Genomic DNA, 144179 nt, shown 5'->3' on the forward strand with positions numbered 1-144179 from the left:
GCTATTGAAATGACAAATAAATCCCACAAATAGCCCAATTACACTGGTTTGTTATGTTATAAGTTACGTCTATAAATTCCACTCCTTATGGGTAGTTCATTTCTTAATCCTTATCTCTATCAAATTATCCATCAACGGCTCAAACTCAGAAAACTTTTGTTAATTATTTCCCACCCCTGACGTACGTCTACGTTTGGGTGAGCAAGTTAATACATACATATTATTCAAATGATCACTTTATCACCTCTCTAGTAATCGATTACACACACATACAATTCATCCTATTTTCACATCGTCACATACTCCATATAGAACGTTAGAAGCTCCTAGGTACTCACATCAAACAATCCTTTCCTGTTTTTTTTTTAATGATTCTTAATCGACACAAATCAACTTCTTCAAACATACTCCCAGCGGAACCAAAAAAACAGACTGTAGTTTCAAGGACACTGACCTTCCTGTCATTGGATCCTCACCAATTCTCTAACCTTCAGGAAACTCCGTCAAAGTCAAGCCTCTCATTAAAACATATACTTTTCCACTACACTCTACGCTTTTCCACTACGCTCTCCATACCACTCCTTGATATTATATGATTGGCATTGATGTACGGAACCACAATATAATGTTATATCAAAGCTTATTATCCAAACTGATATCAAATCATCATACACATTCATATAGTTTATTATGCACCCTTTCAGATTAAAATGACTTCCTGCTCTTTGTTCATAAAATAGCCGATGTTGTTCCATATACCTCGATGCCATCTGGTGAACAAAAAATGGTCGCATTGAGTTGACTTAAAAGGTCTCTTCCCATTAACGCCATAGGAGTTGCAGCGCTTCCTATACATGAATGTTGAAAAATAATATCCTCCAAATCAATTTGTAATGGGAGAGATATAGGATCAATTTGCATAGTTCCACTAATTCCGATAGACTGGACTTTCTGATTACTTAAAGGACACCTTCAATCTTGCCTTAAACATGACATAGTTGCCCCTGTATCTATTAGAAATTGAATTATTTTACCAGATACACATAAACTTAACTGTGGTATATCTAATGGGCTAACCGAAATATGCAATTTTGGTGCATTGATCATGTATTTAACCTCCTCCCTGCTTATCGGTGTTGTGGTGCATTGATCATGTATTTAACCTCCTCCCTGCTTATCGGTGTCGTGGTGCATTGATCATGTATTTAACCTCCTCCCTGCTTATTGGTGTCGTGGTGCATTGATCATGTATTTAACCTCCTCCCTGCTTATCGGTGTTGTGGTGCATTGATCATGTATTTAACCTCCTCCCTGCTTATCGGTGTTGTGGTGTATTGATCATGTGTTTAACCTCCTCCCTGCTTATCGGTGTTGTGGTGCATTGATCATGTTTTTAACCTCCTCCATGCTTATCGGTGTTGTGGTGCATTGATCATGTGTTTAACCTCCTCCCTGCTTATCGGTGTCGTGGTGCATTGATCATGTGTTTAACCTCCTCCCTGCTTATCGGTGTCGTGGTGCATTGATCATGTATTTAACCTCCTCCCTGCTTATCGGTGTCGTGGTGCATTGATCATGTATTTAACCTCCTCCCTGCTTATCGGTGTTGTGGTGCATTGATCATGTGTTTAACCTCCTCCCTGCTTATCGGTGTTGTGGGGGCATTGATCATGTGTTTAACCTCCTCCCTGCTTATCGGTGTTGTATGTCATTGCCCCCATAATAGATTACCCGGCTTCTCCTCTCTAGGTGTATTCTGGGAATTAGGGTGCGGTTTGTAATCACAATGACCTGCATTCCTCACACCACCGTTTGGTCTCAAAGTTATCTGTTTTAGCTTTAGGAAACATATATTTTGACCTGATTTTAGGATTTTTTATATATTTTTGCCTAACCCCCATAAGATTGTATAAATAACCAATCATATACAGTCGGGGAAAAAAGTATTTAGTCAGCCACCAATTGTGCAAGTTCTCCCACTTAAAAAGATGAGAGATGCCTGTAATTATCATCATAGGTACACGTCAACTATGACAGACAAATTGAGGAAAAAAAATCCAGAAAATCACATTGTAGGATTTTTAATGAATTTATTTGCAAATTATGGTGGAAAATAAGTATTTGGTCACCTACAAACAAGCAAGATTTCTGGCTCTCACAGACCTGTAACTTCTTCTTTAAGAGGCTCCTCTGTCCTCCCCTCGTTTCCTGTATTAATGGCACCTGTTTGAACTTGTTATCAGTATAAAAGACACCTGTCCACAACCTCAAACAGTCACACTCCAAACTCCACTATGGCCAAGACCAAAGAGCTGTCAAAGGACACCAGAAACAAAATTGTAGACCTGCACCAGGCTGGGAAGACTGAATCTGCAATAGGTAAGCAGCTTGGTTTGAAGAAATCAACTGTGGGAGCAATTATTAGGAAATGGAAGAAATACAACACCACTGATAATCTCCCTCGATCTGGGGCTCCACGCAAGATCTCACCCCGTGGGGTCAAAATGATCACAAGAACAGTGAGCAAAAATCCCAGAACCACACGGGGGGACCTAGTGAATGACCTGCAGAGAGCTGGGACCAAAGTAACAAAGCCTACCATCAGTAACACACTACGCCGCCAGGGACTCAAATCCTGCTGTGTCCCCCTGCTTAAGCCAGTACATGTCCAGGCCCGTCTTAAGTTTGCTAGAGTGCATTTGGATGATCCAGAAGAGGATTGGGAGAATGTCATATGGTCAGATGAAACCAAAATATAACTTTTTGGTAAAAACTCAACTCGTCGTGTTTGGAGTACAAAGAATGCTGAGTTGCATCCAAAGAACACCATACCTACTGTGAAGCATGGGGGTGGAAACATCATGCTTTGGGGCTGTTTTTCTGCAAAGGACCAGGACGACTGATCCGTGTAAAGGAAAGAATGAATGGGGCCATGTATCGTGAGATTTTGAGTGAAAACCTCCTTCCATCAGCAAGGGCATTGAAGATGAAACGTGGCTGGGTCTTTCAGCATGACAATGATCCCAAACACACCGCCCGGGCAACGAAGGAGTGGCTTCGTAAGAAGCATTTCAAGGTCCTGGAGTGGCCTAGCCAGTCTCCAGATCTCAACCCCATAGAAAATCTTTGGACGGAGTTGAAAATCCGTGTTGCCCAGCGACAGCCCCAAAACATCACTGCTCTAGAGGAGATCTGCATGGAGGAATGGGCCAAAATACCAGCAACAGTGTGTGAAAACCTTGTGAAGACTTACAGAAAACGTTTGACCTGTGTCATTGCCAACAAAGGGTATATAACAAAGTATTGAGAAACTTTTTTGTTATTGACCAAATACTTATTTTCCACCATAATTTGCAAGTAAATTCATTAAAAATCCTACAATGTGATTTTCTGGAATTTCTTTTCTCATTTTGTCTGTCATAGTTGACGTGTACCTATGATGAAAATTACAGGCCTCTCTCATCTTTTTAAGTGGGAGAACTTGCACAATTGGTGGCTGACTAAATATTTTTTTTCCCCCACTGTATGTCACTATCCTCTTCTACGTCTTCCCCTGTACTAGAAACTGGAGGCTGAATAGAGTTCGCTAACTGTGGATAAATTCCTTTCATACTTTCAGATCCTTTTATAGCCCCTTGTGGACTGACTCTTTTCATAAGGTAGATTATGTTGCTCCATTGCCAAATTACCTCATTTCTTAACTGACTTTTCCTCCTTCCTAATGATATTTACAGTCCATTGTGCACTCATTAAATCCCATGATTTAAACACCTCTTTCATGTCATTTAAATCCCATTTCGGGTAGCTTATGGCTGTATTAGCAATTATATACTTTCGCTCTACTTGTAATTTAACCCTTTTAAAACCACCAGCTTGAGGATAGTCATTATCTGTCCATGCTGATAAATCACTAAGATATAGTTCCACATAGAAAAATCCTCATTTACTTAACATCCATTTGCACATTTTTCACTACTTTTAAAAGATACTTGTTTTAAATGCGGATTTGTCTGTAATAATTTCGTTGTTTCCTTTCTCTCTCTTAGAGGTAAAATGAAAGCTCTGGTTTACTCTTAATAGAGACTGTTTTTCCAGATATCGGTCTACTAAGTTGGCTATCCATTACTTTTATTAGTTCATGCAATATTAGTAATCAAATACTTGAATCAAATCCCCAACTTGATCTTTATTAAAATGTAGTTAGCCTATTTTGTCATTGGTGCCATGATTCAACATGATCGCTCTGAGCATTTGTTGTTGTATCACAGCACCATGTTATTGTCTTATTTGCTATTTCTCCTTACATCTGTTTACGTACTTGAATACCACTAATCTGTTCCCCTCAACAAAATATTGCATTTTAAATGTTCGTTACAGCTCAGCTTTACCACAGATATGCAGAATTTTACCTATTAAAAAAATGAAAGTCTGCTTACCTGTTAGTTCGGCTGTAAACTGCATCCTGTTCGCTTAGAGGGCAATCTGTTATGACGAGTTTCTCTGGTATCTCGTACTTCAGGATGTAAGAGAGTAGTCGACCACTTAGATGGAGAGTTGATTCATTGTTGTTTAATAGTTACAGTACTGGATTCAATGACAATGACGGGCGTAGCCTCTTGTCATCTGAATGCCTTCCATAGAAAACCTCTCAGTTTATATAATGCTCTCCGAGCTACTTCCATCCCACAGTTGCCAACCATTATTGAGTGTCACTCATCTCCTACAATAGGATCCCCATACATAGTATCGTGTGGCACCCTAGCCAGGCCATTCCATCACGTAATCTTTCTAAGATTAGCAACAGTGGCCCCTAATCTATCTTGGCACGCCGACCTTCTGGCCCCCCATCCGTGACCGACACAACACATGGCGTGTCCTTCTCCTCTCTCTCACCTACAGCTGATGACTTTAAAGACATTACATTTACATTTACATTTTAGTCATTTAGCAGACGCTCTTATCCAGAGCGACTTACAGGAGCATTTAGGGTTAAGTGCCTTGCTCAAGGGCACATTTACGTCATTTAGCAGACGCTCTAGTCCAGAGCGACTCACAAATTGATGCATTCACCCTATAGCCAGTGGGATAACCACTTTACAATTTTTTTTTTTGGTGGGGGGGGGGGGGGGGGGGAGTAGAAGGATTACTTTATCCTATCCCAGGTATTCCTTAAAGAGGTGGGGTTTCAAATGTCTCCGGAAGGTGGTGAGTGACTCCGCTGTGGGGGGGGGGGGGGGGGCATACATAGTAATAAATGCTCTATCAAAAGACGTTATATCAAACACGTTATATCAAACACCTTCCTAATATTGAGTTACCTCCCCACTTTTGCCCTCAGAACAGCCTCAATTCATCGGGGCATGGACTCTACAAGGTGTTGAAAGCGTTCCACAGGGATGCGGGATGCTGGCCAATGTTGACGCCAATTCTTCCCCCAGTTGTGTCAAGTTGGCTGGATGTGTTTTGTGTGGTGTACCATGAACGTGAAAAACCCAGCAGCGTTGCAGTTCTTGACACATACCGGTGTGCCTGGCACCTACTACCATACCCCGTTCAAAGGCACTTCAATATTTTGTCTTGCCCATTCACCCTCTGAATGGCACACACACACAATCCATGTCTCAATTGTCTCCAGGCTTAAACATCCTTCTTTAACCTGTCCCGTCCCCTTCATTTACAAGTGACATCAATAAGGGATCATAGCTTTCACCTGGATTCACCTGCTCAGTCTGTCATGGAAAGAGCAGGTGTCCTTAATGTTTTGTCCACTTAGTGTAAATTGCACAATAATGATCCATTGATGGATTTTCTTATGTAGTCTATTGTTTTCTCTGTGTTGAACCTGCCTGCCAACCACCCGCCTGGGGACTGTGGGTTATGAGACAACCCCCGCATCACTAGCTTGCATGTTCTGCAGCCTTGTAGAGATAGGGAGGGGATGACTGGGAGGCAGGTTGCCATTTATTGTCATGAATCTTGCCCTGGAGGCAGTTCTGCAAAGTGGTAACTAGCTGGCACAGGCATAAAGTAATAATATCTGATTTTAATGCTAACCTTAACCTCACTGCTAATCCTTACCTTAAATTAAGACCATAAAACACAATTATTTTCCACAAATGTTTACGATATAGCCAATTTTGACTTTGCAGCTGTCATATCTAGAGGAAATCGCGCAGTTCTGCCTCCAGGGCAAGATTCATGACAAAACTTTTTATTATGAAAAGTACAATATATCCATGTACAATTGTACAATTATGGAGCATATGTCCATATACAATTATACAATTCGTGTTTCAACATAAAATATATGCAACAAATTATCCCATTGGTATTTTAACAGTGTTATTGTAAGAGTTTAAATGTTTAAACAGAGGATACATCAAAAACAGTATAAAACAAGTGCAGTATGTTCTGAGTATGTTACCTTAACGTCAACTCATAACGTCCCACTATAACTTCATGGGAGTCTAGGGGAAAGACTGCATGTTGCTTTGGGTGGATTCATCAACATTTGCAGAATATTCCTGTAATGTCAGATGGCATCTTGTCAGACGGCAACAGCCTAGTCGGCTGCAGACACTCATAAGGACTTCAAGTAGTTTATTTGCCATTTGCAGGTATTAAAAGTAATACATACATTGTAATTCCTTGTTGGAGCTCATATAGGACAGTACATACCAGTGGAGGCTGCTGAGGGGAGGACGGCTCATAATAATGGCTGGAACGGAGCCAATTAAATGGCATCAAACACATGGAATCCATGGAAACCATGTATTTGATGTATTTGATACCATTCCACTCAATCCGCTCCAGCCATTACAAGCCTGTCCTCCCCAACTAAGGTCCCACCAACCTCCTGTGGTACGTACACACAAACAGTAAAATATATCATAAGAACATCGATAAAACATGCAAAGTGGTAAGATCATAAAAGGAAAAAATTTTCAGTCATGTTCTAAAAGTCTGATGAAAACAGTTTAGGTTGCTTGATTTAACAGGCAGATAGAACTGGGATAGAAGCTGTTCTGGAACCTGGGATCCAGAAACTGCCTAGCAACCACTGGTCCTCACTAGACTGGTGCCCTGCATGTCTATTTGTTCATTGGAGTTTATCAGGTGTTGAAGTGATGTCTGTGTTTGTTGGACACTTAGTGCTGGAATGAGGTGTCTGTTTGTTCCCAATTCTATCAGAAATGATGGTCCTCATTTGAAGGTCCTGAGTCAAGGTCCTCACTATTATAGGAAGATGTGTGAGTGTGTGTCCAGTGTGTGTGTGTGTGTCCAATATGTGTGTGTGTGTCCAGTGTGTGTGTGTGTCCAGTGTGTCTAGTGTTTGTGTGTCCAGTGTGTGTGTCTCCTGTGTGTGTCCATTGTGTGTGTGTGTGTGTGTGTGTGTGTGTGTGTGTGTGTGTGTGTGTGTGTGTGTGTGTGTGTGTGTGTGTGTGTGTGTGTGTCCAGCATGTATATATACTGTAGCTATAGCCAACCACTGAAAGTTATCCTGCTCCCAAATATATATGCTGGAGGCTTGAAGAGGCTTGAAGAGACATTAGACTGTCTGACTGATATCTAACCAGCCCAGAGGCTTGAAGAGACATCAGACTGTCTGACTGATATCTAACCAGCCCAGAGGCTTGAAGAGACATTAGACTGTTTGACTGATATCTAACCAGCCCAGAGGCTTGAAGAGACATTAGACTGTCTGACCTGCACTGCCTCCTCCTGACTGATATCTAACCAGCCCAGAGGCTTGAAGAGACATTAGACTGTCTGACTGATATCTAACCAGCCCAGAGGCTTGAAAAGACATTAGACTGTCTGATTGATATCTAACCAGCTCAGAGGCGTGAAGAGACATTAGACTGTCTGACTGATATCTAACCAGCCCAGAGGCTTGAAGAGACATTAGACTGTCTGACTGATATCTAACCAGCCCAGAGGCTTGAAGAGACATTAGACTGTCTGACTGATATCTAATCAGCCCAGAGGCTTGAAGAGACATTAGACTGTCTGACTGATATCTAACCAGCTCAGAGGCTTGAAGAGACATTAGACTGTCTGACTGATATCTAACCAGCCCAGAGGCTTGAAGAGACATTAGACTGTCTGACTGATATCTAACCAGCCCAGAGGCTTGAAGAGACATTAGACTGTCTGACTGATATCTAACCAGCCCAGAGGCTTGAAGAGACATTAGACTGTCTGACTGATATCTAACCAGCCCAGAGGCTTGAAGAGACATTAGACTGTCTGACTGATATCTAACCAGCCCAGAGGCTTGAAGAGACATTAGACTGTCTGACTGATATCTAACCAGCCCAGAGGCTTGAAGAGACATTAGACTGTCTGACTGATATCTAACCAGCTCAGAGGCTTGAAGAGACATTAGACTGTCTGACTGATATCTAACCAGCTCAGAGGCTTGAAGAGACATTAGACTGTCTGACTGATATCTAACCAGCTCAGAGGCTTGAAGAGACATTAGACTGTTTGAGCTACACTGCCTCCTCCTGTGAGAGCCACGTCAGGCGACACTACACCGTCCCAACAATGCAAACACACATCCTGGTCGAGGTCACTGGAGACGGGGGGACACAAAGGCCACCATGGCAACGCTGGAAAGACAAAGATAACTCGAGGTAATTTTCTGTTATTTAACGTTCCTGAATGCCATTGACAATACCCAAATTTGATAAATACTCCTATTTGATAAACCATTTCTTTGTATTTCAGTTAGAGAAACTAAACTGTGAACTGTGTGTGTCATGCTGAGGAAAGTGACACTGAGGAGGAGGAGGAGGAGGAGGAGGAGGAGGAGGAGGAGGAGGAACGGGGGAGCTTCTGTAAAAAGATGAAGATGCAAGTTATTCAAGTGGAAGAAGATTCTGCTGAGGAGAATTCTGACAAACTATTGAGGAGGATATATGAGCTAGAGCAATAGAACAGAAACATCGATATAGACTTGAAGCAGGAGAACTCTGAATTAAAGAAAACTTCTAAGGACTTGAAGCAGAAGAACTATGAGCTAGAGAACACTTCTGAAGACTTAAAGCAGAAGAACTCTGAGCTAGAGACCACTTCTGAAGACTTAAAGCAGAAGAACTCTGAGCTAGAGAACACTTCTGAAGACTTAAAGCAGAAGAACTCTGAGCTAGAGAAAACTTCTGAAGACTTAAAACAGAAGAACTCTGGAACTAGAGAAAACTTCTGAAGACTTAAAGCAGAAGAACTCTGAGCTAGAGAAAACGTCTGAAGACTTAAAACAGAAGAACTCTGGAACTAGAGAAAACTTCTGAAGACTTGAAGCAGAAGAACTCTGAGCTAGAGAAAACTTATGAAGACTTGAAGCAGAAGAACTCTGAACTAGAGAAAGACTTGGAGCAGAAGAATCAACAGGAAAAGTCATGTTCTATAAATTAAGCTCAGACTACACTAAAAGAAGGCGCTACCTAGAACCATAAAGGTTCTTCAATTATCTTCGTAGGAGAACCCTCTGAAAATATTTTTTTTTTGTTACAAGTGGAACCCTTTCACCACTAAAAGGTTCTAAGTAGAACCGTTTTCACCACCCAAGGGTTCTACCTGAAACAAAAAAGGGTTTTCCTATGGGGACAAACGAAGAACCCCTTTGCGTGTAGTATCAAAATAACTAAAAATGGGAATTATCTTCTTGGAGATAAGTGTCAGAATCTGGGCACTAAACTCGCTGTTTTTTTGTTTTAATCACTGTTTATATCCATTTCTACTCAGAACAGACTAATAATACCCACCCAGTCCTGTAGATGAATACCTCTCTGAGTGGTTCTCCAGTGTCCCAGTCCTGTAGATTAATACCTCTCTGAGTGGTTCTCCAGTGTCCCAGTCCTGTAGATTAATACCTTTCTGAGTGGTTCTACAGTGTCTCAGTCCTGTAGATGAATACCTCTCTGAGTGGTTTTACAGTGTCTCAGTCCTGTAGATGAATACCTCTCTGAGTGGTTTTACAGTGTCTCAGTCCTGTAGATGAATACCTCTCTGAGTGGTTTTACAGTGTCTCAGTCCTGTAGATGAATACCTCTCTGAGTGGTTCTACAGTGTCCCAGTCCTGTAGATGAATACCTCTCTGAGTGGTTCTACAGTGTCCCAGTCCTGTAGATGAATACCTCTCTGAGTGGTTCTACAGTGTCCCAGTCCTGTAGATGAATACCTCTCTGAGTGGTTCTCCAGTGTCCCAGTCCTGTAGATGAATACCTCTCTGAGTGGTTTTACAGTGTCCCAGTCCTGTAGATGAATACCTCTCTGAGTGGTTTTACAGTGTCCCAGTCCTGTAGATGAATACCTCTCTGAGTGGTTCTACAGTGTCTCAGTCCTGTAGATGAATACCTCTCTGAGTGGTTTTACAGTGTCCAGTCCTGTAGATGAATACCTCTCTGAGTGGTTTTACAGTGTCTCAGTCCTGTAGATGAATACCTCTCTGAGTGGTTCTACAGTGTCCCAGTCCTGTAGATGAATACCTCTCTGAGTGGTTCTACAGTGTCCCAGTCCTGTAGATGAATACCTCTCTGAGTGGTTCTACAGTGTCCCAGTCCTGTAGATGAATACCTCTCTGAGTGGTTCTCCAGTGTCCCAGTCCTGTAGATGAATACCTCTCTGAGTGGTTTTACAGTGTCTCAGTCCTGTAGATGAATACCTCTCTGAGTGGTTCTACAGTGTCCCAGTCCTGTAGATGAATACCTCTCTGAGTGGTTTTACAGTGTCTCAGTCCTGTAGATGAATACCTCTCTGAGTGGTTCTACAGTGTCTCAGTCCTGTAGATGAATACCTCTCTGAGTGGTTTTACAGTGTCCCAGTCCTGTAGATGAATACCTCTCTGAGTGGTTCTACAGTGTCTCAGTCCTGTAGATGAATACCTCTCTGAGTGGTTTTACAGTGTCCCAGTCCTGTAGATGAACACCTCTCTGAGTGGTTTTACACAGTGTCTCAGTCCTGTAGATGAATACCTCTCTGAGTGGTTTTACAGTGTCCCAGTCCTGTAGATGAATACCTCTCTGAGTGTCTCAATCCTGTAGATGAATACCTCTCTGAGTGGTTTTACAGTGTCCCAGTCCTGTAGATGAATACCTCTCTGAGTGGTTTTACAGTGTCCCAGTCCTGTAGATGACTACCTCTCTGAGTGGTTTTACAGTGTCCCAGTCCTGTAGATGAATACCTCTCTGAGTGGTTTTACAGTGTCTCAGTCCTGTAGATGAATACCTCTCTGAGTGGTTTTACAGTGTTTCAGTCCTGTAGATGAATCAAATCAAATCAAATCAAAATCAAATCAAATTTTATTGGTCACATGCGCCGAATACAACAGGTGCAGACATTACAGTGAAATGCTTACTTACAGCCCTTAACCAACAGTGCATTTATTTTAAACAAAAAAAGTAAGAATAAAACAACAACAAAAAAAGTGTTGAGAAAAAAAGAGCAGAAGTAAAATAAAGTGACAGTAGGGAGGCTATATATACAGGGGGGGGTACCGTTGCAGATTCAATGTGCGGGGGCACCGGCTAGTTGAGGTAGTTGAGGTAATATGTACATGTGGGTAGAGTTAAAGTGACTATGCATAAATACTTAACAGAGTAGCAGCAGCGTAAAAAGGATGGGGTGGGGGGGCAGTGCAAATAGTCCGGGTAGCCATGATTAGCTGTTCAGGAGTCTTATGGCTTGGGGGTAGAAGCTGTTGAGAAGTCTTTTGGACCTAGACTTGGCACTCCGGTACCGCTTGCCGTGCGGAAACAGAGAGAACAGTCTATGACTAGGGTGGCTGGAGTCTTTGACAATTTTGAGGGCCTTCCTCTGACACCGCCTGGTATAGAGGTCCTGGATGGCAGGAAGCTTTGCCCCAGTGATGTACTGGGCCGTACGCACTACCCTCTGTAGGCCAAGCAGTTGCCATACCAGGCGATGATGCAACCAGTCAGGATGCTCTCGATGGTGCAGCTGTAGAATTTTTTGATGATCTGAGGACCCATGCCAAATCTTTTTAGTCTCCTGAGGGGGAATAGGCTTTGCCGTGCCCTCTTCACGACTGTCTTGGTGTGTTTGGACCATGATAGTTCGTTGGTGATGTGGACACCAAGGAACTTGAAGCTCTCAACCTGTTCCACTACAGCCCCGTCGATGAGAATGGGGGCGTGCTCAGTCCTCTTTTTTTTCCTGTAGTCCACAATCATCTCCTTTGTCTTGGTCACGTTGAGGGAGAGGTTGTTGTCCTGGCACCACACGGCCAGATCTCTGACCTCCTCCCTATAGGCTGTCTCATCGTTGTCGGTGATCAGGCCTACCACTGTTGTGTCGTCGGCAAACTTAATGATGGTGTTGGAGTCGTGCCTGGCCATGCAGTCATGGGTGAACAGAGAGTACAGGAGGGGACTGAGCACGCACCCCTGAGGGGCCCCCGTGTTGAGGATCAGTGTGGCAGATGTGTTGTTACCTACCCTTACCACCTGGGGGCGGCCCGTCAGGAAGTCCAGGATCCAGTTGCAGAGGGAGGTGTTTAGTCCCAGGATCCTTAGCTTAGTGATGAGCTTAGAGGGCACTATGGTGTTGAATGCTGAGCTGTAGTCAATGAATAGCATTCTCACGTAGGTGTTCCTCTTGTCCAGGTGGGAAAGGGCAGTGTGGAGTGCGATAGAGATTGCATCATCTGTGGATCTGTTGGGGCGGTATGCAAATTGGAGTGGGTCTAGGGTTTCTGGGATTATGCTGTTGATGTGAGCCATGACCAGTCTTTCAAAGCACTTCATGGCTACAGACGTCAGTGCTACGGGTCGGTAGTCATTTAGGCAGGTTATCTTAGAGTTCTTGGGCACGGGGACTATGGTGGTCTGCTTGAAACATGTTGGTATTACAGACTCAGTCAGGGACATGTTGAAAATGTCAGTGAAGACACTTGCCAGTTGGTCAGCACATGCTCGGAGTACACGTCCTGGTAATCCGTCTGGCCCTGTGGCCTTGTGAATGTTGACCTGCTTAAAAGTCTTACTCACATCGGCTACGGAGAGCGTGATCACATAGTCATCCGGAACAGCTGGTGCTCTCATGCATGCTTCAGTGTTGCTTGCCTCGAAGCGAGCATAGAAGTGGTTTAGCTCGTCTGGTAGGCTTGTGTCACTGGGCAGCTCGCAGCTGTGCTTCCCTTTGTAGTCTGTAATAGTTTTCACGCCCTGCCACATCCGACGAGCGTCAGAGCCAGTGTAGTATGATTCAATCTTAGACCTGTATTGACTCTTTGCCTGTTTGATGGTTCGTCGGAGGTCATAGCGGGATTTCTTATAAGCGTCCGGGTTAGAGTCCCGTTCCTTGAAAGCGGCAGCTCTACCCTTTAGCTCAGTGCGGATGTTTCCTGTAATCCATGGCTCTGGTTGGGGTATGTACAGTGGGGAAAAAAAGTATTTAGTCAGCCACCAATTGTGCAAGTTCTCCCACTTAAAAAGATGAGAGAGGCCTGTAATTTTCATCATAGATACACGTCAACTATGACAGACAAATTGAGAAGAAAAAATCCAGAAAATCACATTGTAGGATTTTTAATGAATTTATTTGCAAATTATGGTGGAAAATAAGTATTTGGTCACCTACAAACAAGCAAGATTTCTGGCTCTCACAGTCCTGTAACTTCTTCTTTAAGGGGCTCCTCTGTCCTCCACTCGTTACCTGTATTAATGGCACCTGTTTGAACTTGTTATCAGTATAAAAGACACCTGTCCACAACCTCAAACAGTCACACTCCAAACTCCACTATGGCCAAGACCAAAGAGCTGTCAAAGGACACCAGAAACAAAATTGTAGACCTGCACCAGGCTGGGAAGACTGAATCTGCAATAGGTAAGCAGCTTGGTTTGAAGAAATCAACTGTGGGAGCAATTATTAGGAAATGGAAGACATACAAGACCACTGATAATCTCCCTCGATCTGGGGCTCCACGCAAGATCTCACCCCGTGGGGTCAAAATGATCACAAGAACGGTGAGCAAAAATCCCAGAACCACACGGGGGGACCTTGTGAATGACCTGCAGAGAGCTGGGACCAAAGTAACAAAGCCTACCATCACTAACACACTACGCCGCCAGGGACTCAAATCCTGCAGTGCCAGACATGTCCCCCTGCTTAAGCCAGTACATGTCCAGGCCCGTCTGAAGTTTGATAGAGTGCATTTGGATGATCCAGAAGAGGATTGGGAGAATGTCATATGGTCAGATGAAACCAAAATATAACTTTTTGGTAAAAACTCAACTCGTCATGTTTGGAGGACAAAGAATGCTGAGTTGCATCCAAAGAACACCATACCTACTGTGAAGCATGGGGGTGGAAACATCATGCTTTGGGGCTGTTTTTCTGCAAAGGGACCAGGACGACTGATCCGTGTAAAGGAAAGAATGAATGGGGCCATGTATCGTGAGATTTTGAGTGAAAACCTCCTTCCATCAGCAAGGGCATTGAAGATGAAACGTGGCTGCGTCTTTCAGCATGACAATGATCCCAAACACACCGCCCGGGCAATGAAGGAGTGGCTTCGTAAGAAGCATTTCAAGGTCCTGGAGTGGCCTAGCCAGTCTCCAGATCTCAACCCCATAGAAAATCTTTGGAGGGAGTTGAAAGTCCATGTTGCCCAGCGACAGCCCCAAAACATAACTGCTCTAGAGGAGATCTGCATGGAGGAATGGGCCAAAATACCAGCAACAGTGTGTGAAAACCTTGTGAAGACTTACAGAAAACGTTTGACCTGTGTCACTGCCAACAAAGGGTATATAACAAAGTATTGAGAAACTTTTGTTATTGACCAAATACTTATTTTCCACCATAATTTGCAAATAAATTCATTAAAAATCCTACAATGTGATTTTCTGGAATGTTTTTTCTCATTTTGTCTGTCATAGTTGACGTGTACCTATGATGAAAATTACAGGCCTCTCTCATCTTTTTAAGTGGGAGAACTTGCACAATTGGTGGCTGACTAAATACTTTTTTTCCCCACTGTACGTACGGTCACTGTGGGGACGACATCATCGATGCACTTATTGATGAAGCCAGTGACTGATGTGGTGTACTCCTCAATGCTGTCTGAAGAATCCCGGAACATGTTCCAGTCTGTGCTAGCAAAACAGTCCTGTAGCTTAGCATCTGCGTCATCTGATCACTTTTTTATTAACCGAATCACTGGTGCTTCCTGCTTTAGTTTTTGCTTATAAGCAGGAATCAGGAGGATAGAGTTATGGTCAGATTTGCCAAATGGAGGGCGAGGGAGAGCTTTGTATGCGTCTCTGTGTGTGGAGTAAAGGTGGTCTAGAGTTTTTTTCCCTCTGGTTGCACATTTAACATGCTGGTAGAAATTAGGTAGAACGGATTTAAGTTTCCCTGCATTAAAGTCCCCGGCCACTAGGAGCGCTGCATCTGGATGAGCGTTTTCCTGTTGATTAATGGCCTTGTACAACTCATTCAGTGCAATCTTAATGCCAGCATTGGTTTGTGGTGGTAAATAGACAGCTATGAAAAATATAGATGAAAACTCTCTTGGTAAATAGTGTGGTCTACAGCTTATCATAAGATACTCTACCTCAGGCGAGCAAAACCTTGAGACTTCCTTAGTATTTGATTTTGTGCACCAGCTGTTGTTTACAAATATACACAGACCGTCTCCCCTTGTCTTACCGGAGTCAGCCGTTCTGTCCTGCCGATGTAGCGTATAGCCTGCTAGCTGAATGTTATCATTGTTGTCGTTCAGCCACGACTCCGTGAAACATAAGATATTACAGTTTTTAATGTCCCGTTGGTAGGATAACCGTAATCTTAAATCGTCCATTTTATTTTCAAAAGATTGAACGTTGGCTAATAGGATTGATGGAAGAGGCAGTTTACTCGCTCGCCGTCGGATCCTTACAAGGCACCCGGATCTGCGTCCGCGATATCTCCGTCTCTTCCTCACGCGAATGACGGGGATTTGGGCCTTGTCGTGTGTCTGTATGATATCCTTCGCGGCCGCCTCGTTGAAGAAAAAATCTTCCTCCAATACGAGGTGAGTAATCGCTGTCCTGATATCCAGAAGCTATTTTTGGTTATAAGAGACGATGGCAGAAACATTATGTACAAAATAAATTACAAATAACGCGGAAAAACACACATAATAGTACAATTGGTTAGAGGGTTGGTTAGAGGGCTGTAAAACGGCAGCCATCTTCTCCGGCGCTGTTCTGTCAGGTATCTCTCTGAGTGGTTCTACAATGTTTCTCCACTGTGTTTAATCTACATGATATATCAGCTCTTACTGGTCAGAATTGAAGGAATGATGGATGGCGCTAAACACAGGGAAATTCTTGAGGGAAACCTGTTTCAGTCTTCCAGAGATTTGAGACTGGGACGGAGGTTCACCTTCCAGCAGGTCAGTGACCCTAAGCATACTGCTAAAGCAACACTTGAGTGGTTTAAGGGGAAACATTTAAATATATTGGAATGGCCTAGTCAAAGCCCAGACCTCAATCCAATTGAGAATCTTTGGTATGACTGAAAGATTGCTGTACACCAGCAGAACCCATCCAACTTGAAGGAGCTGGAGCAGTTTTGCCTTGAAGAATGGGCAAAAATTTCAGTGGCTAGATGTGCCAAGCTTATAGAGACATACCCCAAGAGACTTGCAGCTGTAATTGCTGCAAAAGGTGGCTCTACAAAGTATTGACTTTGTAGAGCCACCTAGTTATGCACGCTCAAGTTTTCAGTTTTTTTGTCTTATTTCTTGTTTGTTTCACAATAAAAAATATTTTTCATCTTCAAAGTGGTAGGCATGTTGTGTAAATCAATTGATACAAACCCCCAAAAAAATCAATTTTAATTCCAGGTTGTAAGGCAACAAAATAGGAAAAATACCAAGGGGAGTGAATACTTTCGCAAACCACTTATATATATATATACATTTATAATTAAAATTAATATGTTTTGTTTAACTGATTGAACAAATTTTTTTTTTTTACTTTTATTTGTGGTGTGGTTTTCATATCAGCCCTTTTGAGCTTCCCATCCTCACCTGAACACCGTTTTTACCTGTTTATTTATCTGCAGTGTTTTGTCTTTCACTTCTTTTCTTTGGTGTGAATAAAACCTAAAACCTAATTGAGAAATGGTTTCATTTGCAATGACTTGTTATGTTTAAACCGTGATTCAAACTGAGACTCAGTGATATGACATGTAAGGCTGTGTGTCTGCTTGATTTCATATATGTACCTGATTTCCATTCAGACTGCTTTGTCCAGCCAAGTGGCACTTTGTGGGATACATTGAATGAAATGGAGTTGAAGTTGTGTTCCCAGCTGTCCACAGGATGGCGCCAGAGCAGCATAACTGCTGGTGAGACATGAGTAATATACCAGGGAAATACACTATATATACAAAAGTATGTGGACAACCCTTCAAATTAGTGGATTCGGCTATTTCAGCCAAACCCGTTGCTGACAGGTGTATGAAATCGAGCACACAGCCATGCAATCTCCATAGACAAACACTGGCAGTAGAATGGCCTTACTGAAGTGCTCATTGACTTTCAACATGGCACCGTCATAGAATGCCACCTTTCCAACAAGTCACATTTCTGCCCTGCTAGAGCTGCCCCGGTCAACTGTAAGTGCTTTTATTGTGAAGTGGAAACGTCTAGGAGCAACAACGGCTCAGCCGTGAAGTTGTAGGCCACACAAGCTCACAGAACGGGACCGCTTAGTGTCTATGGAGATTGCATGGCTGTGTGCTCGATTTTATACACCTGTCAGCAACCGGTGTGGCTGAAATATCCAAATCCACTAATTTGAAAGGGTGTCCACATACTGCTGTATATATAGTGTATAGTTACACAGTGCTTTCGGAAAGTATTCAGACCCCTTGACTTTTTCCACATTTTGTTACGTTAAAGCCTTATTCTAAAATTGATTAAACTGTTTTTTTCCCTCATCACACAACATCCCATAATGACAAAGTTATGGGTTTTTAGAACTCCTGCATTGTCTTGGTTGTGTGCTTAGGCTCATTGTCCTGTTGGAAGGTGAACCTTCACCCCAGTCTGAGGTCCTGAGCGCTCTGGAGCAGGTTTTCATCAAGGATCTCTCTGTACTTTGCTCTGTTCATCTTTCCCTCGATCCTGACTAGTCTCCCAGTCCCTGCCACTAAAAAACATCCCCACAGCATGATGCTGCCACCACCATGTTTCACCGTAGGGATGGTGCCAGGTTTCCTCCAGACGTGACGCTTGGCATTCAGGCCAAAGAGATCAATCTTGGTTTCATCAGACCAGAGAATCTTGTTTCTCATGGTCTGAGAGTCTTTAGGTGCCTTTTGGCAAACTCCAAGCGGGCTGTCATGTGCCTTTTACTGAGGAGTGGCTTCCGTCTGGCCACTCTACCATAAAGACCTGATTGGTGGAGTGCTGCAGAGATGTCCTTCTGGAAGGTTCTCCCACCTCCACAGAGGAACTCTGGAGCTCTGTCAGAGTGACCATCGGGTTCTTGGTCACCTCCCTGACCAAGGCCCTTCTCTCCTGATTTCTCAGTTTGGCCGGGCGGCCAGCTCTAGGAAGAGTCTTGGTGGTTCCAAACTTATTCCATTTAAGAATGATGGAGGCCACTGTGTTCTTGGGGACCTTCAATGCTGCAGACATTTTTTGGTACCCTTCCCCTCGGCACAATCCTGTCTCGGAGCTCTACGGACAATTCCTTCGACCTCATAAGCTTGGTTTTTGCTCTGACATGCACTGTCAACTGTGGGACCTTATATAGACAGGTGTGTGCCTTTCCAAATCATGTCCAATCAATTGAATTTACCACAGGTGGACTCCAATCAAGTTGTAGAAACATCTCAGGCATGATCAACGGAAACAGGATGCACATGACCTCAATTTCGATTCTCATAGCAAAGGGTCTGAAAACTTCTGTAAATAAGGTATTTCTATATATTTGCAAACATGTCTAAAAACCTGTTTTCACTTTGTCATTATGGGGTATTGTGTGTAAATTGATGGGGAAAAATAACTAATTTAATCTATTTTAGAATAAGGCTGTAACTTAACAAAATGTGGAAAAGGTCAAGGGGTCTGAATACTTTTTGAATGCACTGTAGATATGGTGTGGACTATATACTCAATACAATCTAAATCTGATACCTCACTGTCTGTCTTGGACTGATACTGCTTTTTAAACTGCTCTGGTCAGTCTACTCAAATATTTGGACTATACATTTTTCTCTCTACAAGCAATTCTTTGATAATTTGTCATTTCTAATAATGAAACATCCATTTATGAATAGATAGAGCAGGTTTCAGGACACTGATTTAACTGAAAATGTTGAAAAATATACTGCCAATATCTTCCCCACCAAAGAATAGCAGTGTGGTTTTAATATGATTTGACTCTTTGCAGGCTGTCAGGCTGTCTAGTCACAGAGGAAGGCTGTGCTTCTCTGATCTCAGCTCTGAGGTCAAACCCCTCACACCTGAGAGAGCTGGACCTGAGCTACAATCACCCAGGAGACTCAGGAGTCAGACTGCTCTCTGCTGGACTGGAGGATCCACACTGCAGACTGGAGAAACTCAAGTATGTAGAGGGTTTATGTCAATGTTCATATCAGACATGTTGGAGTTATCAGGCTAGTTAAGACAAACATTCTGACCACCACTTGGACAAAGTTATGCGATGTCCGTCTCCAGTCCTTTTCTGCAGTCCATGACGATGTTAACTCCAGTGGTGGAAAAAGTACCCAATTGTCATACTTGAGTAAAAGTAAAGATACCTTAATAGAAAATGACTCAACTAAAAGTGAAAGTCACCCAGTAAAATACTACTTGAGTAAAAGTCTAAAAGTATTTGGTTTTAAATATACTTAAGTATCAAAAGTAAATGTAATTGCTAAAATATACTAAAGTATCAAAAGTAAAAGTACAAGTATAAATCATTTCAAATTCCTTACATAAAGCAAACCAGACGATTTTCTTGTTTTTAAAATTTACGTTCAGCCAGAGGCACACTCCAACACTCAGACAATTTACAAACGAAGCATTTGTGTTTAGTGAGTCTGCCAGATCAGAGGCAGTAGGGATGTTCTCTTGAGATGTGCGTGAATTGGACCATTTTCTGTCCTGCTAAGCATTCAAAATGTAACGAGTACTTTTGGGTGTCAGGGGAAAATGTATGGAGTAAAAAGTACATTATTTTCTTTAGGAATGTAGTGAAGTAAAAGTAAAAGTTGTCAAAATTATAAATAGTAAAGTCAAGTACAGATACCCTAAAAAACTACTTAAGTAGTACTTTAAAGTATTTTTACTTAAGTACTTTACACCACTGGTTAACTCTCTTTCTTAGCTAGCTAGACTATGCACTTGCCTCTGCTATCAATACACTGTGCTAACATTAGCCTATTCTGTACCACAGAAAATAACAGTTTTAAACAGTTGTAAAAACCCACTTCTTCCAGACCGAATAGTTCCTGTAGTTTCAGACTTACTCATCACTAATCTTTTGTTATGTCTGGTGGGTTTCATAACCACGTCTGTATAACAATTCAATAATGATGAGACGGGAGACAGGAATAAGTTCAACCATTTATCTGGAACGTGATCATCTCAACACATACAAACCCCCATGATGCTCTGCAGCACAACCCAATACACAGCAAATACATAAATAAGTAAATGGACACGAAACAAAACTCATAGAGGAATTTAAATGTTCATTTGTAGAAAGTAGGGCCATGGGATAGGGTCAGAAAGGTCAGTATGTTTGATAACTGGTTACAGAGGTGACATAACAAGCATAAGGTCCATTATAACACAGTGAAGTAGAGGTGGGAGCTAAAAGCAGACATGGACAGTGAGACGGTGTGAGGAGGTCAGGGGTGAAACACTAGATCAGGACAGGTAGAAATGGCAGGGCTGGTTGTGTTCAGTGTGTGTGTCCAGTGTGTGTGTGTGTCCAGTGTATGTATGTGTGTCCAGTGTGTGTGTGTGTGTGTGTGTGTGTGTCCAGTATGTGTTTGTCCAGTGTTTGTGTGTGTGTGTGTCCTGTGTGTGTGTGTGTTCAATGTCAGTGTGTGTGTGTGTGTTCAGTGTGTGAGTGTGTGTGTTTCCAGTGTGTGAGTGTGTGTCTGTCCAGTGTGTGTGTGTGTGTGAGTCCTGTGTGTGTTTGTCCAGTTTGTGTGTGTGTCCAGTGTGTGTGTGTGTTCAGTGTGTGTGTGTCCAATGTGTATGGATGTGTGTGTCCAGTGTGTGTGTGTGTGTGTGTGTGTGAATCCAGTGTGTGTATGTGTGTGTGTGTCCAGTGTGTGTGTGTGTGTCCAGTGTGTGTGTGTCCAGTGTGTGTGTGTGTCCAGTGTGTGTGTGTCCAGTGTGTGTGTGTGTGTGTGTGTTCAGTGTGTGTGTGTGTGTGTCCAGTGTGTGTGTGTGTTCAGCGTGTGTTTGTTCAGTGTGTGTGTGTATCCAGCGTGTATGTTTAGTGTGTGTGTGTCCAGTGTGTGTGTGTGTGTGTGTGTGTTCAGCGTGTGTGTGTTCAGTGTGTGTGTGTCCATTGTGTTTGTGTATCCAGTGTGTATGTCCAGTGTGTGTGTGTGTGTGTCCAGTGTGTGTGTGTCCAGTGTGTGTGTGTCCAGTGTGTGTGTGTCCAGTGTGTGTGTCAGGTGTGTGTGTCCAGTGTGTGTATGTGTGTGTCCAGTGTGTGTGTCAGGTGTGTGTGTCCAGTGTGTATGTGTGTGTGTGTCCAGTGTGTGTGTGTGTCCAGTGTGTGTGTGTGTGTCCAGTGTGTATGTGTGTGTCTAGTGTGTGTGTGTCCAGTGTGTGTCCTGTGTGTGTGTGTGTCAGGTGTGTGTGTCCTGTGTGTATGTGTGTGTGTGTGTGTCCAGTGTGAGTGTGTGTGTGTGTGTGTGTGTGTCCAGTGTGTGTGTGTCCAGCGTATGTGTGTGTGTCCAGTGTGTGCGTCCACTGTGTGTGTGTGTTTGTGTGTCCAGTGTGTGTATGTCCAGTGTGTGTGTGTGTGTCCAGTGTGTGTGAGTGTGTGTGTAAGTGTGGATGTGTGTGTGTCCAGTGTCTGTGTGTGTGTCCAGTGTGTGTGAGTGTGTGTGTCCAGTGTGTGTGAGTGTGTGTGTGTGTGTGCGTCCTGTGTGTGTGTGTGTCCAGTGTGTGTGAGTGTGTGTGTGTGTGTGTGTGTGTCCAGTGTGTGTGTGTGTGTCCAGTGTGTGTGTGTACAGTGTGTGTGTATCAAGTGTGTTTGTGTGTCCAATGTGTGTCAGTGTGTGTGTCCAGTGTGTGTGTGTGTGTTCAGTATGTGTGTGTGTGTCCAGTGTGTGTGTGTGAGTGTCCAGTGTGTGTGTGTGTGTCCAGTGTGTGTGTGTGTGTCCAGTGTGTGTGTGTGTCCAGTGTGTGTGTCCTGTGTGTGTGTGTGTAAGGTGTGTGTGTCCTGTGTGTATGTGTGTGTGTGGGTGTGTTTGTCCAGTGTGTGTGTCCAGTGTGTGTGTGTGTCCAGTGTGTGTGTGTGTCAGTGTGTGTGTGTGTGTGTGTGTGTGTGTGTGTGTCTAGTGTGTGTATGTGTGTACAGTGTCCAGTGTGTGGGTGTGTTTGTCCAGTGTGTGTGATCAATGTATGTGTGTCCTGTGTGTGTGTGTGTGTGTGTGTGTGTGTGTGTCCAGTGTTTGTTTGTCCGGTGTGTGTGTGTTCAGTGTGTTTGTTCAGTGTGTGTGTGTGTGTGTGTGTGTGTGTGTGTGTGTGCGTTTGTGTGTCCAGTGTGTGTCAGTGTGTGTGTCCAGTGTGTGTGTGTGTTCAGTATGTGTGTGTGTGTCCAGTGTGTGTGTGTGTGTGTGTGTGTGTGTGTGTGTGTGTGTGTGTGTGTGTGTCCAGTGTGTGTGTGTCCAGTGTGTGTGTGTCCAGTGTGTGTGTGTCCAGTGTGTGTGTGTGTGTCCAGTGTGTGTGTGTGTGTCCAGTGTGTGTGTGTGTCCAGTGTGTGTGTGTCCAGTGTGTGTGTGTGTCCAGTGTGTGTGTCCTGTGTGTGAGTGTGTCATGTGTGTGTGTCCTGTGTGTATGTGTGTGTGTGTCCAGTGTGAGTGTCCAGTGTGAGTGTGTGTGTGTGTGTCCAGTGTGTGTGTGTTCAGTGTGTGTGAGTGTGTGTGTAAGTGTGTATGTGTGTGTGTCCAGTGTCTGTGTGTGTGTCCAGTTTGTGTGTCCAGTGTGTGTGTGTGTCCAGTATGTATGAGTGTGTGTGTGTGTGTGTGTGTGTCCTGTGTGTGTGTGTGTCAGGTGTGTGTGTGTGTGTGTGTGTGTGTGTGTCCTCTGTGTGTGTGTGTTTGTGTGTGTCCAGTGTGTGTGTGTCCAGTGTGTATGTGTGTGGGTCCAGTGTGAGTGTGTGTGTGTGTGTGTGTCCAGCGTATGTGTGTGTGTCCAGTGTGTGTGTGTGTCCAGTGTGTGTGTGTCCTGTGTGTGTGTGTGTCCAGTGTGTGTGAGTGTGTGTGTGTGTGTGTCCAGTGTGTGTGTGTGTCCTGTGTGTGTGTGTGTCAGGTGTGTGTGTGTGTGTGTTTCCAGTGTGTGTGAGTGTGTGTGTCCAGTGTGTGTGTGTGTGTCCAGTGTGTGTGTGTGTGTGTGTGTGTGTGTGTGTGTGTGTGTGTGTGTGTTTGTCCAGTGTGTGTGTGTGTGTGTGTCCAGTGTGTGTGTGTCCAGTGTGTGTCTGTCCAGTGTGTGTGTGTTCAGTTTGTGTGTCCAGTGTGTGTGTGTGTGTGTCCAGTGTGTTTGTTCAGTGTGTGTGTGTGTCCAGTGTGTGTGTGTGTCCAGTGTGTGTGTGTGTCAGTGTATGTGTGTGTGTGTGTGTGTGTGTCTAGTGTGTGTATGTCTGTACAGTGTCCAGTGTGTGGGTGTGTTTGTCCAGTGTTTGTTTGTCCGGTGTGTGTGTGTTCAGTGTGTTTGTTCAGTGTGTGTGTGTGTGTGTGTGTGTGTGTGTGTGTATGTGTGTACAGTGTGTGTGTATCAAGTGTGTTTTTGTGTCCAGTGTGTGTCAGTGTGTGTGTCCAGTGTGTGTGTGTGTGTTCAGTATGTGTGTGTGTGTCCAGTGTGTGTGTGTGAGTGTCCAGTGTGTGTGTGTCCAGTGTGTCAGTGTGTGTGTGTGTGTCCAGTGTATGTGTGTGTGTGTGTGTCCAGTGTATGTGTGTGTGTGTGTGTGTGTCTAGTGTGTGTGTGTGTGTACAGTGTCCAGTGTGTGTGTGTCCAGTGTGTATTTAACATAGGGACACCGAGTCCCAAACCCTAAACCCTGGATAGAGGGGCTCAGTGAATGTGGAGTGGAATGTGTTCAGGTGGGTCAGTGTGTCAGAGGAGACTCTGTAGAAGGACAGAGTGCCGGCTGGCCAGTCCAGATACACTCCTACTCTGTGGGAGCTGGAGGAGGGGACGTCTATGATAGTCAGATTCTTATTGTGCAAGGCAGAGTAACTGTTGAAGAAGCAGAACAGACTCCAGGACTTGTCATTACATCCAATCCCACAGTCAATACCCCTTCCTCTCCTGCTGATTCCTTTATATGTCACTCCTATAACAGCTTCTATCCCACTCCACTCTACCTCCCAGTAACAGCGCCCAGTCAGACCCTCTCTACACAGCACCTGTCTATAGTCCTCAAATCTCTCTGGGTGATCAGGATACGGCTGCTTCTCTCTCCTCCATGTCACCTTTCTGTTCTCCTCAGACAGAGAGAGGTGTCTGTTTACTGTGTTTAGGTCCAGTGTGAGATCACAGACATCTGATGGATGAAACCAGACACAATATTAGAAATCATCATCATTCACATTAGAATGTTAACTCACTTTTCACTAATTCATTTAATGTAGATGATTTTAGGTATCAAAAGGAGAAGTTATGGTTGAGACTTGTTCAATGATCATATGTTATACTGTATGGTAATATAAAACACTTATTCCCATTAATTACACACACACACACACACACATACACACTGAACACACACACACACACACACATCCTGAACAAACACACACACACACAAACACACACAAACTGAACACACACACACACACACACACACACAAACTCACACACATCCTGAACACAGACACACACACACACATACACAGACACACATTGACAAAGCAACTCTTAGTAAACGTTGGTGTCCCTGATTTGTGCTTCTGTAGAACTACAGCTGATATTTAATATGACCAAGTAAGTAATGATGGTGGTCTTTGACTTTGACTTCACTTGAATTAAGACTTATTCTTAGTCATATTCTTCACAGCAGTCAACACTCACATTTTCTAAGTCCAGGTTTCATCGTGTTCTCTCCACCATGTTCCACACTGTAGCGGTAAGCAGAAGAACAGACAGTCATTGAGGGATACACCTGAACTCACACACACACAGACACACACACACACACACACACACACACACACACACACACACACACACACACACACACACACACACACACACACACACACAGTCAGCATATAACTTTGTCCAAGTGTGTGTGTGTGTGTGTGTGTGTGTGTCCAGTGTTTGTATCCTGTGTGTGTCCTTTTTGTGTGTGTGTCCTTTTTGTGTGTGTATTTGTCCAGTGTGTGTGTGTGTGTACAGTGTAAGTGTGTGTGGGGCCAGTGTGTGTGTGTGTCCAGTGTGTTTGTGTCCAGTGTGTGTGTGATCGTGTGTCCAGAGTGCGTGTGTGTCAAGTGTGTGTATGTGTCTAGTGTGGGTGTGTGTGTCCAGTGTGTGTGTGCGTGTGTCCAGTGTGTGTGTGTCCAGTGTATGTGTGTGTGTGTCCAGTGTGTGTGTGTGTGTGTGTCCAGTGTGTGTGTGTCCAGTGTGAGTGTGTGTGTGTGTCCAGTGTGTGTGTGTCCAGTGTATGTGTGTGTGTGTCCAGTGTATGTGTGTGTGTGTCCAGTGTGTATGTGTGTGTCCAGTGTGTGTGTGTGTGTGTGTGTGTGTGTGTGTGTGTCCAGTGTGTGTGTGTGTCCAGTGTGTGTGTGTGTCCAGTGTATGTGTGTGTGTGTGTGTGTGTGTGTGTGTGTCCATCGTGTGTGTGTTTGTCCAGTATGTGTGTGTGTCTAGCGTGTGTATGTATGGATCCAGTGTGTGTGTGTGTGTGTGTGTCCTGTGTGTGTGTGTGTCCAGTGTGTGTGTGTGTCCAGTGTATGTGTGTGTGTGTGTGTGTGTGTGTGTGTCCAGCGTGTGTGTGTTTGTCCAGTATGTGTGTGTGTCTAGCGTGTGTATGTATGGATCCAGTGTGTGTGTGTGTGTGTGTGTGTGTCCTGTATGAGTGTGTTTGTTTCCTTTTTGTGTGTGTGTGTGTGTCCAGTCTGTGTCTGTGTGTGTCCAGTGTGTGTGTGTTTGTCCAGTGTGTTTGTTTGTGTGTGTATGTGTGTCTAGTGTGTGTATGTATGGATCCAGTGTGTGTGTGTGTGTGTGTGTGTGTGTGTGTCCTGTGTGAGTGTGTGGGTGTTTCCTTTTTGTGTGTGTGTGTCCAGTCTGTGACTGTGTGTGTGTGTTTGTCCAGTGTGTTTTTTTTCCAGTTTGTGTGTGTGTGGGTGGGTGAGTGTGTGTGTGTGTGTGTCCAGTGTGTGTGTGTGTGTGTGTGTGTGTGTGTCCAGTGCGTGTGTGTGTGTGTGTCCAGTATGTTTGTGTGTGTCCAGTGTGTGTGTGTGTGTGTGTGTGTCCAGTGTGAGTGTGTTTGTGAGTCTCCAGTGTGAGTGTGTGTGTGTCCAGTGTGTGTCAAGGATGTGTGTGTGTTAGTGTGTGTGTGTGTGTGTGTGTGTCCAGTGTGTGTGTGTGTGTCCATTGTGTGTGTGTGTCTGTGTGTGTCCAGTTTGAGTGTGTGTGTGTCCAGTGTGAGTGTGTGTGTGTGTTTGTCCAGTGTGTGTGTGTGTGTGTGTCCAGTGTGAATGTGTGTGTGTGTGTGTGTGTGTGTCCAGTGTGTGTGTGTCTGTGTCCGTTGTTTGTATGTGTCCAGTGTGTGTGTGTCCAGTATGTGTGTCCAGTGTGTGTGTGTGTGTGTGTGTGTGTGTGTGCCCAGTGTGTGTGTCCAGTGTGTGTGTGTTTCCAGTATGTGTGTGTATGTGTCCAGTGTGTGTGTGTGTGTCCAGTGTTTGTGTGTGTGTGTGTGTGTGTCCAGTGTGTGTGTGTGGGTCCAGCGTGTGTGTGTGTGTCTAGTGTGTTTTATCCAATGTGTGTGTGTGTGTGTGTGTCCAGTGTGTTTTTCTTCCCAATTTTGTGGGTGTCCAGTGTGAATGAGTGAGTTCCCAATTTTGTGTGTGTGTGTGGGTGGATCCAGTGTGTTAGTGTTTGTTGGTTCAGTTTGTGTGAGTATGTGTGTGTCCAGTGTGTTTGTGTCCATTTGTGAGTGTGTGTGTGTGTGTGTGTGTGTGTCTGTGTGTCTGTCCAGTGTGTATGTGTTTCCTTTTGTGTGTGTGTGGGGCCACTGTGTGTGTGTGTGTGTGTGTGTGAGACCAGTGTGTGTGTGTCTGTGTCCTTTGTGTGTATGTGTCCAGTGTGTTTGTCCAGTGTGTGTGTATTTCCAGTCTGTGTGTGTCCAGTGTGTTTGTGTTCATTGTGTGCACTTGCATGTGTGTCCAGTGTGTATGTGTGTCCAGTGTATGTGCGTGTGTGATACACTGATACACGTGCACACACACACACACACACACACACACAGTCTTTATATAACTTAGTCCAAGTGGTGGTCAGAATGTTTGTCTTAACTAGCCTGATAACTCCAACATGTCTGATATGAACATTGACATAAACCCTCTACATACTTGAGTTTCTCCAGTCTGCAGTGTGGATCCTCCAGTCCAGCAGAGAGCAGTCTGACTCCTGAGTCTCCTGGGTGATTGTAGCTCAGGTCCAGCTCTCTCAGGTGTGAGGGGTTTGTCTTCAGAGCTGAGACCAGAGAAGCACAGCCTTCCTCTGTGACTAGACAGCCTGACAGCCTGCAAAGAGTCAAATCATATTAAAATCACACTGCATATATATATATATATATATATATATATATATATATATATTATTGTTTTATTTTTTTATTTTTTTGGGGGGGGTGGAATGGATCAGCTTAATTTTGCAGATAGATCGTATCTTCTATCAATGTAATTGTCTGCATCACTTCCAATCCCGCATGTTTTTTTTATATATATACTCCCCTTTATTACTTTTCAACCCCACCATCCTTTCCCTACTTGGGGTAAATTAGTGAACAACAATGCCCAGGCCTCTACTTCCGGTCTATACTTACTATCTACACCTCATGGACAGAGTTAATTTTACAATAATTCTATTATAGATATATATATATATATATATATATATATATATATATATATATATATATATATATATATATATATACATACATATATATACAGTGGGGAGAACAAGTATTTGATACACTGCCGATTTTGCAGGTTTTCCTACCTACAAAGCATGTAGAGGTCTGTAATTTTTATCATAGGTACACTTCAACTGTGAGAGACGGAATCTAAAACAAAAATCCACATTGTATGATTTTTAAGTAATTAATATGCATTTTATTGCATGACATAAGTATTTGATACATCAGAAAAGCAGAACTTAATATTTGGTACAGAAACCTTTGTTTGCAATTACAGAGATCATACGTTTCCTGTAGGTCTTGACCAGTTTGCACACACTGCAGCAGGGATTTTGGCCCACTCCTCCATATAGACCTTCTCCAGATCAGGTTTCGTGGCTGTCGCTGGGCAATACAGACTTTCAGCTCCCTCTAAAGATTTTCTATCGGGTTCAGGTCTGGAGACTAGCTAGGCCACTCCAGGACCTTGAGATGTTTCTTACGGAGCCACTCCTTAGTTGCCCTGGCTGTGTGTTTCGGGTCGTTGTCATGCTGGAAGACCCAGCCACGACCCATCTTCAATGCTCTTACTGAGGGAAGGAGGTTGTTGGCCAAGATCTCGCGATACATGGCCCCATCCATCCTCCCCTCTATACGGTGCAGTCGTCCTGTCCCCTTTACAGAAAAGCATCCCCAAAGAATGATGTTTCCACCTCCATGCTTCACGGTTGGGATGGTGTTCTTGGGTTTGTAATTTTGGGTAGAGCAGACATTTGCATATGTTTTTGTTAGCTGCATGTGCGACATAACTCCACCAGTCCTACCGATGATATCATTTACGAAGATTATACCTTTTTTAAACATTCTGTCAAAAAATAAAGGTTTTTTGTCAATTAGTATATTTGAATTTAACCACAATATTTGTTGCATTATTTGTTCTGTCGTTTCTGGAGGATTAAATTGAAATTGCAACCAACTTTCTATGGCTTGTTTTAGAAATAGTGATATTTGGGAGATTATTTCCTTTTCAAATAACTGAAAGTGAGAGGTTGTAATCTGAATAATGGGAAAAAGGCCTTTCTTGAACATTGGGTGAGACAATCTTACTAATTTGCTTGAGAACCAGTTCGGATTTAAGTATAACTTTTGTATGACTGAAGCTTTTAGTGATAGGTCTAATGCTTTAATATTTAATAATTTCTGTCCTCCGAATTCATATTCATTATATAAATATGCCCTTTTAATTTTGTCTGGCTTGCCGTTCCAAATAAAATTGAATATTTTTTTCTCATATAATTTAAAAAACTGTTCGCTAGGCGTAGGCAAGACCATAAGCAAATAGGTAAACTGGGATAATACTAAAGAGTTAATCAGGGTGATTTTTCCACAAATTGACAGGTATTTTCCTTTCCATGGTAGTAAGATCTTATCTATTTTTGCTAACTTTCTATTAAAATGTATTGAAGTGAGATCATTTATTTCCTTTGGGATATGTATTCCGAGTATATCCACATCACCATCAGACCATTTTATTGGTAAACTACATGGTAATGTAAAAATTGTATTTTTTAGTGATCCAATACGTAATATAGTACATTTGTCATAATTTGGTTGTAATCCAGAGAGGTTAGAAAATGTATCTAAATCCTCTATGAGGCTGTGGAGGGATTCTAGTTGTGGATTTAAAAGAAAACATGAATCATCAGCGTACAATGACACCTTTGTTTTTAAGCCCTGTATTTCTAATCCTCTGATATTATTATTGGATCTGATTTTAATAGCTAACATCTCGATGGCCACAATAAATAGATATGCCGATAGTGGACAACCTTGTTTCACTCCTCTTGACAGTTTAAAACTTTCTGAGAAATAGCCATTATTTACTATTTTACACCTAGGGTTACTATACATGATTTTGACCCATTTTATAAGAGATTCTCCAACATTGAAATGCTCCAGGCATTTATATATAAACCCCAGTCGAACTTTATCAAATGCCTTTTCGAAGTCTGCTATGAATAGCAGGCCTGGTTTCCCATATTTTCCATAGTGTTCTATTGTTTCCAATACTTGCCTTATATTATCTCCAATGTATCTTCCATGTAAAAAGCCTGTCTGATTAAAATGAATAATATCCGACAATACCTTTTTAATTCTATGCGCTATACATTTTGGTAGGATTTTTGCATCACAACACTGAAGTGTAAGGGGCCTCCAATTTTGTAAATGGACTGGATCTTTATATTTTCCACTTGTATCCTGTTTCAGTAATAATGAGATCAGACCTTCTTCTTGAGTGTCAGATAATCTACCATTTACATAGGAGTGGTTAAAACATGCTAATAATGGTCCTCTTATTATATCAAAAAAGGTTTTCCCGGACTTAAAGTCTTTAATTGCATCCAGAAGTTCCTCCTGCTAACCACTGCTATTCTTTGGTGGTGAAAATAGTGGCAGTATATTTTTTCAAAATGTTCAGATATATCAGTGTCCTGAAACCTGCCATATCTATTCATTAATGAATGTATCATTATTAGAAATTACTAATTATCAAAGTATTGCTTGTAGATAAAAAAAATGCATATTACAAATATTTGAGTACTGACCAGACCAGTTTAAAAAGCAGTATCAGTATATCAATAACAGGTTTCTAAACACTACTAAATCAATCCTGATGATGACATGATTAAGAAAAATAATGACTGAATCATGAATAATAATGAATGAGAAAGTTATAGAGGCTACAACAAAACATGCTAACCTCTCACCATTACCAATAACAGAGGGGGTATGATCCTTGTGCCTCTGTAACTTTCTCATTCATCATCATTCATGATTCATTCATGATTATTCATAATCATGGTAGCATCCACATGAATGTAGAAGTTTTCACAAACATATTCTATTCTTACTGACAATACAAGTGAAGTGACTCCAAAATGACAGGACATTATTCACCATTCAGTTTCTATTGGGAAAAACATAATCTATAACAAAACCAAGACAAACTGCAAATGTATTCAACAAGTTTGTAGAATCACAAGCTTGATGTAATCACTGCAGGTAAGGAATATGGGACCAAATACTAAACTTTTGACTACTTTAATACAATATAAGTGAATATGTCCAAATTATTAAGACTTTTTCAAATGGGAGAACTAGATACGTAAAGTGCTTCATTTCATTTTTAAACAGTAACACAGACATGTATGAAAATACTCTCAAATAAAAGGTGACATTCTGTACTGTCACCTAATATGAAACATTCTATCTCAAATCCAAAATGCTGGAGCATAGAACCAAATGTAAAACTGTAAGCTTCACTGTCCAAACACATATGGTGTGGACTGTGTGCCTGGTAAACACATGTGGATCTGTTTAACAGTTATCACTTGTTGACCATCTACAGGAATACTGACCTCAGAGTCTCCAGTTTACAGTGGGGATTCCCCAGTCCAGCAGAGAGCAGCTTCACTCCTGAATCCTTCAGGTCGTTGTTACTCAGATCCAGCTCTCTCAGGTGTGAGGGGTTTGACTTCAGAGCTGAGGCCAGAAAAGCACAGCCTTCCTCTGTGACTAGACAGCCTGACAGCCTGCAAAAGTACAATCATATTAAAATCACACTGCTATTCTTTGGTGTGAAAATATATTCTTTCAACAATTTCAGATACATCAGAGTCCTGAAACCTGCCATATCTATTCATATATGTATATATACACACTACTACCAGTCAAAAGTTTGAACACACCTACACATTCAAGGGTTTTTCTTTATTTTTACTATTGTAGAATAATAGTGAAGACATCAAAACTATGAAATAACACATATGGAATCATGTAGTAACCAAAAAAGTGTTAAATTAATCCAAATATAGTTTATATTTGAGATTCTTCAAACAGCCACCCTTTGCCTTGATGACAGCATTGCACACTCTTGGCATTCTCTCAACCAGCTTCATGAGGTAGTCACCTGGAATGCATTTCAATTAACCGGTGTGCCTTCTTAAAAGTTAATTTGTTGAATTTATTTCCTTCTTAATGTGTCTGAGCCAATCAGTTGTGTTGTGACAAGGTAGGGGGGTATACAGAAGATAGCCCTATTTGGTAAAAGACCAAGTCCATATTATGGCAAGAACAGCTCAAATAAGCAAAGAGAAATGACAGTCCATCATTACTTTAAGACATGACGGCCAGTCAATACGGAACATTTCAACAACTTTGAAAGTTTCTTCAAGTGCAGTCGCAAAAAACATCAAGCGCTATGATGAAACTGGCTCTCATGAGGACCGCCACAGGAATGGAAGACCCAAAGTTACCTCTACTGCAGAGGATACGTTCATCAGAGTTACCAGCCTCAGAAATTGCAGCCCAAATAATAATAATAATAATAATATGCCATTTTGCAGACTCTTTTATCCAAACCGACTTACAGTCATGTGTGCATACATTTTTACATATGGGTGGTCCCTGGGATCGAACCCACTACCCTGGCGTTACAAGCGCCATGCTCTACCAATTGAGCTACACTTCACAGAGTTCAAGTAACAGACACATATAACAGACACACATTTTATTTTCCACATGCGCCGAATACAACAGGTGTAGACTTTACAGTGGAATGCTTACTTACAAGCCCTTAACCACCAATGCATTTTTTCTTTTAAAAAGAGTAACATTTAAAAAACAAAAAAAAACATGTCAAGTAAAAAAAATTAAAAGAGCAAATAATTAAAGAGCAGCAGTAAAATAAAATAACAGAAGGGAGGCTATATACAGGGGGGTACCGGTGCAGAGTCAATGTGCTGGGGCACCGGCTAGTTGAGGTAATTGAGGTAATATGTACATGTGGGTAGAGTTAAAGTGAGTATGCATAAATAATAAACAGAGTAGCAGCAGTGTAAGAGAGGGGGGTGGGGGTGGGGGTGGGGTAGCTGCCATCAAGGCAAAGGGTGGCTATTTGAAGAATCTCAAATATAAAATATATTTTCATTTGTTTAACACTTTTTTGGTTACTACATTATTCCATATATGTTATTCCATAGTTTTGATGTCTTCACTGTTATTCTACAATGGAAAAAATAAAGACAAACCCTTGAATGAGTAGGTGTGTCCAAACTTTTGACTGGTACTGTATATACATGAATTAATGTATCATTATTAACAGTAGATAACATGTTTCTAAACACTACTAAATTAATAATTGTGTGTGTGTGTGTGTGTGTGTGTCCAATGAGTGTGTGTTCATTGAGTGATACAGGAATACTGACCTCAGAGTCTCCAGTTTACAGTGGGGATTCCCCAGTCCAGCAGAGAGCAGCTTCACTCCTGAATCCCTCAGGTCATTGTTACTCAGATCCAGCTCTCTCAGGTGTGAGGGGTTTGACTTCAGAGCTGAGACCAGAGAAGCACATCCTTCCTCTGTGAATAGACAGCCTGACAGCCTGTAAAGAGTCAAATCATATTAAAACCACACTGCTATTCTTTGGTGTTGAGTAATTTTTTTTCTGTGAGTAGATAACATGTTTCTAAACACTACTGAATGAATCCTAATGATGCCATGATTGAGAAAGATCATGAATGAATCATGAATAATAATGAGTGAGAAAGTTACAGAGGCTACAACAAAACATGCTAACCTCTCACCATTAACATCAAATAAAAGTTGACATTCTATAATGAAACATTCAATCTGAAATCCAAATTGCTGGAGCATAGCACCAAATTTAAAACTGTAAGCTTCACTGTCCAAACACATATGGTGTGGACTATGTGTGCCTGGTAAACACATGTGGATCTGGTGAACAGTTATCACTTGTTGACCAACTACAGGAATACTGACCTCAGAGTCTCCAGTTTACAGTGGGGATTCCCCAGTCCAGCAGAGAGCAGCTTCACTCCTGTATCCTTCATGACATTGTTACTCAGGTCCAGCTCTCTCAGGTGTGAGGGGTTTGACTTCAGAGCTGAGACCAGAGAAGCACAGCCGTCCTCTGTGAGTCCACAGAATGACAGCCTGCAAAGAGATCATCATGATTTCACAAAAACACTGTTAATTTAACACCGGTAGTGTAGAAGGACAATGGCAGATGCATTTGGTTTATTCTCTTAAACAACATATAGATTCATCTTCCGTCTCCTAGAATTGTATGGTCATATTGTTAGACTAATGTGAACACCAATGCATTGATTCAATATGTTTTTCAATAATACATATATTTCTCTAAACTGAATATTTCTTCCTGATGATTAGTACTTAAATGTCATTTTATGTACTCACAGAGCAGCTCTGGAGGCTTTGACCACTGGCAGCAGCCTCAGAAGACCTTCCTCTGATCTGGAGTATTTATTTGGGTCAAACACATCCAGCTCCTTTTCTGAAGTCAGCAACACAAAGACCAGAGCTGACCACTGTGCAGGTGACAGTTCTTCTTCTGAGAGACTTCCTGATCTCAGGTAGCTTTGGATCTCCTCCACTAGAGAATGGTCATTCAGTTCATTCAGACAGTGGAACAGATTGATGCACCTCTCTGGAGAGGGATTCTTCCTGATCTTCTTCTTGATGTACTTGACTGTTTCTTCATGGCTCTGTGAGCTGCTTCTTGTCTTTGTCAGTAGACCTTGTAAGTGCTTCTGATTGGACTCCAGTGAGAGGCCCAGAAGGAAGCGAAGGAAAAGGTCCAGATTTCCTGTCTCACTTTGTAAGGCTTTATCCACAGCACTCTTGTACAAAGTAACTTTACGCTTGTGTCTGATCCTCACAGAAAAGTTGCTGGACGTTGATTGAGGTTTGGCCATTAGATTCTCATTGTTGTTGATGAATGAGAGGAACACATATACAGCAGCCAGAAACTCCTGAATGCTCAGATGCACGAAGCAGTACACCTTGTCCTGGTACAGCCCACATTCCTCTTTAAAGAGCTGTGTGCACAATCCTGAGTACACTGAGGCTTCATTGACATCAATGCCAGCCTCTTTCAGCTCTTCTTCATAGAAAATCAGATTGCCCTTCACAAGCTGTTGAAAAGCCAGTTTTCCCAGTGACAGAATGATTTCTTTATTCCAGAGTGGACCTGTCTCTTCTTTCCCAAGATACTTTTCATTCTTCTGTTTGGCATGAAACACTACAAGGTGTATGAACATCTCAGTCAGAGTCTTGGGCATCTCTTCTGTCTTGTCTGTACTCAACATGTGTTCAAGGACTGTTGCAGAAATCCAACAGAAGACTGGAATGTGGCACATGATGTGGAGGCTCCTTGATGTCTTTATGTGTGAGATGATTCTGCTGGCCAGGTCCTCATCGCTGAATCTCTTCCTGAAGTACTCCTCCTTCTGTGGGTCATTGAACCCTCGTACCTCTGTCACCTGGTCAACACACACTGAAGGGATCTGATTGGCTGCTGCAGGTCGGGTAGTTATCCAGAGGAGAGCAGAGGGAAGCAGATTTCCCTTGATGAGATTTGTCAGCAGAACATCCACTGAGGTTGACTCTGTGACGTCACAACAGATCTTGTTCTTCTGGAAGTCTAGGGGCAGTCGGCATTCATCCAGACCATCAAAGATGAACAGAACTTTGTACTTGTCGTAGTTGGAGATTCTTGATTCTTTGGTTTCCATTGAGAAGTGATTGAGAAGTTCAATCAAAGTGTTTTTTTCCTTTTTCATCAAATTCAGCTCCCGGAAAGGGAATGAAAATACAAATTGGAGATCCTGATTTGCATTTCCTTCAGCCCAGTCCAGAATGAACTTCTGCACAGAGACTGTTTTTCCAATGCCAGCGACTCCCTTTGTCAGCACAGTTCTGATACGTTTGTCTTGTCCAGTTAAGGGTTTGAAGATGTCGTTACATTTGATTGCAGTCTCTGGTCTTGCTTGTTTCCTGGTTATTGTCTCAATCTGTCTCAGCTCATGTTCATTACTGACCTCTCCTGTTCCACCCTCTGTGATGTAGAGCTCTGTGTAGATCTTATTGAGAAGTGTTGGGTTTCCTTGTTTAGCGATCCCCTCAAATACACATTGAAACTTCTTCTTTAGATTAGATTTGAGTTCACGTTGGCAAATCACAGCAAGCTCATCTGAATGAAGAAATAACACAGAGGATATTAATATTACGTCTGTTTTAATGCCTACAGTATTCTAGGACTGTTATAAAATTTTAAATTATAATAATTGCTTCGCTCAACTGACTGTATAAATGTGTAAATGTTTTCATAATGCATTACAGACTGGAGTGACTGATTATATTATTATTGGTATTCTCTCTCTCTCTCTCTCTCTCTCTCTCTCTCTCTCTCTCTGATGAGGTCACTAGGTGTTGTGTTAAGGCTGCTACAATATCATTGAGTTACACAACTACTTTAGCTGTACTTTAGCTACAGCTTTTAAATGTTCTAAAACAGCATTCAACATGAGGCAGACAGCTCTTACTTTTCTCCAGTGTGTCAGCAAGCTCCTTCTGGTTCATTTTCCTCAGGACGTGCAGTGTGATCTTCAGAGCCCCCTCTCTGGCACTGCTCTCCTGCTTCTCATCTGTTTGATGACTCTGGGAAGACTGACCACTGAGAATCTCTGACTCTGATCTCTCTTGTTGGTTTCTGTGGACAAAAGATGAGATTACATCTCCTCATCCAGGGAGTACACACACACACACACACATAGACACACACACACACACACACACACACACACACACACACACACACACACACACACACACACAGGGAGGGAATGTAGTGTTTGTTTAATATTGTTTTAGGACTATGAACATTGAAAAAAGGTTTAGCCTATGGATTATGAAAACAACAAAAATAAATGGGAAAATGGGAGAGGAGAAATGACTAGAGACAGTGTTGTTTAACTCACTGACCATGACCCATGAGTTCTTCTTACCTTTGTTCAGTAGAAAAGTCTCCCTCTCTAAACACTATAGGTTGACACATAGACCGGTCACTCTTCATGGACACACAGCTGGGTACAGGGGAGGCTGGTCTCTCCTGCTTGATTGGGCTTCAACACAACAGAGACAATCATTACATCTCTCATATACTCTGAACTCAGATGGGGAAACAGAGGAAGAGTTTCATTCCAAAACGCTATATATCCATTTTCAGAAATGTTTGTAAATGATCTTCTATTTGTTTAAAGAAATTATCAAATAAATGGTTGTGTTTTCTCACTAGCTAATCATAGCAGGGGGTTGTTCAATGACAGACATGTGTTTGATTAAAATCGATCACTTAATGGCTTCATTTCAGAGAGACAAATGTTTTTTTTGCAAAATGCTATATATCTGCCTTACTCTCAGAGAAATAAGTAGTACTGCTAGGTTTTACACAGTCAAATGTAATAAATAACTAAATTTTTAATAAAGAAATGTACAAATGATACACTTGTGATATCAATATTTAAATATTGTAAAAATAATAATTCAATACAGAAATATGAGATCTGTATGTAAAACATTTACATTTGACATTTTAGTCATTTAGCAGATGTTTTTGTCCAGGGCCTGGTATCCCAAAAGCATTTTAAGGCCAAGTTCATCATTAGAACCTTCGTAGGAACATTGTTAAATCTCTGAGCTGTTTCCCAAAACCATAGTTATTAACGTTGCACTTGAAAACGCTCATATTCTAACACCTGCCTCAGACCACATGTAGAACAGCCAACTGCATCGTTAGATGCTTTTTTGCCCTCCCACGTCACTTTATACACAGAAGATCTCCGCTAAACATAGAATCACATGGTTTATCCATCTCTCTGTGACCACCGATAAATTCAGAACAAAGTTGACTACAAATACAAAGTTGCCAATGTCTTTGCAATTGATTCAAACAAGGGACGTATAAAAATGTGCTTCAAATGAAAACCGAGATGACTGCATTAAAATATAAACAGTAGGCTATAGGCCTATTTCAATCATATTGGTATATATTCAATGTTCAATATATTTAGTTTTATTTTGCTACTTGTAGGCTACTGTCTGTAATTTGTCTCAATATATTTCATGATGTGTAGCCTAACATGTGCCCAATGATGTGCCGAATCTGTGATTTAGTGCATTTTTATTGTGTAAGCATGTCACGATCGTCTACGAAATGAGTGGACCAAGGCGCAGCGTGCGATACGAACATGACTTTAATTGGTAAAGTACACGAAACAAAACAAAACACGATCGTAAAGTCCACAGTGACAATGACTGACAAGGAACAAAAACCCACAAATACAAGGTGAAAACACACAGTTTAAATATGGCTCCCAATCAGAGATAACGAGCCGACAGCTGACACTCGTTACCTCCGATTGGGAGTCATTGACCAAACCAAGAAAACACAACCAAAGACAACCAACCAAAACACAACAAAACGAACACACCCTGGCTCAACATACAAAGTCCCGGAGCCAGAGCGTGACAGTACCCCCCCCTAAAGGCGCGGACTGCGACCGCGCCTCAAAAACCCCAAACAGGGGAGGGCTGGGTGGGTGTTGCTCCTCGGAGGCGGCTCCGGCTCCGGGCTTGACCACCACCCCTCTTCAATCCCCCCGTAGCGCCCCCGGTCCGATCTGACCCAGCTGGTAGGATCTGGACTGACGACGCACACACCTGGCTTGGCGCGTGAGGCAGGAACGGACCGGACCTGGCCGACGATACGCACCCTAGACTTGATGCGTGGATTCGGAACGGGCCTCACCAGGCTGACGACTCGCATCCCTGGCTTGGTGCGAGTAGCAGGAATGGGCTGGATCAGGCTGACGGCTCGCACCCTTGGCTTGGTGCGAGTAGCAGGGACGAGCTGAACCAGGCTGACGACTCGCACCCTTGGCTTGGTGCGAGTAGCAGGAACGGGCTGAACCAGGCTGACGACTCGCACCCTTGGCTTGGTGCGAGTAGCAGGAACGGGCTGGACCAGGCCGACGACTCGCACCCTTGGCTTGGTGCGAGTAGCAGGAACGGGCTGGACCAGGCCGACGACTCGTACCCCTGGCTTGGTGCGAGTAGCAGGAACGGGCTGAACCAGGCTGACGACTCGCACCCTTGGCTTGGTGCGAGTAGCAGGAACGGGCTGGACCAGGCCGATGACTCGCACCCCTGGCTTGGTGCGAGTAGCAGGAACAGGCTGGACCAGGCTGACGACTCGCACCCTTGTCTTGGTGCGAGTAGCAGGAACGGGCTGGACCAGGCTGGCGACTCGCACCCCTGGTTTGGTGCGAGTGGCAGGAACAGGCCGGGCTGGGCTGGCGACGCACACCGTAGGCTTCGTACGTGGAGCAGGAACAGGCCGGGCTGGGCTGGCGACGCACCCCGTAGGCTTGGTGCGTGGAGCAGGAACAGGCCGGGCTGGGCTGGCGACGCACCCCGTAGGCTTGGTGCGTGGAGCAGGAACAGGCCGGGCTGGGCTGGCGACGCACACCGTAGGCTTCTTACGTGGAGCAGGAACAGGCCGGGCTGGGCTGGCGACGCACACCGTAGGCTTTGTGCGTAAAGCAGGAACAGGCCGGGCTGGGCTGGCGACGCACACCGTAGGCTTTGTGCGTAAAGCAGGAACAGGCCTCACTGGACTGTGGAGACGGATAGGAGACCTGGAATGAAGAGCGGCCACAACCCGTCCCAGCTGGATGCCTACCTGCACACACTCTGTGTGAGGCATCCGCACAGGACGTACAGGGCTGTGTACCCGTACCGACATGACAGCACGTGATACTGGAGCAGGATATCCGGGACCGCGGAGAGGCACAGGAGACCACGAGCGTTGAGCCGGCACACTCCGTCCTGGCTGCATACCCCCCTTCGCACGACACGTGCGGGGTGCTCGCACAGGACGTACAGGACTGTGCCGGACCACTCGTGGCACCGTACACTGCTCCGCATACCGCGGAACCTGCCCCGTCCCACGCTGCCATGCCTGAGTACGGGAAGTTGGTTCCGCTCTCCATCCCGGCCTCGCCAACCCGTCTTCTGGCCCCCAAAACCCGGTGGCCTCCTCTCCACAATGCCCTGTGGCAGCCTCCTGCTGCCCAGCCGCCCAAGCCATGTGCCCCTCCCCAAAAAATTTTTGGGGTTGCCTCTCGTCCTTCCGACGATGGCCCTGCTGACGCCGTTGCTCCTCTCCATCCTGGGTCTCCCCCTTCATCGCCCTCCGGTACCGGACGGCCTCCTCCTCGGTAATCTGCCCCCAACCGAGGAGGACATCTACCAGAGTCACCTCCTGCCTGTGTTCCTGGACACGCTGCTTGGTCCTTTGGTGGTGGGTTTTTCTGTCACGATCGTCTACGAAATGAGTGGACCAAGGCGCAGCGTGCGATACGAACATGACTTTAATTGGTAAAGTACACGAAACAAAACAAAACACGATCGTAAAGTCCACAGTGACAATGACTGACAAGGAACAAAAACCCACAAATACAAGGTGAAAACACACAGTTTAAATATGGCTCCCAATCAGAGATAACGAGCCGACAGCTGACACTCGTTACCTCCGATTGGGAGTCATTGACCAAACCAAGAAAACACAACCAAAGACAACCAACCAAAACACAATAAAACGAACACACCCTGGCTCAACATACAAAGTCCCGGAGCCAGAGCGTGACAAAGCATTAGAATAAACTACCTCAATATTTGCAGCCGTAGGTAGTAATATCTTTCTAGAAGCTGATCCGTGGTCAGTATTGTGAAATAATTATAATGTTAAGGAAAGATTTTAATGGAGAAAACTGATCCGAGAGCAGCGCTCCCCTTCTTTCGATCCTATCAGTATCGATACATGCTCCACCGGACGTGATACCTTGTCATGCTGCTGATCCAGTTTATGCTGGTCTGCCTGCGGATATGGAACTCTGACCTGTTCACCGAACGTGCGACCTTGTCCCGAACCTGCTGTTTCGACCCTCTCTCTCTCTCTCTCTACCACACCTGCTGTCTCGACCTCTGAATGCTCAGCTATGAAAAGCCAACTGACATTTACTCCTAAGGTGCTGATGTGTTGCACCCTCTATAACCACTGTGATTATTATTTGACCCTGCTGGTCATCTATGAACATTTGAAAATCTTGAAGAACGATCTGGCCTTAATGGCCATATCCTCTTATAATCTCCCCCAGCACAGCCAGAAGAGGACTGGCCACCCCTCAGAGCCTGGTTCCTCTCTAGGTTTCTTCCTAGGTTCCTGCCTTTCTAGGGAGTTTTTCCTAGCCACCGTGCTTCTACATCTGCATTGCATGCTCTTTGGGGTTTTAGACTGGGTTTCTATATAAGCACTTTGTGACAACTGCTGATGTAAAAAAATATATAATTGCGGTACGCATATGAAGCAGACCAGGCCAGGGTTTAGGGTTTGAGAAGTCAAAGAAGTAAAAATGACTTCCTTAGTTGTTAGTAAAAAAAAAGTTTACTCAGCATTCTTGGTTAAGGGCTCGTAAGTAAGCATTTCACAGTAAGGTCTACACCTGTTGTATTAGGAGCATGTGACAAATCTAATTTGGTTGATTGATTTGTTAATTTTATAAATGTTCTGTCTTTAGTAGTTGAACACATTATTACTTCAACCTCGTGAAAGTGACAAACTGACACGTTTTCATGTTAGTCAAAAACAACTTTATATGGAAGGAGTGCCTTTGATTTGACGGCCTGCACATGCGCAGTTTGGCGTGAGACGACCGTTCGGCGTGAGACAACTGCTTGACCTGATGACATGTTTTTACGCATGACCTTCAAAATAAATTAAATGAAATTGTATTTGTCACATGCGCCGAATACAACAGTGGTACACTTTACCGTGAAATGCTTACTTACGAGCCCTTTCCCAACAATTTAGTTAAAAAGTAACAAAAATTAGCTAAATAAAAAAGGAAATAGTAACACAATAAAATAACACTAATGAGGCTATAAAGAGTACCAGTACTGAGTCAATGTCCAGGGGTACCAGGTAGTTGAGGTAATAACTAGACTCTATACAAGGAGTACCAGTACTGAGTCAATGTACAGGGTACCAGGTAGTTGAGGTAATAACTAGACTATATACAAGGAGTACCAGTACTGAGTCAATGTCCAGGGTACCAGGTAGTTGAGGTAATAACTAGACTATATACAAGGAGTACCAGAACTTAGTCAATGTTCAGGGGCACCAGGTAGTTGAGGTAATAACTAGACTATATACAAGGAGTACCAGAACTTAGTCAATGTGCAGGGGTACCAGGTAGTTGAGGTAATATGTACATGTAGGTAGGGGTAAAAGTGACTAGGCAATCAGGATAGAGATTACATCTCCTCATCCAGGGAGTGCACACACACACACACACACACACACACACACTCACTGACAGACACACACACACACACACACACACACACACACACACACACACACACACACACACACAGGGAGGGAATGTTGTGTTAGTTTAATATTGTTTTAGGACTATGAAAATGGAAAAAAGGATTAGCCTATGGATTATGAAAACAATAAAAAGAAATGAGAAATGGGAGAGGAGAAATGACTAGAGACAGTGTTGTTTAACTCACTGACCATGACCCATGAGTTCTTCTTACCTTTGTTCAGTAGAAAAGTCTCCCTCTCTAAACACTATAGGAGGCTATAGTGTTTAGAGAGGGAGACTTCTCTCTACATGAACAACAGCTGTAAGAAGCACTCAGCTGGGTCACTGCTCAGTGGAGCTTCAACACACAAACACTGTCTCTCATCTACTCTGAGCTCAGATGGGGAAACAAGAGTTTCATTCCAAAACGCTATATATCCATTTTCTGAAATGTTGGTAAATTTGCTTTTATTGTTTAAAGAAATGATTAAACCACTACAAGGCTTTATAAAGGCGTCTAAAGTGGGTAATTTCCACTTTAAAATGTCAGACTTGATTTTCCCTGAGGAAAAATGTATGAACCCCTACAGAAAATATCCCTTAACTATAATCCACCTAAAAATACACATTTGCTATTGCTGCAGGATTATGTTGCTGCTGTGAGAAACAGGGTCAAATTAAGATATGGCATCTGTAAATGCATTCATCTTAAGGTAGCTAGGTGAGACAACCACGTATCACAGACAAATATACAGGATACGAACAATACATTCCAGCTAAACAATGGTTTTAAATCACATCTCAAATCTACAATAGTTATATTGAAGGTACCTATTAGTAATAATTTCTGATGAAAAATCACAAATGTGATTTTCTTTTCTCCTATATAGCATTTTCTAATATAAATTCTTAAACAATATTTTCAGCTCACCTCTTAGTTTTGGTGTCATGTTCCCCAGAGAGACTCATTTTAGAGGCAGGGCCCCCCTCCTCTCTCTCCCCAGAGAGACTCATTTTAGACTACTGACCCCTAAACAGAGATGCAGCATGTTGGTTGTCGTTAACACAGTGACAACTAATTATTGAATGTACATTATTCTCTTTTACTCATGATCTCTTAGAAATAAAACAGTTTACTAACAGACACATCCAAACAGTCAGGTTATTTAATGCAATTACTTTCTCTAGCCCAATGACTACTCAAAACCCGCCCACAAGGCCTGAAAACTAGGCCAAAACATAGCCCCTGATTGGCCTACATCTTATTTCAGATAGCCTCCAGTAGCCTGGGCAACATGTAGGCAAGATGTAAGGTGAATGATTTAGCAGCTTGCTTAGTTCAAATTGACAGATTAATTTATTTGACATGAACAGCAAGACGATGTTGAGGTAGGAAGTGCTTCTGTTGCCCAGTAGCCTGCTGGAATAGGCTACTGAGGATGGGGTCGTAATTTCAATCACTGTATTAAATATTAATAATATGGATATGAACTGAATAGGCCTATGCTTGTCAACAACAGCCAGGTTATTTTTATACCTGTAGTCTAATCTGGCTGACTGTTACCTTCAATCTAATGCATTCTAACATCTGATCAGCAATTGAACTGTGATCATGGTGACACTTGATAACTTCCAATTGAATTAACTAAACACGGCCATTATTAATTACATAATAACACAAGGCTACAACAACAATAAACTGAAGTTAAAGGCTATTTATTACATCTGTTTGCCAGCTCCAGGTTGGCTACACAAGTGGCACAAAATGATTTGCAACGACTCCAGTCATTTCAACATATTTATAGTATAAAATGGCAGGCTACAGTAGCCTAGACAGGCATAACAATGAATAGGCTACTTGATGGCCAACAGATCTATCATTCTCCACATTTAATGTCAGTTTCATTGTGGAGTTTTTCTCATAACAAAAGCACATGATGGAGTTCCATAACTTCCATTTTCAAAATTTACACTCACGAAACCCAAGACCTGAGCATGTGTAAAAACCTTCGCATGATATGGTTTTCCATAAGCAAAGTCGACATTAGAATGCAGTTTAAACCACCTCCGACAGAATGTATCTAACGTGCTCTAGAGCGCCTAAAGTAGTTTTCCTGTGATTTGTCGCCTTATTTCTTGATGTGCATCAGTTCTACAGCGTTAATATGTTTCATGGAATAAGGGTTGTAAAATAGGTGTCTCCATTATGACAATGATAATGGCCTACCTGATAACACATAGACCTACTGATTAGTTTCCACTTTGAAAACTGCTGTCTGTCAGCAACTCAGCTCAAGTAGCAGTTCTACTAACTAGTAATATCTCATTCCAGGTATTCATTCTCTTACTCTGTCTTTTAGAATAGACTATTGTTCAGATTATTGTTCAGAAATACTTACTTTATTTTTCAATTCTCTCCATATACTGTTTTCTGATCTGTCATCTCAAAATGGATCCTATACAAAATAAACATTTATTTTCAGTTTCAGCTCAGCCGTCTCCCTACCCTGATAATCAAGTGTTTTATTGGTATATTCCACTAGATGGCAGTAAACCACTGCTGTAACTAGACTTTACAACACCATGTGTTTGGTTTCCTGGTCCTGCTGACTCATACTACATTTACATTTTAGTCATTTAGCAGAAGCTCTTATCCACTTACTTCCAGTTGGTCCTGCTGTAACTAGACTTTACAACACCATGTGTTTGGTTTCTTGGTCCTGGTGACTCATACAACATTTACATTTTAATCATTTAGCAGAAGCTCTTATCCAGAGCGACTTCCAGTTGGTTCTGGTGACTCCTGGGACCTTATTCATAAAGGCAGTGTCTCAGAGGAGGAGTGTTGATCTAGGATCAGGTCCCCCCTGTCCATTTAATCTGTTTCATTATGATCTAAAAGGCTAAACTGATCCCAGATCAGTACTCCTACTCTTTATGAATACTGTCACAGGTGACTCTTCAAGATGAGGCTCATGATTTATAAGTTATATACTTTTTTATCTTTACAGAAATGGTCTTTATTTAAACCAAGGAAGTTTGAGTTAGTAGCGATGATTTTGCATCTGTCAGATGCTGTAAACCTATGTGATTGGATGTTATAGACCCCCATCTGGACAATTTATTTCCCCATGCTGTAGCCCTCACCAACTGGCCATCTGGTCCATAGAGACTAAAGGACTATACACTCTATGCTGCTCACCACATCAAGCCATCTCTGAACTGTACACTACCATCTGGCCCATAGAGACTAAAGGACTATACACTCTATGCTGCTCACCACATCAAGCCATCTCTGAACTGTACACTACCATCTGGCCCATAGAGACTAAAGGACTATACACTCTATGCTGCACACCACATCAAGCCATCTCTGAACTGTACACTACCATCTGGCCCATAGAGACTAAAGGACTATACACTCTATGCTGCTCACCACATCAAGCCATCTCTGAACTGTACACTACCATCTGGTCCATAGAGACTAAAGGACTATACACTCTATGCTGCTCACCACATCAAGCCATCTCTGAACTGTACACTAAATAATATGAGACATGGGGAAGGTATTGGGAAGGTTGAAAGATAACAGTGAATATGAGACATGGGGGAAGGTATTGGGAAGGTTGAAAGATAACAGTGAATATGAGACATGGGGGAAGGTATTGGGAAGGTTGAAAGATAACAGTGAATATGAGACATGGGGAAGGTATTGGGAAGGTAGAAAGATAACAGTGAATATGAGACATGGGGGAAGGTATTGGTAAGGTTGAAAGATAACAGTGAATATGAGACATGGGGAAGGTATTGGGAAGGTTTAAAGATAACAGTGAATATGAGACATGGGGAAGGTATTGGGAAGGTTGAAAGATAACAGTGAATATGAGACATGGGGAAGGTATTGGGAAGGTAGAAAGATAACAGTGAATATGAGACATGGGGGAAGGTATTGGGAAGGTAGAAAGATAACATTGAATTTCTCCCAAGTATCTCAAACAGGAAGTTAAATTAGTCACAAGGTTGTGCTAACTAAAGAAGTGTTGCAAAAGCCTTTCCACCCTACTCTTCCCCATCAGTCTCAAGAACACAACCTGTGGTTTAATGTAGATACATGTAGATACAACAGAAACAAGATGTGATACTATCTACTTCTCTTTTACCAGAACAGAGACATTTCCCAGAGGAGGCTGGTGGGAAGAGCTATAGGAGGAAGGGTTCATTTTTATGGCTAAAATTGAATAAATAAATTACGTGTTTGATACCGTTCCATTTATTCCATTCCAGTCTTTACAATGAATTTAAAAAACGACCTTTAAAGGTCCATTGCAGCCGTAAAAATAATTTAAGATCATATGTGAAAATTGTGCATTTCGAAAAATATAAAGTTAAAAAGTTATCCTCGAAGACCTAATTTAAAAGTTTAAACATTTTAAAACCAGTGATTTTCAAACATAATCAGATTTGCAGTGGTGTGGGGAGGAATAAAATCCCCTCCATTGGCCTGGAAACTAGAAACTCACTGCAGGTGGAAATCACTGGGTTTACTCCATTGGGCCGGAAACTAGAAACTCACTGCAGGTGGAAATCACTGGGTTTACTCCATTGGGCCGGAAACTAGAAACTCACTGCAGGTGGAAATCACTGGGTTTACTCCATTGGACTGGAAACTAGAAACTCACTGCAGGTGGAAATCACTGGGTTTACTCCATTGGGCTGGAAACTAGAAACTCACTGCAGGTGGAAATCACTGGGTTTACTCCATTGGACTGGAAACTAGAAACTCACTGCAGGTGGAAATCACTGGGTTTACTCCATTGGACTGGAAACTAGAAACTCACTGCAGGTGGAAATCACTGGGTTTACTCCATTGGACTGGAAACTAGAAACTCACTGCAGCTGAAAATCACAGGTTTTACTTTTATGTCACATTTTGTAAAGACTTTTCTTCTTGTCTTTTTAACTACAGATCATAGAAACGTGCTGTTTTCACAAATATAGACACTGTTTTGGTGCTGGAGAGGATGAATATGAGGTTGAAAAGTTGCGGAATTGCCTTTTAACACTAGAATCAGACCCCAAATAAACCTATGTCCTGCTCCCTGACTTTTCCTCAATGTTTGTATTTTACACTGCTCATTTGTCAGAATTTTAAAATCACAAATAGAAAAGTATTCTATGCCTTGTTACCCGTTTTTGTTTGTTTTTATACCCGTTTTTTAACCTATTCCCAATTTAATCCGCTGTAGGACGTTGGTACCCAGCCAGGCACTAATGACTCTCTCTTTCCTCACTGAATGAATGACAAATGGATGAATGGGAGATAATTGTGCACGTTACTTCATAAATTAATTTAAATTAGGCTTAACTGAATGATAAGGAGGGTGAAGAGGTTGATTTAATTTAGAAAGACAATAGTGTAATGATGAGTTTGTGTTATGCCTGTTTATCAGCAGCAAATCATTTGACCGCATCTTGCAGGTTGATACCATTCTGTTTTACATTTTACTTTGTAAAAATAAGCTCTTATGGGACTGTTTTATTTACTGTAACTCTATTACTAATCAAATGTATTGTGGGAAATGAAAACATGCTATGTGTTGCAGTCAACACAATCTCACACTCAATCCGTGCAAATATGCACAAAAACGTTTTGAGCAGATTTTGTGCGTATTTGTGCATTTTTGTGTGGCTTAATTCTTGTGAAAATACACATTTTGGTACGACTTAATTCATAGGAAAATACATTTTTGGGGGGCGAATTAAGCCACACAAAAACGCACAAAATCTGCTAAAATACTTTTTGTACATATTTGTTCGAATTGAGTGTGAGAATGTGTTGCAAAACATATGCCTTTAGAATAATGCAAAACATATCATTGACTCTACCTAAACTAATTTCACACATAATAAGAGTTAGCCTATAGACCAGATGAAATTGACAATAGTCTGTAATTGACAGATGCAGGGAAAAGAGCATCTCTTTATCAAATCCTCCTTCAGAGTCACATGCAGGTAAAACATTGTGATTTCTATATAGTGCTGTATCTGAAAGAGCATATTCTGCAGTTTCTATGACACTTACCTTTATCAAATAACTCTCAACATTCAAGAGGTGAAGCTCTATTTCCAAATGTCACTTTTTTCACCAACATCCCTGCTGTTCATTCATTTAGCACATGACCACTCTATTGCCAGCATTGCTCTGGCTACTAAGCAACAACTAGTAACATAATATTCTGTCGTCAATGGATGAATGGCCAATAGAAACCAGATAGAAACTGATAATGGTGCAAGTGACTTCTGTTTTGGTTAGCCGCCGATGTCGAAACCAACTTGCTCAGTGTCTTTCCATATCTGGGGAAAGATTAAACCAGACCAGCGGGTGAGAGACTGTCTGAGACTGTGGTTTTGAGACACGTGAGCCCAAATAAAAGACACAATGTCAAGACAGCAGGTCCTGCTCTCCCTCTTCCCCAAGCACCACAGCTCCCACTGGGGAAAAAGACACAATGTCAAGACAGCAGGTCCTGCTCTCCCTCTTCCCCAAGAACCACAGCTCCCACTGGGGAAAAATACACAATGTCAAGACAGCAGGTCCTGTTCTCCCTCTTCCCCAAGCACCACAGCTCCCACTGGGGAAAAATACACAATGTCAAGACAGCAGGTCCTGTTCTCCCTCTTCCCCAAGAACCACAGCTCCCACTGGGGAAAAATACACAATGTCAAGACAGCAGGTCCTGTTCTCCCTCTTCCCCAAGAACCACAGCTCCCACTGGGGAAAAAGGAGACACAATGTCAAGTAAGTAAGAGCGGACGGAAAAAGTCTCATAAAACTGTGTGCAGGGCAACCGATTTGTTTGTGGGGCTTGCTCACACAAAGCCCCGAAACTATGTGCTGACTGTGGACCTGAACCATAAAGAGAAGACGTGATTGGTTCATGTGTAAAGGCGCGGTACAGTGTCTGATACAAGTAACAAATGATTGTTTTTATAACTTGTCATGAATATATTTCCACAAAAATGTATTTATGCAATTAATCCTTTATAATTGTTAATGCACTGGTGCTTTTGTTTAGGAAGACAGCAAATCATTTCACCTGAACACCTGGCTAGTTATATTATTATTATTATACTTTTTTCATTTGTACTTTGTCAAAATAAACTGTAAATCCACTGGGGAAAAAGACAACTTTATTAAATTATATTTTCTAGGTGGAAGGTTTACCCTGTGTATGAGATTAAAATGTATCAGCTGATGATTAGGATTGTTAGATGAACCCACTAAGTTCCTGATGAACTCAACTGGTGAGCCTCTTTAGCAGCTAGTTCCATGGACACACTGATTTCAATGTCCTTTGCCAAGGTCAGATGACTTTCAGTCAACAGTCTCTTTTGTGTAGCTTCACTCCGTAGCCCACATACTAGTCTGTCTCTAATGATGTCATTTAGAACAGCATTAAACTCAGTGTTCTGGTAGTTTCTTTAATGCAGCAGCAAACATTGTTACTGATTCTCCCTCTTCCTGAAGTCTCCTGTGGAACCTGAACCTTTCAGCATTAACTAGTGGTTCTGGTGAAAAATGTCCTTCAAGTATCTCCACAATATCCCCATACGTCTTATTACCTGTTCTGACTGGCTGTAGCAGGCTGCCTAGTAAATTAAATGTATTTGGCACCATTACACTAAAACATGTCGGCACAATGTTGTCCTCATCCATATCATTTACAAGAACAAACTATTCAAACCGTTCTGTATATGAGCTCCACTGTTCAATACTTTCATCAAACTGTCCAATGTTTCCAACAATTCCAGCCATTTTTCGTTTCTCAATAAGCTCCTGATTGTCACTCACTTCAATATTGTCCTCAACCACAGCAATATTTTCCTCAGTCACGTGATCTTCATTCACTTCACTCACTGACGTTTCCTCCTAAATTCGCTCATTTAGCAGATTTAATTAAAAGGTTTGTCTTCACAGTTGAATAAATGTCCTATCCTTTAATCACTGTATATTCCTCCTTTTTAATCACGTTGTTTTCCCGCTCCGATGTCCGTCTCGAGTCCTTTTCTGCCGTCCATGACGATGTTAACTCCAGTGGTGGAAAAAGTACCCAATTGTCATACCTGAGTAAAAGTAAAGATACCTTAATAGAAAATGACTCAACTAAAAGTGAAAGTCACCCAGTAAAATTCTACTTGAGTAAAAGTCTAACAGTATTTGGTTTTATATATATTAAGTATCAAAAATAAATGGAATTGCTAAAATATACTAAACTATCAAAAGTAAAAGTACAAGTATAAATCATTTCAAATTCCTTACATAAAGCAAACCAGACGATTTTCTTGTTTTTAAAATGTACGTTCATCCAGAGGCACACTCCAGCACTCAGACAATTTACAAACGAAGCATTTGTGTTTAGTGAGTCTGCCAGATCAGAGGCAGTAGGGATGTTCTCTTGATAAGTGCGTGAATTGGACCATTTTCTGTCCTGCTAAGCATTCAAAATGTAACAAGTACTTTTGGGTGTCAGGGAAAATGTATGGAGTAAAAAGTACATTCTTTTCTTTAGGAATGTAGTGAAGTAAAAGTAAAAGTAGTCAAAAATATAAATAGTAAAGTCAAGTACAGATACCCCCAAAAAACTACTTAAGTAGTACTTTAAAGTATTTTTACTTAAGTACTTTACACCACTGGTTAACTCTCTTTCTTAGCTAGCTCGACTATGCACTTGCCTCTGCTATCAATACACTGTGCTAACATTAGCCTACACTGGACCACAGAAAATAACAGTTTTAAACAGTTGTAAAAACTCACTTCTTCCAGACAGAATAGTTCCTGTAGATTCAGACTTACTCATCGCCAATCTTTTGTTATGTCTCGTGGGTTTCATAACCACGTCTGTATAACAATTCAATAATGATGAGACAGGAGACAGGAATCAGATCAACCATTTATCTGGAACGTGATCATCTCAACACATACAAACCCCCATGATGCTCTGCAGCACAATCCCAATATACAACAAATACATAGATAAGTAAATGGACACTAAACAAAACTCATAGAGGAATTTAAATGTTCAGTTGTAGAAAGTAGGGCCATGGGATAGGGTCAGAAAGGTCAGTATGTTTGATAACTGGTTACAGAGGTGACATAACAAGCATAAGGTCCATTATAACACAGTGAAGTAGAGGTGGGAGCTAAAAGCAGACATGGACAGTGAGACGGTGTGAGGAGGTCAGGGGTGAAACACTAGATCAGGACAGGTAGAAATGGCAGGGCTGGAAATAGACACAGAGACACATTCTGATCATGGCTCAGACCTGACCTGAGACACCCAAACAGAAGATGCCATAGCAAAGTCCTGTCCAGTAGGCTATATGGGATTTCCTTTCATCAAAATCCAACACATGGAAATGTTTCAAATGTGTGTGTGTGTGTCCAGTGTGTGTGTGTCCAGCGTATGTGTGTGTGTCCAGTGTGTGCGTCCAGTGTGTGTGAGTGTGTGTGTCCAGTGTGTGTGAGTGTGTGTGTGTGTGTGTAGGTGTGTATGTGTGTATGTCCAGTGTGTGTGTCCAGTGTGTGTGTGTGTGTCAAGTGTGTGTGTGTGTCCTGTGTGTGTGTGTGTCAGGTGTGTGTGTGTCAGGTGTGTGTGTGTGTGTGTCCAGTGTGTGTGTGTGTGTCCAGTGTGTGTGTCCTGTGTGTCCAGTGTGTGTGTGTGTCAGGTGTGTGTTTGTCCAGTGTGTATGTGTGTGTGTCGTGTGTGTGTGTGTCCAGTGTGTATGTGTGTGGGTCCAGTGTGAGTGTGTGTGTGTCCAGTGTGTGTGCGTCCCCAGCGTATGTTTGTGTGTCCAGTGTGTGTGTCAAGTGTGTGTGTGTTTGTGTGTGTCCAGTGTGTGTGAGTGTGTGTGTCCAGTGTGTGTGTCCAGTGTGTGTGTGTGTCCTGTGTGTGTGTGTGTCCTGTGTGTGTGTGTCCTGTGTGTGTGTGTCCAGTGTGTGTGAGTGTGTGTGTCCAGTGTGTGTGTGTGTGTGTCCTGTGTGTGTGTCCTGTGTGTGTATGTGTGTCAGGTTTGTGTGTGTGTGTCCAGTGTGTGTGTGTGTCCTGTGTGTGTGTGTGTGTCCAGTGTGTGTGTTTCCAGTGTGTATGTGTGTGTGTCCAGTGTGTATGAGTGTGTGTCCTGTGTGTGTGTGTGTCAGGTGTGTGTGTGTCCAGTGTGTGTGTGTGTGTGTGTGTTTGTCCACTGTGTGTGTGTGTGTGTGTCAAGTGTGTGTGTCCAGTGTGTGTGTGTCCAGTGTGTGTGTGTCCTCTGTGTGTGTGTGTGTGTGTCCAGTGTGTGTGTGTCCAGTGTGTGTGTGTGTCCATTGTGTGTGTGTTTGTCCAGTGTGTGTCCAGTGTGTGTGTGTGTGATCAGTGTGTGTGTGTCCAGTGTGTGTTTGTCCGGTGTGTGTGTGTTCAATGTGTTTGTTCAGTGTGTGTGTGTGTGTGTGTGTGTGTGTGTGTGTGTGTGTGTGTGTACAGTGTGTGTGTGTGTTCAGTATGTGTGTGTGTGTGTGTCCAGTGTTTGTGTGTGTCCAGTGTGTGTCAGTGTGTGTGTCCAGTGTGTGTGTGTGTTCAGTATGTGTGTGTGTGTGTCCCCAGTGTTTGTGTATGTCCAGTGTGTGTGTGTGTCCAGTGTGTGTGTGTGTCCAGTGTGTGTGTGTGTGTGTCCAGTGTGTGTGTGTGTGTCTCCAGTGTGTGTGTGTGTGTGTCAGTGTGTGTGTGTGTCCAGTGTGAGTGTGTGTGTGTGTGTGTGTACAGTGTCCAGTGTGTGTGTGTCCAGTATGTATTTAACATAGGGTTATTAAACATTAACATGGTTATTATTTACAGGGACACTGAGTCCCCATCATACCAAACCCTAAACCCTGGATAGAGGGGCTCAGTGAATGTGGAGTGGAATGTGTTCAGGTGGGTCAGTGTGTCAGAGGAGACTCTGTAGAAGGACAGAGTGCCGGCTGGCCAGTCCAGATACACTCCTACTCTGTGGGAGCTGGAGGAGGGGACGTCTATGGTAGTCAGATTATTATTGTGCCAGGCAGAGTAACTGTTGTCAGAGCAGAACAGACTCCAGGACTTGCCATTACATCCAATCAGACAGTCATCACCCCATCCTCTCCTGCTGATTCCTTTATATGCCACTCCTATATCAGCCCCACTCCCACTCCACTCTACCTCCCAGTAACAGCGCCCAGTCAGACCCTCTCTACACAGCACCTGTCTCCTGTCCTCAAATCTCTCTGGGTGATCAGGATACGGCTGCTCCTCTCTCCTACATGTCACCTTTCTGTTCTCCTCAGACAGAGAGAGGAATCTGTTTACTGTGTTTGGGTCCAGTGTGAGATCACAGACATCTGATGGATGAAACCAGACACAATATTAGAAATCATCATCATTCACATTAGAATGTTAACTCACTTTTCACTAATTCATTTAATGTAGATGTTTCTAGGTATCAAAAGGAGAAGTTAAGGTAACTTGAGACTTGCTGAATGATCATATGTTATACTGTATTGTAATATAAAACACACTTATTCCCATTAATCACACACACACACACACACACACACACACACACACACACACACACACACACACACACACACACACACACACACACACACACACACACACACACACACACATCCTGAATGCATGCATGAACACACACTGGACACACACACATCTTCATGCATGAACACACACACACATTTCTAAAGTAACACGAACACGCCACACACACACACACACAGACACACACATTGTCAAAGCAACTCTTTGTAAACTTTGGTGTCCCTGATTTGTGCTTCTGTAGAACTACAGCTGATATTTAATATGACCAAGTAAGTAATGATGGTGGTCTTTGACTTTGACTTCACTTGAATTAAGACTTATTCTTAGTCATATTCTTCACAGCAGTCAACACTCACATTTTCTAAGTCCAGGTTTCATTGTGTTCTCTCCACCATGTTCCACACTGTAGCGGTAAGCAGAAGAACAGACAGTCATTGAGGGATACACCTGAACTCTCACACACACACACACACACACACACACACACACACACACACACACACACACACACACACACACACACACACACACACACACACACACAGTCAGCATATAACTTTGTCCAAGTGTATGTGTGTGTGTGTGTCCAGTGTTTGTGTCCTGTGTGTGTCCTTTTTGTGTGGGTATTTGTTCAGTGTGTGTGTGTGTGTGTACAGTGTGTGTGTGGGGCCAGTGTGTGTCCTTTTTGTGTATGTGTCCAGTGTGTGTGTGTGTGTCCAGTGTGTGTGTGTCCAGTGTGTGTCCAGTGTGTGTCCAGTGTGTGTCCTTTTTGTGTATGTGTCCAGTGTGTGTGTGTGTGTCAAGTGTGTGTGTGTGTGTGTGTCCAGTGTGTGTGTGTCCAGTGTGTGTGTGTCCAGTGTGTGTCCAGTGTGTGTGTGTCCAGTGTGTGTGTGTCCAGTGTGTGTGTGTCCAGTGTGTGTGTGCGTGTGTCCAGTGTGTGTGTGTCCAGTGTGTGTGTGTCCAGTGTGTGTGTGCGTGTGTCCAGTGTGTGTGTGTCCAGTGTGTGTCCAGTGTGTGTGTGTCCAGTGTGTGTGTGTCCAGTGTGTGTGTGTCCAGTGTGTGTCCAGTGTGTGTGTGTCCAGTGTGTGTGTGTCCAGTGTGTGTGTGTCCAGTGTGTGTGTGCGTGTGTCCAGTGTGTGTGTGTCCAGTGTGTGTCCAGTGTGTGTGTGTCCAGTGTGTGTGTGTCCAGTGTGTGTCCAGTGTGTGTTCAGTGTGTGTGTGTGTGTGTCCAGTGTGTGTGTGTGTGTCCAGTGTGTGTGTGTGTGTCCAGCGTGTGTGTTTGTGTGATCGTGTGTCCAGAGTGCGTGTATGTCCAGTGTGTGTCCTTTTTGTGTATGTGTCCAGTGTGTGTGTGTGTGTCCAGTGTGTGTGTGCGTGTGTCCAGTGTGTGTGTGTCCAGTGTTTGTGTGTGTGTGTGTGTGTGCGTGTGTGTGTGTGTCCAGTGTGTGTGTGTGTGTCCAGCGTGTGTGAGTGTGTGTGTCTAGTGTGTTTTTTCCAATGTGTGTGTGTGTGTGTGTGTCCAGTGTGTTTTTTTTTCTCCAATTTTGTGTGTGTCCAGTGTGTTAGTGTGTGTGTGTCCAGTGTGTGTGTGTGTGTGTGTGTCCATTTGTGTGTATGTGTGTCCAGTGTGTGTTTGTGTGTGTCCAGTGTGAGTGTGTGTGTGTGTGTCCAGTGTGTGTGTGTGTGTGTGTCCAGTGTGTGTGTGTGTCCAGTGTGTGTGTGTGTGTTTGTCCAGTGTGTGTGTGTGTCCAGTGTGTGTGTGTGTGTCCAGTGTGTGTGTGTGTGTCTCCAGTGTGAGTGTGTGTGTGTGATCCAGTGTGTGTGTGTGTGTGTGTTTTTGTCCAGTGTGTGTTTCCAGTGTGTGTGTTTCTCCAGTGTGTGTGTGTGTCCAATGTGTGTGTGTTTTCAGTGTGTGTGTGTCCAGTGTGTGTGTGTATCCAGTGTGTGTGTGTGTGTGTGTATGTGTCCAGTGTGTGTGTGTGTGTGTCCAGTGTTTGTGTGTGTGTCCAGTGTGTGTCCAGTGTTTGTGTATGTGTGTGTGTGTGTCCAGTGTGAGTGTGTTTCCAGTGTGTGTTTGTGTGTGTGTGAGTGTGTTTGTCCAGTGTGTGTATGTGTCCCGTGTGTGTGTGTGTGTGTGTCCAGTGTGTGTGTGTGCGTGTGTCCAGTGTGTGTGTGTGTGTGTGTCCAGTGTTTGTGTGTGTCAAGGATGTGTGTGTGTGTGTGTGTCCAGCGTGTGTGTGTGTGTCCAGTGTTTTTTTTCTCTCCAGTTTTCCAGTGTGAGTGAGTGTGTGTGGGTCCAGTGTGTATGTGTGTGTGTGTGTGTGTGTGTGTGTCCAGTGTGTTTGTGTGTGTCCATTGTGTGTGTGTGTGTCCAGTTTGAGTGTGTGTGTGTGTGTCCAGTGTGAGTGTGTGTGTGTGTGTCCAGTGTGTTTGTGTTTCCGGTGTGTGTGTGTGTGTTTGTCCAGTGTGAATGTGTGTGTGTGTGTCCGTGTGAGTGTGTGTGTGTGTCCACTGTGTGCGTGTGTCTGTGTCCTTTGTTTGTATGTGTCCAGTGTGTGTGTGTCCAGTTAGTGTCCAGTGTGTGTGTGTGTCTAGTGTGTGTGTTCAGTGTGTGTGTCCAGTGTGTGTGTGTGTAAGTGCCCAGTGTGTGTGTCCAGTGTGTGTGTGTGTGTGTGTCCAGTGTGAGTGTGTGTGTGTGTCCGTGTGAGTGTGTGTGTGTCCAGTTTGTGTGTGTGTGCCCAGTGTGTCTGTCCAGTGTGTATGTGTTTCCTTTTTGTGTGTGTGTGGGGCCACTGTGTGTGTGTGTGTGTGTGTGTGTGTGTGTGTGCGTGTGTGTGTGTGTGTGTGTGTGTGTCTGTGTCCTTTGTGTCCAGTGTGTGTTTGTCCAGTGTGTGTGTGTTTCCAGTCTGTGTGTGTCCAGTGTGTTTGTGTGTGTGATACACTGATACACGTGCACACATACACACTGGACACACACACACACACACACAGGACACACACACACACACGGTCAGCATATAACTTAGTCCATGTGGTGGTCAGAATGTTTGTCTTAACTAGCCTGATAACTCCAACATGTCTGATATGAACATTGACATAAACCCTCTACATACTTGAGTTTCTCCAGTCTGCAGTGTGGATCCTCCAGTCCAGCAGAGAGCAGTCTGACTCCTGAGTCTCCTGGGTGATTGTAGCTCAGGTCCAGCTCTCTCAGGTGTGAGGGGTTTGACTTCAGAGCTGAGACCAGAGAAGCACATCCTTCCTCTGTAACCAGACAGCCTGACAGCCTGCAAAGAGTCAAATCATATTAAAACCACACTGCTATTCTTTAGTGGTGAAAATAGTGGCAGTATATTTTTTCAACATATTCAGATATATTAGTGTCCTGAAACCTGCCATATCTATTCATAAATTAACGAATGTTTCATTATTAGAAATGATCATATATTGATTGTAGAGAGAAACATGTATAGTACAAATATTTGAGTAGACTGACCAGAGCAGTTTAAAAAGCAGTATCAGTCAAAAGACAGACAGTGAGGTATCAGATTTAGATTATATTGAGTATACAGTCCACACCATATCTATTTTGACAGTGAAGCTAACATTTTAAATGTGGCTCTATACTCCAGCATTTTGGATTTGAGATCAGATGTTTGATATGAGGTGACAGTATATAATGTCACCTTTTATTTGAGGGTATTTTAATACATATCTGTTTCACCGTTTAGAAATGAAAGCACTTTATGTATCTAGTCCCCCCATTTGAAGAAGTCATAAGTATTCTGACCAATTCACTTATAGTGTATTAAAGTAGTCAAAAGTTGAGTATTTGGTTGTAAACTCGTTGGTTGCATTTGCAGTTTGTTTTGGTTGTGTTTTGGGTTATGTTTTGCCCAACAGTAACTGAATGGTGGATGATGACTGGAGTAATTTTCTGTCTAAGTGAGTAGATAACATGTTTCTAAACACTACTAAATTAATCCTGATGATGACATGATTAAGAAAAATCATGAATGAATCATGAATTATAATGAGTGAGAAAGTTACAGAGGCTACAACAAAACATGCTAACCTCTCACCATTACCAATAACAGAGGGGGTATGATCCTTGTTCCTCTGTAACTTTCTCATTCATCATCATTCACGATTCATTCATGATTATTCATAATCATGGTAGCATCCACATGAATGTAGAAGTGTTCAGAAACATATTCTATTCTTACTGACAATACAAGTGAAGTGACTCCAAAATGACAGGACATTATTCACCATTCAGTTTCTATTGGGAAAAACATCATCCAAAACACAACCAAGACAAACTGCAAATGCATTCAACAAGTTTGTAGAATCACAAGCTTGATATAATCACTACACGCAAAGAATATTGGACCTAACACTTTTACATATTTTTATTTTTTATTTAACTAGGCAAGTCAGGTAAGAACAAATTCTTATTTACAATGACGGCCTACACCGGCCAAACCCCGACGACGGTGGGCCAATTCTGCGCCACCCTATGGGACTCCCAATCACAGCCGGTTGTGATACAGCCTGGAATCGAACCAGGAGGTTTGTACTGAGATGCAGTGCCTTAGACCGCTGCGCCACTCGGTAGCCCACAAAAATGTTGACTAAAATCATTTGTCCAAATAATTACGACTTAAAATGGGAGAACTAAATACGTAAAGTGCTTTCATTTCTAAACGGTAAAAAATATATATTTCTGAATACCTTTAAATAAAAGGTGACATTCTGTACTGTCGCCTAATATGAAACATTCTATCTCAAATCCAAAATGCTGGAGCATAGCACCAAATGTAAAACTGTAGCTTCACTGTCCAAACACATGTGGTGTGGACTATGTGTGCCTGGTAAACACATGTGGATCTGGTGAACAGTTATCACTTGTTGACCAACTACAGGAATACTGACCTCAGAGTCTCCAGTTTACAGTGGGGATTCCCCAGTCCAGCAGAGAACAGCTTCACTCCTGAATCCTTCAGGTCATTGTTACTCAGATCCAGCTCTCTCAGGTGTAAGGGGTTTGACCTCAGAGCTGAGACCAGAGAAGCACAGCCTTCCTCTGTGACTCCACAGCCTGACAGCCTGACAGAGAAATCATCATGATTTCACAAACACACTGTTAATTTAACACCAGTAGTGTAGAAGGACAATGGCAGATGCATTTGGTTTATTCTCTTAAACAACATATAGATTAATCTTCTGTCTCCTAGAATTGTATGGTCATATTGTTATACTAATGTGAACATCAATGCACTGATTCAATATGTTATTCAATAATACATCTTTTTCTCTAAACTGAATATTTCTTCCTGATGATTAGTACTTAAATGTCATTGTATGTACTCACAGAGCAGCTCTGGAGGCTTTGACCACTGGCAGCAGCCTCAGAAGACCTTCCTCTGATCTGCAGTATTTCTTCAGGTCAAACACATCCAGCTCCTTTTCTGAAGTCAGCAACACAAAGACCAGAGCTGACCACTGTGCAGGTGACAGTTGGACTTCTGAGAGACTTCCTGAGCTCAGGTAGATTTGGATCTCCTCCACTAGAGAATGGTCATTCAGTTCATTCAGACAGTGGAACAGATTGATGCACCTCTCTGGAGAGGGATTCTCCCTGATCTTCTCCTTGATGTACTTGACTGTTTCTTCATGGCTCTGTGAGCTGCTTCATGTCTTTGTCAGTAGACCTCGTAAGTGCTTCTGATTGGACTCCAGTGAGAGGCCCAGAAGGAAGCGGAGGAAAAGGTCCAGGTTTCCTGTCTCACTTCGTAAGGCTTTATCCACAGCACTCTTGTAGACAGTAACTTCAGTAACTTGCGGTTCGGCCATTAGATTCTCATTGTTGTTGATGAATGAGAGGAAAACATATACAGCAGCCAGAAACTCCTGAATGCTCAGATGCACGAAGCAGTACACCTTGTCCTGGTACAGCCCACATTCCTCTTTAAAGATCTGTGTGCACAATCCTGAGTACACTGAGGCTTCTTTGACATCAATGCCAGCCTCTGTCAGGTCTTCTTCATAGAAAATCAGATTGCCATTCATAAGCTGTTGAAAAGCCAGTTTTCCCAGTGACAGAATGATCTCTTTATTCCAGTGTGGACCTGTCCCTTCTTTCCCAAGATACTTTTCATTCTTCTCTTTGGTATGAAACACCACAAGGTGTGAGTACATCTCAGTCAGAGTCTTGGGCATCTCTTCTCTCTTGTCTGTACTCAACATGTGTTCAAGGACTGTTGCAGAAATCCAACAGAAGACTGGAATGTGGCACATGATGTGGAGGCTCCTTGATGTCTTTATGTGTGAGATGATTCTGCTGGCCAGGTCCTCATCACTGAATCTCTTCCTGAAGTACTCCTCCTTCTGTGGGTCATTGAACCCTCGTACCTCTGTCACCTGGTCAACACACACTGAAGGGATCTTATTGGCTGCTGCAGGTCGGGTAGTTATCCAGAGGAGAGCAGAGGGAAGCAGATTTCCCTTGATGAGATTTGTCAGCAGAACATCCACTGAGGTTGACTCTGTGACGTCACAACAGATCTTGTTCTTCTGGAAGTCTAGGGGCAGTCGGCACTCATCCAGACCATCAAAGATGAACAGAACTTTGTACTTGTCGTAGTTGGAGATTCTTGATTCTTTGGTTTCCTTTGAGAAGTGATTGAGAAGTTCAATGAAAGTGTGTTTTTCCTTTTTCATCAAATTCAGCTCCCGAAAAGGGAATGAAAATACAAATTGGACATCCTGATTTGCTTTTCCTTCAGCCCAGTCCAGAATGAACTTCTGCACAGAGACTGTTTTTCCAATGCCAGCGACTCCCTTTGTCAGCACAGTTCTGATAGGTTTGTCTTGTCCAGTTAAGGGTCTGAAGATGTCGTTACATTTGACTGCAGTCTCTGGTCTTGCTTGTTTCCTGGTTGTTGTCTCAATCTGTCTCAGCTCATGTTCATTATTGACCTCTCCTGTTCCACCCTCTGTGATGTAGAGCTCTGTGTAGATCTTATTGAGAAGTGTTGGGTTTCCTTGTTTAGCGATCCCCTCAAATACACATTGAAACTTCTTCTTTAGATTAGATTTGAGTTCACGTTGGTAAATCACAGCAAGATCATCTGAATCTAGAAATAACACAGAGGATATTAATATTACGTCTGTTTTAATGTCTACAGTATTCTAGGACTGTTATAACATTTTAATTATAATACTTTATTCTCTTAACTGACTGTATAAATGTGTAAATGTTTTCATAATGCATTACAGACTGGTGTGACTGATTATAGTATTATTGGTTCTCTCTCTCTCTCTCTCTCTCTCTCTCTCTCTCTCTCTCTCTCTCTCTCTCTCTCTCAACACAACACATCCCTGCTGCTACTTGATGAGGTCACTAGGTGTTTTGTTAAGGCTGCTACAATATCATTGAGTTACACAGCTACTTTAGCTGTACTTTAGCTACAGCTTTTAAATGTTCTAAAACAGCATTCAACATGAGGCAGACAGCTCTTACTTTTCTCCAGTGTGTCAGCAAGCTCCTTCTGGTTCATTTCCCTCAGGACGTGCAGTGTGATCTTCAGAGCCCCCTCTCTGGCACTGCTCTCCTGCTTCTCATCTTCAGCATCCACCACTTCCTTATCCTGCTTCTGACTCTCAACGCCTTCTGGGAGTTCTGGACTAAGAATTTTACATTTTAGTCATTTAGCAGATGTTCTTATCCAGGACTGGTTTCCCAAAAGCATCTTAAGGCTAAGTTCATCGTTAGAATCTTCCTAGGAGCATCATAGATGCTTTTTTGCCCTTCCGCATGACTTTATACACAGAAGATCTCCAGTAAACATAGAATCACATGGTTTATCCGTCTCTTTGTGACCGCCGATAAATTCAGAACAAAGTTGAGTACAAATACAAAGTTGCCAATGTCTTTGCAATTGATTCAAACAAGGGACTTATACAAATTTGTTTCAAATGAAAATCGAGATGACTGCATTAAAATATAAACAGTAGGCTATATGCCTATTTCAATCATATTGAAATACATTTCATGTTCAATTAATAGAGTTTTATTTTGCTACTTGTAGACTACGGTCTGTAATTTGTCTCAATATATTTCATGATGTGTAGCCTAACATGTGAACAATGATGTGCCAAATCTGTGATTTAGTGCATTTTTATTGGGTAAGCATTAGAATAAACTACCTCAATATTTGCAGCCGTAGGTAGTAATATCTTTCTAGAAGCTGTTCCGTGGTCAGTATTGTGAACTAATTATAAGATAAGATTTTAATGGAGAAAACTGATCCGAGAGCAGCGCTCCCCTTCTTTCGATCCTATCAGTATCGATACATGCTCCACCGGACGTGATACCATGTCATGCTGCTGATCCAGTTTCTACTGGTCTGCCTGCGGATATGAAACTCTGACCTGTTCACCGGACGTGTGACCTTGTCCCGAACCTGCTGTTTCGACCCTCTCCCTCTCTCTCTCCTTCTCTCTCTCTACAACACCTGCTGTCTCGACCTCTGAATGCTCGGCTATGAAAAGCCAACTGACATTTACTCCTGAGGTGCTGACGTATTGCACCCTCTATAACCACAGTGATTATTATTTGACCTTGCTGGTCATCTATTAACATTTGAACATCTTGAAGAATGATCTGGCCTTAATGACCATGTACTGTTATAATCTCCACCTGGCACAGCCAGAAGAGGACTGGTTCCTCTCTAGGTTTCTTCCTAGGTTCCTGCCTTTCTAGGGAGTTTTTCCTAGCCACCGTGCTTCTACATCTGCATTGCTTGCTCTTTGGGGTTTTAGACTGGGTTTCTATATAAGCACTTTGTGACAACTGCTGATGTGAAAAAATATATAATTGTGGTACACATATGAAGCAGACCAGGCCAGGGTTTAGGGTTTGAGAAGTCAAAGAAGTAAAAATGACTTCCTTAGTTGTTAGTAAAACATTTTTTAACTCAGCATTGTTGGTTAAGGGCTCGTAAGTAAGCATTTCACAGTAAGGTCTACACCTGTTGTATTAGGAGCATGTGACAAATCTCATTTGGATTGATTGATTTGTTCATTTTATAAATGTTCTGTCTTTAGTAGTTTAACACATTATTACTTCAACCTCGTGAAAGTAACAAACTGACACGTTTTCATGTTAGTCAAAAACAACTTTATATGGAAGGAGTGCCTTTGATTTGACGGCCTGCACATGCGCAGTTCGGCGTGAGACGACCGTTCGGCGTGAGACGACTGCTCGACCTGATGACATGTTTTTACGCATGACCTTCAAATTCAATCAAATGAAATTGTATGTCACATGCGCCGAATACAACAGTGGTACACTTTACCGTGAAATGCTTACTTACGAGCCCTTTCCCAACAATTTAGTTAAAAAGAAACAAAAAGTAGCTAAATAAACAAAGGAAATAGTAAAATAATAAAATAATAATAATGAGGCTATAAGGAGTACCAGTACTGAGTCAATGTGCAGGGTACCAGGTAGTTGAGGTAATAACTAGACTATATACAAGGAGTACCAGTACTGAGTCAATGTGCAGGGGTACCAGGAAGTTGAGGTAATAACTAGACTATATACAAGGAGTACCAGTACTGAGTCAATGTGCAGGGGTACCAGGTAGTTGAGGTAATAACTAGACTATATACAAGGAGTACCAGGACTGTGTCAATGTCCAGGGGTACCAGGTAGTTGAGGTAATATGTACATGTAGGTAGGGGTAAAAGTGACTAGGAAATCAGGATAGAGATTACATCTCCTCATCCAGGGAGTGCACACACACACACACACACACACACACACACACACACACACACACACACACACACACACACACACACACACACACACACACAGGGAGGGAATGTTGTGTTAGTTTAATTTTGTTTCAGGACTATGAAAATGGAAAAAAGGATTAGCCTATGGATTATGAAAAAAACAAAAAGAAATGGGAAAATGGGAGAGGAGAAATGACTAGAGACAGTGTTGTTTAACTCACTGACCATGACCCATGAGTTCTTCTTACCTTTGTTCACTAGAAAAGTCTCCCTCTCTGAAGTATATAGGACGATCCATAGACCTGTCACTCTTCATGGACACACAGCTGGGTACAGGGGAGGCTGGTCTCTCCTGCTTGATTGGACTTCAACACAATAGAGACAAACATTACATCTCTCATCTACTCTGAGCTCAGATGGGGAAACATGAGAAGAGTTTCATTCCAAAACGCTATATATCCATTTTCAGAAATGTTAGTAAATTAGTTTCTATTGTTTAAAGAAATGATCAAATAAATTGTTGTGTTTTCTCACTAGCTATTCATAGCATGCGATTGTTCAATGACAGCCATGTATTTGTTTAAAATCTATCACTTCATGGTTTCATTTCAGAGAGACAAATAATCATGTTTTTTTGCAAAATGCTATACTGTATATCTGCCTCACTCTCAGAGAAATAAGTAGTACTGCTAGGTTTTACACAGTAATAATATATCTGCCTCACTCTCAGAGAAATAAGTAGTACTGCTAGGTTTTACACAGTAATAATATATCTGCCTCACTCTCAGAGAAATAAGTAGTACTGCTAGGTTTTACACAGTAATAATATATATATATCTGCCTCACTCTCAGAGAAATAAGTAGTACTGCTAGGTTTTACACAGTCAAATGTGGCCGACCGGCTCGATTCGGTCTTATGTAGCAAAATTTGAAATGGTGTTTTTTACATTGGATAAAAGTAGAGACTCAGCTAGAAAAAGGTATATCATACACTACAGTTGAGGAACAATGGGAAAGTTATTCTGCTTTTAAAGATGATAAACTTGTAACCTCAATTTTGAGAAAATGTCCTTTGAATGTTTTGGTACACCAACTGGAGAGCTCTTCTTTATCTACAGTGGTATTACTTTGGCAGATAATGTCACCCATCTAAATAAATAGTATATATATGAATATATGGTTAACTAAATGTATGGTGTTTTTGGTTTATGTCAGTTTCATTGTTTGTTATGCTATAAATGGTTATGTTATGGTTGTAAGTGGTAAATTGAACTAGAACATGTCATATTTTGCAATTCTGAGTAATTACTACTTTACATTTACATTTACATTTTAGTCATTTAGCAGACGCTCTTATCCAGAGCGACTTACAGTTAGCGCATACATTATTTTATCGAACCCACAACCCTGGCGTTGCAAACGTCATGCTCTACCAACTGAAGTATATTATAAGTAAGGATATACTTTATTCAGTACTACTGCAGCTACTAAATAATTCCAATAGATGGCAGCATAAGACCACAAATGACATTTCAGAAGGTTAGTTTAGTTTTCTCCCTGGATACACCACCACTCCCCCTCACAGGAAAACTCCTGCACACGCTTTTTACTGTCCCTTTCCACACTGCTAACGCAAGAGGAACGACTGAAAAAGCATTTAACAAATTACTGTGAAATAATATAATGATGATTCATGTTTATTATTAGCTGTTTTTATGCTCATGTTTTGAAATTATACTTCATTACTATAACGATTATCAATAAGCCTGAACATTAATTTAGTCACCTCTGGTCGAGAAAAACATATTTTCCTAGTACATTCATTGTCAGATTCATCAACCAGCAGCGAGCACTCTGCCTTCTAGCACAAGCGAGGGGCATGTTGAGGTACATTTGCTAACTGGGAGGGTTGCATGATGTAATTTATTGGTGGGCTGGAAGACGCACTCTTGTCTTTTCTATACCGAGGTTGTTTAATCGATATATTAGATATTTAAAAATGCATGTATACTAGGGTTGAGGTTGGAGCATCTGACTAGTGATTATTTACCAGGGGTTCAACACCTGCTATAGTCACTATTTAATTGCTCTTCCAAAAGCATCACAGGCCTAATACGAGATATATCGCTAACTAAAGTAATGAGTGACCATTTTAGAAAATCATGGGACATATAGTATTTGGTTGCATGCTATTTTATGTCAATCATATTGCTGCTTGTAGCTTATAACTGATGCTTCGTGGTCTTATGCTGCAATCTATAGGAAATATTTAGCAATTAAAAGTTATTAAGTCACGTACAGACATTGGTGAGGCAGCTGAGAAATAAAGTGTATTAGATCAGTCACAAACCTGCCCCACGCCAATTGCTGGACTTTCACACAAAGGTTAGTAGGTCACCCAATTAAAACCACATTTGAAAAATAAAACAAATGTGTCTTGGAATTATACATATAATAAAATAACAACAAAATAATCAAAACGCTATTTAATAATATAATTGTATTTACTAAGATAATATTATTACTAAAATAGTTTCTAAAAGTGTTCTAGGCTACCCTACCCTAGAATTAGGGGTTAGGGTTACGGCTAAAATAGGTTACACGTAGGGTTAGAGTTTCTGTATAGCACTTTGTGACATCTGCTGGTGTAAAAAGGGCTTTATAAATACATTTGGTTGATTGTTAGGTTTAGGGTTTATATGGTAAAAAACAGTATGGGTTTATGGCACTCTTGCGCCTCCTTGTGGCCGTATTACCGTACTACATAAATCATTCATTACATTTACGTAATTTAGCAGACGCTCTTATCCAGAGCGATTAGTGAGTGCATACATTATTTATTTATTTTTTTCATACTGGCCCCCCGTGGGAAGCGAACCCTTGGGTCTATCGGTCGCGGCCGGCTACGACAACAAGGATCTCTAGTGGCACTAGACCACTGCACCACTCGGGAGACCTGACACTTCATGACACTTGCTAGGCTCATAATCTGAGGTAGCAACTGCGTCAGATCTACAAATCCATTCGCTAGACCACCCGATTAGACAACAATCACCCCATTATACCCATTTGGTTTGCAACTCAGTGAACCTGCGCAGTATTCGTAACCTTGTTAATAATAAGTTCCCTGAGGTAAACCTACAGGGTTAACGCTCACCAAGTAGCCGTAACCTTGTTAATAATAAGTTACCTGAGGTAACCTACAGGGTTAACGCTCACCAAGTAGCCCTAACCTTGTTAATAATAAGTTACCTGAGGTAAACCTACAGGGTTAACGCTCACCAAGTAGCCTTAAACTTGGTAATAATAAGTTACCTGAGGTAAACCTACAGGGTTAACGCTCACCAAGTAGCTGTAACCTTGGTAATAATAAGTTACCTGAGGTAAACCTACAGGGTTAACGCTCACCAAGTAGCCATAACCTTGGTAATAATAAGTTACCTGAGGTAAACCTACAGGGTTAACGCTCACCAAGTAGCCGTAACCTTGGTAATAATGAGTTACCTGAGGTAAACCTACAGGGTTAACGCAGGCAGGTCTCATTGATAACAATAGTGAAGCTGGCATTGTGACGCAGAACAATGGGCTGGGAATAGAACGTTCTGAAGGCGAGTCGGTGTCACGGAGCTCAATAGAACTAATAGGAGCTGGCAGGGTGAAAAATGCCCTAAAATAAGGCCTGTTGTTTCGAGATTACTTCATAACCAGGGACAGAAGGTAATATTATGAAACTGGGCTCCATGGCGGATGCAATGAACTAATTTTATCCGAAATAAAGGTTGTAAAAAATGTCACTTGAGGCGCCCCGAAAATAATATTCAAAAGTTCAGTCCTTGGACACAGAGGGGTTAAACACTAAAGTTACCGTCCATCTAGTGAAGAGAGGAGAACCGGACAGAGGGATGGTAGGAAGCCAGCATCCGTCAACGAGAGAGGGAGAAGCCCTCCACGGTATTTAACAGGTGGAAGAAACAACCAGGGAGCTCCATCGGTCCACAAGAAAAGCAGGCAGCCGGTGATGATGTAGTGGTAGCTAGGATAACTAGGATGCTGCTGGTAAAGAGTTGCTAGCTTAGCTAGCTGTACCGACTAGCTTGGCTAGCTAGCAGGTCGTTCGTCTGTCCCTCGAGGATGATGACGAATCCGGTGAACCACACAATTAAACAAGAATAGCGAGTGAAAAGGATCTGGCTACACTCATACTGTCACTGACCATTACGCAAAAAAGCAAATTGAACAATACACGTCCGTGTCTCAACACTGTAACGAACTCCGTCGTTATTCCCCAAGATCACCTCAGACCACTCTGCGCGTAACTGGACAATATGCTTGGCGCCAAACCGTACGTGGACGCGGACAGTTCTGTACGGGGACGCGGACAGTTCCAGAACGCGGACATGAGCAGAGCCACATAATAAACTAAACCAAGTCTTTACAGTCGGGTACATTAGTAATATTCATTTTTATTATTATGTAAAACAAAAATTCGTTGTTTTTTAAAACAATATTTTGAGATCTGGGCCCATATCCACAAAGCGTCTCAGAGTAGAAAATTGGTGCAGGGCCCCCCTCCTCTCTCTCCCCAGACAGACTCATTTTAGACCACTAACCCCTAAACAGAGATACAGCATGTTGGCAGGGCCCCCCTCCTCTCTCTCCCCAGACAGACTCATTTTAGACCACTAACCCCTAAACAGAGATACAGCATGTTGGTTGTGGTTAACACAATGACAACTAATTCTTGAATGTACATCTGCCGCTCTCTCAGATAAATAAGTAGTACTGCTAGGTTTTACACAGTCAAATGTATTTTTTTTTATAAATAATAATATGCCATTTAAAATTATGCTTCAAATGAAAACAGAGATGACTGCATTACAATATAAACAGTAGGCTATAGGCCTATTTCAATCATATTGAAATATATTCCATGTTCAATATATTTAGTTTTATTTTGCTACTTGTAGGCTACTGTCTGTAATTTGTCTCAGTATATTTCATGATGTGTAGCCTAACATGTGCCCAATGATGTGCCAAATCTGTGATTTAGAATAAGCCGCCTCAATATTTGCAGCCGTAGGTGGTAATATCTCTCTAGGAGCTGATCTGTCATCAGTATTGGGAACTAATTATAATGTTAAGGAAAGATTTGAATGGAGAAAACTGATCCAAGAGCAGCGCCATTGAGTTCTATTTTGCTACTCTATTGTGACACGGCAATCAGGATATAGATTACATCTCCTCATCCAGGGAGTGCACACACACACACACACACACACACACACACACACACACACACACACACACACACACACACACACACACACACACACACACACACACACACACACACACACACACAAAAACACACACACACACACACACACACACACACACACACACACACACACACACACACAAACACACACACACACACACACACACACACACTATATATCCATTTTCAGAAATGTTGGTCAATTAGCTTTTATTGCTTAAAGAAATTATTAAACCACTACAAGGCTTTGTAAAGGCTTCTAAAGTGGGTAAATTCCACTTAAAGTTTCGGACTTGATTTTCCCTGATGAAAAATGTATGAACCCCTTCAGAAAATATCCCTTAATTATAATCCACCGAAAAATGCACATTTGCTGTTGCTGCAGGATTATTTTCCTGCTGTGAGAAACTGGGTCAAATTAAGATATGGCATCTGTAAATGCATTCATCTTAAGGTAGCTAGGTGAGACAACCACGTATCACAGTCAAATATACAGGATACGAACATTACATTCCAGCTAAACAATGGTTTTAAATCACATCTCAAATCTACAATAGTTACATTGAAGGTACCTATTAGTAATCATTTCTGATGAAAAATCACAAATGTGATTTTCTTTTCTCCTATATAGCATTTTCTAATATAAATTCTTAAACAATATTTTCAGCTCACCTCTTGTCTTTTGTGTCATGTTCCCCAAAGAGACTCATTCTAGAGGCAGGGCCCCCCTCCTCTCTCTCCCCAGAGAGACTCATTTTAGAGGCAGGGCCCCCCTCCTCTCTCTCCCCAGAGAGACTCATTTTAGAGGCAGGGCCCCCCTCCTCTCTATCCCCAGAGAGACTCATTTTAGAGGCAGGGACCCCCTCCTCTCTCTCCCCAGAGAGACTCATTTTAGAGGCAGGGCCCCCCTCCTCTCTCTCCCCAGAGAGACTCATTTTAGACCACTGACCCCTAAACAGAGATGCAGCATGTTGGTTGTGGTTAACACAGTGACAACTCATTCTAGAATGTCAATTGTTCTATTTTATTCATTATCTCTTAGAAATAAAACATTAACTAACAGATACATCCAAACAGTCGGGTGATTTAATGCAATTACCTTTTCTATCCCAATGACTACTCAAAACCCGCCCACACGGCCTGAAAACTAGGCCAAAACATAGCCCCTGATAGGCCTACATGTTATTTCAGACAGCCTCCAGTAGCCTGGGCAAGATGTAGGCAAGATGTAAGCTGAATGATTTAGCAGCTTGCTTAGTTCAAATTGACAGATTAATTAATTTAACATGAACAGCAAGGCGATTTTGAGGTAGGAAGTGCTTCTGTTACCCAGTAGCCTGCTGGAATAGGCTACTAGACAGGCATAACAATTAATAGGCTACTTGATGGCCAACAGATCTATCATTCTCCACATTTAATGTCTGTTTCATTGTGGAGTTTTTCTCATAACAGAAGCACATGATGAAGTTCCATAACTTCCATTTCAAATTTCCACTCGAGACCCAAGAACAAAACCCAAGAACTGAGCATGTGTAAAAACCTTCGTATGATATGGTTTTCCATAAGCAAAGTCGACATTAGAATGCAATTTAAACCACCTCCGACAGAATGTATCTAACGTGCTCTAGAGCGCCTAAAGTAGTTTTCCTGTGATTTGTCACCTTATTTCTTGATGCGCATCAGTTCTACAACGTTAATATGTTTCATGGAATAAGGGTTGTAAAATAGGTGTCTCCATAATGACAATGATAATAGTCTACCTGATAACACATAGAGCTACTGATTAGTTTCCACTTTGAAAACTGCTGTCTGTCAGCAACTAAGCTCAAATAGCAGTTCTATTAACTAGTAATATCTCATTCCAGGTATTCATTCTCTTACTCTGTCCATTAGAATAGATTATTGTTCATAAATACTTACTTTATTTTTCAGTTCTCTCCATATAGTGTTTTCTGCTCTGTCATCTCCAAATGGATCCTGTAGAAAATAACACATTTACTTTCTGTTTCAGCTCAACCTGATAATCAAGTGTTTTTTTGGTATCTTCCACTAGATGGGAGTAAACCCCTGCTGTACCAGCCACCACGTTTACATGCACACCAATATCCCGATATTATTCAGGATACTTCAGTATTCTGTTTTTGAGTTGATGCATGTTCACATCTTATCCCTGTTATAGATGTTTCTGAGGTCTGCTCAGGCTCAGTTTCACATATCATATGTGATTATGTTTTCATCTGATTGTCAAACAAATCACTTCAAAAAGTAGGCCACCTGTGCAGTTTGATCCAGTCAGCCAGATCCAGTGCAAAATGTCCAAATGTCATCAGTTAGAAGGGTTTAATAAGGTTGATAAGATTTAAAATACTGTTTGCATAATAGTGTCAAAGATAACACCTTACAGTCTCATTCACATTATCTCAAGAGATACTGAAATGAATAACATTTATCCACCCCTGTTCCCGAGACAAAATTAACATTTGTTGTATCATTTAAATGCCAGAAATCCATAATTCTGCAGGAGTTCATATTATATTAGGTTACAGGCCTACAGTCAGTGTCCAGATTTCAGTTACTATTCCATTTAACCCATATGAAAATGCATCACATTCCCTTTCAGGATCCATATTTTGGTATTTTTAAGGTAAATGATGAAGACCGCTGTCTGTTGAAACATTGGTCATCAGGTTATTACATTATTTCATCTGAGTTCATATAGTGAGACTCTCCTTTTCTTTTACAAGTGTTCTCCTCTGTTACCCAGTATCTCTCCTAAACAGGTGTTCTACTCTGCTAGCCAGCACCTCTCCTAAACAGGTGTTCTACTCTGTTAGCCAGCACCTCTCCTAAACAGGTGTTCTACTCTGTTAGCCAGCACCTCTCCTAAACAGGTGTTCTACTCTGTTACCCAGCACCTCTCCTAAACAGGTGTTCTACTCTGTTACCCAGCACCTCTCCTAAACAGGTGTTCTACTCTGTTAGCCAGCACCTCTCCTAAACAGGTGTTCTACTCTGTTACCCAGCACCTCTCCTAAACAGGTGTTCTACTCTGTTACCCAGCACCTCTCCTAAACAGGTGTTCTCCTCTGATAGCCAGAACCTCTCCTAAACAGGTGTTCTACTCTGCTACCCAGCACCTCTCCTAAACAGGTGTTCTCCTCTGCTACCCAGCACCTCTCCTAAACAGGTGTGTGTTTCTTTCCCCTCCAGTTTAAGGTAAAGGACACCTGACTTTATATTTAAAGCCTTTTGGAATCCACATTTTACACTAAAGAAGAAGTGATATTTCCTGGGGCGAGAAAAGGCTCTGCATGGTAGGAATGGCACAGCAGCACTCCAACACTAGTTTGGTGAATTCCAAATGTTCCCTTTATTCTAGATTATTAACCTGAAATAATCACTTTACTTTGAAACTGCGTTGCAGTTTAGAGATTAAACTATGAGCTGCTCTGTCATCTCAAAATGGCCCCTGTACAGATACTTTGTTATTTTCAGTTTCAACTGCAGTCATGGCCTCACCCCTTTACATACCAATAGTAACCAGAGGGTGGCGCTAACAGTCAGTTGCATGTGATTGCAGTAACTCCTGACGTGCCAAATCTTGCTTCCTTTTTTTTATAGTCCTTCTTCAAGACATCTCTTACATTATTTTAGCTAAACTTATAATGTACTCCAAACCAGGTTTAGTTGTGTTTTTTCTCTCCAAAATATGATTTACTGTAGGCCTATAATAATTGTTAACAGTCCTCAAATAAACTGTCTTAAATTATTTGATGATTAGTTGAATAAGGTGTGTATATGCTGGACAAGAACAAAAGGATTGAGAAACCCTGAGATAAACATCAAACCATATCATTGAAAAGCTCCTGCACCATCTTTACCAGACGTTTTGCTGATAACATGTAGGCCTACTGATTGTCCATTGAACAAACATTTTTCCAGTACAAAGACAGTGTTCCAAACAGAATGTTGTAGACTAACTATATTGGAAAAGGCCCAGGTAAAATGAACAGCTGTATATATCAAACTGTGAGACTAAGAATGAGCTGTTTTCTAATATTGCACCAACGTTTTATATCAGGACCACGGACAGCTGTTGCTAGCGAGCGCAGGAGAAATGCAAGGCGTGCCGTGCTGAGTTCAGCACCACGGCAGCGGAGAATGGAGAGCGCCACTAACGACAAATAGGAAGACCACAAGATGGTCTTTGTCTTCTGTAAACATTGCACTTTGAAATGAGGATATGAATCTGTGATTTTCAACCATCTGACCTGCTGCTGTCTGATTCATTTCATCTGATTAAGTTACCAGACATTTGACTGATAGCAAAACCCAAGAACAGAGCATGTGTAAAAACCTTTGCATGATATGGTTTTCCATAAGCAAAGTCGACATTAGATTTCAGTTTAAACCACCTCCGACAGAATGTATCTAACGTGCTCTAGAGCGCCTAAAGTAGTTTTCCTGTGATTTGTCACCTTATTTCTTGATGTGCATCAGTTCTACAGCGTTAATATGTTTCATGGAATAAGGGTTGTAAAATAGGTGTCTCCTTAATGACAATCTAAATAACATGTATAATAGTCTCCCTTATATCTCATTCTAGGTATTCATTCTCTTACTCTGTCCACTAGAATAGATTATTGTTCAGATTATTGTTCAGAAATACTTACTTTATTTTTCAGTTCTCTCCATATAGTGTTTTCTGCTCTGTCATCTCCAAATGGATCCTGTACTTTCAGTTTCAGCTCAGTCGCCTCCCCACCCTTATAGTCAAGTGTTTTATTGGTATCTTCCACTAGATGGCAGTAAACACCTGCTGTAACTAGACTACGACTATGTGTTCGGTTTCATACATGCAGTTTCCCAGAGGAGGAGTGCTGATCTAGGATCAGGTCCCCCCTGTCCATTTAATCTGTTTCATTATGATCTAAAAGGAAAAACTGATCCCAGATCAGAACTCCTACTCTTTATGAATACTGTCACAGGTGACTCCTCAAGATGAGGCTCATGATTTATAAGTTATATTCTTTAAGAATCAATTAATATCATTAATTGAACTGCTTTGCCATGAACAGATCTGTGACGTCTTAACTTAAAGGTACTATATAGACTTTATGGTCATTTTAATGGGGTTGAACATTCATCCCTTCAGATTGTGTAAATGATTTTATGAGTTCTGAAAAATACTGACTTGGAAGCATCTCTCTGACCTCACCCTGCTGAAACACACTCAAGTAAAGAACACATAGCTACAGTTATATGCTTTTCTGTTTTTACCCACTTTTACAGCAAATGTGTGCACTGGCATCCATATGAATCAGTGGAAAATACAGACTAGTTAGCCATCTCCCAATAGATGGACCCCACGCAGAACTTTCAGCAATGCAGCATCTTCAGTAAGCGAGTATTCCAGACACTCCCTTCTTATGAACCAGTTGCTATTAAATGAAGGTTTTTGGACAGAAAACCTGCGGCTACGGTAGAATTCTAGGCTAATCTGGGCTGGCACATCTGTTCCAAGATAGACAGGAACAGTCGGAGGTGGAGGGGGCTGTGGAGCCATTATCCTGGCGGTGCTTGTGGAAGGGTGGGTAGGCTCTGCACACAGAGCTAACTGGAGCTCGGCAGCATCATCACTGTTGGGCTTGCCGGCGGCCTCGCTGGTTTGATGATGCTGCTGCTGCTCATCACTCTCCTTTGGCTTTGTTTGGCTACTTTTTGTACCATTGTCTGAAGAAGCCTATTGTGGTGAAACGTCAGGAGTACGTTTTTTTTTGTTGAAACTTTTAAATTAGCCACATGGATGCTAACTGGGGACTCAGCTAAAACTAGACAAATACACCTTTTTATTTTGGTATTTTGGGGACCAAATAAATGTATACCAACAGTGGACAATTCCCAGCAAAAGCATGGAGCTACAACTCTCTAGTGGAGAATAGAGGGAGTATTCCCCTTGGAGAATCCAGAGTGGCTCACTGAAGAAAAACATATTGGAGAATAACAACAATCTCAATCTGAAGCTTAAAAAAATTAATTCTTCCTCCTGCCCCACCTATTGTCCCTGTATGAATATTAGTTGGCATCTAATTGAAGAACATACTGCTTTATAGATCCCAGCCTGACAAACAATTGTTTGGGCCTTACTTTGAGCACTTTGCACTGTGCCTCCATTGAGTCTCCATGTGTCAAGCAGTACAGAGAAACGCCCTCTAGATGACAGCAGAGGCCTGCTCTTGGATCTACCCTGTCTAACCACCAGTTTAGTGACCTTGTTCCATCAATATGTCCATACTACTTCACAACCGATTTGAGGTGTTGACCAGCAATGTCCCATTGGGCTCAACCAAGCCGAGAGTGAGGTTCTAGAAAGAGGACTGACTTTCATACCAACTCCTAAACAGGTGGACTGCGGGGAGCTCCGGAGGGATCTACACGTCTATCATAGAAAATTGAAATTATTAGATAATTTTGATTATGAAACAGATTTTCCTCATATACTATTTCCAAAACCCTCACATTGGGAACCTAAGTTGGAGTCAGTGTCAGAAACTATACAGACTCAGAAATACACAATGGAAAGAGGAATACATTGTCTTTGCGGAGGGTGGATGTTGAAATTCAGTCTGTTAGCTTTGTAAAGGAATGTTTATTTAGTCCCTACTTAGTTGTGTATTCAGCGGATCCAAGCCCTGTAATGTTAGGCTGGCTATTCAATAGGCTACATCTGTCGGTGCAAACTTTGATTGAGCAAATGATGACGTCGTTGACATTTATTTTGGCGCTCCCTCACCTAAATAAATAGCACTACACCACTGGATAAAGGACCATAAATGATTCTGTAGCTCAAGCGGACTCTGTCTATTGAATGTCTGACGGCGACCTAACTTTATAACATTATAAGAGTTTGTATGCAGCCCAGACCTACCAGTCTGCCCATCTTTCCTTCAAATCAACACATTTATCCGGCTTCTAATGTTGCCTAGAAATTTGCACCACAGTTTCAACAGCCATTTTGTAAGTGCGTAGGCTACACACTTACTTTTATTTTCATATGAGGAAACTGGTGCGGCCGCCTGTTTTCTTGCAGATGAAGTAGCCTCTCATAGGGAACTCATTCAACCAGCCTAAACAGCAGTAAATAAAATATGTCCTATGGTCAAAAAACAATGGTGTAAAGAGAATCCTGTCCTCCTAATATAGCCATGTACATTAAAGACAGGTATATTGCTACAGATGTAGGATCTTAATCTGAGCCCATTTGCTACAGCAGGAAAATAATCCTGAAGCAACACGACATTTGAATTATTTTGTGGATTATAATGAATGGTCATTTTTCAAAAGGGAAAGGTGGAAATGTGGAAATTACAAACTTCAGAAGCCTTTTTAACCCTCCAATACACGAAAAGTGTTAGTTCTACTGCAACAAGGTGATTCAATTAAGATCCTACATCTGTACAGAACATGTCTTTATCTAAACCAAGGCAGTTTGCATTATTAGCAATGACGTTGCAACTGTCAGCTGCTGTAAATCTATGTAATTGGATGTTATAGACCCCCATCTGAACAGTTTCTTTCCCCATGCTGTAGACCTCACCAACTGGCCATCTGGCCCATAGAGACTAAAGGACTATACACTCTATGCTGCACACCACATCAACCCATCTCTGAACTGTACACTACCATCTGGCCCATAGAGACTAAAGGACTATACACTCTATGCTGCACACCACATCAAGCCATCTCTGAACTGTACACTACCATCTGGCCCATAGAGACTAAAGGACTATACACTCTATGCTGCTCACCACATCAAGCCATCTCTGAACTGTACACTAAATAACTGCACTATACTGCATTAGCACTCTGTTCATCTCTCTTAGATATGTTTATGTAAATCACCTGTATACCCACTGTACTGTATTTAAGTGATAATGCCTGAGAAGCCGGTGTTAGGAAGATATATTGGTACGGGTTTTGTTAGGCAAACTGTGCCAATATATCCTCCAAACACAGGCTTTGAGGGCATTATCACTTGTATTCAACGGGTTGCCAACATATTCAAATAATGATTAACATATTTTCATTTAAAACGTTATTTTGATGAATATATTTCTTACTATTTCATCCTTCCACAAGATATAGTCCCGACACAATTCTAGGGTTGCTACCCAAGCCGGCTGGTCGTTCGTTCTATCGGTTCGGTTGCCAAAGACGCGACCCAGTTGTTAAGTCTTTTTGTTCTGTATCTATAGACGCGACCCAATAGTTAAGTATTTTTGTTCTGTATCTATGGACGTGACCCAGTCGTTCGTTCTAAATGTTCCATTGCCATACTGGCTGGCAACGTTCTTATCCCTTGCTTGCTAGCTAGCCAACTACGGCTAACTTACAGTCACATCAAACAGTGCAAACAGAATAACAGCAAAGTAGCTGTGTTTGTTTAAGCTGTTTTCTATTGATATTTATTTGGATAATCCATAACAATGAGCTAATGATGCACGATTTCACCTGGCATAAAATATGTGCTCTCTCGTCAGGACACTGTTGTTCAGAGGAGCTAGCCAACAACACAGCTAACACAATAACTTCAAATAGAAGCTGGAAAGACTGAAAACTAGCTGCACTTCGTTTCATTTTACCTGTTTTCTATTGATATTTCTTTGTATTCATGATTTCGACTGGTTGAGAAAAGCTGCCTGCCAGTCTGTCTCATCCCGACTCCTGACACGTTCATTACTATGCGACAGCTTGAGATCAAATTTGAATATTGAAACAATGTTGCAAATGTCGGACAGACAGCAATATTTATACAAACCTCTGCTGTTGAAAACTAAATGTTAGTCTAAAAGAAATGTGAGATAATGTCTAGATGCTTTTTATAGTGGAGATCAAATTTATAAATTGCCTGGCTGGGCTGATGAGATAGTGGATTGCACAGTCAGATGGAACAGAGTATATAGGCATTTAATGTCATAGATTTAGCCGGTGGTAATTTGTGGAATAGACACCGGCTGGAATGACGTTTTAACCAATCAGCATTCAGGATTAGACCCACCTGTTGTATACATTTGTATATCCACTGCTCATTCTCTTATAGCTCAATGCTCACTCTAGCTATTTGTGTATAATGTTGTACGTAAACTTTGTGTAAACTACTCTCTGTATTCTGTCTCTAAATGTTGTCTATCACTAGAAGCACCACATCACCAAGTAAAATTCTGAGTAAAGGATCTTAATTTGATCACCCCCCACTGCAGAATAACTTCCATGCAATTCAATGTGAAATGTAGAACTATGATGAATGCATATTGATATATTGAATTCACAGGAGGTTGGTGGCACCATAATTGGGGAGGACGGGCTTGTGGCAATGGCTGGAGCGGAATAGGTGGAATGGTATCATTAATATGAGCCGTCCTCCCCTCAGCAACCTTCACTGATTGAATTTGACTTGCCCACGTCCAGTTAGCGCCATTTTGTATGATTAAACTGTCAAATCATTATATATTTTCCGTTCTGCTGAGAGCACCTTCCTGATGACTAGCACTCTGTAAATTCCTATGGATGAGGCCTGAGCTGGAATGTGAAGCTAACTGAAGCTAGCTAGAAAACCAGTATATCTAGCTAGCATCATATTACACCCCTCAGGCTAAGTTCAGGTTACAGCATCAGGCAGACATCAACAGCCGAGTTGTAGGCTACAACCTGGGTCGTATTCATTAGTTTACTCCGCAGCCAACAGTTTTAAAATGTTGCATAAACAGTTTACTCCAATTGCTGTACAACGTGACCTAAACGGTTTCTGTTGCCAAACGTTTTGCTACAGTGGGAATTAATGAACACACACAACCTGTTTTGAGGAAGTGTAAGTTGTTGTTAGTCTTTCCACAATATTTATTTGTCTCTCTTTCACACAACATACCTTCCTGAGTGAAAAAAGTTAATAGTAGATTAGAAAGAGAAAATGTTGTTGCTTGTTGTGTTTTAAGCCTGTTTTAAGAAGACAAGTCTATAGACCTATGATACAGTACACTCTTAGAAAAAAGAGTTCCAAAAGGGTCCTCTGGCTGTCCCCATAGGAGAACGCTTTTGGGTTCCAGGTAAAACCCTTCTGGCTTCCATGTAGAACCCTCTGTGGAAAGGATTCTTCATGGAACCCAAAAGGGTTCTACCTAGGACCAAAAAGGGTTCTACAAAGGGTTCTCCTATGGGGACAGCCAAAGAACCCTTTTAGATTCTATATAGTGTATGAGCGATCACCCTGGGGCATACAGTTGGAAACAGAAGGAATTCACCCCACGCATCGAATTTATATCCAAAAACATTTTAAGGAGAGTAGGCCTATTATAACACTGTCCACAAAACATATAATCAACTATATGAATACACATAACAATATCATCAACTATATTAATACACATAACAATATCATCAACTATATTAATATCATAACAATATCATCAACTATATGAATACACATAACAATATCATCAACTGTATGAATACACATAACAATATCATCAACTATATGAATACACATAACAATATCATCAACTATATGAATACACATAACAATATCATCAACTATATTAATACACATAACAATATCATCAACTATATTAATACACATAACAATATCATCAACTATATTAATACACATAACAATATCATCAACTATATTAATACACATAACAATATCATCAACTATATGAATACACATAACAATATCATCAACTATATTAATATCATAACAATCGTCGTCTTACCTTTTATATGTCTCTCAATAGAAGTAGAGTCTGGAATGATCATTCGGTGGTGGAAAGTTCTTTTAGTTTGTTCTGGTCATTTCCATATCAGGTTCTACCTGTTCTCTCTCCCACTCCCTGTCTCTTTATAGCTCTTACAATGTGCCTTGGCATACATTCTACAAGTGTCTGGAACTCCAAATGTAGTTCTGATTTAGTGTTCCAAATGAAAACAATTTGATTAAACAGGTTAATATGGTTAAAATACATTAAGACTGAGTAATGCGGTGATTGTTTTTATTATTTTGTTATGTATTGAAATGTTTGACTTCATTTTCCCTATGTCCTTTCAATATAGGAACAATTTGTGAAATGACAGCCTTCTGTAAATATGGACAAAAGTCTATGGATTAATTGTATGGTATGTGTCTTGCAACATTATGTAAAATGACAGGTTGAGAAACACTGCATCTTCCTAGGTGCATATGTGAGAAGGAACACAAACTGTCTCCCTATGTGTGTGCCATCCCTAAACATCAAGTGTTTGTGGTTCATTAAAATGTTTATTGTCAAGGTTGAAAAATGAAAATATTTGAAAATAAAAGTGTCTTGAACTCTATTGGAGGGATGTGACATCATTCTTCCACAAGAAATTCCATAATTTAGTGTTTTGTTGATGGTTGTCTTCAATTGGGTTGAGACCTGGTGACTGAGACGGCCATGGCATATTGTGAAACATCAGCAAGTTCAGTAGTCTTCATCACTGAAGCTCCTGCCAAACGTGCCCCAACAATCACCAGTCGTTAAGCTCTTCCCGAGCAGGGTCGCAGTCTCTCTTCGTTGCAGGTCCTCTCTCCCCAGGGGTATCAGCTCCTCTCTCCCCAGGGGTAGCAGCTCCTCTCTCCTCAGGGGTAACAGCTCCTCTCTCCCCAGGGGTAACAGCTCCTCTCTCCCCAGGGGTATCAGCTCCTCTCTCCCCAGGGGTAGCAGCTCCTCTCTCCCCAGGGGTAGCAACTCCTCTCTCCCCAGGGGTAGCAGCTCCTCTCTCCCCAGGGGTAACAGCTCCTCTCTCCCCAGGGGTAGCAGCTCCTCTCTCCCCTAGGATTTGAAGACATTGGTGGCTTAGCCCATAGCCAGTAGGGGGGTCCGGGAAGGAATTTCAACAGCTAAACCATGAATACATCACCAGTGTATTGCCAAAAACCACTCAAGAACTTCAAATATAGACTCTGACCTGTCCAATGAGCCAAACTGATTAAAGAATCCCACAGTACCTAAACACCTCTCTCTCTCTCTCTCTCTCTCTCTCTCTCTCTCTCTCTCTCTCTCTCTCTCTCTCTCTCTCTCTCTCTCTCTCTCTCTCTCTCTCTCTCTCTCTCTCTCTCTCTCACACACACACACACACACAGTGCATTAATTAGAATCCCTATATCAGCTTTTAGTGATAGTCTACTGTGTGTTCTCCCCTCCTTTGTCTTTCTCCATCATATCATATTCTTCTGTTGCTGTCTCTGTGTCTTGTCTGGTGTCTCTCTCCATCATAACATATTCTTCTGTTGCTGTCTCTGTGTCTTGTCTGGTGTCTCTCTCCATCATAACATATTCTTCTGTTGCTGTCTCTGTGTCTTGTCTGGTGTCTCTCTCCATCATATCATATTCTTCTGTTGCTGTCTCTGTGTCTTGTCTGGTGTCTCTCTCCATCATATCATATTCTTCTGTTGCTGTCTCTGTGTCTTGTCTGGTGTCTCTCTCCATCACCATAAATATTGGTGAGGGTTAGGCCTACTCCAATACAACATTGAAAACATGAAAACACGACTACATAACACCATTAAATACAGTTGGAATACAGTTACAACACTCCAACTGTTTCCATCAAACAGAAAAACAACAAGAAAGCTGGATAAACTCATTTAGATTTCTACATACTGCACTTTGCTTTTGCATGACCCATACAGCTGTTTAAGGTCATACAAAGGCAGAGTGCAGTATCAGCATTTAAGGGGTCATAGGTCAGATCAGTGGTCATGGTTGATATGATTGGACAAAAAAACAAAGTTTAAAGCCATTTGTCTCAGATTCACTGTTTGCGTAGACTGCTCTTTGCCTTTGTAGGGCAGTAGTTCAGGTGGCTTCCCTTGCCCTTAGTCTGCCTCCTGTCCCTCCTATCGCCATGGAGACACCTTCCTGAAAACAATGACTCCATACTTTGCTGAAACCTGTTCTGCCAGTTCATATCCTTAAAGATGAATGTTGGAATGTTCCAATGTGGTCACCCCAAAAAGATTCCAAGATAGATCACGCATCCATAACTTGTTTCCTGCTTGTAGCAGGCCGCGTTTACAGGAATCCTTTTCTCTAATTATAGGTCATATGATTTCATGAGAATATTTTTCTGGAAGGAGAGTGTAATGCAAGTCAAGGCGTCCTTGGATGAATGTCAACAAGATTTATAACCAGCATTGTTAAATTAACTGTTGTAATAAATAAATAAAAATATTTGTAAATGTATTTTCACAGACACAGGATAGATGCAGTGAAATGTGTTGTTTTACAGGGTCATAGTAGTACGGCGCCCCCTGGAGCAAATCAGGTGTAAGTGCCTTGCTTAAGGGCACAGACAGATTTTTACCTTGACGGCTCAGGTATTCGAACCAGCAACCTTTCAGTTACTGTCCCCACTAGGTAATCTTACCATACCAGTTCACGCCCTCAAAGAAGACACTGTTCAAGTGCTCAAATGTAGTCCATGAAGAGGTATTAGGATTATGTGCACAGCTATTCTGCTGTACAATTGCAAACTGCTGCTACACATTTGGTCAAAGATGAGTTATAACCAAGGAAAAAGCAGTAAGTGAGGTTACTGCCATCTGGCTTTGTTCCACCATGTTCTACTGCAGTTACTACGGTTTTCCTTGGTATTCTATCAGGCTCTGAGTTCAGGCCATCCCGACCATGACACTCACCCTCACACACTCCATGAGACAGCCAGTGATCCAGTTATCACCAGAATAAACACAGCACAATCACGCAGAAACATTCTGGTTCAACTCGCATTGAAATGCAAATACCCAGATAATGGTAAGAAAGATAGCAAACAAAATATTGAAACGCTCGCTAACATAAAGAAAAGGACAGCATTGATAGTAATACAAAGTCACATAAGTATAAACATTCTCCGTGATGAAATAGTTCTTACCTTATGGATAAAAACAGCTTGAGGGTTGCTACAATACAACATTCCAAACATGAAAACACAACTACACAACACCATTAAAAACAACAAGAGAGCTGGATAAACACATTTAGATTTTTTAGATACTGCACTTTGCTTTTGCACGACCCATACAGCTGTTTAAGGTCATACAAAGGCAGAGTGCAGTATCAGCATTTTAGGGGTCATAGGTCAGATCAGTGGTCATAATAAGATGATACATCAGTGCATTTACACTTATCTACCTACGACATATTTGGATGAACAGCAAAAACAACTTTAAAGCCTTTTTTGTCTTCAGTTGGACTGTTTTCTAGTTGATGCTCTTTGCCTTTGTAGGGCCGTTTATTCAAGTAGTCAACGGACGACAACTCTTGAACGGACATCAACTCTTGGGAAAACACTTTTGAAAGCAGTTTTGACTTTTGTTAAAAAAGAGGGGGATCCAAGCTTTCCATTGATAACATGTTTATTTCTATACTCCTACAATTGCGCTAATGCGTTGTTTTAAAAATGCAGTTACAACCGGAGTATCAAGCATGGTTTAGGAACATTTGCAAAATAGCTCTTAAAGGGGCAACAGCATCTTAAAACCGGAGTATCAAGCATGGTTTAGGAACATTTACAACAGAGCTCTTAAAGGGGCAACGGCATCTTAAAAGGGCAACTTTGTAATAGAAACCACCCCAACAACAATTCTGAGTGAATAATAATAATAATAAATACTAATAATAATCAGGAAGTTGTGTCCAATGGGGTAAATGCAGATGGACAAACCCCATGCTTCATTTATAGCCACTATGCTGCATCCGTTGGGCTACAGGGGATCATGCTTATTGCTAATAGCACATCTGATAACAGACCATGAATATAGGATATATGGTTCAATATGTTAAAATAATTTACCATCTGATAATAGACCATGAATACAGGCTATATGGTTCAATATGTTAAAAGTGAATAATAATAATAATAAATAATAATAATAATCAGGAAGTTGTGTCCAATGGGGTAAATGCAGATGGACAAACCCCATGCTTCATTTATAGCCACTATGCTGCATCCGTTGGGCTACAGGGGATCATGCTTATTGCTAATAGAACATCTGATAATAGACCATGCATATAGGATATATGGTTCAATATGTTAAAATCATTTACCATCTGATAATAGACCATGAATACAGGCTATATGGTTCAATATGTTAAAATCATTTAACATCTGATAATAGACCATGCATACAGGATATATGGTCCAATATGTTAAAATCATTTAACATCATCTTGACCAATATCTTATTGGGCTCATTTTTGGAGGTGGAAATGATATTTTAGATGGTGTCAGCATCATTGTATTTTCATTCATTCTGGAGTAGAACGGTCTTTTTCTTGTCACCAGAACTGAGCTTCTTAGAACTGAGCTTCTCAAGAAGAATCCCCAGGAGGACCCTGGGAACCCTAAGCAAGGGGACTGGAATTGGTCAAATTTGCAGTTTTAATACATTTACAGAAAATGATTCTCTTTTCCTAAAAGCATGACGGTCATGACTTGTTTACATGAAAGGGGAGATTAATTTAGCACAAGACAATCAATCTGAGGTCGACTTAAGTCTTTTTTTTTGCTTTAACCCCTGAGATTTACCTGTTCTACGAGTACGAATGGTCTGAGGCAGGCGTTAGATTACAAGCGTTTTCAAGTATAACGTTAATAACGATGGTTTTGGGGAACAGCTCAGAGTTTTAACGATGCTCCTACAAAGGTTCTAGCGATGAACTTAGCCTTAAGATGCTTTTGGGAAACCGGATCCTGGATGAGACCATCTGCTAAATGACTAAAATGTCAAATGTAAGGTTTTAAATACAAATATCATATTACTGTATTTTTTAAAAACATTTTTAAATATTGATTTCACAAATATAATATTTGTACAGTTCTTTATTAAAAATGTAGTTGTTTTTACATTTCACTGTGTAAAACCTAGTAGTACTACTTATTTCTCTGAGAGTGAGGCAGATATATATTATTACTGTGTAAAACCTAGTAGTACTACTTATTTCTCTGAGAGTGAGGCAGATATGTAGCATTTTGCAAAAAAAACATGATTATTTGTCTATCTGAAATGAAAGCATCAAATGATAGATTTTAAACAAATACATGTCTGTCATTGAACAACCCCATGCCATGATTAGATAGTGAAAAAACACACCAATCTCTTTCATAATTTCTTTAAACAATAAAGGCAAATTTACCAACACTTCTGAAAAGTGATATATAGCGTTTTGGAATGAAACTCTTCTCATGTTTCCCCATCTGAGCTCAGAGTAGATGAGAGACTGAGGAGCGGTTTCCCAGACAGAGTTTAATTGAAGTCAGGTCCAGGTAAATTCTACTGAAGTATCTCCACAATATCCCCACACGTCTTATTACCTGTTCTGTCTGTGTCCCGTATACTCCCTCTCCGGCGTTCCAGGTCACCAGTCTGCTCATTATTATGCACACCTGTCACCATCGTTACGCCCCCTGCGACCAATCAGACTCACCTGGACTCCATCACCTTCCTGATTATCTCCCCTATATCAGTCACTCCCTTTGGTTCCTTCCCCAGGCGTTATGGATTCTGTTTCAGTGCTTCATGTCTGTACGCTACTCCTGTTTCTTGTTTTGTTCTATGTATTATTAAATTCACTTCCTGTACTTGCTTCCTGACTCCCAGCGTACACGTTAGTCTGGCTGTAGCAGGCTGCCTAGTAAATTAAATGTCTTTGGCCCCATTACACTAAAACATGGAGGCACAATGTTGTCCTCATCCATGTCATTTACAAGAACAAAATATTCAAACCGTTCTGTATATGAGCTCCACTGCTCAATACTTTCATCAAACTGTCCAATGTTTCCAACAATTCCAGCCATTTTTCATTTCTCAATAAGCTCCTGATTGTAACTCACTTCAGTATTGTCCACAGCAATATTTTCCTCAGTCACGTGATCTTCATTCACTTCACTCACTGACATTTCCTCCTAAATTCGCTCATTTAGCAGATTTAATTAAAAGGTTTGTCTTCATAGTTGAAAAAAATTCCTATCCTATAATCAGGTTGTTTTCCCGCTCCAATGTCCGTCTCGAGTTCTTTTCTGCCGTCCATGACGATGTTAACTCCAGTGGTGGAAAAAGTACCCAATTGTCATACTTGAGTAAAAGTAAAGATACCTTAATAGAAAATGACTCAACTAAAAGTGAAAGTCACCCAGTAAAATACTACTTGAGTAAAAGTCCAAAAGTATTTGGTTTTAAATATACTTAAGTATCAATAGTAAATGTAATTGCTAACATATACTTAAGTATCAAAAGTAAAAGTACAAGTATAAATCATTTCAAATTCCTTACATAAAGCAAACCAGACAATTTTCTTGTTTTTAAAATGTACGTTCAGCCAGAGGCACACTCCAACACTCAGACAATTTACAAACAAAGCATTTGTGTTTACTGAGTCCCCCAGATCAGAGGCAGTAGGGATGTTCTCTTGATAAGTGTGTGAATTGGACCATTTTCTGTCCTGCTAAGCATTCAAAATGTAACGAGTACTTTTGGATGTCAGGGAAAATGTATGGAGTAAAAAGTACATTATTTTCTTTAGGAATGTAGTGAAGTAAAAGTAAAAGTAGTCAAAAATATAAATAGTAAAGTAAAGTACAGATACCCCAAAAAACTACTTAAGTAGTACTTTAAAGTATTTTTACTTAAGTACTTTACACCACTGGTTAACTCTCTTTCTTAACTAGCTCGACTATGCACTTGCCTCTGCTAGCAATACACTGTGCTAACATTAGCCTATTCTGGACCACAGAAAATAACAGTTTTAAACAGTTGTAAATACCCACTTCTTCCAGACAGAATAGTTCCTGTAGATTCAGACTTACTCATCGCCAATCTTTTGTTATGTCTCGTGGGTTTCATAACCACGTCTGTATAACAATTCAATAATGATGAGACAGGAGACAGGAATCAGTTCAACCATTTATCTGGAACGTGATCATCTCAACACATACAAACCCCCATGATGCTCTGCGGCACAACCCCAATATACAACAAATACATAGATAAGTAAATGGACACAAAAAACTCATAGAGGAATTTAAAAGTTAATTTCTAGAAAGTAGGGCCATGGGATAGGGTCAGAAAGGTCAGTATGTTTGATAACTGGTTCCAGAGGTGACATAACAAGCATAAGGTCCACTATAACACAGTGAAGTAGAGGTGGGAGCTAAAAGCAGACATGGACAGTGAGACGGTGTGAGGAGGTCAGGGGTGAAACACTAGATCAGGACAGGTAGAAATGGCAGGGCTGGAAATAGACACAGAGACACATTCTGATCATGGCTCAGACCTGACCTGAGACACCCAAACAGAAGATGCCATAGCAAAGTCCTGTCCAGTAGGCTATATGGGATTTCCTTTCATCAAAATCCAACACATGGAAATGTGTCCAATGTGTGTGTGTCCAGTGTGTGTGTGTGTGTCCAGTGTGTGTGTGTCCAGTGTGTATGTGTGTGTCCAGTGTGTGTGAGTGTGTATCAAGTGTGTTTGTGTGTGTGTGTCCAGTGTGTGTGTCCAGTGTGTGTGTGTGTTCAGTGTGTGTGTGTCCAGTATGTGTGTGTGTGTATCCAGTGTGTGTGTGTGTATGTCCAGTGTGTGTGTGTGTGTCCAGTGTGTGTCCAGAGTGTGTCCAGTGTGTGTCCAGTGTGTGTGTGTGTATGTGTGTGTGTGTTTGTGTGTGTCCAGTGTGTGTGTGTGTTTGTGTGTGTGTCCAGTGTATGTGTGTGTGTGTGTGTGTGTCCGGTGTGTGTGTGTGTGTCCAGTGTGAGTTTGTCCAGTGTGAGTGTGTCCAGTGTGTGTGTGTCCAGTGTGTGTGTGTGTGTGTGTCCAGTGTGTGTGTGTGTCCAGTGTGTGTGTGTCCAGTGTGTGAGTGTGTCCAGTGTGTGTGTGTGTCCAGTGTGTGTGTGTCCAGTGTGTGTGTGTCTGTTCAATGTGTGTGTGTCCAGTGTGTGTGTGTGTGTACAGTGTGAGTGTGTCCAGTGTGTGTGTGTATGTCCAGTGTGAGTGTGTCCAGTGTGTGTGTTTGTCCAGTGTGTGTGTGTGTCCAGTGTATGTGTGTGTGTGTGTGTCCGGTGTGTGTTTGTGTGTCCAGTGTGTGTGTGTGTGTGTGTATTTGTACAGTGTGTGTGTGTGTCCAGTGTGTGTGTGTGTCAAGTGTGTGTGTTCAGTGTGTGTAGGTGTGTACAGTGTGTGTGTGTCCAGTGTGTGTGTGTGTGTATGTCCAGTGTGAGTGTGTCCAGTGTGTGTGTTTGTCCAGTGTTTGTGTGTGTTTGTGTGTGTCCAGTGTGTGTGTGTGTGTGAGTGTGTGTGTGTGTCCAGTGTGTGTGTGTGTGTGTGTGTGTGTGTTTGTGTGTGTCCAGTGTGTGTGTGTGTCCAGTGTATGTGTGTGTGTGTGTGTCTGGTGTGTGTGTGTGTTTGTTTGTGTCCAGTGTGTGTGTGTGTGTGTGTGTGTGTGTGTGTGTGTGTGTGTGTGTGTGTGTGTGTGTGTGTCCAGTGTGTGTGTGTGTTTCCAGTGTGTGTCCAGTGTGTGTCCAGTGTGTGTGTGTGTGTCCAGTGTGTGTGTGTGTGTCCAGTGTGTGTGTGTGTGTCCAGTGTGTGTGTGTGTCCAGTGTGTGTGTGTGTATGTGTGTTCAGTGTGTGTGTGTGTGTCCAGTGTGTGTGTGTGTGTGTGTCCAGTGTGTGTGTGTGTGTGTGTGTGTTTGTGTGTGTGTGTCCAGTGTGTGTGTGTGTGTCCAGTGTGTGTGTGTGTGTGTGTGTGTGTGTGTGTATGTCTAGTGTGTGTATGTGTGTGTCCAGTGTATGTATGTGTGTTTGTCTGGTGTGTGTGTGTGTGTGTGTGTGTGTGTGTGTGTGTCCAGTGTGTGTGTGTGTCCAGAGTGAGTGTGTCCAGTGTGTGTGTGTCCAGTGTGTGTGTGTGTTTGTTTGTCCAGTGTGTGTGGGTGTGTGTGTCCAGTGTGTGTGTGTGTCCAGTGTGTGTGTGTCCAGTGTGTGTGTGTGTGTGTCCAGTGTGTGTGTGTGTGTGTCCAGTGTGAGTGTTCAGTGTGTGTGTGTGTGTACAGTGTGTGTGTGTGTCCAGTGTGTGTGTATGTATGTCCAGTGTGAGTGTGTCCAGTGTTTGTGTTTGTCCAGTGTGTGTGTGTGTGTGTGTGTGTGTTTGTTTGTGTCCAGTGTGTGTGTGTGTGTATCCAGTGTTTGTGTCCAGCGTGTGTGTGTGTCCAGTGTGTGTCCAGTGGGTGTGTGTGTGTCCAGTGTGTGTCCAGTGTGTGTGTGTGTGTGTCAGTGTTACCATGGTTATTATTTACAGGGACACTGAGGAGTCAACATCATAAACCCAAAACCCTGGATAGAGGGACTCAGTGAATGTGGAGTGGAATGTGTTCAGGTGGGTCAGTGTGTCAGAGGAGACTCTGTAGAAGGACAGAGTGCCGGCTGGCCAGTCCAGATACACTCCTACTCTGTGGGAGCTGGAGGAGGGGACGTCTATGATAGTGGACTTATTATTGTGACAGGCAGAGTAACGGTTGTCAGAGCAGAACAGACTCCAGGACTTGTCATTACATCCAATCATACAGTCACTACCCCCTCCTCTCCTACTGATTCCTTTATATGTCACTCCTATACCAGCCCAACTCCCACTCCACTCTACCTCCCAGTAACAGCGCCCAGTCAGACCCTCTCTACACAGCACCTGAGGCCAGACCTCAAATCTCTCTGGGTGATCAGGATACGGCTGCTCCTCTCTCCTACATGTCACCTTTCTGTTCTCCTCAGACAGAGAGAGGAATCTGTTTACTGTGTTTGGGTCCAGTGTGAGATCACAGACATCTGATGGATAAAACCAGACACAATATTAGAAATCATCATCATTCACATTAGAATGTTAACTCACTTTTCACTAATTCATTTATTGTAGATGTTTCTAGGTATCAAAAGGAGAAGTTAAGGTAACTTGAGACTTGTTGAATGATCATATGTTATACTGTATGGTAATATAAAACAAACTTATTCCCATTAATTACACACACACACACACATCCTGAACACACACACACACACACTTACACTGATCACACACACATACACACACACACACAGTCATAGCAACTCTTTGTAAACTTTGGTGTCCCTGATTTCTGCTTCTGTAGAACTACAGCTGATATTTAATATGACCAAGTAAGTAATGATGGTGGTCTTTGACTTTGACTTCACTTGAATTAAGACTTATTCTTAGTCATATTCTTCACAGCAGTCAACACTCACATTTTCTAAGTCCAGGTTTCATTGTGTTCTCTCCACCATGTTCCACACTGTAGCAGTAAGCAGAAGAACAGACAGTCATTGAGGGACACACACACACACACACACACACACACACACACACACACACACACACACACACACACACACACACACAGTCAGTATATACATTTGTCCAAGTGTGTGTGTGTCCAGTGTGTGTCCAGTGTGTGTCCAGTGTGTGTGTGTGTCGGGTGTCTGTCCAGTGTGTGTGTGTATGTCAAGTGTGTGTGTGTCCAGTGTGTGTCCAGTGTGTGTCCAGTATGTGTGTGTGTGTGTGTGTGTGTGTGTCCAGTGTGTGTGTGTGTGTGTGTGTTCAGTGTGTTTGTCCAGTGTGTGTGTGTGTCCAGTGTGTATGTGTCCAGTGTGTGTGTGTGTGTGTGTGTGTCCAGTGTGTGTGTGTGTGTGTGTTTGTCCAGTGTGTGTATGTGTGTCCAGTGTGTGTGTATGTCTAGTGTGTGTGTGGGTGTGTGTGTCGTGTTTGTGTGTGTGTCCAGTGTATGTGTGTGTCCAGTGTGTGTGTGTGTGTGTGTGTGTGTGTCTGTGTGTCCAGTGTGAGTAAGTCTGTGTGTTTTTGTCCTTTGTGTGTATGTGTCCAGTGTGTGTGTTTACGGTGTGTGTGTGTGTGTGTGTGTGTGTCCAGTGTGAGTAAGTCTGTGTGTTTGTGTGTGTCCTGTGTGTTTTTGTGTTTGTGTGTGTGTCCAGTGTGTGTGTGTGTGTCCAGTGTGTGTGTGTGTGCGTGTGTGTCCAGTGTGTGTGTGTCTGCGTGTGTGTCCAGTGTGTGTGTGTGTGTGTCCATTGTGTGTGTGTGCCCAGTGTGTGTGTGTATGTCTAGTGTGTGTGTGTGTGTGTGTCCAGTGTGAGTGTGTGTGTGTCCAGTGTGTGTGTGTGTCCAGTGTGTGTGTTTGTCCAGTGTGTGTGTGTGTGTGTGTGCGTCCTTTGTGTGTGTGTGTCCTTTGTGTGTATGTGTGTGTGTGTGTGTGTCCAGTGTTTGTGTGTGTGTCCAGTGTGTATGTGTGTCCAGTGTGTGTGTGTGTCCAGTGTGTGTACTGATACACGTGCACACACACACACACTGGACACACACACACACACACTGGACAAACACACACACACACGACACACACACACACACTGGACACACACAGACACACACTGGACACACACACACACACACGGTCAGCATATAACTTAGTCCAAGTGGTGGTAAGAATGTTTGTCTTAACTAGCCTGATAACTCCAACATGTCTGATATGAACATTGACATAAACCCTCTACATACTTGAGTTTCTCCAGTCTGCAGTGTGGATCCTCCAGTCCAGCAGAGAGCAGTCTGACTCCTGAGTCTCCTGGGTGATTGTAGCTCAGGTCCAGCTCTCTCAGGTGTGAGGGGTTTGACTTCAGAGCTGAGATCAGAGAAGCACAGCCTTCCTCTGTGACTAGACAGCCTGACAGCCTGCAAAGAGTCAAATCATATTAAAACCACACTGCTGTTCTTTGGTGGTGAAAATAGTGGCAGTATATTTTTTCTACATATTAAGATACATCAGTGTCCTGAAACCTGTCATATCTATTCATAAATGAATGTATCATTATTAGAAATTATCATAATATTGCTTGTAAAGAGAAACATGTATAGTACAAATATTTGAGTAGACTGACCAGAGCAGTTTAAAAAGCAGTATCAGTCAAAAGACAGACAGTGAGGTATCAGATTTAGATTGTATTGAGTATACAGTCCACACCATATCTATTTTGACAGTGAAGATAACATTTTAAATGTGGCTCTATACTCCAGCATTGTGGATTTGAAATCAAATGTTTCATGTGAGGTGACAGTATATAATGTCACCTTTTATTTTAGGGTATTTTAATACATATCTGTTTTACCATTTAGAAATGAAAGTACTTTATGTATCTAGTCCCCCCATTTGAAGAAGTCATACGTATTTTGACCAATTCACTTACAGTGTATTAATGTAGTCAAAAGTTTAGTATTTGGTCCCAAACTCGTTGGTTGCATTTGCAGTTTGTTTTGGTTGTGTTTTGGGTTATGTTTTGCCCGATAGTAACTGAATGGTGGATGATGACTGGAGTAATCTTCTGTCTAAGAGAGTAGATAACATGTTTCTAAACACTACTAAATTAATCCTGATGATGACATGATTAAGAAAAATCATGAATGAATCATGAATAATAATGAGTGAGAAAGTTACAGAAGCTACAACAAACATGCTAACCTCTCACCATTACCAATAACAGAGGGGGTATGATCCTTGTTCCTCTGTAACTTTCTCATTCATCATCATTCACAATTCATTCATGATTATTCATAATCATGGTAGCATCCACATGAACGTAGAAGTGTTCAGAAACATCTTCTATTCTTACTGACAATACAAGTGAAGTGACTCCAAAATGACAGGACATTATTCACCATTCAGTTTCTATTGGGAAAAACATCATCCAAAACACAACTAAGACAAACTGCAAATGTATTCAACAAGTTTGTAGAACCACAAGCTTGATGTAATCACTGCAGGTAAGGAATATGGGACCAAATACTAAACTTATGACAACTTTAATACAATATAAGTGAATATGTCCAAATTATTACGACATAAACAAATGGGAGAAATAGAACATGAAGTGATTTCATTTTTAAACAGTAACACAGATATGTATGAAAATATCCTCAAATAAAAGGTGACATTATATACTGTCACCTAATATGAAACATTTTATCTCAAATCCAAATTGCTGGAGCAGAGCACCAAATTTAAAACTGAAAGCTTCACTGTCCAAACACATATGGTGTGGACTATGTGTGCCTGGTAAACACATGTGGATCTGGTGAACAGTTATCACTTGTTGATCAACTACAGGAATACTGACCTCAGAGTCTCCAGTTTACAGTGGGGATTGCCCAGGACAGCAGAGAGCAGCTTCACTCCTGAATCCTTCAGGTCATTGTTACTCAGATCAAGCTCTCTCAGGTGTGAGGGGTTTGACTTCAGAGCTGAGACCAGAGAAGCACAGCCTTTCTCGGTGACTCCACAGCCTGACAGCCTGCAAAGAGATCATCATGATTTCACAAACACACTGTTAATATAACACCAGTAGTGTAGAAGGACAATGGCAGATGCATTTGGGTTATTCTCTCAAACAACATATAGATTCATCTTCCGTCTCCTGGAATTGTATGGTCATATTGTTATACTAATGTGAACATCAATGCACTGATTCAATATGTTTTTCAATAATACATATATTTCTCTAAACTGAATATTTCTTCCTGATGATTAGTACTTAAAAGTCATTTTATGTACTGAAATTAGCCCGCCCAACTACCTCATCCCTATATTGTTATTTATTTTGCTCATTTGTACCCCAGTATCTCTATTTGCACATCATCTCTTGCACATCTATCATTCCAGTGTTAATACTAATTGTAATTATTTTGCACTATAGCCTATTTATTGCCTTACCTCCATAACTTGCTACATTTGAAAACAATGTATATATATGTATTTATGTTGTATTTTTGACTTTGTTTTGTTTTACCCCATATGTATCTCTGTGTTGTTGTTTTTATCGCACTGCTTTGCTTTATCTTGGCCAGGTCGCAGTTGTAAATGAGAACTTGTTCTCAACTGGTTTACCTGGTTAAATAAAGGTGAAATAAAATAAAAATAAATGTACTCACAGAGCAGCTCTGGAGGCTTTGACCACTGGCAGCAGCCTCAAAAGACCTTCCTCTGATCTGGAGTATTTCTTCAGGTCAAACACATCCAGCTCCTTTTCTGAAGTCAGCAATACAAAGACCAGAGCTGACCACTGTGCAGGTGACAGTTCTTCTTCTGAGAGACTTCCTGATCTCAGGTAGCTTTGGATCTCCTCCACTAGAGAATGGTCATTCAGTTCATTCAGACAGTGGAACAGATTGATGCACCTCTCTGGAGAGGGATTCTCCCTGATCTTCTCCTTGATGTACTTGACTGTTTCTTCATGGCTCTGTGAGCTGCTTCTTGTCTTTGTCAGTAGACCTCGTAAGTGCTTCTGATTGGACTCCAGTGAGAGGCCCAGAAGGAAGCAGAGGAAAAGGTCCAGGTTTCCCGTCTCACTTTCTAAGGCTTTATCCACAGCACTCTTGTAGAAAGTAACTTTATGCTTGTGTCTGATCCTCACAGAAAAGTTGCTGGACGTTGATTGAGGTTTGGCCATTAGATTCTCATTGTTGTTGATGAATGAGAGGAACACATATACAGCAGCCAGAAACTCCTGAATGCTCAGATGCACGAAGCAGTACACCTTGTCCTGGTACAGCCCACATTCCTCTTTAAAGAGCTGTGTGCACAATCCTGAGTACACTGATGCTTCTTTGACATCAATGCCAGCCTCTTTCAGGTCTTCTTCATAGAAAATCAGATTGCCCTTCACAAGCTGTTGAAAAGCCAGTTTTCCCAGTGACAGAATGCTCTCTTTATTCCAGTGTGGACCTGTCTCTTCTTTCCCAAGATACTTTTCATTCTTCTGTTTGGTATGAAACTCCACAAGGTGTGAGTACATCTCAGTCAGAGTCTTGGGCATCTCTTTTCTCTTATGTTTCAGCATGTGTTCAAGGACTATTGCAGAAATCCAACAGAAGACTGGAATGTGGCACATGATGTAGAGGCTCCTTGATGTCTTTATGTGTGAGATGATTCTGTTGGCCAGGTCCTCATCACTGAATCTCTTCCTGAAGTACTCCTCCTTCTGTGGGTCATTGAACCCTCGTACCTCTGTCACCTGGTCAACACACCCTGAAGGGATCTTATTGGCTGCTGCAGGTCGGGTGGTTATCCAGAGGAGAGCAGAGGGAAGCAGATTTCCCTTGATGAGATTTGTCAGCAGAACATCCACTGAGGTTGACTTTGTGACGTCACAACAGATCTTGTTCTTCTGGAAGTCTAGGGGCAGTCGGCACTCATCCAGACCATCAAAGATGAACAGAACTTTGTACTTGTCGTAGTTGGAGATTCTTGATTCTGTGGTTTCCTTTGAGAAGTGATTGAGAAGTTCAATCAAAGTGTGTTTTTCCCTGTTCATCAAATTCAGCTCCCGAAAAGGGAATGAAAATACAAATTGGACATCCTGATTTGCTTTTCCTTCAGCCCAGTCGAGAATGAACTTCTGCACAGAGACTGTTTTTCCAATGCCAGCGACTCCCTTTGTCAGCACAGTTCTGATAAGTTTGTCTTGTCCAGTTATGGGTTTGAAGATGTCGTTACATTTGACTGCAGTCTCTGGTCTTGCTTGTTTCCTGGTTGTTGTCTCAATCTGTCTCAGCTCATGTTCATTATTGACCTCTCCTGTTCCACCCTCTGTGATGTAGAGCTCTGTGTAGATCTTATTGAGAAGTGTTGGGTTTCCTTGTTTAGCGATCCCCTCAAATACACATTGAAACTTCTTCTTTAGATTAGATTTGAGTTCACGTTGGCAAATCACAGCAAGCTCATCTGAATCTAGAAATAACACAGAGGATATTAATATTATGTATGTTTTAAAGCCTACAGTATTCTAGGACTGTTATGACATTTTAAATTATAATAATTTTTTCGCTTAACTGACTGTATAAATGTGTAAATGTTTTCATAATGCATTACAGACTGGTGTGACTGATTATATTATTATTGGTATTCGCTCTCTCTCTCTCTCTCTCTCTCTCTCTCTCTCTCTCTCTCTCTCTCTCTCTCTCTCTCTCTCTCACAACACATTCTTCTGCTACTTGATGAGGTCACTAGGTGTTGTGTTAAGGCTGCTACAATATCATCGAGTTACACAGCTACTTTAGCTGTACTTTAGCTACAGCTTTTAAATGTTTGTTATAAAACAGCATTCAACATGAGGCAGACAGCTCTTACTTTTCTCCAGTGTGTCAGCAAGCTCCTTCTGGTTCATTTTCCTCAGGACGTGCAGTGTGATCTTCAGAGCCCCCTCTCTGGCACTGCTCTCCTGCTTCTCATCTTCAGCATGCACCACTTCCTTATCCTGCTTCTGACTCTCGAAGCCTTCTGGGAGTTCTGGACAAAGAATCCTCTTGAACATCTTCAGCTCGTTCTTCACAAATGTCATAATATTCTCTTCAAGCAACTGAAATAAATCAAGTAAATAAGTTAAGCAAGAGACTAAATGCTTTCTCATTAACATATTAATGAATGATTGACAGATCAACTTTACTTGAGGTAAACAAAAACAAATGTACATAACAGGACCACATACACTGAATATGGAGGCCAGGTCTGTTTGATGACTCTGGGAAGACTGACCACTGAGAATCTCTGACTCTGATCTCTCCTGTTGGTTTCTGTGGACAAAACATGAGATTACATTTCCTCATCCAGGGAGTGCACACACACACACACACACACACACACACACACACACACACACACACACACACACACACACGGAGGGAATGTAGTGTTTGTTTAATATTGTTTCAGGACTATGACAATGGAAAAAAGGTTTAGCCTATGGATTATGAAAACAACCAAAATAAATGGTAAAATGGGAGAGGAGAAATTACTAGAGACAGTGTTGTTTAACTCACTGACCATGACCCATGAGTTCTTCTTACCTTTGTTCAGTAGAAAAGTCTCCCTCTCTGAACTCTATAGGTAGAACCATACACCGGTCACTCTTCATGGACACACAGCTGGGTACAGGGGAGGCTGGTCTCTCCTGCTTGATTGAACTTCAACACAACAGAGACAAACATTACGTCTCTCATCTACTCTGAGCTCAGATGGGGAAACAAGAGTTTCATTCTAAAACGCTATTTTCAGAAATGTTGGTAAATTAGCTTTTATTGTTTAAAGACATTATTCAAGAGATTGGTGTGTTTTTTCAATATCTAATCATGGCATGGGGTTGTTCGATGACAGACATGTATTTGTTTAAAATCCATCACTTGATGGTTTCATTTCAGAGACAAATAATGTGTTTCTTTTGTAAAATGCTATATATCTGCCTCACTCTCAGAGAAATAAGTAGTACTAATAGATTTTACACAGTTAAATGTAACAAATAACTACATTTTTAATAAAGAACTGTACAAATGATACACTTGTGACATCAATATTTAAATATATTTAAAAAATAATAATAAATACAGTAATATGAGATCTGTATGTAAAACATTTACATTAAATTTTTTAGTCATTTAGTCATTTAACATTTAGCAGATGTTTTTTATTCAGGGTCCGGATTACCAAAAGCATTTTAAGGCCAAGTTCATCATTAGAACCTTCGTAGGAGCATTGTTAAATCTCTGAGCTGTTTCCCAAAAACATCGTTATTAACGTTGCACTTGAAAACGCTCATATTCTAACACCTGCCTCAGACCACTTGTAGATCACATGGTTTATCCGTCTCTTTTTGACCACCGATAAATTCAGAACAAAGTTTGGTACAAATACAAAGTTGCCAATGTCTTTGCAATTGATTCAAACAAGGGAAGTACACACATTTGGTTCAAATGAAAACCAAGATGACTGCATTAAAATATAAACAGTAGGCTACAGGCCTATTTCAATCATATTGAAATATATTCCATGTTCAATATATTTAGTTTTATTTTGCTACTTGTAGGCTACTGTCTGTAAATTGTCTCAATATATTTCATGATGTGTAGCCTAACATGTGCCCAATGATGTGCCAAATCTGTGATTTAGTGCATTTTTATTGTGTAAGCATTAGAATAAACTACCTCAATTTTTGCAGCCGTAGGTAGTAATATCTTTCTAGAAGCTGATCCGTGGTCAGCATTGTGAAATAATTATAATGTTATGGAAAGATTTGAATGGACAAAACTGATCCGAGAGCAGCGGTCCCTTTCTTTTGATCCTATCAGTATCGACACATGCTCCACCGGACGTGATACCTTGTCATGCTCCTGATCCAGTTTCTGCTGGTCTGCCTGCGGATATGGAACTCTGACCTGTTCACCGGACGTGCGATCTTGTCCCGAACCTGCTGTTTCGCCCCTCTCTCTCTCTCTCTCTCTCCCTCTCCTTATCTCTCTCTACAACACCTGCTGTCTCGACCTCTGAATGCTCGGCTATGAAAAGCCAAATGACATTTACTCCTGAGGTGCTGACGTGTTGCACCCTCTATAACCACAGTGATTATCATTTGACGCTGCTGGTCATGAACATTTGAAAATCTTGAAGAACCATTTGGCCTTAATGGCCATGTACTCTTATAATCTCCCCCCAGCACAGCCAGAAGAGGACTTGCCTCCCCTCAGAGCCTGGTTCCTCTCTAGGTTTCTTCATAGGTTCCTGCCTTTCTAGGGAGTTTTTCCTAGCCACCGTGCTTCTACATCTGCATTGCTTGCTCTTTGTGGTTTTAGACTGGGTTTCTATATAAGCACTTTGTGACAACTGCTGATGTAAAAAATGTCTTCTGAGAATACATATGCAGACCAGGCCAGGGTTTGTGGTTTGAGAAGTCAATGAGAGGTAAAAATGACTTCCTTAGTTGTTAATTTGGAAAATGTTCTGTCTTAAGTAGTTTAACAAACTGACACATTTTCATGTTAGTCAAAAACAACTTTATATCGAAGGAGTGACTTTGATTTGACGGCCTGCACATGTGCAGTTCGGCACAAGACGACCATTAGACCCAATGACGTATTTCTGCGCATGAGCTTCAAATCAAATCAAATTGTATTTCTCACATGCGCCGAATACAACAGTGGTAAACTTTACCGTGAAATGCTTACTTACGAGCCCTTTCCCAACAATGCAGAGTTAAAAAGTCACAAAAATTAGCTAAATAAAAAAAGGAAATAGTAACATAATAAAATAACAATAATGAGGATATAAGGAGTACCAGTACTGAGTCAATGTGCAGGGGTACCAGGAAGTTGAGGTAGTAATGAGGCTATAAGGAGTGCTGAGTCAATGTGCAGGGATACCAGGAAGTTGAGGTAGTAATGAGACTATAAGGAGTACTGAGTCAATGTGCAGGGTACCAGGAAGTTGAGGTAGTAATGAGGCTATAAGGAGTACTGAGTCAATATGCAGGGGTACCACGTAGTTGAGGTAGTAATGAGGCTATAAGGAGTACCAGTACTGAGTCAATGTGCAGGGGTACCAGGAAGTTGAGGTAGTAATGAGGCTATAAGGAGTACTGAGTCAATGTGCAGGGGTACCAGGAAGTTGAGGTAGTAATGAGGCTATAAGGAGTACTGAGTCAATGTGCAGGGGTACCAGTTAGTTGAGGTAGTAATGAGGCTATAAAGAGTACCAGTACTGAGTCAATGTGCAGGGGTATCGGGAAGTTGAGGTAGTAATGAGGCTATAAGGAGTACTGAGTCAATGTGCAGGGATACCAGGAAGTTGAGGTAGTAATGACACTATAAGGAGTACTGAGTCAATGTGCATGGTACCAGGAAGTTGAGGTATTAATGAGGCTATAAGGAGTACTGAGTCAATGTGCAGGGGTACCAGGAAGTTGAGGTAGTAATGAGGCTATAAGGAGTACCAGTACTGAGTCAATGTGCAGGGGTACCAGGAAGTTGAGGTAGTAATGAGGCTATAAGGAGTACCATTACTGAGTCAATGTGCAGGGGTACCAGGAAGTTGAGGTAGTAATGAGGCTATAAGGAGTACTGAGTCAATGTGCAGGGGTACCAGGAAGTTGAGGTAGTAATGAGGCTATAAGGAGTACCAGTACTGAGTCAATGTGCAGGGGTACCAGGAAGTTGAGGTAGTAATGAGGCTATAAGGAGTACTGAGTCAATGTGCAGGGGTACCAGGTAGTTGAGGTAGTAATGAGGCTATAAGGAGTACTGAGTCAATGTGCAGGGGTACCAGGTAGTTGAGGTAGTAACTAGACTATATATAAGGAGTACCAGTACTGAGTGAATGTGCAGGGTACCAGGTAGTTGAGGTAATAACTAGACTATATACAAGGAGTACCAGTACTGAGTCAATGTGCAGGGGTACCAGGTAGTTGAGGTAGTAACTAGACTATATACAAGGAGTACCAGTACTGAGTCAATGTGCAGGGGTACCAGGTAGCGTAGTAGTGCAGTTCTGTTTTTGTCGCATGTCTGTAAATAGCCTGTAAATACCCTATTTTTCTGTATTTTTCGTACATATTTCCCTATCAGACTTTTCATCCTTCTACAAAATATACTTTCCTGCAACCCGCCTCACTCAATGTGGAACGGATTCTATTATTGACTTACCTTTATCTAGAATCTAGAATCTCCAGTTGAAACTAGCTAGCCAGCTAACTAGCTACTTGCTATTAGCCACAGCTAGCAGTATTTCACCCAGAACATTTGATTTTTTTTCTGCGGGATTAATTTTAATCACTGGACATGAATCACCGGATATTCGGCCAGTCTGCACAGCGCGTTATCGACCCAGAACATATCAGTTTTTCCGCCGGAATCACTGAATCACTGGACCTTTAACTCCGGATTCATCGCTACCAGCTGGCTACAACAAAACGGACGCTGTGGTCTGGCTAATCATCCTGAGCTAGGCCCATCTCCCGGCTATCTACCTCTCTGTCAACCGGACGGGACCACCTAGTGTTGACACGGAGCCCCGCCGATCCTACACGACTGGTCTGCCGACGAAATCGTCTGATGTGGTTACGACGTTAACCACGAAGATTCCATCTGCTAGCCCCGGCCCGCTAGCACATGCTAGCCGTGGCCTCTTACTCACTAGTGCTTTACCACCGGACCTTATGATAACTCAGCTATACAACTGATGTCTGCTGGACTGTTCCTTTTTACGGTACTACATCCTGTTTATGTTTAGCCTCAGCCCAAACATGGTTAGTTTATTGTTGTTTCGGTTATTTCTAATTGTACTATTTCACTGTAGACCCCCCAGCCTAGCTAAACCTGCCTTAGGTAGCTCCTTTGTCCCTCCCCCTATACACGCGGAGACCGACTCAATTGATGCCTCCAGCGATGCTATCTCTTTCATTGTTACCCAACGCTTAGGTTTACCTCCACTTTACTCATATCCTTCCATATCCTTGTCTGTACATAATGCCCTGAATCTTTTCTATAACACCCGGAAATCTGCCCCCTTTATTCTATGTACCCAACGCACTAGAAGACCAGTTGTTAAAGCCTTTAGCCGTATCCTTATTCTAGTCCTCCTCTGTTCCTCTGGTGATGTAGAGGCTAACCCAGGCCCTGCAGCCCTCAGTATCACTCCTACTCCCCAGGCGCTATCATTTGCTGACTTCTGTAATCGCAAAAGTCTTGGTTTCTTGCACATAAATATCAGAAGTCTACTTCCTAAGTTTGAGTTATTCACTGTGTTAGCACACTCTGCCAACCCTGATGTTCTAGCAGTGTCTGAATCCTGGCTCAGGAAGGCCACCAAAAATTCTGAAATTTCCATCCCCAACTATAACATTTTCCGTCTAGATAGAACTGCCAAAGGGGGTGGAGTTGCAATCTACTGTAGAGATAGCCTGCAGAGCTCTATCATACTATCCAGGTCTGTGCCCAAACAGTTTGAGCTTCTACTTCTAAAAATCCACCTTTCCAGAAATAAGTCTCTCACTGTTGCTGCTTGCTACAGACCCCCCTCAGCCCCCAGCTGTGCCCTGGACACCATATGTGAATTGATTGCCCCCCATTTATCCTCAGAGTTTGTACTGCTTGGTGACCTAAATTGGGATATGCTTAATACCCCAGCCATCCTACAATCCAAGCTAGATGCCCTCAACCTCACGCAAATTATCAACGAACCTACCAGGTACAACCCTAAATCCGTAAACATGGGTACCCTCATAGATATCATCCTGACTAACATACCCTCTAAATACACCTCAGCTGTCTTCAACCAGGATCTCAGCGATCACTGCCTTATTGCCTGCGTCCGTAACGGGTCCGCGGTCAAACGACCACCCCTCATCACTGTCAAACGCTCCCTAAAACACTTTAGCGAGCAGGCCTTCCTAATTGACCTGGCACAGGTATCCTGGATGGATATAGATCTCATTCCGTCAGTAGAGGATGCCTGGTTGTTCCTTAAAAGTAATTTCCTCTCAATCTTAAATAAACATGCCCCATTCAAAAAATACAGAACTAAGAACCGATATAGCCCCTGGTTCTCCTCAGACTTGACTGCCCTTGACCAGCACAAAAACATCCTGTGGCGTACAGCATTAGCATCAAATAGCCCCCGCGATATGCAACTTTTCAGGGAAGTTAGGAACCAATATACACAAGCAGTCAGGAAAGCAAAGGCTAACTTTTTCAAACAGAAATTTGCATCCTGTAGCACTAACTCCAAAAAGTTTTGGGACACTGTAAAGTCCATGGAGAATAAGAGCACTTCCTCCCAGCTGCCCACTGCACTGAGGCTAGGAAACACTATCACCACCGATAAATCTACAATAATCGAGAATTTCAACAAGCATTTTGCTACAGCTGGCCATGCTTTCCATCTGGCTACCACTACCCCAGCCACCAACTCTGCACCCTCTGCTGCAACTTGCCCATGCCCCCCCCCCCCCCCGCTTCTCCTTCACACAAATTCAGACAGCTGATGTTTTGAAAGCGCTGCAAAAACTGGACCCCTACAAATCAGCTGGGCTAGACAATCTGGACCCTTTCTTTCTAAAACTAGCCGCCGAAATTGTCGCAACCCCTATTACTAGTCTGTTCAACCTCTCTTTCATAACGTCTGAGATCCCCAGAGATTGGAAAGCTGCCGCGGTCATCCCCCTCTTCAAAGGGGGTGACACTCTAGATCCAAACTGCTACAGACCTATATCCATCCTGCCCTGCCTTTCGAAAGTATTTGAAAGCCAAGTTAACAAACAGATCACCGACCATTTCGAATACCACCGTACCTTCTCCGCTATGCAATCCGGTTTCCGAGCTGGTCATGGGTGCACTTCAGCCACGCTCAAGGTCCTAAACGATATTATAACCGCGATTGATAATAGACAGTACTGTGCAGCCGTCTTCATCGACCTGGCCAAGGCTTTCGACTCTGTCAACCACCGCATTCTTATTGGCAGACTAAATAGCCTTGGTTTCTCAAATGACTGCCTCGCCTGGTTCACCAACTACTTCTCAGATAGAGTTCAGTGTGTCAAATCGGAGGGCTTGTTGTCTGGACCTATGGCAGTCTCTATGGGGGTGCCACAGGGTTCAATTCTTGGGCCGACACTTTTCTCCGTGTATATCAATGATGTCGCTCTTGCTGCTGGTGACTCTCAGATCCACCTCTACGCAGACGACACCATTTTGTATACATCTGGCCCTTCATTGGACACTGTGTTAACAAACCTCCAAACGAGCTTCAATGCCATACAACAATCCTTCAGTAGCCTCCAACTGCTCTTAAACACTAGTCAAACTAAATGCTTGCTTTTCAATTGAACGCTGCAGGCACCCGCCCACCCGACTAGAATCACCACTCTCGACGGGTCTGACCTAGAGTATGTGGACAACTACAAATACCTAGGTGTCTGGTAGACTGTAAACTCAACTTCCAGACTCACATAAAGAATCTCCAATCCAAAGTTAAATCTAGAATCGGCTTCCTATTTTGCAACAAAGCCTCCTTCACTCATGCTGCCAAACATGCCCTCGTAAAACTGACTATCCTACCGATCCTTGACTTCGGCGATGTCATTTACAAAATAGCCTCCAACACTCTACTCAGCAAATTGGATGTAGTCTATCACAGTGCCATCCGTTTTGTCTCCAAAGCCCCATACACTACCCACCACTGTGACCTGTACGCTCTTGTTGGCTGGTCCTCACTCCATGTTCGTCGTCAAACCCACTGGCTCCAGGCCATCTATAAATCACTGCTAGGCAAATCCCCGCCTTATCTTAGCTCATTGGTCACCATAGCAGCACCCACCCGTAGTCTGCGCTCCAGCAGGTATATCTCACTGGTCATTCCCAAAGCCAACACCTCCTTTGGCCGCCATTCCTTCCAGTTCTCTGCTGCCAATGACTGGAACGAATTGCAAAAATCTCTGAAGCTGGAGACTCTTATCTCCCTCAATAACTTTAAGCATCAGTTGTCAGAGCAACTTACCGATCACTGCACCTGTACACAGCCCATCTGAAATTAGCCCACCCAACTACCTCATCCCTATATTATTATTTATTTTGCTCTTTTGCACCCCAGTATCTCTATTTGCACATAATCTCTTGCACATCTAGCATTCCAGTGTTAATACTATTGTAATTATTTTGCACTATAGCCTATTTATTGCCTTACCTCCATAACTTGCTACATTTGCACACACTGTATATATATTTTCTGTTGTATTTTTGACTTTATGTTTTTTACCCCATATGTAACTCTGTGTTGTTTTTATTGCACTGCTTTGCTTTATCTTGGCCAGGTCGCAGTTGTAAATGAGAACCTGTTCTCAACTGGCTTACCTGGTTAAATAAAGGTGAAAGAAAAAAAAAAAAAAGTTGAGGTATTAATGAGACTATAAGGAGTACTGAGTCAATGTGCAGGGTACCAGGAAGTTGAGGTAGTAATGAGACTATAAGGAGTACCAGTACTGAGTCAATGTGCAGGGGTACCAGGTAGTTGAGGTAATAATGAGGCTATAAGGAGTACTGATTCAATGTGCAGGGTACCAGGTATTTGAGGTAATTGAGGTAATATGTACATGTAGGTAGGGGTAAAAGTGACTAGGCAATCAGGATAGAGATTACATCTCCTCATCCAGGGAGTGCACACACAGTCACTGACACACACACACACACTGACAGACACACACACACACACACACACATACACACACACACACACACTCAAAGTGAATGTTGTGTTTGTTTAATATTGTTTTATGACTATGAAAATGGAAAATAGGATTAGCCTATGGATTATGAAAACAACAAAAATAAATGGGAAAATGGGAGGGAAGAAATGACTAGAGACAGTGTTGTTTAACTCACTGACCATGACCCATGAGTTCTTCTTACCTTTGTTCAGTAGAAAAGTGTCCCTCTCTAAACGTTATAGGTTGTTCCATAGACCGGTCACTCTTCATGGACACACAGCTGGGTACAGGGGAGGCTGGTCTCTCCTGCTTGATTGGGCTTCAACACAACAGAGACAAACATTACATCTCTCATCTACTCTGAGCTCAGATGGGGAAACAAGAGTTTCATTCCAAAACGCTATATATCCATTTTCAGAAATGTTAGTAAATTAGCTTCTATTGTTTAAAGAAATTAGGAAAGAGATTGGTGTGTTTTTTCACTATGTAATTATGGGATGTAAAATGACAGACATGTATTTGTTTAAAATCACTTGATGGTTTCATTTCAGAGATTGCCTCGCTCTCATAGAAATACAAATATGGGTTGTACACAGTCAAATGTAACAAATAACTACATTTGTAATACATAAACAGAACCAGTCAAAGAAAACATTTACGTTCAACATTTTAGTCATTTAGCATATGGTTTTATCCAGGGCATCTTAAAGCCAAGTTCATCATTAAAACCTTCGTAGGAGCATTGTTAAATCTCTGAGCTGTTTCCCAAAACCATCGTTATTAACGTTGAACAGCTAAGTGCGTCGTTAGATGCTTTTTTGCCCTCTCGCGTCACTTTATACACAGAAGATCTCCGCTAAACATAGAATCACATGGTTTATCCGTCTCTCTGTGACCGCAGATAAATTCAGAACAAAGTTGATCTACAAATACAAAGTTGCAAATGTCTTTGCAATTGATACAAACAAGGGAGGTATGAAATGATGCTTCAAATGAAAACCGAGATGACTGCATTAAAATATAAACAGTAGGCTATAGGCCTATTTCAATCATATAGAAATACGTTTCATGTTCAATCCATTGAGTTCTATTTTGCTACTTGTAGACTACGGTCTGTAATTTGTCTCAATATATTTCATGATGTGTAGCCTAACATGTGAACAATGATGTGCCAAATCTGTGATTTAGAATAAGCCGCCTCAATATTTGCAGCCGTAGGTGGTAATATCTATCTAGGAGCTGATCTGTCATCAGTATTGGGAACTAATTATAATGTTAAGGAAAGATTTGAATGGAGAAAACTCATCCGAGAGCAGCGCTCCCTTTCTTTCGATCATATCAGTATCGATACATGGTCCACCGGACATCCAACCTTGTCGTGCTGCTAATCCAGTTTCTGCTGGTCTGCCTGCGGCTATGGAAACCTGACCTGTTCACCGGACGTGATACCTTGTCCCAAACCTGCTGTTCTCTCTCTCTCTCTCTCTCTCTCCCTCTCTCCTTCTCCTTCTCTCTCCCTCTCTCTCTCTCTCTCTCTCTCTCTCTCTCTCTCTCTCTCTCTCTCTCTCTCTCTCTCTCTCTCTCTCTCTCTCTCTCTCTCTCCCTCTCCTTCTCTCTCTCTACCACACCTGCTGTCTCGACCTCTGAATGCTCGGCTATGAAAAGAGAAAATGACATTTACTCCTGAGGTGCTGACCTGTTGCAACCTCTATAACCACAGTGATTATTATTTGACCCTGCTAGTCATCTATGAACATTTGAACATCTTGAACAACGATCTGGCCTTAATGGCCATGTACTGTTATAATCTCCCCCCAGCACAGCCAGAAGGGGACTGGCCTCCCCTCAGAGCCTGGTTCCTCTCTAGGTTTCTTCCTAGGTTCCTGCCTTTCCAGGGAGTTTTTCCTAGCCACAGTGCTTCAATATCCGAACATGCGCTGTTCGGCACGAGACGACCGTTAGTTTCTGCCAATGAGCTTCAAATGAAATCAAATTGTATTTCTCACATGCGCCGAATACAACAGCTGTACACTTTACCGTGAAATGCTTACTAACGAGCCCTTTCCCAACAATGCAGTTAAAAAGTAAGACAAATTAGCTAAATAAAAAAAGGAAACAGTAACACAATGAAATAATAACAATTAGGCTATAAGGAGTACCAGTACTGAGTCAATGTGCAGGGGTACCAGGTAGTTGAGGTAATAATTAGACTATATACAAGGAGTATCAGTACTGAGTCAATGTGCAGGGGTACCAGGTAGTTGAGGTAATAACTAGACTATATACAAGGAGTACCAGTATTGAGTCAATGTGCAGGGGTACCAGGTAGTTGAGTTAATAACTAGACTATATACAAGGAGTACCAGAACTGAGTCAATGTGCAGGGGTACCAGGTAGTTGAGGTAATAACTAGACTATATACAAGGAGTACCAGTACTGAGTCAATGTACAGGGGTACCAGGTACTTGAGGTAATAACTAGACTATATACAAGGAGTACCAGTACTGAGTCAATGTACAGGGGTACCAGGTAGTTGAGGTAGTAATGAGGCTATAAGGAGTACCAGTACTGAGTCAATGTGCAGGGGTACCAGGTAGTTGAGGTAATTGAGATAATATGTACATGTAGGTAGGGGTAAAAGTGACTAGGCAATCAGGATAGAGATTACATCTCCTCATCCAGGGAGTGCGCACACACACACACACACACACACACACACACACACACACACACGCATACACACACACACACACACACACACACACAGGGAGGGAATGTTGTGTTAGTTTAATATTGTTTTAGGACTATGAAAATGGAAAAAAGGATTAGCCTATGGATTATGAAGACAACAAAAATAAATTGGAAAATGGGAGAGGAGAAATGACTAGAGACAGTGTTGTTTAACTCACTGACCATGACCCATGAGTTCTTCTTACCTTTGTTCAGTAGAAAAGTCTCCCTCTCTAAACGTTATAGGTTGTTCCATAGACCGGTCACTCTTCATGGACACACAGCTGGGTACAGGGGAGGCTGGTCTCTCCTGCTTGATTGGACTTCAACACAACAGAGACAAACATTACGTCTCTCATCTACTCTGAGCTCAGATGGGGAAACATAAGAAGAGTTTCATTCAAAAACGCTATATATCCATTTTCAGAAATGTTGGTAAATTAGATTTTATTGTTTGAAGAAATTATGAAAGAGATTGGTGTGTTTTTTCACTATCTAATCATGGCATGGGGTTGGTTGTAAAATGACACACTTGATGGTTTAATGTCAGAGATTGCCTCACTCTCATAGAAATAAAAATATGGGATGCACACAGTCAAATGTAACAAATAACTACATTTGTAATACATACAGTGAGGGAAAAAAGTATTTGATCCCCTGCTGATTTTGTACTTTTGCCCACTGACAAAGACATGATCAGTCTATAATTTTAATGTTACGTTTATTTGAACAGTGAGAGACAGAATAACAACAACAAAATCCAGAAAAACGCATGTACATTTTTTAATAAATTGATTAATATTTTAATGAGGGAAATAAGTATTTGACCCCTCTGCAAAACATGACTTAGTACTTGGTGTCAAAACCCTTGTTGGCAATCACAGAGGTCAGACGTTTCTTGTAGTTGGCCACCAGGTTTGCACACATCTCAGGAGGGATTTTGTCCCACTCCTCTTTGCAAATCTTCTCCAAGTCTTAAGGTTTCGAGGCTGACGTTTGGCAACTCGAACCTTCAGCTCCCTCCACAGATTTTCTATGGGATTAAGGTCTGGAGACTGGCTAGGCCACTCCAGGACCTTAATGTGCTTCTTCTTGAGCCAATCCTTTGTTGACTTGGCCGTGTATTTTGGGTCATTGTCATGCTGGAATACCCATCCATGACCCATTTTCAATGCCCTGGCTGAGGGAAAGAGGTTCTCACCCAATATTTGACGGTACATGGCCCCGTCCATCGTCCCTTTGATGCGGTGAAGTTGTCCTGTCCTCTAAGCAGAAAAACACCCCCAAAGCATAATGTTTCCACGTCCATTTTTGACGGTGAGGATGGTGTTCTTGGGGTCATAGGCAGCATTCCTCCTCCTCCAAACACGACGAATTGAGTTGATGCCAAAGAGATCGATTTTGGTCTCATCTGACCACAACACTTTCACCCAGTTCTCCTCTGAATCATTCAGATGTTCATTGGCAAACTTCAGACGGGCCCATATATGTGCTTTCTTGAGCAGGGGGACCTTGCGGGTGCTGCAGGATTTCAGTCCTTCACGGCGTAGTGTGTTATCAATTGTTTTCTTGGTGACTATGGTCCCAGCTGCCTTGAGATCATTGACAAGATCCTCCTGTGTAGTTCTGGGCTGATTCCCCACCGTTCTCATGATCATTGCAACTCCACGAGGTGAGATCTTGCATGGAGCCCCAGGCCGACGGAGAATGACAGTTATTTTGTGTTTCTTCCATTTGCGAATAATCGCACCAACTGTTGTCACCTTCTCACCAAGCTGTTTGGCGATGGTCTTGTAGCCCATTCCAGCCTTGTGTAGGTCTACAATCTTGTCCCTGACATCCTTGGAGAGCTCTTTGGTCTTGGCCATGGTGGAGAGTTTGGAATCTGATTGATTGATTGCTTCTGTGGACAGGTGTCTTTTATACAGGTAAAAAACTGAGATTAGGAGCACTCCCTTTATGAGTGTGCTCCTAATCTCAGCTCGTTACCTGTATAAAAGACACCTGGGAGCCAGAAATCTTTCTGATTGAGAGGGGGTCAAATACTTATTTTCCTTATTAAAGTGCAAATCAATTAATAACATTTTTGACATGCGTTTTTCTGGATTTTTTTGTTGTTATTATGTCTCTCACTGTTCAAATAAACCTACCATTAAAATTATAGACTGATCATTTCTTTGTCAGTGGGCAAACGTACAAAATCAGCAGGGGATCAAATACTTTTTTCCCTCACTGTATACAGAACCTGTCAAAGAAAACATTTACATTTGACATTTTAGTCATTTAGCACATGTTCTTATCCAGGGCCCGGTTTCTCAAAAGCATCTAAAGGCTAAATTGATCTTACGTTCATCGTTAGAACCTTCGTATGAGCCGATTAATTCAGAAAAAAGTTGACTACAAATACAAAGTTGCCAATGTCTTTGCAATTGATACAAACAAGGACGAATAAAATGATGCTTCAAATGAAAACGGAGATAACTGCATTAAAATATAAACAGTAGGCTATAGGCCTATTTCAATCATAGTGAAATACATTTCATGTTCAATATATTTAGTTATATTCTGCTACTGTCTGTAATCTGTCTCAATATATTTCATGATGTGTAGCCTAACATGTGAACAATGATGTGCCAAATCTGTGATTTAGAATAAGCCGCCTCAATATTTGCAGCCGTAGGTGGTAATATCTCTCTAGGAGCTGATCTGTCATCAGCATCGTGCAATAATTATAATGTTAAGGAAAGATTTGAATGGAGAAAGCTGATATGAGAGCAGCGCTCCCTTTCTTTCGATCCTATCAGTATCGATACATGCTCCACCGGACATCCAACCTTGTCGTGCTGCTAATCCAGTTTCTACTGGTCTGCCTGCAGCTATGGAACCCTGACCTGTTCACCGGACGTGCGACCTTGTCCCAAACCTGCTGTTTTGACCCTCTCTCTCGCTCTCTCTCTCTCTACCACACTTGCTGTCTCGACCTCTGAATGCTCAACTATGAAAAGGCAACTGTCATTTACTCCTGAGGTGCTAACCTGTTGCAACCTCTATAACCACAGTGATTATTATTTGACCCTGCTGGACGTCTATGAACATTTGAACATCTTGAAGAACGATCTGGCAATAATGGCCATGTACTCATAAACTCAGCAAAAAAAGAAACGTCCCTTTTTCAGAACCCTGTCTTTCAAAGATAATTCGTAAAAATCAAAATAACTTCACAGATCTTCATTGTAAAGGGTTTGAACACTGTTTCCCATGCATGTTCAATGAACCATAAACTATTAATGAACATGCACCTGTGGAACGGTCGTTAAGACACTAACAGCTTACAGACGGTAGGCAAATTCAGGTCACAGTTATGAAAACTTAGGACACTAAAGAGGCCTTTCTACTGACTCTGAAAATAGGTCCCTGCTCATCTGCGTGAACGTGCCTTAGGCATGCTGCAAGGAGGCATGAGGACTGCAGATGTGGCCAGGGAAATAAATTGCAATGTCCGTACTGTGAGACGCCTAAGACAGCGCTACAGGGAGACAGGACGGACAGCTGATCGTCCTCGCAGTGGCAGACCACGTGTAACAACACCTGCACAGGATCGGTACATCCGAACATCACACCTGTGGGACAGGTACAGGATGGCAACAACAACTGCCCGAGTTACACCAGGAACGCACAATCCCTCCATCAGTGCTCAGACTGTCCGCAATAGGACTGAGGGCTTGTATCCCTCACCAGACATCACCGGCAACAACGTCGCCTATGGGCACAAACCCACCGTCGCTGGACCAGACAGGACTGGCAAAAAGTGCTGTTCACTGATGAGTCAGGGTTTTGTCTCACCAGGGGTGATGTTTGGATTCGCGTTTTTCGTCGAAGGAAAGAGCGTTACACTTCCTTTTATTTTTTGCTCCTTTTTCTTCTTTTTTTTTTTGGGGGGGGGGGGAATGGATCAGCTTAGTATTGCAGATAGATTGTAACTTCTATCAATGTAATTGTCTGCATCACTTCCAGTCCCCCATGTTATTTTTATATATATCTATACTCCCCTTTATTACTTTTCAACCCCACCATAAATTAGTGAACAACAATGCCCAGGCCTCTACTTCCGGTCTATACTTACTATCTACACCTTATGGACAGAGTTAATTTTACAATAATTATATTATATATATATATATATATATATATATATATATATATATATATATATATATATATATATATATATATTATTTTTTATTTTTTTTGTTCGTGAACTTCTTCAACTCTCAACCTTTTTCAACTCTCCGATCATTTTCATGATGTCCATCTGGTTTGCTTCTATATGCCATATCTTTCTAACTGTGCTCTTTCCCAAAAGCTCCCAACATACAACCTATATACTTATTATGGACACAGTATGCTTACATTATTAGCTATCTTTGTTATTATTTGTTGTTATTTGTTATTAGTCCCATCCTTCAACTCTATTCAATACCTCCCATCTATCTCTTAACACCATCCATTTTCTATTTGCCATATATATTTCAACCGTACTGTGATGTTTTACAAAAGTTCTGAACCTTTCTATTCTCATTGCTTCTACAGATTGTGAATTAAAAATAAACATTTTTGCTAAAAGTATTATTTTATTATTGATTGATTGACTATGACTTTTCAGATCACCCAGTAATGCTATCTGCAAGGTTAGCTCCAGGTAAATATTGCAATCCTTTAGCCATTCCTGGACCTGTGTCCAAAAACAAGCTACAAATGGACAGAACCAAAACAAATGATCTAACAATTCTTTCTCTTCACAGCAAAATCTGCAGAGCTGGGAAGATTGTATCCCCCATATAAATAACATTCTATTGGTAGCAAGAATTTTATATAATAATTTAAATTTCAAGATTCAAAATTTTGAATCCGGTGTCGTTTTGCGTGTCAGTTCATAAACACTATGCCATGGGATCGGTACGTCAAAGATCTCTTCCCAACTATTTTGCAATCTATATGGGACGGCTGTCAATCCTTTGGTCCTTAAGTGAAACTGATATACTTTTTTATTTATCACAGTTTTCCTTAACCAATTATGTTCTTTAATGCAAGGCTTTCCTCTTCCAGTTTTGCGGTAAGGCTGCAATTATTTGGTTGTAATTTTGGGTAGAGCAGACATTTCCATATGTTTTTGTTAGCTGCATGTGCGACCTAACTCCACCAGTCCTACCGATGATATAATTTACGAAGATTATACCTTTTTTAAACATTCTGTCACGAAATAATGGTTTTTGTCAATTAGTATATTTGAATTTAACCACAATATTTGTTGCATTATTTGTTCTGTCGTTTCTGGAGGATTAAATTGAAATTGCAACCAACTTTCTCTGGCTTGTTTAAGAAATAGTGATATTTGGGAGATTATTTCATTTTCAAATAACTGAAAGTGAGAGGTTGTAATCTGAATAAAGGGAAAAGGGCCTTTCTTGAACATTGGGTGAGACAATCTGACTAATTTGCTTAAGAACCAGTTCGTATTTAAGTATAACTTTTGTATGACTGAAGCTTTTAGTGATAGGTCTAATGCTTTAATATTTAATAATTTCTGTCCTCCGAATTCATATTCATTATATAAATATGCCCTTTTAATTTTGTCTGGCTTGCCGTTCCAAATAAAATTGAATATTTTTTTCTCATATAATTTAAAAAACTGTTCGCTAGGCGTGGGCAAGACCATAAGCAAATAGGTAAACTGGGATAATACTAAAGAGTTAATCAGGGTGATTTTTCCACATATTGACAGGTAGTTTCTTTTCCATGGTAGTAAGATCTTATCTATTTTTGCTAACTTTCTATAAAAATTTATTGAAGTGAGATCATTTATTTCCTTTGGGATATGTATTCCGAGTATATCTACATCACCATCAGACCATTTTATTGGTAAACTACATGGTAATGTAAAAATGGTATTTTTTAGTGATCCAATACGTAATATAGTACATTTGTCATAATTTGGTTATAATCCAGAGAGGTTAGAAAATGTATCTAGATCCTCTATGAGGCTGTGGATGGATTCTAGTTGTGGATTTAAAATAAAACATGAATCATCAGCGTACAATTACACCTTTGTTTTTAAGCCCTGTATTTCTAATCCTCTGATATTATTATTGGATCTGATTTTAATAGCTAACATCTCGATGGCCACAATAAATAGATATGCCGATAGTGGACAACCTTGTTTCACTCCTCTTGACAGTTTAAAACTTTCTGAGAAATAGCCATTATTTACTATTTTACACTTAGGGTTACTATACATGATTTTGACCCATTTTATAAGAGATTCTCCTAAATTTATATATAAACCCCAGTCAAACTTTATCAAATGCCTTTTCGAACTCTTCTATGAATAGCAGGCCTGGTTTCCCATATTTTCCATAGTGTTCTATTGTTTCCAATAATTGCCTTATATTATCTCCAATGTATCTTCCATGTAAAAAGCCTGTCTGATTAGAATGAATAATATCCGACAATACATTTTTAATTCTATGCGCTATACAATTTGCTAGGATTTTTGCATCACAACACTGAAGTGTAAGGGGCCTCCAATTTTGTAAATGGACTGGATCTTTATATTTTCCACTTGTATCCTGTTTCAGTAATAATGAGATCAGACCTTCTTCTTGAGTGTCAGATAATCTCCATTTACATAGGAGTGGTTAAAACATGCTAATAACGGTCCTCTTAGTATATCAAAAAAGGTTTGGTATACCTCGACTGGTATGCCATCCAACCCTGGAGTTTTCCCAGACTTAAAGTCTTTAATTGCATCCAGAAGTTCCTCCTCTGTAATGTCACCTTCACATGAGTCTTTCTGTGTGGCTGTTAATTTGACATTATCAATAGAAAAAAAATCTCTACATTTAGCTTCAGTTAGAGGAGATGGAGGCGACTGAAAAGAAAACATATGCTTAAAGTACTTTGTTTCTTCCTTCATAATATCATTTGGTGAATTATGGGTGACACGGTCAATTGTAACCAGTTTCATTAAGTTCTTTTTGGTAGCATTCCTATGTTGAAGATTAAAAATGAATGTTGTGCATTTTTCCCCATAATCCATCCAGTTTGCTTTATTTTTATAATATATTACACTTGATCTTTCTTGAATAAGTTTCTCCATTTCTTTTTGTTTTTCCTCTAATTTATTCTGAGCCTCTATGTTACAGTTTTTATTGCCATCTATCTGTTCTGTTAGACTTTCTATTTCCTTTCTTAGTATAAACTCTTTTGACCTAAATTGCTTTTGTTTTCGAGATGAGTACTGAATTGCATGGCCTCTAAAGGAACATTTAAAGGTGTCCCATACAATAAGGGGATTCGCTGTACCTATGTTATGTTGGAAAAAACCAGTTATAAATTCCTTTGTTCTAATTATAAATAAATTATCGTCCAATAGGCTTTGATTAAATTTCCAATATCCTCGCCCACGTGGAAATGCAGTAAGAGTAATGTATATGCCTATTATATGATGGTCTGACCGCATTCTGTCCCCTATCAACACTTTTTTTTACTTTTGGTGCCAACGAGAATGAGATAAGAAAGAAGTCAAGACGACTAGCTTGATTCAGTCTCCACCATGTATATCTCACTAGATCAGTATATTTAAGCCTCCATATATCTACTAGTTCTAATGTATCCATGACATTCACAATTTCCTTGAGAGCATGTAGGTGATTGTTTGTGCTGTGATTTCCTTTACGGTCCATTGAGCTATTTAGAACAGTATTATAATCCCCCACCATAATAATATTGTCTTGAATTGCTTGCAGGCTTGATAATTTATTATATATAGTCAAAGAATTGTGGATCATCATTATTTGGTCCGTAAAGGTTAATGAGCCATATCTGTTTATGGTCCAATAACATATTTAAAATAATCCATCTATCTTGCGTATCTATTTGGACAATTTGCACATTCGGATCGAAATTACTATTAATTAATATCATCACCCCTTTTGAATTTCTTTGCCCATGGGAGAAGTATATTCCCCCCCCCCCATTCTTTTTTCTACGCTACTTCATCTCGAATTGTTGAATGAGTTTCCTGTATACAATAGATATTATATTCCTTCTCTTTGAGCCATGTAAATATTGTTCTTCTTTTGTTATTATCAGCTAAGCCATTACAATTATAACTGGCTATACTTATTTCACCATACACCATAATGAGATACAAGTTTCAAGTCTATTTATCATTATATATGTTTGTAAATTTACCAATAAAAAATACCGTAATGATTGAGTGTCCATATAGCTGTACCGTGATATTTGCATTGCTACGGAGTAACCCTTCAATTGTTCTCCACTAATTCCCCAGCTAACGCCCCTCCCCATCCCAAGTTGAGCCGTCATCCCAGTGATCAGCATCCCACCCAAGTCCCTCCGGATCCCTAAGGCCCCGAGAGGCCAGGACCCATCCATCGAAAACAACACACAGTGCCACCCACAAAACAGAAGCAGATTAACCGCCAAAAGCATTTCCAATGCTTTCACCTCTATATATACAGTGGGGAGAATAAGTATTTGATACACTGCCGATTTTGCAGGTTTTCCTACTTACAAAGCATGTAGAGGTCTGTAATTTTTATCATAGGTACACTTCAACTGTGAGAGATGGAATCTAAAAGAAAAATCCAGAAAATCACATTGTATGATTTTTAAGTAATTCATTTGCATTTTATTGCATGACATAAGTATTTGATCACCTACCAACCAGTAAGAATTCCGGCTCTCACAGACCTGTTAGTTTTTCTTTAAGAAGCCCTCCTGTTCTCCACTCATTACCTGTACTAACTGCAGCTGTTTGAACTCGTTACCTGTATAAAAGACACCTGTCCACACACTCAATCAAACAGACTCCAACCTCTCCATAATGGCCAAGACCAGAGAGCTGTGTAAGGACATCAGGGATAAAATTGTAGACCTGCACAAGGCTGGGGTGGGCTACAGGACAATAGGCAAGCAGCTTGGTGAGAAGGCAACAACTGTTGGCGCAATTATTAGAAAATGGAAGAAGTTCAAGATGACGGTCAATCACCCTCGGTCTGGGGCTCCATGCAAGATCTCACCTCGTGGGGTAGCAATGATCATGAGGAACGTGAGGGATCAGCCCAGAACTACACGGCAGGACCTGGTCAATGACCTGAAGAGAGCTGGGACCACAGTCTCAAAGAAAACCATTAGTAACACACTATGCCGTCATGGATTAAAATCCTGCAGCGCACGCAAGGTCTCCCTGCTCAAGCCAGCGCATGTCCAGGCCCGTCTGAAGTTTGCCAATGACCATCTGGATGATCCAGAGGAGGAATGGGAGAAGGTCATGTGGTCTGATGAGACAAAAATAGAGCTTTTTGGTCTAAACTCCACTCGCCGTGTTTGGAGGAAGAAGAAGGATGAGGACAACCCCAAGAACACCATCCCAACCGTGAAGCATGGAGGTGGAAACATCATTCTTTGGGGATGCTTTTCTGCAAAGGGGACAGGACGACTGCACCGTATTGAGGGGAGGATGGATGGGGCCATGTATCGCGAGCTGTTGGCCAACAACCTCCTTCCCTCAGTAAGAGCATTGAAGATGGGTCGTGGCTGGGTCTTCCAGCATGACAACGACCCGAAACACACAGCCAGGGCAACTAAGGAGTGGCTCCGTAAGAAGCATCTCAAGGTCCTGCAGTGGCCTAGCCAGTCTCCAGACCTGAACCCAATAGAAAATCTTTGGAGGGAGCTGAATGTCCGTATTGCCCAGCGACAGCCCCGAAACCTGAAGGATCTGGAGAAGGTCTGTATGGAGGAGTGGGCCAAAATCCCTGCTGCAGTGTGTGCAAACCTGGTCAAGACCTACAGGAAACGTATGATCTCTGTAATTGCAAACAAAGGTTTCTGTACCAAATATTAAGTTCTGCTTTTCTGATGTATCAAATACTTATGTCATGCAATAAAATGCAAATTAATTACTTAAAAATCATATAATGTGATTTTCTGGATTTTTGTTTTAGATTCCGTCTCTCACAGTTGAAGTGTACCTATGATAAAAATTACAGACCTCTACATGCTTTGTAAGTAGGAAAACCTGCAAAATCGGCAGTGTATCAAATACTTGTTCTCCCCACTGTATATCTATATAACATTTTTTTTTTAATTATGCATATCCTATTTTCCATCATTATCAATTAATATGTGTAATAATGTCGGCAGTTCACGCATAGGATTCTAACATATAACCCGGATTGCCATTGTATTACATTTAATTCATTGACAAGCAATTATTATCCTAGCAAATAATTCCCGTGGTCCATCCGATACCCCCCCCCCCCCTCCCCCCCAACATCCCCACCCCCCCACAACAGATGCCAGACAAGCACACACGCACATACTCACATACTCCAACACACTCAACCCCCCTCCTCCACAATCCACCATAAAATCAGATACTCAACGGCTGTTATATCCCAGAGCCCAACTCGAGAAATAACTTGATTTACGAGTGCACATACAGTTAAAGCTGATTGAGAAAGCATGCAGATTGAGCAGAAATTGATAACAATGTGAGATTTGATTAATCTACTTAATCTATATCAAGTCCTAGGTGATGGAGATCAGATCCACCCTCTTCACCTGAGACACAAACACTCTGATCCCCTGTTGTAACCATTTTCCCAAGCATCTCCATGCGGTCAGACCTTTGATTATTTTGTGCCACCAGGGCCACAATGATAAACCCCCTCTCTGATTGTCCGAGTGTGACCCCCTCCCCATGGGTTACTGCAGCCAGTGTTGCCAGCACTGCCACTACCTGGGTGGGCGTACCCCACCGGAATCCACACCGGCTAGGTAAAAGGTCGTCAAGGTTCTCATTAGCAGCTTTGAGAATTTCCTTGTATATTATGCTCTCCCATCAGGGGGCTCTGGCTTTGTAGGACCAACCCTGCCAGGCAGGCTCAGAATCTTGAGGGGGCGGTGCTGCTCAAGTAGGTCTCTGACCGCATTTATTTCTCTGTTTAGGCTGCATATTCACAGCAGGTCCATAAAAGAGATGGGAACTTCTCTTTGGTGTATGGGTCACTCAGGTGGGTGTCCAGGTTATAGGGTTAGGGATCTTTCCATCATGATAGGACAATGAAAAATTAGATTAGATGTATACTATATTTAAAAATGTAAATCCCTCATCTACACAAAATTGAAAGCTCTCTCTCACTACCCCTGCTCATAGACCCCCGGTCGGCTCTGGGATATGCAACCATTTCCCCTCTCACTCACTTAACGCCGCACCTTTTCAAACACAAAAATGCACACCACATGGTTGACTGCGGAAGAAATGGGCCGAGCGTGCAAACGCACCCGCATCCACATCTGCCGCAAGGGGGAAAGGACGCCAGAGAGAACACAGGACCAACCACAACAACCATCCGCCAAAACAACAACCTCCCGCCAAAAAAGCCATGTTCTAATTATTTGTATTTAAAGATGTATTATTCTGCTTGTTATATCGTTTTATCCTTTTATAAAATACTATACTTACTATAAATGTTATTTAATATTACAATCCCTATCATTGCTAGTATCAGGTGCTCCAATATTTGACTCCTCTATTACAACTTTTAGAATAGCCATGGAGTAGTCTTTGAACATTTGGTTGTCAATATATAGTTTATCCACCACTAGTGCAACACGTTTCCCTTTTAATCTGTTTTCCTTGAAGATTGGATACAGAACTTTGCGCCTTTCTACAATCTCCCTCAGGAACTGATCATTCATGCCTATTTTCGTGCCAGCAAGTCTTTTTCCTAGGCTTTTCACCATCGCTTTATCCTTAAAAAAAGCAAATTTGGCAACGATTGGGAGCTCATATTTCTGTCCTCTTTTTCCGAAACGATGTACATGTTCGAGTTGGATTTTATCGAAAGCCTTGAGTGGGATTTGTAGCGCTGTATGCAGGAAGTCCTTCATAATATTCTCTGTTATTTCTCCCTCCTTTTCCTGAATACCCGTAAGTACTAGATTTTCCCTCATCAATCTAGTTTGGATGTCTAGTAAGGCTTCTCTCAGAAGGTTGTTCTCCTTTTTTAGTTCCCTAATGTCAATTTCCATCTTAGAGACTGTCACTTTTAATTCTTTGGTTTCTTTCTCCATTACCAAAGCTTTTTCGTCACTCATTTGAAGACTCGCTTTCAACTCTTTTACGACTTTACTGACAAATTCTAGTATACCCAATTTGTCATTTATCGACTTCAACAGGTCGCTTTCCACACTTACCATACCCAGTGGTGAAAAGCATATATCATCTGTATCAGTCGATGAGTCGCGTTTCCTTTTGGGGATTGGCTCTCCACGCTTGTCTTCAGTCATGTTTGGGTGTTGCGTGTTGTTGTAATATTTGTCTATATATTTCTCTAGCCTTATGATCTGTTTTGTGTTATTATCCAGATTGAATTATATTAACTGCGAATATATGAAATGCTAATATTTAGTGTAACTTACTGATTTTGAATATTATTTTTTTATCTTGAGGTGTTTTGTACCGATATCTATTCAATACGCCATCTTGTCTACGCGTGCCTTGCTCTTTGGGGTTTTAGACTGGGTTTCTATATAAGCACTTTGTGACAACTGCTGATGTAAAAAATGTATTCTGGGAATACATATGAAGCAGACCAGGCCAGGGTTTGGGGTTTGAGAAGTCAATGAGAGGTAAAAATTACTTCCTTAGTTAATTTTGAAAATGTTCTGTCTTAAGTAGTTTAACAAACTGACACATTTTCATGTTAGTCAAAAACAACTTTATATCGAAGGAGTGCCTTTGATTTGACGGCCTGCACATGTGCAGTTCGGCACAAGACGACCATTAGACCCAATGACGTATTTCTGCGCATGAGCTTCAAATCAAATCAAATTGTATTTCTCACATGCGCTGAATACAACAGTGGTACACTTTACCGTGAAATGCTTACTTACGAGCCCTTTCCCAACAATGCAGAGTTAAAAAGTCACAAAAATTCACTAAATAAAAAAAGGAAATAGTAACATTATAAAATAACAATAATGAGGCTATAAGGAGTACCAGTACTGAGTCAATGTGCAGGGGTACCAGGTAGTTGAGGTAATTGAGTTAATATGTATATGTAGGTAGGGGTGAAAGTGACTAGGCAATCAGGATAGAGATTACATCTCCTCATCCAGGGAGTGCACACACACACACACACACACACACACACACACAGGGAAGGTTGTGTTAGTTTAATATTGTTTCAGGACTATGAAAATGGAAAAAAGGATTAGCCTATGGATTATGAAAACAACGAAAATAAATGGAAAAATGGGAGAGGAGAAATGACTAGAGACAGTGTCGTTTAACTCACTGACCATGACCCATGAGTTCTTCTTACCTTTGTTCAGTAGAAAAGTATCCCTCTCTAAACACTATAGGACAATTCATAGGCCGGTCACTCTTCATGGACACACAGCTGGGTACAGGGGAGGCTGGTCTCTCCTGCTTGATTGGGCTTCAACACAACAGAGACAAACATTACGTCTCTCATCTACTCTGAGCTCAGATGGGGAAACATGAGAAGAGTTTCATTCCAAAACGCTATATATCAATTTTCAGAAATGTTTGTAAAGTAGCTTTTGTTGTTTAAAGAAACTATGAAAGAGATTGGAGACATGCATTTGTTTAAAATCTATCACTTAACGGTTTCATTTCAGAGAGACAAATAATCATGTTTTTTGCAAAATGCTATATATCTGCCTCACTCTCAGAGATATAAGTAGTACTGCTAGGTTTTACATAGTAATAATATATATCTGCCTCACTCTCAGAGAAATAAGTAGTACTGCTAGGTTTTACACAGTAATAATATATCTGCCTCACTCTCAGAGAATAAGTAGTACTGCTAGGTTTTACACAGTCAATTGTGACCGACCGGCTCAATTCTGACTTATATAGCAACATTTGAAATTGTGTTTTTTACATTGGATAAAAGTTGAGACTCAGCTTGAAAAAGGTATATCATACACTATCGTTGAGGAACAATGGGAAAGTAATTCTGCTTTGAAAGATGATAAACTTGTAACCTCACTTTTGAGAAAATGGCCTTTGAATGTTTTGGTTCACCTACTGGAGAGCTCTTCTTTATCTACAGTGCTGTTACTTTGGCAGATAATGTCACCCATCTAAATAAATAGTATATATATATATATAGTTAACTAAATGCATGGTGTTTTTGGTTTATGTCAGTTTCATTGTTTGTTATGCTATAAATTGTTATTTTATGGTTGTAAGTGGTCAAATGAACTAGAAAATGTCATATTTTGAAATTCTGAGTAATTACTACTTTAGTAAGGATACACTTTATTCAGTACTACTGCAGTTGCTGACTACTTCCAATAGACAGCAGCATAAAACCAAAAATGAAATTTCAGAATATTCCTTTAATTTTCTCCCTGGATACACCACCACTCCTCCTCACAGGAAAACTCCTGCACACGCTTTTTACTGTCCCTTTCCACACTGCTAACGCAAGAGGAACGACTGAAAAAGCATTTAACACATTACTGTGAAGTAATATAATGATGATTATTATTAGCTGTTTTGAAATTATACTTGATTACTATAACGATTATCAATAAGCCTGAACATTAATTTAGTCACCTCTGGTCGAGAAAAACGTATTTTCCTAGTACATTCATTGTCAGATTCATCAACCAGCAGCGAGCAATCTGCCTTCTAGCACAAGCGAGGGGCATGTTGAGGTACATTTGCTAACCGGGAGGGTTGCATGATGTAATTTATTGGTGGGCTGGAACACGCACTCTTGTCTTATCTATTCCGAGGTTGTTTATTCCCAATATCAGATATTAAGATAATTTTTTATAATGCATGTATACTAGGGTTGAGGTTAGCGCATCTGACTAGTGATTATTTACCCAGGGTTCAACACCTGCTATAGTCACTATTTAATTGCTCTTCTAAAAGCAACACAGGCCTAATACGAGATATATAGCTAACTAAAGTAATGAGTGACAGTCTTAGTTAATCACGGGACATATAGTCTTTGGTTGCATGCTATTGTATGTTAATCATATTGTTGCTTGTAGCCTATAACTGATGCTTTGTGGTCTTATGCTGCCATCTATTGGAAATATTTATTAATTGAAAGTTATTAATTCACGTACAGCCTTGCAATAATACATATAATTAAATATCATAAAATAACTTATGGGTTAAGGCTAAAATAGGTTATACGTAGGGTTAGAGTTTCTGTATAGCACTTTGTGACATCTGCTGATGTAAAAAGGGCTTTATAAATACATTTGATTGATTGTTAGGTTTAGGGTTTTTAAGGCAAAAACAGTATGGGTTTATGGCACTCTTGCTCCTCCTTGTGGCCGTATGTGGGTACTACATAACTAATTCATGACACCTAATAGGCTCATAATCTGAAGTAGCAACTGCGTCAGATCTACAAATCCATTCGCTAGACCACCCGATTAGAGAACAATCACCACATTATATCCATTTGGTTTGCAACTCAGTGAACCTGTGTAGCATTCGCTCAATTCGATGCCTACAAATTAAGACAAACAAAGATTTCGATGCATATCAAATTACCCAGCAGCCATATAGAAACAAAAAATCTTCAAAAAAAAGTGTATTTCTTAATTAAAAAATGTCTTCTGGCTGTTTAAATCGGCCACATCTTGAAAAAGAGGACAGGGACATGCGTTTAAAAAAAGAACTTTTGATGGCTATCAAATCTTGTTAATAATAAGTTACCTGAGGTAAACCTACAGGGTTAATGCAGGCAGGTCTCATTGATAACAATAGTGAAGCTGGCATTTTGACTCAGAACAATGGGCTGGGGATAGAACGTTCTGAAGGCGAGTTGGTGTCACAGAGCTCAATAGAACTAATAGGAGCTGGTAGGGTGAAAAATGCCCAAACATAAGGCCTGTTTTTTCGCGATTACTTCATAAGTAGGGACATAAGGTAATATTATGAAACTGGGCTCCATGGCGGATGCAATGAAATAGTTTTTATCAAGATAAAAAGCGTTAAAAATGTCATGGAGCCCAGTTGAGGCGCCCCGAAAATTATATTCAAAAGTTCGGTCCTTGGACAAAGAGGGGTTAAACACTAAAGTTACTGTCCATCTAGTGAAGAGAGGAGAACCGGACAGAAGGAGCGTAGGCCAGCATCCGTCAACGAGAGAGGGAGAAGCCCTCCACAGTATTTAACAGGTGGAAGAAACAACCAGGGAGCTCCATCGGTCCACAAGAAATGCAGGCAGCCAGTGATGATGTAGTGGTAGCTATGATCACTAGGATGCTGCTGGTAGAGTAGCTAGCTTAGCTAGCTGTACCAACTAGCTTGGCTAGCTAGCAGGTCATTCTTCTGTCCCTCGTCTCGAGGATGATGTCAAATACGGTGAACAACAAAATTAAACAAGGATAGCGAGTGAAAAGGATCTGGCTACACTCATACTGTCCCTGACCAAAAAGCAAATTGAACAATAAACTCCGGCATCTCAACACTGAAACGAACTCCGTCATTATTCCCCAAGATCACCTTAGCCCTAACTGGACAATATCCTGGTGCCACACCGGACGTGGACGTGGACAGTTCCAGAACGTGGACATGAGCAGTGCAACACAACAAACTAAACCAAGTCTTTACAGTTGGTTACATTAGTAATATATATATATATATATATATATATATATATATATATATATATATATATATATATATATAACATTCAAAGTTATTTTATAACAATATTTTGAGATCTGGGCCCATTTCCAAAAAGCGTCTCAGAGTAGAAAATGTGTCGTATAAGTGCTGAGAATAAAGCCGTTTTAGTCCTACTCTTATGGGTATAAATTAAAGCTATGCATGAAGTCTCTAGTCCCACCTAGTCGGCAGATATTTAGGACACCTCATGAGCTGACCTAACCAGTTAAGAATTAACAGCAGGTGTCTTGATAATACTATATAATAATGCAGCGAGTCAGTGGTTCCTGCGCCACATGTAATTGCTTTGGAGTAGTTAAAAATAATATTTTTATATTTCTATATTATCAATCCATAAATAATATAGACCTACATGCAACAGTATGTCTTGTGCTTTTGGCAATTATTTATGTATAATAATTATGTATAACAACTGATACCGTGTATGTCTGCATAGCATTTTGTCTTCATTTTGGCATATTAACTCATTCTTATTTCTGAAGAGTAACTCAGGTTTTCGCCCAGCGTCTAAGGAGTTGGAGCTGTGGCAGAAGTTGGACCTATGGCAGAAAGGTGGCTGGTTCGAATCCCGGGCCGGGCGCTGGAAAAAACATGCGGGCTTGAGCTGACCTGGAGGGCTGCTGGGTTCACATCCTCAAAACATTCACCTTTCGTTGATCAGAACTTTAGAGGGTCTTCTTCACTGAACCCAAAAATATATATAACTTTTATTGGTTCCATACAGTTGAAGTCGGAAGTTTACATACACTTAGGTTGGAATCATTAAAACTCGTTTTTCAACCTCTCTACAAATTACTTGTTAACAACCTATATTTTTGGAAAGTCGGTAAGGACATCTACTTTGTGCATGACACAATCATTTTTCCAACAGTTGTTTACAGACAGATTATTTCACTTATAATTCACTGTATCTCAATTCCAGTGGGTCAGAAGTTTTTATACACTAAGTTGACTGTGCCTTTAAACAGCTTGGAAAATTCCAGAAAATGATGTCATGGCTTCAGAAGCTTCTGATATTCTAATTGACATCATTTGAGTCAATTGGAGGTGTACCTGTGAATGTATTTCAAGGCCTACCTTCAAACTCAGTGCCTCTTTGCTTGACGTCATGGGAAAATCCAAAGAAATCAGCCAAGACCTCAGAAAAAAATGGTAGACCTCCACAAGTCTGGCTCATCCTTGGGAGCATTTCCAAACACCTGAAGGTACCACGTTCATCTGTACAATCAATAGTATGCAAGTATAAACACCATGGGACCACGCAGCCGTCATACCGCTCAGGAAGGAGACGTGTTCTGTGTCCGAGAGATGAACGTACTTTGGTGTGAAAAGTGCAATTCAATCCCAGAACAACAGCAACGGACCTTGTAAAGATGCTGGAGGAAACAGGTACAAAAGTATCTATATCCACAGTGAAACGAGTCCTATATCGACATAACCTGAAAGGCCGCTCAGAAAGGAAGAAGCCACTGCTCCAAAACCGCCATAAAAAAGCCAGACTATGGTTTGCAACTGCACATGGGGACAAAGATCGTACTTTTTGGAGAAATGTCCTCTGGTCTGATGAAACAAAAATAGAATTGTTTGTCCATAATGACCATCGTTATGTTTGGAGGAAAAAGGGGGTTGCTTGCAAACCGAAGAACACCATCCCAACCGTGAAGCACGGGGTGGCAGCATCATGCTGTGGGGGTGCTTTGCTGCAGGAGGGACTGGTGCACTTCAGAAAATAGATGGCATCATGAGGAAGGAATATAATGTGGATATATTGAAGCAACATCTCAAGGCATCAGTCAGGAAGTTAAAGCTTGGTCGCGAATGGGTCTTCCAAATGGACAATGGCCCCAAGCATTTTTCCAAAGTTGTGGCAAAATGGCTTAAGGACAACAAAGTCAAGGTATTGGAGTGGCCATCACAAAGCCCTGACCTCAATCCTATAAAAAATGTGTGGGCAGAACTGAAAAAGCGTGTGCGAGCAAGGAGGCCTACAAACCTGACTCAGTTACACCAGCTCTGTCAGGAGGAATGGGCCAAAATTCACCCAACTTATTGTGGGAAGCTTGTGGAAGGCTATCCAAAACATTTGACCCAAGTTCAACAATTTAAAGGCAATGCTACCAAATACTAATTGAGTGTATGTACACTTCTGACCCACTGGGAATGTGATAAAATAAATAAAAGCTGAAATAAATCATTCTCTCTACTATTATTCTGACATTTCACATTCTTAAAATAAAGTGGTGATCCTAACTGACCTAAGACAGGGAATTCTTACTAGGATTAAATGTCAGGAATTGTGAAAAACTGAGTTTAATTGTATTTGGCGAAGGTGTATGTAAACTTCGACTTCAACTGTATATTAAGGAAGTGATAGAAGCCTTTTTGGTTCTATAAGGAACCTTATTTTCTAAGTGTATAATAAACACGTTTTTATTTTGATTATTTAATTACCTACATCATGTTTTTTCAAGTTATCCCTTTGGAGCGCAACATCACGTTGTTAAAAAATAATCCTAAATTGGGCATGGCTATAAAATGGGCAATTGAAGGCATCTAGGGCGAAAAATGTGTTCGATGAAAATTAACATTGTATGCAACGTTGTAGGCAACATCATTGACAAGGGACCCTGATGCCTACGATGCCAAAGCTATTTAGAGTTGTTAAACGGGTGTGAAGAGTGTTTTGGTATAATGGTAATATTGTCAAAATTCCAAAAAATATGCATTCCATTATATTAGGCAATAATGAAGAGTAGGCAAAGTGTTCGTGTCTTGTGAAAATTCATTCATCTTAACATAGCTATTTATTTTGCAAATAAACATAATAAATTCTTCATAAAATTGTCATCTCACCTCTTAGCTTTGGTGTCATGTTCCCCAGAGAGACTCATTGTAGAGGCAGGGCCCCACTCCTCTCTCTCCCCAGAGAGACTCATTTTAGAGGCAGGGCCCCCCTCCTCTCTCTCCCCAGAGAGACGCATTGTAGAGGCAGGGACCTCCTCCTCTCTCTCCCCAGAGAGACTCATTTTAGAGGCAGGGACCCCCTCCTCTCTCTCTCCAGAGAGACGCATTTTAGAGGCAGGGCCCCCATCCTCTCTCTCCCCATAGAGACTCATTTTAGAGGCAGAGCCCCCCTCCTCTCTCTCCCCAGAGAGACTCATTTTAGACCACTGACCCCTAAACAGAGATGCAGCATGTTGGTTGTGGTGAACACAGTGACAACTCATTTTAGAATGTCCATTGTTCTCTTTTACTTTACTTTCTTTTTACTTTTCTCTTTTTTTTTGTAGAAATTTGAAAATGAATTTTCCCACACAGCAGGAAATGTATTCAAGGTTTAAAAAGGCTTCTAAAGTTTATAATTTCCACTTCAAAATGTCAGACATATTTTGCTATAATGAAAAATTTATCAACCCCTACAAAAAATGTCCATTAATTATAATCCACATACTAATTCACATTTCCTGTTGCTGCAGGATTATTTTCCTGCTGAGAGAAACTGGGTCAAATTAAGATATGGCATCTGTAAGTGCATTCATCTTACGATAGCTAGGTGAGACAACCACATATTGTCACGCTCTGGCTCCGGGACTGTGTAGTTTGAGCCAGGGTGTATTCATTTGGTTGTGTTGGGTATAGGGTGTGTTCATTTGGTTGTGTTTGGTTTTGGTTGTAGTGTCTTGTCTCGTCATGTGACTCCCAATCGGAGGTAACGAGTGTCAGCTGTCGGCTCGTTATCTCTGATTGGGAGCCATATTTAAACTGTCAGTGTTCACCTTAGGGTTGTGGGTTTTTGTTCCTGTACAGTCATTGTGGACTTCTCGTATCGTCATTTGTTTTGTGGTTTTCGTGTTGCACTTTAATTAAATAAAGTCATGTTCGCTCAACGCGCTGCGCTTTGGTCCACTCCCTCATTAGACGATCGTGACAGAAAAACCCACCACAAAAGGACCAAGCAGCGTATACAGGAACACCCGCAGGAGAGAACGCTGGTGGATGTCCTCCTCGGCTGGGGACATATTACGCAGGAGGAGGCCGTCCGGTACCGGAGGGCGATGAAGGGGGAGAACCTGGCAGGAGAGGAGCAACGGCGTCAGCAGGGCCATCGTCGGATGGAAGAGAGGCAACCCCAAAAAAAATTTGGGGGGGGGCACATGGCTTGGGCGGCTGGGCAGCAGGAGGCTGCCACAGGGAGACGTGGAGAGAAGGCTACCGGATTACGGGAGCCATTGGCGAGTAGAGGGAGGGAAGTAGTTGAGGCACGGCGTGAGAGACTGAGGTGTGTTACCAGTCCGGTCCGGCCCGTTCCTGATCCCCGGTTAAGGCCAGTGGTGTGTGTTCCCAGTACGGACCGGCCTGTTCCTACTCCACGCACCAAGCCCACGGTGTGCGTCGTCAGCCCAGCCCGGCCTGTTCCTGCTCCACGCACAAAGCCTACGGTGTGCGTCGCCAGCCCAGCCCGGCCTGTTCCTGCTCCACGCACAAAGCCTACGGTGTGCGTCGCCAGCCCAGCCCGGCCTGTTCCTGCTCCACGCACAAAGCCTACGGTGTGCGTCGCCAGCCCAGCCCGGCCTGTCCCTGCTCCTCGCACAAAGCCTACGGTGTGCGTCGTCAGCCCAGCCCAGCCGGTCCCTGCTCCACGCACCAGGCCCACGGTGTGCGTCGTCAGCCCAGCCCGGCCTGTTCCTGCTCCACGCACAAAGCCTACGGTGTGCGTCGCCAGTCCTGCCCGGCCTGTTCCTGCTCCACGCACAAAGCCTACGGTGTGCGTCGCCAGCCCAGCCCAGCCTGTTCCTGCTCCACGCACAAAGCCTACGGTGTGCGTCGCCAGCCCAGCCCGGCCTGTCCCTGCTCCTCGCACAAAGCCTACGGTGTGCGTCGCCAGCCCAGCCCAGCCGGTCCCTGCTCCACGCACCAGGCCCACGGTGTGCGTCGTCAGCCCAGCTCGGCCTGTCCCTGCTCCACGCACCAGGCCCACGGTGTGCGTCGTCAGCCCAGCCCAGCCGGTCCCTGCTCCACGCACCAGGCCCACGGTGTGCGTCGTCAGCCCAGCTCGGCCTGTCCCTGCTCCACGCACCAGGCCCACGGTGTGCATCGTCAGCCCAGCCCAGCCGGTCCCTGCTCCACGCACCAGGTCCACGGTGTGCGTCGCCGGCCCAACCCGGCCTGTTCCTGCCACTCGCACCAAGCCAAGGGTGCGAGTCGTCAGCCGGATTCACCCTGTTCCTGCCACTCGCACCAAGTCAAGGGTGCGAGTCGTCAGCCGGATTCAGCCCATTCCTGCTACTCGCACCAAGCCAAGGGTGCGAGTCGTCAGCCGGATTCAGCCCATTCCTGCTACTCGCACCAAGCCAGGGATGCGAGTCTTCAGCCTGGTGAGGCCTGTTCCGGCTCCACGCACCATGCAAAGGGTGCGTATCGTCTGCCAGGTCCGGTCCATTCCTACCTCACGCGCCAAGCCAGGGGTGCGCGTCGGAGGTCCTGATCCAGCAAGCTGGGTCAGATCGGACCGGGGGCACTACGGGGGGAGTGAAGTGGGGTGGTGGTCAAGCCCGGAGCCGGAGCCGCCTCCGAGGAGCAACACCCACCCAGCCCTCCCCTAGTTTGGGGGTGTAGGCACGGTCGGAGTCCGCGCCTTTAGGGGGGGGTACTGTCACGCTCTGGCTCCGGGACTGTGTAGTTTGAGCCAGGGTGTATTCATTTGGTTGTGTTGGGTATAGGGTGTGTTCATTTGGTTGTGTTTGGTTTTGGTTGTAGTGTCTTGTCTCGTCATGTGACTCCCAATCGGAGGTAACGAGTGTCAGCTGTCGGCTCGTTATCTCTGATTGGGAGCCATATTTAAACTGTCAGTGTTCACCTTAGGGTTGTGGGTTTTTGTTCCTGTACAGTCATTGTGGACTTCTCGTATCGTCATTTGTTTTGTGGTTTTCGTGTTGCACTTTAATTAAATAAAGTCATGTTCGCTCAACGCGCTGCGCTTTGGTCCACTCCCTCATTAGACGATCGTGACACATATTACAGTCATATATACAGGATACAAACATTTTATTCTAGCTGAACAATGGAAATGTAGTGTTTTGCAAACAACAACAACAAAAAAATGCATACACATTTAAAATCTATGAATTACAAATCTGAGAAAAGTAATATTAGCAATAAATTATATATTTTTTAAAACACAAATGTGATTTTTTGGGGGAAATTGCGTTTTGGAAATAAACATAATAAATTCTTCATATAATTGTTATCTCACCTCTTAGCTTTGGTGTCATGTTCCCCAGAGAGACGCATTTTAGAGGCAGGGCCCCCCTCCTCTCTCTCTCCAGAGAGACTCATTGTAGAGGCAGGGCCCCCCTCCTCTCTCTCCCCAGAGAGACTCATTTTAGAGGCAGGGCCCCCCTCCTCTCTCTCTCCAGAGAGACTCATTTTAGAGCACTGACCCCTAAACAGAGATGCAGCATGTTGGTTGTGGTTAACACAGTGACAACTCATTCTAGAATGTCAATTGTTCTCTTTTACTCATGATCTCTTAGAAATAAAACATTTACTAACAGACACATGCAAATAGCCGGGTGATTTAATTGTATCACAGGAACATTGTTACGTTCCTCAACAAGAAATAAAACATTGTCTCTCAAACAGAAGAAGGAACTAACAAAGAGTCATTAACAACAACCAAAACGAAACAGGTGGTTTTAGGAGGGGTTCTGAAAGACACTCATGGGGGTGTCCACTAGTGGTGGGAATCAGAGGCTTTCTGAACGCTTTGGGGCTTTCACCAATTTGTGCCAAAAATGCCATTGATAGATTTGAGTGCTAATAAACAACATTTAGTTAGAATGTGGGGTTCGCTTTTTGCATCCAGGTTGACTATGTTTTCAAAAATGATGCATATGTGGTATTATTTAGGATACTAAAGACAGAATGTTATCATAGGTTACACTAAATAAAACACATTATTTAAACAACAATGGGAAATCCCAATCCCCGTCCCTACCTGCTGAGCTCCCATTCAGGGGCTACAAACTGGAAGACATCAAACTAAATGTATAAATAAGGTGTCCAGTAGAGGTCAGTGTTTGAAAGAGACTTTGCATCTAAAAAAAAAAGCACCAGGGAGAAATCAGTGAGATCTCTCGCATTTTGTGAGGCCGGTTGGACGTACTGCCAAATTCTCTAAAACGACATTGGAGGCAGCTTATGGTAGAGAAATTAACATTCAATTCTCTGGCAACAGCTCTGGTGGACATTCCTGCAGTCAGCATGCCAATGGCACGCTCCCTCAAAACCTGAGACATCTGTGGCATTGTGTTGTGTGAGAAAACTGCACATTTTCGAGTGGCCTTTTATTGTCCCCAGCACAAGGTGTACCTGTGTAATGATCATGCTGTTTAATCAGCTTCTTGATATTCCACCCCTGTCTGGTGGATGGATTATCTTGGCAACGGATAAATGCTCACTAACAGGGATGTTAACAAATTTGTGCACAAAATCGGAAAGAAATATGCTTTTTGTGCATATGGAACATTTCTGGCATATTTTATTTCAGCTCATGAAACATAGGACCAACACTTTACATGTTGCGTTTATATTTTTGTTCTGTATAGATAAAAACACAAAGCTTCCAGCAGAGGTCAGTGCTCTTCTGACAGCTGTCAGATGGTAGTGTGATGTCCGAAGCTTCGACCGTCATCATCACGTAGTATTGTTACTTTGATACAATCATTGATACGTTGTGTCGAATCAGTAGTGCTTTGAAAACTGCAACGGCACATCGTAGCTCCGGTATTAATCGTCCAATCCCTAGTGTCCACTGAATGTTGACTAGCAACAAGAAAGTGGTACCTAAAAGACTCCCACCATGAGTGCCCATTGAAGTGGCTCCAGACGAGGACATCTGAAATAAAAACCCTCCAACTTACAATATGGAGTAAAAAAAACAAGTGGAGCAAACCAAACCAAACCAAACCAGACCAAACCAGACCAAACCAAACTAAACCAAACCAGACCAGACCAGACCAGACCAAACCAGACCAGACCAAACCAGACCAGACCAAACCAAACTAAACCAAACTAAACCAAACCAGACCAGACCAGACCAAACCAGACCAGACCAAACCAGACCAGACCAAACAAGACCAGACCAAACCAAACCAGACCAAACCAGACCAGACCAAACCAAACCAGACCAGACCAGACCAAACCAAACTAAACCAAACCAGACCAGACCACACCAAACCAGACCAAACCAGACCAGACCAGACCAAACCAAACCAAACCAGACCAGACCAAACCAGACCAAACCAGACCAGACCAAACCAGACCAGACCAGACCAAACCAGACCAGACCAGACCAGACCAAACCAAACCAGACCAAACCAGACCAAACCAGACCAGACCCAACCAGACCAGACCAGACCAAACCAGACCAAACCAGACCAAACCAAACCAAACCAAACCAGACCAGACCAGACCAAACCGGACCAAACCAGACCAGACCAGACCAGACCAAACCAAACCAGATCAAACCAGACCAAACCAAACCAGACCAGACCAAACCAGACCAGACCAGACCAGACCAAACCAGACCAGACCAAACCAAACCAAACCGGACCAAACCAGACCAAACCAAACCAGACCAAACCAGACCAGACCAGACCAAACCAAACCAAACCAGACCAAACCAGACCAAACCAAACCAGACCAAACCAGACCAGACCAAACCAAACCAGACCAGACCAAACCAGACCAGACCAAACCAAACCAGACCAAACCAGACCAGACCAAACCAAACCAGACCAGACCAAACCAAACTAAACTAAACCAGACCAGACCAGACCAGACCAAACCAGACCAAACCAGACCAGACCAAACCAAACCAGACCAGACCAGACCAAACCAGACCAAACCAGACCAGACCAGACCAGACCAGACCAGACCAAACCAGACCAGACCAGACCAGCCAAACCAAACCAGACCAAACCAGACCAAACCAGACCAGACCCAACCAGACCAGACCAGACCAAACCAGACCAAACCAGACCAAACCAAACCAAACCAAACCAGACCAGACCAGACCAAACCAGACCAAACCAGACCAGACCAGACCAAACCAAACCAGACCAAACCAAACCAAACCAAACCAAACCCTGGGAGATACAAGACAGAAAGACTTTGTTCATCAACTTAAAGAAGCAGAGCTACAAAGAGGTGCCAGTCTTCTAACATCTCTAAGGCCAACCAGAACTCTGGGCCAGCTGCTCTTAAATATCACATAACAGATGGAACCCTTCTGACTAAAGAGATGACAAGCCAGCACAGGCATAAGCATACTGTCTATTGAGGTGGCGCCAAGATGTGCGGCCAACGTGCTAACGTCCAACCTCAAAATATAAATGGAAATACCAAAGCCTGTAACAACATGTAGTCATGACTGATATCTTTCACCTCATCTCCCTGTTACTGTTTGTTAAGGTAGTTATAGACAGTGCAGCAACACAAGGCCACATTCCTCTCAGCCCTTCCACTCTCTCAGGCTAATGTGTATTTATTAAAAGTAGACTATTTCTTTCAATCTGTTCTTTTCTAAACGTATCTGAGAATGTAGACAGAAGGGCTAAAACGGGCATGATAAATCTGAGGGGAAATCATTGATACATTCAGAAAGTATTTTTGCAACAAGTAGGAGATTTATATTATGTAAAGTAGGCTAGGTTATAATATATAATAGTGGTTTGTTAGTGATATGCAGATGGAGGTCTATACCTCAGCTATAGCCTACATATCCTAGATGACCAGCCTAAACCTGTTCATATCAGTTCACATAGGCTATCAGTAGCAGGATTGATCACCTACAAATCGCTTTTAAGTCCAAATAACAGGGCATGTAGCCTAGGCCAAATATTTTCAAAACATTTCCTAAAGAGACCACCTGGGCCCGGTTTCCCAAAAGCACCTGAAGGCTAAGTTAATCATTAGAACCTTTGTAGGAGCATTGTTAAATCTCCAAGCTGTTTCCCAAAACCATTGTTTCTTTATTTTTACTATTTTCTACATTGTATAATAATAGTGAAGACATCAAAACTATGAAATAACACACATGGAATCATGTAGTAACCAAAAAAGTGTTAAACAAATCAAAATATATGTTATATTTGAGTTTCTTTAAATAGCCACACTTTGCGTTGATGACAGCTTGCACACTCTTGGCATTCTCTCAACCAGCTTGACCTGGAATGCTTTTCCAACAGTCTTGAAGGAGTTCCCACATATGCTGAGCACGTGTTGGCTGCTTTTCCTTCACTCTGCCGTCCGACTCATCCCAAACCATCTCAATTATGTTGAGGTCGGGTGATTGTGGAGGCCAGGTCACCTGATGCAGCACTCAATCACTCTCCTTCTTGGGCGAATAGCCCTCACACAGCCTGGACGTATGTTGGGTCATTGTCTTGTTGAAAAACAAATGATAGTCCCACTAAGCCCAAACCAGATGGGATGGCGTATCGCTGCAGAATGCTGTGGTAGCCATGCTGGTTAAGTGTCCCTTGAATTCTAAATAAATCACAGACAGTGTCACCAGCAAAGCACCCCCACACCATAACACCTCCTCCTCCATGCTTTACGGTGGGAACTACACATGCCGAGATCATCCGTTCACCCACACCGCTTCTCAAAATGACAGCGGTTGAAACCATAAATCTCAAATTTGGACTCCAGACCAAAGGACACATTTCGACCGGTGTAATGTCCATTGCTTGTGATTCTTGGCCCAAGCAGGTCTCTTCTTATTATTGGTGTCCTTTAGTAGTGGTTTCTTTGCAGCAATTCGACCATGAAGGCCTGATTCACACAGTATCCTCTGAACAGTTGATGTTGAGATGTGTCTGTTACTTGAACTCTGTGAAGCATTTATTTGGGCTGCAATTTCTGAGGCTGGTATCTCTAATGAATGTATCCTCTGCAGCAGAGGTAACTCTGGGCCTTCCATTCCTGGGGTGGTCCTAATGAGAGCCAGTTTCATCATAGCGCTTGATGGTTTTTGCGAATGCACTTGAAGAAACTCTCAAAGTTCTTGAAATGTTCCGTATTGACTGACCTTCATGACTTAAAATAATGATGGACTGTCATTTCTTTTTGCTTTTTTGAGCTGTTCTTGCTATAATATGGACTTGGTCTTTTACCAAATAGGGTTATCTTCTGTATACCCCCCTACCTTGTCACAACACAACTGATTGGCTCAAACGCATTAAGAAGGAAAGAAATTCCACAAATTAACTTTTAAGAAGGCACACCTGTTAATTGAAATGCATTCCAGGTGACTACCTCATGAAGCTGGTTGAGAGAATGCCAAGAGTGTGCAAAGCTGTCATTAAGGCAAAGGGTGGTTATTTGAAGAATCTCAAATATAAAATATATTTAGTAAAAAAAAGAAAAAATAAAGAAAAACCCTGGAATGAGTAGGTGTGTCCAAACGATGTCGGGAAGATTATGATATCTATTGCTGCAATGGGAATTGTAACCTGACCCACACTGTCCCCTACAAAAGTCCCGTGCTTCGACTACTCAGACCCCTCACATGTCCGGGCCATGAATTCTGATGGCTTCACAGACACCATACCACTTCTGACACCAATGTAGCGAACAGCGGGGCAGGGAAGCGAACCCAGGTTGCATGTGTAAAAGGCAAACACCCTACGCATCGCGCCGTTGGCGCCAATTGGGTTACTTGGTTGGAATTGTGACGTGGCTCATTTAGCGAGGATCACTACAATATAGTAGAACTATGATACAATTACAGTTATCATATGAAATGTTAAATGTAGAACTATAATATATACATATATTGAATTTGACTTGCCCACATTCAGTTAGCTCCATTTTGTATGATTAAACTGACACGTACCTGTCTCAGTAGAAGTCGACTGTTAGGTCTGAGTGTTTTACTTCCATTCACTGTACTAAAATTACACCATACATTTAATTTCTCTACACACTTTACAATCATTCCTGGAAAGATTCACAACCAGAACATGTCAAGTCATTGAGATATTTTCAGTTCTGCTGAGAGAGCACCTTCCTGATGAGTAGCGCTCTGTGTATTCTTATGGGTGAAGTCTGATCTGGAATGTGAAGCTAACTGAAATCTAGATAAGCTTTGAAAAAACAGTATATCTAGCTTGCATCATAGTACACCCCTCAGGCTAAGTTCAGGTTTCAGCATGAGGCAGGCATCAACAGCCGAGTTGTAGGCTACTACCTGGGTCGTATTCATTAGTTTACACCGCAGCCAACAGTTTTAAAATGTTGCATAAACAGTTTACTCCAAACGCTGTACAACGTGACCTAAACAGTTTATGTTGCTAAACGTTTTGCTACGGTGGGCACTAATGAACACACAGTCTTTCCACAATATTTATTTGTCTCTCTTTCACACAAAATACCTTCCTGAGTGAAAAGAGTTAACAGTAGATTAGAAAGAGAAAATGTTGTTGCTTGTTGTGTTTTAAGCCTGTTTTGAGAACACAAGTCTTTAGACCTATGATACAGTACACTCTTAGAAAAAAGAGTTCCAAAAGGGTCCTCTGGCTGTCCCCACAGGAGAACGCTTTTGGGTTCCAGATAGAACGCTTCTGGCTTCCATGTAGGACCCTCTGTGGAAAGGGTTCTACCTAGTACAAAAAAATGGTTCCACAAAGGGTTCTACCTAGGACCAAAAAGGGTTCTACAAAGGGTTCTCCTATGGGGACAGCCAAAGAACCCTTTTAGATTCTAGATACTGTAGGAGCGATCACCCTGGGGCACACAATGGGCACAGAACGAATTCACATCCTGCATCTAATTTATATTTAAAACATGTTAAGGAGAGTAGGCCTATTATAACACTATAACAATATCATCAACTATATGAATACACATGACAATATCATCAACTATATTAATACACATAACAATATCATGAACTATATTAATACACACAACAATATCATCAACTATATTAATATCATAACAATATCATCAACTATATTAATACACATAACAATATAATCAACTATATGAATACACATACCAATATCATCAACTATATTAATACACATAACAATATCATCAACTATATTAATACACATAACAATATCATCAACTATATTATTACACATATAATCGTTGCAGCTCCTCTCTCCCCAGGGGTAACAGCTCCTCTCTCCCCAGGGGTAACAGCTCCTCTCTCCCCAGGGGTAGCAGCTCCTCTCTCCCCAGGGGTAGCAGCTCCTCTCTCCCCATGGGGTAGTAGCTCCTCTCTCCCCAGGGGTATCAGCTCCTCTCTCCCCAGGGGTAGCAGCTCCTCTCTCCCCAGGGGTAACAGCTCCTCTCTCCCCAGGGGTAGCAACTCCTCTCTCCCCAGGGGTAGCAACTCCTCTCTCCCCAGGGGTAGCAACTCCTCTCTCCCCAGGGGTAGTAGCTCCTCTCTCCCCAGGGGTAGCAACTCCTCTCTCCCCAGGGGTAGTAGCTCCTCTCTCCCCAGGGGTAGCAACTCCTCTCTCCCAGAGGTAACAGTAGTGGTAGTCGGTGGTGGTGGTTGTAGCTGTGACTGGAATGAGGCATGTCCAGGGGCTTTTCTAGGATTTGAAGACATTGGGGGCTTCGCACAAAGACAGTGTGGGGGTCCAGGGCATTTCAACAGCTAAATGCATGAATTTGATGTACTTTGAGATGAAAATTGAGAGAATTGAACATTGAGAGATTAGATATTTCTCAGGTAACTTGCACCTTCCCACCTGCCACAGCAGACACTGTCAGTACTCAATTACAGTTGCTTCTGTGGGTCTCTCTACCCTGGAACATTCTCTACTCTGGAACACTCTCTACTCTGGAACACTCTCCACTCTGGAACACTCTCTACTCTGGAACACTCTCTACTCTGGAACACTCTCTACCATGGAACACTCTCTACCATGGAACACTCTCTACTCTGGAACTCTCTCTACTCTGGAACACTGTCTACTCTGGAACACTTTCTACTCTAGAACACTCTCTACTCTGGAACACTCTCTACTCTGGAACACTCTCTACTCTGGAACACTCTCTACTCTGGAACACTCTCTACCCTGGAACACTCTCTACCATGGAACACTCTCTACTCTGGAACACTCTACTCTGGAACACTCTCTACTCTGGAACACTCTCTACCATGGAACACTCTCTACTCTGGAACACTCTCTACTCTCGAACACTCTCTACTCTGGAACACTGTCTACTCTGGAACACTCTCTACTCTGGAACACTCTCTACTCTGGAACACTCTCTGCTCTGGAACACTGTCTACTCTGGAACACACTCTACTCTGGAACACTCTCTACTCTGGAACACTCTCTACTCTGGAACACACTCTACCATGGAACACTCTCTACTCTGGAACACTCTCTACTCTGGAACACTCTCTACTCTGGAACACACTCTACCATGGAACACTGTCTACTCTGGAACACACTCTACTCTGGAACACTCTCTACTCTGGAACACTCTCTCACTCTGGAACACACTCTACCATGGAACACTCTCTACTCTGGAACACTCTCTACTCTGGAACACTCTCTACTCTGGAACACACTCTACCATGGAACACTGTCTACTCTGGAACACACTCTACTCTGGAACACTCTCTACTCTGGAACACTCTCTACTCTGGAACACTCTCTACCATGGAACACTCTCTACTCTGGAACACTCTCTCACTCTGGAACACTGTCTACTCTGGAACACTCTCTACTCTGGAACACTCTCTACTCTGGAACACTCTCTACCCTGGAACACTCTCTACTCTGGAACACTCTCTACTCTGGAACACTGTCTACTCTGGAACACTCTCTACTCTGGAGCACTCTCTACTCTGGAACACTCTCTACTCTGGAACACTCTCTACTCTGGAACACTCTCTACTCTGGAACACTCTCTACTCTGGAACACTCTCTACCATGGAACACTGTCTACTCTGGAACACACTCTACTCAGGAACACATACATCTACAGTGTATTGCCAAAAATCACTCAAGAACTTTAAAACATAGACTCTGACCTGTCCAATGAGCCAAACTGATTAATGAATCCCACAGTACACAAACTCTCTCTCTCTCTCTCTCTCTCTCTCTCTCTCTCTCTCTCTCTCTCTCTCTCTCTCTCTCTCTCTCTCTCTCTCTCTCTCTCACACACCAAAAACTAAAAAAATCACATCAAACAAAACAGTATCGTGCTTTTAAAACTCACATCACTGTGATTGATCCATTAGAAGAAAGAAGTTCAACAGGTTGAAACTGAGTGAAAAACATGGTTGTTGTGGATGTTGTATATTATGTATACACATAGGCTATATATGAGCCCAAGCCCCAAAAAAACTAATGATAAAATAATGATTGAACCATTATACAATACATGGCCTACTGCATATTACACACGGCAGAAAAACATTAAAAACAGAAAAAAGATTTAAGATGTCTTCGGTACATAATTGGTCTAGCCTTGACTCCAAAATTAAACAAATTCTAGTAATGTCCTTTGAGTGATGACTGTATTATTATACATACTGGATGGACTGGTTACCTTATGTTACACTCCACACTTCCTATCCATGAGTCTGGGAGAGAACGTATAGGCCCAGGCCATGCTGTTGGTTCATTGATTGTGCAGGGCAGCTTACAGAGTTAGCCTTCCGGTTTACAGAATTAGATTTTAATATAGTCTAGTAATAGGAAGAAAACAAATATGTTCATAATTAATAGGATGACATTACCGTTAGCTACAGAATATCTCACCACCGTGCGTTTCCATCTCCTCCCCTCTATCCTTCCTTCATTTTTCGAGCGCGCAGAGAGAAGGGCTGTCAACAGTTTAGTGAAATACGTTTCCTTGTGAAAACATGTTACTATTGATGATCCAAAACAGATTCCACCTGGTTTCCCAAATGAAGCACTGGGTAGCTGCAGGAACAGGGTTGGAGAGCCCATGGCATACAGAGTTTGGGCGGAATATCACCTGTCGGGCAGCGAGAGGCTGCATGCTCCTCAAACAGTGGTGGGGTTTTGGAGTATACACAGCATATGATTGAAAAACTAAAAACGAACAGGCAGGAAAGCAGCCTCCATTCACTAGTCGAGCTGTTCCCCTGACCCTGTTCATGCCCATTTGATAATCGGACATTATAAATCGAAACCAATTGTAAAATATTAAGGCCAGGCACCACAGGCAAAAATTATGATTTTGCTTCCATCTGTCAATGTTCAGATTTTGGGATATTTCGGAACAATAATTATATTATTTCATAAAATGTACAATTACATCGGCAATAATGTATATAAATACTTGATTTGTATAATTTTAACCCAACTCCGTCAACTACACCTAGCATAAATGTTGTTTTTTGTTAGCATGTTTCATGTAGAACTTCAACAGCTATTTTTCAAACTCTCCATGTTGAATCATATATAAATAAACAGCTTGTTTTCCGGAGCAGATCATTACTAGTCCATACATGGCTATATCCTTTGTGACGTAGTGCTGAAAGAGGAGGCGTTTACTGACATCCGATTGGTTACTGACATTTTAATGTCACTTTCCGGCAACCTGATTGGTTAAAAGGCCTCACGTGCCGCACAGCGCTTCCTCGTTTGAAAATATCTCCCGCGAGGAATCCATGTAAAGAAAGACAAAATGAGAAAATCTCGAAGAATATACCTACAGTATGTGGATAAAAAATAGGCGATCTCAGTTAGCCAATGTGAGAAAAGCAGTGAATGAAAGAAAACATGAGCCTGATCAGCCGATCCAGGCAGTGGCAGTACAGGTAGAGGAGGAAAAGGAGGAGGCCGGCAGCAGCGCGTCGAGACGCACATTAGTTGAGATGAAGATGACAGCTAGCAGCGATCAACCAGACAGCAGACAGACAGACAGACAGACAGACAGTGGCTTTTATTCCACATGTCACAAAGAAACCAACTTGTACATGATTTGATTTGCCCTAAGTGTCTAAACACTGGACTGAAAATCACCATAGACCTCCACCAACCAGGGATTGTGTAATTCTGTCATGATAGAATGTGCACCCTGAGAAGGTGATCGTGATGCATTTAGGAGGAGTGTTGACACTTCCTCCAGGCTGCAGGAGGGCTCCAGGGGAGATGTGGCATTTTATAGAAATGTGAGGATGGTTCTTCTAGCACACAAACTTGGACTTGGTTATGCAGCTCTAAAGAAAATAAACAAAGTCCTAGGGATTCCTTCCTTGAGTCTCAGCTCATATCAGAGACATGACAGGAGAGTGACAGGTCAATAAAAAGGGAGAGTAGCCCATTATTGTCAGGTGACTTGCTGTGTATAAATTATATTTAGTAGCCAACTGTGATTACCGAGAAATTAGCTTTACATAAAGTAAATGCATGCTGATATGCTAATATGTACATAGGGTAACATGCTGATATGCTAATATGTACATAGGGTAACATGCTGATATGCTAATATGTACATAGGGTAACATGCTGATATGCTAATATATACATAGGGTAACATGCTGATATGCTAATATGTACATAGGGTAACATGCTGATATTTAGTCCTGCAGTTATGACTGTAATGTCGACAGACATCATAATAAGTACTTTTTCCCCCCACTTTAGTAGCAGAGATTGAGAGAGGGCAACAGCCAACGGGGAGTGCTGCAAAGCTAATTAGAATATGCAGATATAGACCCAGACATAGCAGAATACCCAGACATAGCAGAGTTGCTGAAGGAGGATGAGGATGCCATCATAGACATTCATGGATCCTTTGATGGCTCTTGGCACAAGAGAGGATTCACTTCCAACTACGGGATAGGTGTGTACATTGGTGCTGGTACCAGCCAGCCCTAGAAAATGGTGAAGATTCACCCAGTCACAAAAAACATGGAGGCCATACATTCTTTAATTGAGAGGATGCACAGAAAATGGTACCTGTATATCACAGGATGTCAAATGATAACATCCTCAAAAGAATGTAGCACGGAGGAACCCAGAATGCAAATGAAAGTCTGAACTCTAATATGGTTGCGACGCCCCAAAACTGTCTTCTTGGTCAAAAGCCTCATTGCCAGTATGGCAGTAGCCACGTTCAATGAGGGAGCCACTGCTATATCAGATGGGATGGACTAATTGTGTATTTGGCAGCACTTTGGTGACACTGGAAGCAATCAGAGAGGAGTTGTGAGAGCTGATGCTGCTTCAATGGAGTGTGACAAGGGGAGGAGCAGGTCACATGACACAGTCAAGAAAGTAAAGCAGCACCAGCAACAACTCAAAGAGGGCCGTACATATGGGGCAGGCATAGCTGATTACTGTTCTGCACATTTCAACAGCCATACAAAAGCCTTGGAGGTGACAAATTGGGCAAAGTGATATGAGAATTTGGCCAAAACTGCATATTTGCCCTACAGACCAGTATTCAAAGCATATGCTCTATTGCTTGAAACAAATGTATTAAACATGCTGATGTATTTGTAAAAGGTATATTTGATGTTTATTTGTCAGTTTAGAAGTGATATATGAAAAATATATTAATTTAATGTGACGTAAATGCTCATATTTATGGAAAGTACATTTTAATTGTAGTCTGTGGTGTTTGGCATTACAGTTGTTCTCAATTGCTAAAACACAATTTCTGAAACCTTGCTCCATTTCCTGAAAACAAAAACCTCATTTACAAAAACCTCATTTACAATACCTAATTTACAAAACCTCTGACTCCTCTCGCAAAATGAAACATTCGCCCTCAAAACAGTTTTACCTGTGTTCAGAATCAAACACTGCTCTCAAATCATAAACAAAGTGATCAAAATGATAAACACTCTCAAGCAGTCAGTAAACAATACACAGAAAAAATAGAAAACACATTGTTCAAAACATACAGTTCTCAGGGAGAAGTACATTTTAAATCTCAAAACAAATTTCATATTTTTCCGTCATTGTCTTTTGATGAACGAAAACATGTTCTATCATAGTAGCTGAAAATGGATCAGAAATGACTACTCTGCTTTGCTCTTTGCAATTTAGTTTTTTGTTCTTCCTCCTCCTTGTACCCCTATTTTTACAGTACTGTACCCTGCATCTCACAAACTTGTCCTTTGTCTCTGTGATACTGTAATTCT

General features: G+C 41.9%; 4 protein-coding genes, 2 long non-coding RNA genes and 1 pseudogene across 7 annotated transcripts; all 7 read right to left on the minus strand.

Moving 5' to 3' along the window:
- Nucleotides 1–23730: 23730 nt before the first annotated feature.
- On the minus strand, nt 23731–24774 carry LOC311118762 (stonustoxin subunit beta-like; the record flags this gene model as incomplete). The annotated part of the gene is made up of 1 exon (XM_084193543.1): nt 23731–24774. A coding segment is annotated over one exon (534 nt), but the record flags the coding sequence as incomplete, so codon positions are not given.
- A 506-nt stretch (nt 24775–25280) lies between these two features.
- LOC311118764 lies at nt 25281–31882 on the minus strand. The gene is made up of 3 exons (XR_014611853.1): nt 31760–31882; nt 27790–27963; nt 25281–25335 (listed from the first exon to the last, which is right to left on the minus strand). It is a non-coding gene; the product is annotated as an uncharacterized lncRNA (long non-coding RNA).
- A 1843-nt stretch (nt 31883–33725) lies between these two features.
- LOC311118759 (NLR family CARD domain-containing protein 3-like) lies at nt 33726–36097 on the minus strand (the record flags this gene model as incomplete). Its single annotated transcript, XM_084193541.1, has 3 exons — nt 34618–36097; nt 34199–34353; nt 33726–33781 (listed from the first exon to the last, which is right to left on the minus strand). The coding sequence occupies exons 1-3, from the start codon at nt 36000–36002 to the stop codon at nt 33726–33728; spliced, it is 1596 nt and encodes a 531-aa protein (XP_084049667.1). The 5' UTR covers nt 36003–36097.
- A 678-nt stretch (nt 36098–36775) lies between these two features.
- Nucleotides 36776–105732, minus strand: LOC311118765. The gene is made up of 3 exons (XR_014611854.1): nt 105701–105732; nt 37227–37343; nt 36776–36931 (listed from the first exon to the last, which is right to left on the minus strand). It is a non-coding gene; the product is annotated as an uncharacterized lncRNA (long non-coding RNA).
- On the minus strand, nt 53354–54049 carry LOC311118763 (stonustoxin subunit beta-like; the record flags this gene model as incomplete). Its single annotated transcript, XM_084193544.1, has 1 exon — nt 53354–54049. A coding segment is annotated over one exon (531 nt), but the record flags the coding sequence as incomplete, so codon positions are not given.
- Nucleotides 59185–62273, minus strand: LOC311118755 (NLR family CARD domain-containing protein 3-like; annotated as a pseudogene). Its single transcript has 3 exons — nt 61791–62273; nt 59640–61404; nt 59185–59374 (listed from the first exon to the last, which is right to left on the minus strand). The product of its transcript is annotated as an NLR family CARD domain-containing protein 3-like (transcript).
- Nucleotides 89348–97432, minus strand: LOC311118757 (NLR family CARD domain-containing protein 3-like). The gene is made up of 6 exons (XM_084193540.1): nt 97322–97432; nt 96964–97048; nt 96606–96834; nt 94409–96206; nt 91974–92158; nt 89348–90231 (listed from the first exon to the last, which is right to left on the minus strand). The coding sequence occupies exons 1-6, from the start codon at nt 97387–97389 to the stop codon at nt 89705–89707; spliced, it is 2892 nt and encodes a 963-aa protein (XP_084049666.1). The 5' UTR covers nt 97390–97432; the 3' UTR covers nt 89348–89704.
- Nucleotides 105733–144179: the final 38447 nt, after the last annotated feature.

The sequence above is a fragment of the Coregonus lavaretus genome (assembly GCF_964263955.1).
Source record: "Coregonus lavaretus genome assembly, contig: HAP1_SCAFFOLD_725, whole genome shotgun sequence".
Lineage (NCBI taxonomy): Eukaryota > Metazoa > Chordata > Actinopteri > Salmoniformes > Salmonidae > Coregonus > Coregonus lavaretus.

Excerpts from the sequence above, each read along its gene's own strand:
- LOC311118757 (XM_084193540.1), bottom strand. The coding sequence starts at position 97,389 with ATGAAGAGTGACCGGTGTATGGTTCTACCTATAGAGTTCAGAGAGGGA. Across the intron at positions 96,835-96,963 it reads ACCTGGCCTCCATATTCAGT|TTGCTTGAAGAGAATATTAT; the intron begins GTATGTGGTCCT and ends GATTTATTTCAG. Across the intron at positions 90,232-91,973 it reads GAAACTCAAGTATGTAGAGG|ATGTCTGTGATCTCACACTG; the intron begins GTTTATGTCAAT and ends TTTATCCATCAG.